At 38.4% G+C, this 112,875-nt stretch overlaps 1 protein-coding gene across 4 annotated transcripts; it reads left to right on the top strand.

The window, feature by feature from the left end:
* Window positions 1-4,270: 4,270 nt before the first annotated feature.
* GALNT1 (polypeptide N-acetylgalactosaminyltransferase 1) lies at window positions 4,271-90,695 on the top strand. 4 transcript variants are annotated; one of them, XM_061995358.1, is made up of 13 exons: window positions 4,271-4,851; window positions 28,241-28,410; window positions 43,779-44,009; window positions 50,606-50,780; window positions 62,336-62,502; window positions 68,425-68,632; window positions 70,199-70,369; window positions 71,794-71,911; window positions 72,849-73,029; window positions 84,563-84,702; window positions 85,912-86,010; window positions 86,673-86,807; window positions 89,036-90,695. In XM_061995358.1, exons 3-13 carry the CDS (start codon window positions 43,871-43,873, stop codon window positions 89,180-89,182), a joined length of 1,680 nt encoding a protein of 559 aa, XP_061851342.1. In that variant the 5' UTR covers window positions 4,271-4,851; window positions 28,241-28,410; window positions 43,779-43,870; the 3' UTR covers window positions 89,183-90,695. The 4 variants fall into 4 exon arrangements, with proteins under 4 accessions (XP_061851342.1, XP_061851341.1, XP_061851343.1 ...); XM_061995357.1 differs by having other exon boundaries at window positions 28,236-28,410; XM_061995359.1 differs by lacking the exon at window positions 28,241-28,410.
* Window positions 90,696-112,875: the final 22,180 nt, after the last annotated feature.

Here is a 112,875-nt window from a genome sequence, read left to right as displayed (position 1 = left end):
TGAGGAATCAGCCAGTCCTCCCAGTTTGGTGTCATCAGTCAACTTGCTGAGGGCACACTCTGTCCCCTCATCCAGGTCATTGATGAAGATGTTGAACAAGACTGGCACCAGACCCTATCCCTGTGGAACTCCGCTGGCCACTAGGCCTCCAACTCCATTCTGTGCCATTGAACCCTCTGGGCTCTGTCATTCAAGCCAGCTCTCAATCCACCTTACCACCCACTGAAGTGGACAAAAGCTGTGCACTCCTGGGCTCGGGGAGTATCTGTGGGGAGTGAGCTCTGGGAGCCTTGTACCTTCGGAGAAGAGGTGCTCTACCCTCCCCTCTGGGGTAACAGCACAGATCCTAGCAGTTTCCCTTCTCCCACCCTTACAGAGTAAGGTGAGATCAGGTCAGCTAGGGTGGGATCAGGTTTGTGAAAGAGACAACTTGTCATAGTACTTTTTCTTACTTGCCATTTGCCCAAAAAGGTATTTTTACTGTTATCAAGAAAATATTCACTCGGTACTGCTGCAGCTCTCTTGGAGCAAATCAGTAGTACAGCTGAAGAGTACAGAGATTACCTGCTCCTGTTTTGTGTGGTTTCAGCAAATGAGCTTTACCCATCTTTATTCATTGTGTGTCACCGGAACAAATGGAGGACATAAAGCGCTTTGTTCTTGTGCAGGCTGGAGGGAAAAAAAGAAGTGGCACTTAATATATAGAAGTCTTCGATTCTAGAGTAGAAGCCATATACGACCACTGTGCAGATGACACTGCAAGAAAAGTGGTGAAAGGACATCTTTTGGCAAATTGCCTTTTTCGGTTATTGAGAGTAGTAAGTTGAAAAACAGAAGAGATGAGGATACGTGGGATCCCAGCTGACCATGAGAAATCAAATTGCACTCTTTAGAAGAAAACTGATTACCAGACATACTAAGCTTTAATCTTATTTGCAGTTAGTAGCCCCAAAGAGAATGCTTTGTTGGAGACCTTCCAAGAACAGCTATTGCAGACAGCTTGTAAAACAAAGATAATGCGATGGAAATAATGCAAATATAGTTCAACATTTGCTATAATAAAGTTAGTTTATGATGCCCTTTGTAACAACCTCAACAATAAATGCTATTTTTTTCATTGCCAATTAGCTTTGGTGGGACAAACACTTCCCCAAAGGTGACGTGAAGACAGTGTTTACATATTTCTTTCTTTTTACAAGGCAGATTGCATCTGGCATGTAAATATACTTTTTATTTCTAAGGCTTTCTTTTTTAAGGAACACTGTTTAAACACTGAATGAGTGCAAAATGATGTCCATTAAAGTACTTCTTGTTTCGGTTAAAATGGGATGCTGCTTCAGATTGATGCAGCAAACTGCCAAAGCCTGACCCAGTGACCTGCTTCAGCTGGGGAACATTTTAATCCCAGTTCTGGGAGGATTCTTGGGCAAGGCTGCTCCTGGCAGCTTTGGCATTTGTCTTTGGCATTCACCTCTCTGCAGCTGCTTGTGATGGGATGTGTAGGATAGAGATCTACACAGGCAATGGTGCCCATTAGTGCCAGCTGCAGTACAGATCACACATGGGGTTCCCCTCTTTACCCGACCTGTTATGCTGTGGGACTCTCTGCACATCAGAAGAGTTCATCTTGGATGAACAGGTAACTTAAGGAAGAAAATTTCTTTTTGTTTTTTTCTTCACTCTCCTCCAGGCATTCTGGAGTATGTATGTCAGAGTAACTTCAGAGTCTCAGAAAGATAGCTTTGGCTATAATTACAAGCCATCCCAAACTCTTTCAAGATCTATTTATTTGCTCTTGAGATGTACATATTTGAAAAGATCCCTCAATAATAATTTTGTAAAGTTGACTTATTAGTGCTCCACAATCCATAAACCTGAATCTCAATATACTTCTCTTAATACAAATGCCATAAACTTAGTACTTAAATTATAGCTACGTTTTTTTAATGTACACTTACTCAAAAATCACATCTGTTTTTATCCACATGGTTTAGTGAATTCCTTTCACTTCTTAAAGTATCTTTGGCTGTGTTTAGGCATCTCATGCTGACTACTTCATTAAATTGATGTTTTTGTTAAATGAGTTTCCTGGACTTGGCTGCAGATAATTGAGGTGTCATAAAGACATTCCACCAGAGGGATTTGGGATACATCCTATGGCATCATCAGTCATAACAGAACAAGTGTTAAGCTGCTGGCACATGATAGATCATTCTTGCTAAAACTTTTTAGTAGAAACTGAAAACGTGTGTTTTTGGCGTAGGAGAGCCTGACACATCTTATATTGTCTACCTGTCTATAAACACAGATACTCAGTCCCCAGCCTGTAAATGCTAAATGAAGGGAGGTCTGTAGTTCTTGCAGTGGCGTGTGTTATCTCTCACAGGCATGCTACCTGGTGTAATACACAGTCCCTGATGAACCTCTCAGCTGAGCAAGAAGATGGCAATGCTCAAACAGTTAACTTAAGCCCACAAGGAATCCCATTCATTGAAGATGAACACGAAGAATGCCTCCTTGTCCTACTGTTTATGTGTTGACTCCCTTGGTATTTTTACATGCACGCTTACTCTGTCACCTGATCACTATCTTAAGCATTTTCCAAAATGTTTCTAATTCAAACTATTTCAGTCAACATTAGTCAAAGCCACTTTTAGACTAATCCTCAGCTTACCCTGACTAGATGTCTCCTCAGGAATCCATGGTCCACTTCTGTTGAACAGGCAGGTGGAAACCAAGTGCAACCACTCTGTACTCTCCTGCTTATTAAAGAGGCTGGGCTTAACATACCTTCTTTAAAGCTTGCAAAGTGGGCAAGTATACGGCTGCCAGAATATCCATACATCAAAATACACAAGGAAATGGGATTCTATATGCTCTCTACTTGGCAAACCAAGTACTCCTCCTCAAGAGATCTGTGGAGGCATAGCAGGATTCTGAACTCTTTTTTTTTTCTGAAGTACTCCAAAGAAATGGTTAGGAAACATTAAGGGCCTTCAAGTAAAGACCTAAGTTACTTTTGAGGGGGGTAAGGGCAAGTAGCACCTGCATATATGGCAAAGAGTGGAAAAAAAAAAATCAGTATTATGGTTGGCCAAAAAAAAAGCATAGCGCCAGCAGCAGCTGCAAGCGTGTGGTGGGTAAAGGACTAGAACCAGGCAGTCTCTGAAGTACCAGCAAAATTCCCCATTAAACTGTGGGGCTTCACTATGACAGCATTCAGCACTCACCGACCTTTGTCAGCATACCTTTTTTTCCTTTCCTAGTTTAAATGCTACTTAGGAATATAGGGCTTCTGCCAATGAACCTGTTTATAATGAGCACAGCACGGTCTCTGGGTTCTGTAAACAAATATCTCTTTAAAGTTATACATCATTTCAGAGACTTAAGATTCATTTGCCGAGGAAACCCTGTGTTTTCTTCACTGAAACTTTGCTAGTTAGACTTTTTTTTAAAAGAGTGCACATAAACTTTGATCCATAAACTTAAAAAAAGAGTAGGGAATGATAAAACACTTCCCAGAATTCAAATGTCAAAATGTATCTTCCGGGGGAGGTGTTTCAAAGTATTTCCAGCTGTATAATATTATAATAATCCTTGTAACACAAAGAGTTATTACAAGGGCACACGCCTAATTTGGCTGCTGCAACGGGGCCAATACTTATGGCCTGCTGCCTTGCTCGGGGCCCGCAGCCGAGAGGAGGCCTGTTACACCATCTCGGCCCAATCCAACCTTTTAAGCCACGGGTCCTAGTCGCCGGTACACAAGCCACGGCAGGGCCACCCGCGACCCAGCCAGGAGCTGGCAACTGCCGCTGCCGGCGTCCCCTGTCAAAAGGCGTCCGAAGGACGACTTGGAACGTCACGCAGTTCTTGAACGTCCTTGTGGAGCAGACCTAAGACACGCTTAGCGGCGGGCTCGACACGGCAGGAAGGGCAGAAACAGACGCCACGGCCGCCCGCTCGCCGTAGCCCCTCTCCGCGCCGCGCGCAGCCCTCGCTGGCGGCTCGCACGTGAAGCGCAGCCGCCGCACGCGCCGCGAGGCTGGCGGGGGGCGCGGCCCGCCGGCCCATCCTACCCACACCCCCGGCCTACAACCGGCGACTGCGGCGGCACAAACCCCACCACCGCCGACCCGCCGCCCGCACATCCGGGGCAGAGTTGCCGCGGGGCGGGGCGGTGCGCGGGTTCCGCCCAGGGGGCGCGGGCGCGCGGGGGGAACGTGTCCGCGCGCCGGGCCGGTCCCCGCCCCTATCCTCGTGCCCGCCCCCCTGCCGGTGATGGAGACGCGGCGCTGAGGAGGGCTGGGGCGGCAGCGGCGCGCGCGGGAGCCGCCGGCAGCGGTGCTACGCAGAGGACGGGGCATGCGGAGCGGGCGGCGCCGGGTGGCTGCAGCGGCGAGCTCCGAGGCGCCGAGAGAGGCAGCGGCAGCTCCTCCGCGGGGCTCCGTGTGACCGCGCCGCTACGCCCGGAGCGCGGCTCTCGGCAGCCACAGGAAGAGGGGGTCGAGGCGGCGGTGGCGTCGGCGCAGCGCTGCTTCCCCGGCCGCGGAGCGAGGCGGCGAGTGGAGGCGCCGGTTCTCCGTGGCTGTAGCGGCAGTTCGTCTGCGACAACGGCGGCCGCGCCTCAACTTGGTGCGAGGCAGCGGCCGCCGCGACGAGCGAGCGGTGCGCGGATTGTCTCTGTCCCCGCCGCCACCCGGAGGATTTACCCGGCGGGACTCTGCTTCTCGGGCGCCCGGTGACAGACGCGGCAGCGGTGGGGCCGGCGGCGCCCGCCGCCCCCCCACTTCCCCACCGGCCGGCAGCCTTCCCTCCACCGGCCGCCCCGCAGCAACGGATAGGGCCGAGGTGAGTGTGGGCTCCGGGCGCCTCGGGTTCCGCTTCCCCGCCCTCCCTGCCTCCTGCCCCGAGCTGGGGCTCGGGGAAAGGGAACCACTGAGTTCAGGCAGCGCAGGGCTTCCCCCCTCTCCGGCTGCCAGCGGGGAAGCCGCCGCCTCGGCCGCCCGCCGCTTCCTCCCCGCCGCGGTGCCTGCTTGGGGGACAGCCGCCACGGAGGACGGGCACATTCAGCCCGCCTGCTGCCTTCCGGCGGCTCCCCAAGTTGCTCCTTGCCGGAGGAAGGGGCGGGTGGCGGGGCCGGGGACGCCCTGTTGCTCCTTCCAGGGGAGCTGCTTTGGGCCAGCAGCCGACGGCAGCGTGTGTGTATATGGGGAAGGTGTCCCGGGGCGGCATTCCCGGCGCTACTTCTGCACCGCTGTCACATCAACTTCCATCAGTTAAATGTTTATTACGTAATATGTGACTAATATCTTAGACTTTCTCTTATCAGTTGGAATCCGGATCAAGCTTATTTTATTTCGTTTTAATTAATAAAGCTGAAGACGGTCGGGGATACAAGGGCTCTCGTTCCAAGTAGTTGCCTGAAGCAATTTAGTTTTCATGTGGCTATACCGTGTTAACAGAGGGTTACTACCTCCTCCCACACCAAGAAAGCAGAAGTGTGCGTCGTCGTCCCGTGTCTGCCTTCCCCTTCCTTTATTACTTAGTCCAGCCAGGTTTCTTTAGGTTCTTGTTTTTAGCAGGCTCTACAACCTGCTACTTGTAAACTTAAAGGGTGGGATACTGAAATAGAAACTGATTTTTGTGCAGTAGCTGCTTAGAGAAATAACTCTTATGGTGATGAACAGGAGTGAAACAGCCTCTTCTGTTTATATAAATGATGTTGGCACTACATGAACTGTAAATGAACATTGCCAGCAGCTGTGCAAACCAAAACTATGTAACTAACCATGTATTTTTATACACTGCTTACTCACAACTTTGCTGCTTCACAAAGGCAATGAAGGGCATGCTACACTGAACACTTGGAACACCACAGAACTCGTTTTTCTTATCAATACAAAGGATTGCTTATATTGGAGAAAGCATTTCACTTTGTAGTGACAGCTTCATCATTTTCTATGACTCGGAATTTTGTTCCATTTTTAAGTGGTATTGGTAGCACTTTGAATTTGCTGCAATTTGTCAGACTTACCTTATCTATAAAGCCTGAGTGCACATCAGAGATAAATATTCATCACATAATTATTGATAGGGAGATAGATTGTGGCAGCATGATCATCTTCAGAAAAATAAAACAAATGGTACTTAGCAAAGACACCACGTGCAAGCCACCCTTGAGATCAGGATGGTAATGTTTTGACTATTATTGGATGCTGTCTGTTTTTTCAGAATGGTAAGCCTTGTGCCTGTAGGAAAAGAGCAGTTCAAAGAAACTAAGAAAAGTCATGGAAGTGTTTGAAAAATACCATGTAACAGTCATTGCATAGCCTAGTGGTAAGGTGGTACTGTTTCACCTTTACCCAAGGATTTATTCCTCCTCACCACCTCAAACTGGATTTGTTCAAGTGAGTTCAAGAATAAGCTATACAGGGAAAGAATGGAGGCGATTTAGAATAAACTTCAATACCAAATTATTGCTTTAAAAAATCGTACCCTGCTGTGCTTAGTGTTGCATACGTGTTCTTAACAAGCTTACAACTAATGCAGAATTTAATATTTTTCTTTCTTCTGTCACAGAAAGAGTGCAGAGTTTATTTTTGCAATGAGAATAAAAAGTAGCTCAGGAACACTCATCTAAAAATAGAGTACTTCCAAATACTTAGTGTAAATCACATTAAAATGATTTATGTTTAGTTCAAGACACAAGAGATTCTTGACAGATTTTGCATTTTATGTTTTTAGTGATTGGTTTTTTTCAGTGCACATGATATGTCTCAGATTATCCATTTGGCACAAAAGTTTGATTCATAGGACCAAAGTGGTACAGTCTTTGACTTAGCGATTTCCCCCCAGTCTGTTTCTTTAACTGTCTTCTATGTGGAAGTGCTGGATCTGTCGCAAGTTGACCTGTACTGGGAACCTTCAGTGTTTACAAGGAGGAGGACTGGCCTACAAACTGAAATAGAACTTTTTTTTAAAATAAGATGCATTAAAACATCTTTTAGCAGTTGGAGTGGTGCTTTTGAGAATGGTGCTGTTTCATATTTTTAAGCCATTCATTTATCAAGAATTTTGAAGTTATTTTATTTGACATGAATTATTAACCAAAATCTGGAAAGCTACAGTGCTGTCCTTTAGGCCAAGTTACAGTGTATGTTTTGCATTCCAGTATTGCTTTTCAGGATCATGATTTCTAAAGTTTTTTTGGAAGTGGAGTTTGTTTGGAGTGCATGACAATCATAGAATCACAGAATGGTAGGGATTGGAAGGGACCTTTAGACATCTTGTCCAACCCCCCTGCCAAAGCAGGTCCACCTAGATCAGGTCACAGGTGGGTTTTGAAAACCTCCAGAGAAGGAGACTCCACACCTTCCCTGGAAAGCCTGTGCCAGGGTGGAATTTTTAATGTTTCAGTTTCTTTCTGTTGCCTCTTGTCCTCTCACTGGATACAACAGAAAAAAGTGGTGCCTCAAGTTCCTGTCATCCCACCATTTAGATATTTGTAAATGTTAATGAGATCCTGGCCCCTAACCCCCGTCTCCTCTTCTCTAGACTAAACAGCCCCAGTTCCTGTAGCCTTTCCTCATAAGGAAGGTGCTTCAGTCTCCTGATCATCCTAGAGACGCTGCACTGGACTCTCTCTGTAAGTTCTCTGTCCCTCTTGAGCTGGGGAGCCCAGAACTGGATACAGTACTCCAGGGTGAGGCCTCACTAGGGTAGAGTAGAGGGGGAGGAGAGCCTCCCTTGACCTGCTGGCCAGAGTCTTCTTATCTCCAAATAAAATGTTTTAACTGTGTGATTGTCATAAAAACATTTTGACAGCATCTTCTTCTATTTTTTTCCCTTTTGCAGTCTTTCTAGTGAGCTTAATCCATTATGTGAAATCTGGCCATCATAAAAATCAATGGAATTGATATACTTTTAGCTAATGTATTAAAGAGCTGGCTAACTGCTCTATTACTCACTTTTTGATTGCTTAAATATGGTTTTATGTTATGAAATACAAAGATTCCTAAGGGACATTTACTTTCAGTGGAATTAGAAGCTTGTGACTTTGAGCACTGCATAAATATCTTGTGCATATACTGTTGCAGTAACTCCCAGCTTACTGAGGTGTTCTTACTGTCAGGTTCACATAAAGTTCTAGTTATAATCCATTAGAGAGAACTGACTTGAATTCTAAAGCCCTGGACAGTACCCTGCGGATTACTGAATGGTGCTTTGTAGTTTCTTGTAGGATATAAGACTTCAATTCCTTGTATCTTTGTCTGAAGGACCAATGGAACTAAACATTTAACGTAGAAAGGTGTGTTCAGCTGATAACCTGTATTGTCACTGAGGATGTATGTGCTTGGAGACTTGGTCAGTCAGGAGGAGGTACCCTTTGGCAAGGTGGTCTCCCTAGGTTGTCTGTTAATGTCACCTGACAGCCAGGTTATCCAGGGCTTTCTTTCCAATCATTAAAAAAGCCCACAACATTTTTCTTCTCTTCTGCCTTTAAATGGTAGGTACCTATGAAATGGAACTTGGTTGTGAAATGACTTCAAAACTTTTTTTTTTTTTCCCCCCAAGGCATTTGGTTTTGTAATTGGAGTGGCCTGCTGAATTTCTGTGGAATTAAAATGTTATCCTCAATAATCAGAGCTTTGTAATGGTGTCTTTTCACTGGAATCGGTGTTTAAACAACCACTGCAACTTTCATTGATAGTTTCAGCTTGTGTGTTTCCTTTGTTATTTATCTTTTCCAGCATTTGAGAGAGAAATAGGCAGGGATATTGAATGCTGTTTACATTGTAGACTGCTGTTCTGCATAACCTGATGGCCCTTAAGACATTTGTGTCTCTTCTTCTGTGCGAAGCTACTGCTCATGGGCAACAGTATAAAGCAGCAGCAGTTTGCTGCAATGGAAGTTCAGACTGTGGGACCAGCTGATGTACAGCTACTGTGAAATTAATTCTTAGTTAAGGAGGGAAGCGTTTTTGTACTTTTTTTTTTTTCCCCTCTTGTGCCATGCTGGTATCAACTTTCAGAAACTTTACTCTCTTAGAAAACTTACCTAAAAGATAAGCCAGTTGAGTATTCTGCTGTCTAGCTGAAAAGAGCATTAGCATCCTTTGGAGGCTGAGCATGTGAACTGCTCTGTGTTCCATAACGCTGGTCTTGCTTTTCAAAACTTTGTCCTGTAAACTGCAAGCTGATGCAATATTGTAAATGTTTTGGAAGGTCTAGTTTCTTTTCACTAGTGCTAATATTGATTAAACTGTGCAAGTGGTAGAATCTCTAGGATTTTTTTTTAAAATGGGATTTCTCACTATGGATAAAATGTTAGGTTTTTTGGTACAAACAGTATTTCTTAGTAATGGAGTGTGGTACTATTTGTGTAAGAGACTTCACTTACACATCAGGAAGTCACAGGACAAAATTTGTCATCCAAGTGAAGTGAAACAGTTCAATCACAGTGAATGTCCTCGTTACGTGTGAAAACTTGTTACAGGAAAGTGAGAGGGTATGTCATGTTTTGATCTTTTTTACAGTGCATCAGAGTAGACCCCAGAGCTTCAGCATGTACTTCCTAGAAGCCACAGAAATTAGGATAATATCACAGTTTGTAAATATCTCACAATAAGTAGTTCTGCAGGAGACAGGAATATTAGCATCATTTTACAGACAAAGACCCAACAGAGCCTAAGGCATTTGAATCTGAATCTGTTTATTTTTCTGTAGAAATGGGTCGTTGTTATCTTATCTTTTCCATGCTATTTAAGCTTGCACTTTGTATGCTAGCAATACTTTAGTGCAAATTATGAATGATAACCATAATTATGCTGAAAACTACAACAGTTTTTACAGAGAGAGGGAAATAAACTTTGTGGGTGCGGTGAGGAAAAAAACGGGGCAGAAATATTGGTAATAGGTTGTAATCAATTGTCAGTGTGTAGAGAAAGATTTGGAAGCAATTGTTACATTTGTGAATGAAGCTCACTGAGAAGCAGAATGAAAAATTGATCAGATAACCATGGATGCCTGTAAAGAGAAAACAGTATCTAGTACTGGTCTTAATCAGATGTCTCCGTGACCGTGTCGTAAAACGAGTTTAACTAGAGTGGCTGGATGAGCAAGGACTCAGACCAAGCCAAAAGTGTGTCAGTTCTTAACTCTGCTAAGTGGTGCTTTTTTTTTTTCCCAAGAAAAAAAACCCCTCACACTAAAACCCAGAAGTACTATCAGCTTCTGCACCTTCATATTTTCCAAGTGCAAAGTAGTTGTAGGTAAAAAAGTAGGATTGGTCAGAGTTATGCTTTCACTCTGTGTGATGTTCATCAAGTTTGGTTATCATTATGACTACTTCAGCATTAAGAACAACCTGGGCTCTTACGTGCCTATCCTGTTGATGACGTTTCTGCATGAAATACATTGAAGAGAGTACTTTCACCAATGGGGCATTTTTAAAGTATCTTTAAGGACTCATTTAAGTTAAACTAATGGATTTATTTAATTTTTAGTTCAATGTGTACTCAGGGTAACTGGGATTGATTAGAGTTTTCAAACTAATTCTAAATGTAGAACTCTGCTTCTACTGTTGTCTCTGGACAATAAGGCAAGCACTTCAGATTCTGCTGAATGGAATACTACTTAGAATGTCCAGTTTTTCAGTTGATGACTTTTGTGAAAAAGTTAAGGACTTTTTTTTTAAGACCACTCTGTTTTAAAATCTACTATCTGTAATGTGAGTGAAGTTGCCTGCTATCTTTATCTTTGAAAAATGGTTGATGACATACCATATCAGTCCTGTTCCAAAGAGATACTTGGAGTAATCACTATACTTAGAGTAGCTGGAAAACCCCAGTCCCTGCAAGCTGTGTGTGACTTTGTTCACCTCTTTTCTAATATTCTCTTGCAGTTTTTTCCTTTAGTACTCACTGATCAGAAGTTTAAGAAATATGGGTACTTAAATTAGTAATAGGTCAATAAAGCTATTTTGTTTTCCATTTTCAAATTCTGGAGATAGTGCAGATATGTACACATACTACAGATATTTAGCTTCCTAAAGTGCAGCAGAGATACTACAGTTGAAATATATTTTTCAAATAAACGTATTTAAAGAAAAATTAAACTCGCCCCTTAAGACCCTCTGACTGTAAAGAAAGGTTGTAAAATTGAAGTCCTTTTTCATGCTGACATTTCTAAATATTTGATTTTTGTGGTTTATTTTCTTGAACTGAAAGTCTCAGAAACAACATGAAAAATACAAAGTTGTTCAGTAACTTTAGGGAGTAGGAACGTGCAGTACGGCCTTCAGGAGCCTTAATGTAGTTTAAAAATTACACCCTCTTTGTACCTACTTTATGCTCTTATCATAAGTTATTCTTTGTTCCAGTGCTGATTGCTTATGAAAAGGGTTACAGATAGGATAGGAAAGTCCAGCAAGTCAAACTTGCATTTTCTTGATACTTAGACTAAAGTATCTAACTTCTTTAAAGAAGAGACTGGTAATATTTTGGAAATGTGGTCTAAGATAGCTGTGGGAAAATGACTCTAAGCTACTCAGTGGTCCCTTTTCTTCAACTGGAACTGTGGTTTATTTGGGCACTGAAGTGAATAGGGAGAATAATGTGACAGGAAGGATGCACAGGAATTCTTTATTCTCTGTAAAAGCTCAAGTTCCCTGCTAAAGCAGACCAGAATGGGGCAGCTGCTACTATGTTAGATGACATACTTGTAAAAAATATTATTCAGCTTCAAATTGGTTTTATTGTATGGCATCACAGGTTTTATGAACATCAGGTGAAATATTTTAAAAGTGTACAGATCAACATCAGCCTTAAGGACTGCTTCAACTGTTCAGAGTTCCAGAAGTAAATGGTCAATATTCTCGCCTTCCAAATAACTCTAATGTGCTGAGAGCTTAGACAGTATTGGCAGTACACTTTTAGAAAAAATAGTATTCATTATAGATTTTACATGCTCTAAAATCTCTATTTGATGTTCATCTGTGAATAGATTCATTGACTTGCTGGGAGCTGCTTTAATATTTTATCAAGTCAAAATTAATGTATAGGTTTTTAGTTGAATACTATATTGTTGTACAAATGCAAAGTTTGGTACTGTAACTGTCCAGTAACACTAACAGGCTCCTACAGAAAATATTAAACAATCCATCAACTCTTGTAAAAGAAAGATACCTAAATGCAGGCCAAGCAGAATCAGAATTAATCTGACAAAAGCATCTGAAAGAAATGTTTACTATTATATTCAAAAAGCATACGGTGCAGTTGTTAAAAGTCAAAGTCAGCTTTTTTTTTTTCAGTATTACAAATTCAAGTATTATAGTGTCATATCCTTGAATGGAAATGGATGTTTAAAAAAAATAACATGAACAATTCTAGCAGTCTGAGTAACCTGAACAGGTTAAAATGCTTGAAAGCAACATTCACTTGTGTCTGTAGAACCAGTACAAAACCTTTTTCTCGATCAAAATATGTGTATTGGGCTATATATCTAATTTTACATTACAGTTATAAATCACAAAACTTTACAGTATTTAATTTAAAACAAAAAAGTAGGTAAGTAATACCCACAAGAAACTAACTGATCTTGTGTATTGAATTTGTTAAATCTTAAAAAATAAACCCCATTTCCCCCCTCCCCCCCCCCCCCCCCCCCGCCAAAAAAACCCCCAAAAAAACCCTCCAAGACCTTTGTTTCTGGAAGTTATTTCTTTTCTTTCCTTTCCTTTCTTTCTCATATTTCTTGTAGTTTCTTTTGGATTTTGCAGGCTTGTCAACCACATCTTTTGTTTTGTCTTTCCACATGCAGGAAACTTAATCACTGTTCTGCAACTAGTTAATGCTTGAAATCTGCTATGTGCAAGAAACCAGTTGCCTCACTCTCAGCTGCGATCTGATTCACAGAAATACAATATGTGATTTTTTTGCTTTGGATTATATCAAAGCTTTCTTATGCAGTTTTAAACTATCATGACTATTCCTTTTTTTTTTTTTCCTTCAGAATTGTGCTTTCCTAAACACATAGAATCGCTGTAAGAACATCTTAGAGCTGAAACAATGGTTTCTCTATAATTCATGAGTGTTATGTATATTTGAAAGACACCTAAGGACTCTTGTTAATCACATTTTCCTTTTTGTTGAAAACTTAACGTATCGTCATCTTCCAGGAAAACAGGGCCTTTTATTTTTTATGGTATACCTCATGTTATTTGCAGTAGAGTTGAACAGCACTGAGTTGCATTCAGCTTGCACTAATCCACTAGTTTGGATCACCAGTGTTTATAAATAAAGAATCCACAATGAGATGTTTTTATTAAATGAGCAGACTTTCTTTGTTGTCACTTCTATGCAGTAAAGCCCAGACTTAAATTGCATGCAAGTCAGGCACTGATTTCCAAATCAAACGTTTGACTTTGGGATACTCATAGCCAAGTTTTCAACTCGGAGGCTGTCAAAATATTTGATTCTAGCTTTCTTATAGTTGAACCATCTTTTGTTGCAGAGGCTAATGAAATTATGATTCACTATGACTTCTGTCTGCAGACACAAGCTGTACAGTCTATTTCTATGGAGCAGAAAGAAGAACAATTTCTTGTTAGTCTAAGATACTGTGTTTGCATCTGTATCTGTCACTTGTAAAATGCTGGCTAATTGCTAGTTTAAAATAGCTCTTATGAATTACTGTTGTAGCATACCAGCTTAACTGTTTTCCATAATTTGTGATTCTTCATTTCTTCCATTTGTTTGAATGTGTAATGAATGATTGGGTGTATCGTTAATTCTTTATTCAGAATGATGTGGTAATGACTCAAGAATGGGATTGCAGAAATGTATCAAAGTCAAAATAATAGGAATTGCTAGTAATTTGGGGTTTTTATATCTAGTTTGCCATGTCTTAGATATGGCTGTCTGTAAATGAAGCTTAAACCTTTTCTGAAAATTTTAGATTTTTTTTAATGTAACTGAAGAATCTTAGAGAATTTTACTGAAAATCTTCATTTCACTGTACTGGTGCTTAGAGAGTATTCAGAAAAGGTGTGAGTTCTTGTATCTTACTTTGCATGCAAGTTCTTGACATAGTTGAAATCTCTAGCAAACTATTTTGAGTAACTTAATGAGTTCCTTTGTGGTTTAACGATGTACTAAACCATTACATAAAAGAAAAACTAGTATTTTTCAGGAGAGACAGTCAATACTTCTTGAAGAGTAAAATGACGACTGACATCTTTTAAATAAATTGAAATCTATTTATGTCCAGGTGTATTCAAGAGGAAATCATTGCAATGGCTCAGGTGGCAAACACTGTTTTAAGATTTCCAAATCTGGGTCTTGCCATTTGGAGAAAAGGGGATTAATTTGTCTCCTTTGTTGCAAATGGAACTACTACTGCTTTGGCATCATGAAACTTGTCATGCCCTGAGCAGTCACTTTCAGACATGAGAAGGAGAAAGTTTAACTAGTCTTATGCAAACAGTTGTTGGAGAATCATCTTCCTTTTCCAAAAGGGTTTTGTTTCAGATGGAGGGAAACAAAATGTGTTTATCCATAAAAGCTTGAATGCTTATGGAGAAACAATACTGGAAAGTCTCCAAGCTTATGAAATAAACTGTGTATTGACTAGGGAAATTTTGAGACTTCCATCATAAAACTATGTATATGTCTGAAAATCTTTCGTATCTACTGTAAATGAAGGTTCGTGGAAGAAATACTGTTTTCTGTTCAGCTTCAAAAGGAACATTTAATAGACTTGCAAATAAAACTTTTTTTACATAACTCATTCAAGACAACTTTTCATGCAGACAAATTTTGAAGGATGCTTGGAAATGCATGAAGGCACTTGCTTTGGCTGCATCTATCTGTATGGGTCAAATATTCAATGTTGAAGTGTCAAGAGAGGTGCTTCTCTGGCGGTACCGGTGTTGTCTGGAGTTCTCTGCCCATAGTTTGCCTGTTTTCTCATAGTATGTCAAATGTGATAGTCCTTGTAAAAGCTAGTAGTGTTTTTAGGTGAGTGCTTGCCCCAGCCAGGCAACAAAAATCACTTTGGCAGGAGAGTAAGAACTACCTTTTGAGACAGTTTGATTCCTTGCACTGTTCGCCTTTCACTCTCCATCTCTATTCCACATACCCTCTCCCTCCAGAATTGTAGACTGCCTTTATTCATACTTAATGGGCAGAAGTCCCCCCAACAATTAAATTGGTACAAATTTGGAGGGAATTGATGCTGAGGAGGAAGAGAACAGCTCAACAGTTGCTTGTTCTAGCCTGCCAGTTTACCAGCGAACCATGTTTTCGACTGACTAGATGGCATTCCTAAACCTTGGAACCTTTTACTGATTTGATAATTAAGAAGCATAGGGAAAATAAAATAGTACTATGTGGGGAATTAATGTTTTGAGGGTGGAGGAATAAAGGAAGAGCTCGTAAGGGGCATGAGAAAGGTGCTGAGGTTACTGCTGTTCACTGGATTTTATGGGGGATCAGGCCACAAGTTCTGCTTTCCACAAGGAACTATAATTTGTTTTAGCAAGGGCTGCTTGTAATTTATTTTTAAGAATTGTCATGCCCTCAGATATTTTTCAGTGTGCTGCTGAAAAAAAAGATAGCCAGCTGCTGCTCCAGGGTAGCTTTTTTTAGAAGAACATAGTGGTAACAGTTAAACCACTTCAGTTGCAGTAATGAGTAGTTCGTCGTATTTCTTCTCCCTGACACAAAATTTCCACAAGTTGCTTATGAACGTCTCAATCTGAATTTATTGAATGTTTGGGATTTTGGTTTTTTCAAGTAAGAATAGTGTAAAATCCTCTCATGGAAGACATAATTATAGTGACTGACTTGTAAATATACAATCTCCTCTTCTTTTGAAAAGTCAGAGAGGAGAACAGTAGAGCAGACTTGAAAAGATTATCATATTGTTCATACGTGTAAAGTATGTAAGCTGATGTAATTAGTAAGAGCGATAACCTAATTTATTTACTGTCTGAATACCACAAGGAAAAGAAACGAAAGGAGCTCAATTCACTGTCTTTGTGCTATTATTTTCTACAATAAAATTTAATGTCTGGATATTTTTAACATTTTTGCCTTTAGCTCCGCTATTTACGTGAATTATCTGTTTTTTCTACACGTAATATGTAATGTTATAACAACTTTCGTGGCATAAAAGAAGATAATCAGAAGAGGTGATTGCTTCAAACCTTGAAATGAATAAGAGAAAGCATAGGTTGTCTTAAGGATATTGTCTTAAGGATATTCTATCATTTACTGCTACTGGTGTCTGAATTAGGTATCTGTGTTGATCTGCCTACCAGGGATTACTCTGTGTTTTCCTCTTTTTTTCCTTTTGCATATTAACAGACTTGCAAATTACATATAATATAATCTTACACACAAATTCCTTTCATTCTCGTAAAGTTCATGGATCACTGACATTCTTTTGAAAGCATTATAAGTAAATGACTGGATCACAGTATTGAAATAGTGTAATGTTGACTTTTTAGCTTGTAATAATTTCAGTAAGTATGTATACTGTAAGTAGTCAAAGGCTACACCTCATCTTAGTAAATTAAAATCTGATAATGGGATGTTGCTTTGTTGAAAGCTGATTCAAAAGAAGTAGAGTTCTTCAAAGAGCAATATTTGAGACTGGAAAATAGGGACTCAGTAGCATAAGTGACGTTACCAAACATCTTTTAACATTGAAAAGTATATACGGGAGTCAAAATTAGAGACTTCAGTAGTATCTTTGAAACAGCTTTGAAATAACCCTGATACAAGATCTCCAACCTTCCCTGGACAACTGCAGTAAGCAACGTGTGAGATACAATGACATTCCCTTTCTCAACTCTCTAATTTACTGCAGCTACAAAAGACATTGGAGAAGTCTCCTAGTCAATGCTTTGACTAAATGTGTGCGTTGGGGACTCCTACTGTAGGCAGACAGGAGCTGGGCAACAGAAAACCTGTAGAAGGGAAGGACTAGCAAGAGAGAATAAAATGTAAATGTCTTGATGTAGAAGATAACAAAAATATTTAAATGACTAAATAGTATCTCATTATTTCCTTTGTCAAACTTTGACAGTTACAGTTGTGTAGCAAGCTAATTAGCAAGATTTTGCACATCCAGAACTATTAAAAGAATGTAGAAATGTTGACTGGGGAGAATCTTCTTATTGGCAGGTGAAAGTTTTGACAAGCATTATAAGCCTATCTAGCCAATTTCAAGAAAAAAATCAGTTTAAGCTTCTTCATTCTGACCACTCTTGACTCTGACAAGAGTGAAATTTATTATTGACACAGGATTTGGCTTCCTTTTCATGCTTGCTTGCGCTTTCTGAAGTGGAAACATAACCCTGTGGGGGGGGAAAAAAAAGCTTTAACTGGTAAAGACATTGATATAATTCAGGCAAAAGGGGCTAATCTGTGTTTAAGGAAGATATCAATGAGATCTTTGCAAGAACTGGGAGAGGTTTAAGTACTCCAGTAAAATGTAAAACAGGCTTACCATCTGCTTTAATTTGCACAATAGGACACACCATTATAGCCCTGTGGTATGTTGGAGTAGTTGTTGAGGAGGTAGACAGGAGAGTTCATGCGTTTGGATAAGACGTGATGTCTCTTGAGTGAAAAATTATGTGGTAGTCCAAACCAGACAGGAAAGAGGGTTGCATAAGAAGTTAAATTTACATGCTCTCTAAATCATTTTAGTTTTCTTTTACGTATGTGTGCTGAAGATAGCACTGAGCTTTAAGTCTTTTACAAACTATTTTGCCATATACATTCTTGATGACTGTGTATTGTTATTATGGTATAGGAAATAAAATTGACTTTTACATTCTGTATGTAACTTTTCCATGAATATGGAAGATCGATAAGGTTTTTGCTGAAAGGATCCTATTTAAGTTGTCATTTTTTTATTTAGAGTTTGTTTAGAACTTGATGTTCCACACTTTCAGAAACTTTTTGGTGCAAATGTAAGAGTAATGCTGACAAATCAGTGGTATGAGCATACTTGGTCTGTAGAACTCTTCAGCTTGGAAAGCAAATAACTGTTCTCAGCATTTGCTGTTCTTTTGAAGCTGATGAAGCACTTTAGCTGATACTTATAACTTAGTTCCAATTAATTTGGTATCGGAGTAATTTGAAGCTACATGTTTGTGTCATACCATGGAAATACAGCTTAGGTATTTTGACAAATGGATGATCTTCTGCTTTGGTGGGAGCCTCACAGGGAGGCTTGCCGCAAATTGCAAGCCCCAAATTTACAGTTGCAGAGGAAGGTCTTAGAACATCTCCAGTTTAGTTACTAAGAAGAACTGAATTTAAAAAACATAATACATTTCCTAGGCATATGGAAAAAGTTAGTTGATACTTTCCACTTGAAGCCAGTGTTAAGAAGTCGTTGGCTAAGGGTATGACTTTCACAAACAGTTCAGCTGAAAGCTGAATGAGTTGGAAGGCTTTGTTTTGGCCTACCATGAGGTGGGCAAAAGTGTTGAGAGCTTCCTGCTTGCTTTTCTTGATGTCAAAATTTTGGGATAAGTGGTTTGAGACAGTATAGTACTTCCAAAGATTTTTTTTCCCATCTTTCTAAAGGAAGAAGAATAATTCACTGTTAATTCACCAAAGGTACTACATTCATATTTTTATAGCTTTTCATTAGACTGTTTTATAAAAGGTGCTTGCTTTCATTTTGGTGCTTGATGAAGTGTTCTTTAGTATAGTGTACCTGCTATCAAATGAAATGTTCTGATTTTATTCCTCTAAGTTTTAGTTCTTTTTATATCCTGACCTTCCTTTCAACATAGCCTACTTGTTACACTCTTTTAGTAACTTTGGTTCTTAGGGGTTGTCTAGAAACTTAAACATTCTGAATGTTTTCATTTTACTATCTAACCTCTGATGGACTTCCATGTGGAAGATCTTCATTTCTTCTCTTTCTGTAATATTCAAATGAGAATTATTCCTTAACCCTGAACCAGGTATGTTTTAGGGAAGCAGGACCTTATACAACTGATAGTGTTCTCAGTCACTGGAAAGACAAATAGTTGAATTTATATCTGAATAGCTTGACAGGATATTTCCAGTGGTGAGAGTTTCACAGACCTTGAAGCATTCAGCCAGGTATCAGATTAAAAATGATGTTATGATGTAATTTGCAATGTTCCTGGTCTAGCTGCTAGAGGTGCTTAAATTAAGATGGAAACCAGATACAGAATACCTGAAAAACAATTAGAGAAATAGAAGACATAATTACCATGTAACAAGCCAGTTGCTATTTAGTGTAACAACATCATATCTCAAAATTTAAGAATTAGCTTCACGAGCATGCCACTGCTGCTGAAGTAAACAGTCTTTTCCTATCTGTTCTTTTCCTTCCTTAGGCATGTATTGTGAAATAGATTGCAACATTTTCTGGATCGCAGTACATATCTGTGCTAAATTAGCTCTAACCTGTACCCAAATATGATGATGTCAGAAAGGAGTGTGGGGAGAGAAGCAAATGTGTAGAGAGTAGGGGATGTCGTTATTCATTCCTTGAGCTGCAGTGCTAATTTTCAGTATTCCTGATTTTTTTATTTTTTTTTCCTGGATTTTAGTTGTGATGTATATGTAAACTGCTGTCTTGTTTCCTGCATACCAAAGAATCTTCTTGGTTTGTGCTTGTGAAAAGAAAGGCATTGCAAACAGCTGACTGACTCAGCAATTAGTAAACTAAGTATAATAGGGTATTTCTAGGAAGAAACCTTAAGGCTTGCAGCATGTTTTGGGAAACTATGCTGGATTGCTGCATTGCTAAAAGATGCATTAAAGCAACAGTGCTTTTTTTTTTTTTAACTAATAAAAGCTAATTCATTGGTTTATTATCACAGTTTCCTTATCCTTGTTAGGACTGTGTTAATAGCTCTCAGTATTCTGTTTCAACAACTTGTTACTGATTTTACAGAAAGGGACAAAAAAGAAGTTAGGATCTACATTATGAACTGAATCCGTTGTTTTGGAGACTTGATAACGTAACATTTCCTGTGTTCTTTTTTGTTAAACAAAACTTCCTGAAATAGGGACCATTATCTCACCTGAGGCCAGAAAATGGTTGCCTGCCTGTTTCTACTTAAAGAATGGCAGATTTTTTGTTTGTTTGTTTAAAGTGATCTTCCTATTCTTGCAAATGAGAAATGGTAGTAATTTTTCAGCTCAGCCAGATTGCAAGTACTGTTGCAAGCAGCAGAACTTTGCCTGGAGGCAGATAAAGATACCCAAACCTAAAATTTCAGTGGGAGGGTTAGTATTTGTGTGTGGAGACATATGCTCAGGTCAAGCAGTTGGTTGGTTTAGAGTATGTATTCTCCTGTTGACACTGTTAGACAGCCTTACTGAAATGCTTTAAATCTGGTAAAAGACTGCAAACCATTACCACTTCCATTTGTTTACCTCACCACAAAATTTTGGTTTTAAATAGAGCATAAATATTTTCAAAGAACTGAGTCCCCAGACCAGACATTTTTCCTGGGGAGGTTCTATGTATTACTTCTGTGTTCTGTGCTGTGGTTTGTTTTGTTTTGTTTTTTTCTAAAGGTATACTTTCATGTGCTGTAAACTTACTGTTCTATAAGTTAAAGTTCTCCTAATAAGCACTGTGTGATTTTGGACTTTAAAATTGTGATAGACTTGTTCATCTTCTGAACAGCTGTCTCCTAGTATTTTCATTACCTGCTAGGGAACTAATGTTGTATAATATAGGGCTTCTTAAAAGCTTGTGGTCAAGAATACAATTTTCTCATTTTCCTCTTTAATTAAAAGGTGCTAATTACCTATTGCGACAGAAAAAGTACCAATTTGATTTCTGAAGGCTTTTTACGGTTACATTTGGTTCTGAAGTTAATAACCATATAAATGTCTTTTTAGTCTTTGTGGTCATAAATTACTTGATTTAAGGAGTCTACTATTTATATTTCTTTTGTGATAAAGGTACAGACAGTGCTTATGCCCAAGTGCTGGAAGAAATTATTTCTCAGTGTCTAAACAGACATAATTAGATGTGTGGGGCACTGGGTTTACCCTGGGGACTTTCTACCACTTAGCACTTTGTTTACTATCTTCACAAGAAAATATTATGTCATTGAGATCTTTTGTAAATGTTGAAAAGCATTGTTTAAATTTGACATTTGCTTTTACAAATTTATCAGTTGATTTATTTCAAGTACTACCTATTGACAATGGCAAATCTTAAGATCTTTCTTAGATACTTCCTCCTCCCACTTTTCCCACTTTAAGTAATATGCTCTAGTGCACACTATAATACTGCATGCGTGTGTGATCTCCAAAAGAGAGAGTTGCCTTTGGTTAGAAGTTCTCTTTATGCATAGGACAGAGTACTATAATTTTATTATCCCACAGTTGCCTGTTGCCATTTGCAAACTGATTTCTTGGCCCATGCAAGACTGAGATTGTGATCTCTTAAGCACCAGTAAAGCAGCATATTTGTATGTCCACAATTTTGCATCTCTCTGATAATCTCTGAGGTAATGGGAAATATTTGTAGTTATCTCACTCTCTATTTCCATTAACAATTATCAGTGGAAATGAGGAAACGGAGTATGACAATAACTCAGATACATCTTTTTTTTTCTAAATTCTATTCTCCCACACCCTCCCACTGTAAGCTTTCTTACTATTTCAGTTTTCTGCACCAGATCAGAGAACAAAAGATCACATATTCATTTGAGTATTACACCTGAGAATATAGCAGGCAACTTTCCTGAAGCTCTCTGCTCAGTGTTGAGGAAAGCATTGATCATCATAGGGAATGCAATTTTACTAAATGTTTGAGGGCAACTGTGATTATTTAAGTACATAACTATATAAAATAATTTTGTATTAATAATTAAATATTTTTTCCACAGTATATTTGGGAATTTTTACCATTTCCCTAATGAGTCAGGGAAGACTACAAAAGTTTAAACAGTAAGCATTGTCTTTCTCAGTTGGACTCCCTGTGTTTGTTTGCCAGTGTTAATGTCTTTGCCAATATACTGGCAAAGAACAATTCTCTGAAAGTAGAAATTGTGCCTCATTCTCAAAAACTAAATAAAGAAATCCACATTGTATATATGCCCCCGCATGTATATGCATGCACACATCTGTTTAGGTAGCTAGGATTAATGCCATTTGGCATACTGGAGGTGGTTGATGGTTCTTCCTAATTGCTGCGGCTTAGTTTAAGACTGTTGATGTACTTGCATTTTTGAGGAAGATGACTACTTGAGCTCTTATAGTAAACGATAATTATCTGATGTCTCCTGAACTTCGTATGGCTTGTGGTGAAGAGTTACCAGTGAGGTCCAAAGTCAGTGGTTTGCACACAGGAAATGTGTGGTCTGTAATGTCAAGGGTATGCATCTGCTGCTCATCCCACCTGAGCTCTCCGAAGCAGGATGAGAGAAGACAGGCGCTGAAACTATTGTAGAATATAGGATTGGAAGGTGAAGATTTTAAGCGGGAAGTACAGCTCAGTTGTTTAAGTTTTCAGTAGCCCATTACAATAGAAAGATTACTGGAAAACTAAATTACCCCCTCTTTCAAACAAAACTTGTAGTTGACAGTAAATAGTTGTTTGACTTCTGAGTTCCTTCCTAGTGAATGCATAGTCAACTGAAGGATCTGAGAGCTGTCTAATGCATTTTGCACTGTGGCTTACATCCTCCATATGAATCTGTACTGGTTGCTTTGCATACTTGTGAAACAATGAGGGTACTGTTTCCTGATAGCTGAAGAGAAGGTGCAGAGGGTGTCTGCCAGCTCACAGCAGTCAACACACAACGCTTTGTTGATAGTCCTACTGAAGGCAAACATGCCCAGGCCATTAATAGTCCATGGGCTGATTGCTTTACTCATGTTTTTGAATCACAGTAGTTTTTAGTCGTTACAGACCTGTGGTGTTCTTGATTTGCAAATAATTTGTGTTTTGTGTCTGGAGAGCAGTTCTGTGGTTACAAAAGGCAGCTTTCTTCTTTTTTGAGTTGTGCAATTCTCTGTAAGTACTATTTCAATTATGAAAAAGGTATTTTTTACAGTTCAAAGAGATTGAGGAATGATGCTGAATATGGTAGTAGATACTTTACTGATGAGAGCAGTAGGTTGTTGTGTGGTTTGTTTTTGTTTTGTTTTGTTGTTTTTTTTTTCCCTTGAGCTTTCCGGCAGTGTAGTACTCTCAGGCAAGCTGAAAATGAGCTTTGCTGTGATCTTGATTTGGGAGTGGATGTCCTATGTGTGCATTTTATAGTTGACTTCTCAAAATACTTGCTAAAAAAACCACAGCTCTGTAGGTTCAATCACTTTTGAGTCCTTCTTCTGGTATTAGCTTGTGTCACTTTGAGTGAGCGTCCTCAGAAGAGAGGGCAGTAGGAGGCTTGAGAGGAAGGCTTTGCTATGTTGCTTGAACGGCTGCACTTGCCAGAATCGTTGCATAGTTGGTGAAAACCTGTTGATGAAGGCCAAGAAAAGTAAGGGCATACCCTTTAGATGTATACATTTTTGGGACATAGTGTAATAGCAGCACATGCTTTATACCTGTTAAACACATACCTTTGTTTAGGGTTTCACTGATTGCATCATAAATAATGGCTATGAATCTTTTCTTTTTCCCTGACAAATTGCATGCAGGAAAAAAAAAATCTTTGAATTGTCTCCATTAAAGATTTGTTCAAATTACGATTTCCCTCGCAGTCTTTCTGTATAAGATAAAGCCATGGAGACTTATGGAATAAAAATGTGGTGATTTTGTTAAATGCTCTTGGTTTCTTATGTATTGTTGGTCAGTTCAAAACCAACAAGTTAGAAGGTGTGGCCCTCTGTGTTTATAAATCTGTTTTCTTTAAAGTTTAATGGCAGGCTAATAATTTTCTCTGCTTTTCTGTTCCCTCCCTTGTTCTGATGTTTCTAACCATGTTCAGGGCCATACCACTGGACTAAGCCAGCAGAAAAAATAAACTGATGAAATGGAGTTTATGGCAGCTGTATGACTCTGTGTGTGTGTGTAGGTGTGCCACTGAATAAATAGAAATTGACTGTACAGACTGAGAAGATACTACATGACTAAAAATAATTCATATAGTCAATCCATATTATATTTAGTAAGAGGTGAAAGTGATAAGTGGAATAAAGAATGACAATTAGCAATAGATGTTTCATTGTGCATAAGTAGCTCTGCATGATTGTTGCTGTTATAGGCATTAACTGTGTCAGAAGGAAGTTCTTTGAATAATGGGAATGCAAATATTGAGATTGTTCACTGTGGGCACTTACAAGAAAATTATAGGTTGCATTTTACAAGCATTGTGGCTCTGAATCTGGTCACCGTATGAGAGTGGCTGGCTAAAATTTTTTTAGGTTCAAATAAAAGCTCAGAGTATTGGATTTCCCAGAAAACTCAAAAAAAACAACCCAAAACCCCAAAACAAAACACCTTTATTCATTGTTAGTTTCCACTTGCAGAAGCTAAAGCAACAATTATGCAGAGGATCTGCTGCATGTGATGACAGAATATTTAGCTACTGGTAATGGAGTATAAAACAGGACAGTAAAAAAGTATTAGCATGGGATATCTCTGCCTGAATCATCCTCATCTAACTTTCATCCCGTGGAACACGTGGAGTTGAGGTGAGAACTTATTATTGACAGAAGCTGCTTAGATTCCAAAATCCCAGCTATAACAATGTAATTTGAAGTCTATATTTTATTTGTATGCACATTTTAAAGCAGAAAGAGTCTTCAGTTTAAATTGTGTAGCAGTATAGCATGGTATGGAGCACTGAAAGCTAATGGCTGCTGGCTGGTACCCTTAACCTAAGTACTCATAACTACTATCACAGCAGATGCTTGTTTTTGTTCACCTACATATTCTGTTATTGGTGCCCAGGTTTTCTAACCCACATACTTGTACACATCAACAGTGTATAGGTTATGGCTTTTTTTTTTTTTTCTTTTTTCTGGATTACATGAAGAAAATGAAAGGGCACTGTGCATTTTCTTCACCTTGGTTCCTTTTGCCTGTTTCTGTCTAAAATGGTTTTTAGAACCATGAGAAAAATCACAAGCCAGTTCTGTGTGCATACTGTGCCTTAATTTTTGATCTTGACAGAATATAATGGAAAATACAGCTTAGAGTAGAAACATACTGAAGAGAATGTAGTTACAGGTAAGACAGTCCTCTCTGAATATGCAGTTTAGGGAAGCAAATTTGGAAGCCCTGTTGTGAAGATTACAAACACATAATCAAGCCAATCTAACTTCCTCTACAACAGGAAGCTTGTGAACTAGAGAAAGCCACATGTGATACTCTTATAGAGCACGCTAAGGAAATACGGCCTAGATAAAAAAAAGCTATTTTAGGATGTATGTAAAATCATTAGATGTAACAGTAGCCAGAGTTTTATTTTTCAGTAGTTCACATTCAGCAAAGGAAAGGATATTGTAGGGGATTTTATCTAGTTGGTTGTTCTTGAACTGGGTGAAATCTGAAAACAAGAGGTTTTTGGGAATAAATGCAGTTACAGGAAGCTGTGATGCTAATTGAGAAGAATCCTGAATGTTTGAAAGATGGCCTGAAAGAATAGGATGTGATTTAAAATAAGTGAAGTTCTTTATATTTAGGTCAAGATAACATAAAATAAAGATGGAGAACAACTTATCAAGTTTTCCTGCTACCTTATTCCCCACCTGAATCTGGGACAAGCAATGGATTATAAAATGAGAGTTAACAATGCAGCATCATTGACATAGAGAAGTATATGAATGTATTGGCATGAATAAATGACGGTATAATCTGGAGGGCATATAGACTTGCTCTGTATTGTAAGGTTAAAGTACTGTATCAGCTTTGGCCTTTGTACTTCAAGAAAGAAGTAGGCACAGTTAATTTGCCTTAGGAGGATAACTGTAATGACTGGTGATTTAGAAAAGATTGTATGTGCTGAAAGAGTGGTTGAATTGGCATTTTTGTAACTCAAAGAAAAGATGAAGGGAAATGATAAGCTTTTAAATGTGTGACAGTTCACTATAAAAGAACCCAAACATCTGCCCTCAGTAGATGTGCCTTGCTTACTAATGGCAATACAGATAATTTTCTGTGTGTCTTGCTCTCATTGTTTGCTTTTTGTTTGTGTGGTTTTTAACATCTGTTTCTGTCCTGTGTCTGGACAACACTGAATAAAAGAGCCTGTAATCTTAAGATCCTTTGTAGAAATATAGAAATTATCAGAATCATTAAAATATGGATTTTCATCTAACCAAATAGATGTATAGATAGTTACTTGGTTGAAATTCTTGAACTGTTAGAAGGAAATGTTCCCAGATTTGTCATCTGCTTAGCCATTAATGGACTAGTTTCCCCATCTGTAAATATGGATCATGTTATGTACCACTGTAACACACCTGAGTTTTTTACTGTTAAAAAAAAAAAAAGTGTTAAAAAAATCCTAATTTAACATAAGCAACACTGATCTTTTTTTTTTTAGTGTGTATTGCATGTTACAGTACAATGTATAGAGCCTAGTCAGATATATCATAGAAATCTAAGTGTTAATTTGCTTTGATGAAAATGGTTTGGTCTCCTCTGAATCACAGAACGACTTCTTAACAGTCATGTTTTATGTTAAGTGTTCTGCTGGGTATATCTTGGATATTCCTATGAATCCATATTTTTCTGGCTCTTCAAAACTCACCTTTTTTCAGATTTGATAAAAATTAATGTTATTTCTGGGACATGCTTAGCCTGTTCTTTTAAAATTCAGACTATAAGCCATTTCTGTGGATATAAAACTGCATATTATTCCTATTCTATCTGTATGTTTTTATTGGTGTCCTCAAATGGAGACCAAAATTGGGAGCTGAGAAGTTGAGACATTTTTTTTTCTTTCTACTTTAATCTGCAGAAAAAAGTGAAACTGCCAAGAATTATACCTACTTCACCTGCCTCAGTGGTGGGATAATAATTTGTTTCAGTTTGGCAGCAATAGAAAAATGTTTGCCAGGTGACAATCTTAGCTTTCTTTACCATCTATTTCTTCCATACCATCATGTTATCATAGCATCAGCATTTTTTTTTTTTCCAACTTTGTACATAATTTTTCATCTGGACAGGCAATACATAAAGTCAACAGTTTAAACAGAAAAATAAACGTGAATAACTTAACTCATATATAGTATGGCACATACAACATGTACTCATAAAATAAAGGAAATACTACTTAGGTGTAAGCAAGTTACAATTTCATTAAAATTGAAAAAAGCTTTCTTGTGTTAAGATATTTTTATTTGTTTTGAGTTCCTTAGAATTTCCTTCAGACATTGCTACATTAACTGTGTAAAGGAAGAGATTTGAAGGAATTAATTCAATATTACTAAATGTTATCAGATAACACTTGGAAAAGCTCATGCATCATTTTTCAGGTGTCACCTTTTTATAAGTGAAAAAAACATTACTTGTTAAGCATCAGGTCTGTGTTTAATAACACTTGTGTTTTGTTTTTTGGGGTTTTTTTTAGAAAAATCATTATAAAGGTTAATGTTTAACTTGTGCGTGAGATGTAGGGTTTTTTTTACATTCTTCCATCTATAAACAAGAATATGTATGGGAAAGTTTAGTCTGAAAGAATGGTATCTGGGGAGCTACTCATGTGAATGTAAGCCATTGAGGAGGCTGTTTTCTAGTCTTATCAAGAACAATTCATAGTTTGTTGTGCTAAATGTTCATGATTGGATGGAGGGTGACATATATAGAACTCAAAAATAGATAACTGCTTATTTGGGACGACAGGCAGTCCTCCCACTTAAATCATATCATCTAAAAGGCTAAAAAATTTAGGTGACTTTTTTCCACCTCTCTGCTCCACCCTGCATATGTTGTTTTCCACACAGGCTCATTTCACTTTGTCTTTTTAGAAGCGGTCTTTTGGCTCATTCTCCTTTGCACAGGATTTTGAAGTCTTAAATGCTGAGAAGCTTTCGTAGAATCCTAGAATGGTAGGGATTGGAAGGGACCACTAGAGATCATCTAGTGTAAACCTCCTGCTAAAGCAGGGCCACCTAGATGAGGTCACACAAGAATGTGTCCAGGTGGGTTTTGAAAGCCTCCAGAGAAGAAGACTCCACAACCTTCCCTTTCCACCTCAGGCACTGATAGAATTAGTCTGGAATTTATTTGAATTTTTGTTCTTCTTCTAGGACAGTCTTAAGACCTTGTGGCTGGAAGACCTCTTTTGCTTCTGCGTTCATGTCAGAATGGCCTAGGCCAGTCATCTGCTCTATGGTTCCGATCACAGGTGCTCTACAGCAGTGTATTGGGATTTTGCCACCAGTGCTAGTGGATCATCCAGATGGCTGTAAACCTGCAGAGGAGGTTGGTACAAAATGTGATACTTCAGTCATCTATCTGCTCTGGACATATTTTAGGGCAAAGAGAGCACTTAGAGACTGCATTTATGGTGCTGCTTTGTCATTGCATTATATTGATTTTTGCATGGCAAGGTTTTGGTAGTAGGACAGGGCACAGGGAAGGTTTCTGTGGTAAACTTCTAGAAACTTCCTCTATATCTAAGAGCTAGTGCCAACCTGCAGCCCGGGGAGGGGTGTTCCATATTTTTGTGTTCCTTTAGGGTCCTGGTGGACTAGTTCAGTTATCTGCAGCTGTTACAAGGATTCTTTTAGATATTATCACAAGCCTAACTTACTGATTACTGTAGTTGTCTCTGTGTATTGAAAGTACAACATCCAAGTGGGTAAAGCACCCCATTTTTGGTTCTTCAAAACTTAATTTTACTCTTTCAGTATGATACCATTTTGAAAAGAGTGATCTAGACCAATGAGCTGGAATTCATATCCATTTTCCATCCAGCTAAACTAAGAAAGCCTGTTTCTCATTTTCTGTGTTTCCACAGTAAACACAGCACCCTTAAAGCATCCTTGTTGGACAAGAGATGTCTTTATTAAACAACCATTGTGTTGTCACTGGCTGCCCAATGAGGTGTTTAACAACTTAAGTTCTTATCAAGCGTTCTCTCTGTGTGCATTTCTTACTACTGCAATTTTTTTTAAAGTTTAGTTGAAACAAGACAGATAACTGAAGCTTAGTAGGACAGATGGACAAAGATGTGGTATGAGAAGCCTGTTTCCTTTGGCAGGAATTAACCAGTTCAGTTGTATTTATGTATTATGTATGTTAAATGTCGTTTTCCACTTGATATCCTTCACATTGACATTTTCTGCTTTTTTTTTGCCTTGATTTTTCTTCTTTCATGAAAACCTGTTAGCACATATCTTATGTTTTCACAGATTGAGTTCTGAAGAATTAATTTGGGCCAATTATCAAGTTCAGTGGGGTAAAAAGGAAGAAGCCTGTTTCAGATCTGAGTCTGAAACAGTCAACTTGTAAAAATCTTAATGTTACTTTTAAATTCAGTGCTTAAAAGATGTTGCTTGAACAAGCATCAGTTTAGGGGGTCAGGAAAAATATATCCAAAATTAGTTTGCTGTTAAATAATAGCAAATGATACTCAAAAATAAGGTTAAAAAAAAGGCAGAGCTTTTTTCTTTTATTTCTGAATCTACTGCTTCCGGTGTCTCAGGCTATAGCTCCACTGATATTTCTTCACTATAGCCCTGACAGCTCTTCTCTGTTGGTGAACTCTAATGAAGTAACAGATTTGACTGGAAATAACTGCTGTTGGGGAGGATACCCAATTGGTTTTCATTCATTGGTCTGAGTCTGCACTGGGAGACTGATGTGGCTGAAAAAATCAGAGTTTTTCTAGATTATTTTTCAGTTCTATCAGTTCCCTGATTGAGTTTCTTCATTGCTCTGTAAATTTTTACTGGTATTGGAATGAGGGACAAGATGGAGCAGCAACTGCTTATGCTTAGCCATGGCCTAAACATGTGATGTGGCTTCTCAGGCATGTCTACTTTCTCTTGTTGTAAAGATTTCGGTATTTCCAGAGAAGTTAAAAGTCTTTCAGAAATGTTACTGAAAAGTAATTTTACATTAATTGGAGCACAGACTTTTAAAAAAGGCTTTAATAAGTATCTGATTTAATTTAAAAAGTGGTTGTATTACTCAAATGCTATGGTCTCCAATTAATGTGTAGCGGAATTTGCAAAACAGTTGCATCATACTTTCATTTTTTAATGTTTTCTGATTAAATTAACCTTTTTTATTTATGGTGACTTGTTTCTCTCTTGACTTCTAGTAAGGTATGAATTTTGAACTGTAAAAAAGCTTAAGTTGCTATTAGCTTTATACCTTCAAAAATTATGTGTCAGGTTGTAAAAGCCAGCTAATATGTTTAAAGTTCTGCAGTTGTTTTTTCTGGAAAAAAATGGCAAATTAATAAGTACCTAAGTACTTGAAGAACTTAAGTAATTTAATGAAGTCTAATATATCTCTGCTGCAACTAATGTTCTACGGATTGTTTTCTCTATGCAACTATGCAGAAAATTGCTAGCATCTATCTTACAGGTAACTGGAGGGAAAAAAGTGAACTCTTATCAAGAAATCTATCTGCCTTAAATTACATATCGCACTCTTCAGATTTTTCTGGATTGCTGCACAGTGCAACAACTAAATTCTAAGTTTTATTTACTTTTTTTCATTTATTATGAAATGAAATCTTGATATGACTATTTTATTTAAATTTGCCAAAACTTTTTCAGATTGGGATGGAAACTTACAAGTTAAGCAAGACAGAAAACCTTTTCTGGAAAACTAGCTGTAAGAGTATAGTCTTGAAATTTAACATGTGAGTGAATCTGCTATTTTTCTTCTGGAGTATTAAGAAATAAAATCCAGCAACATTTGAAAAGCATTTGTTATAGAATGATGATGATGCAGCATTTTTCCTGTGAAAATGATTTTAAATATTTTCAGGTTTTTAGCAGTTTTATTGATTTTGTTGTTGTTTATTTCTGGCATTTTTTTTTCCACAAATGGGCTTAAAATATGAACTTTTTCTTGTTATAAAAAGTACACTTTTTTGAATCCCTTAAAAAAACAAGTTTATTGTTTTCTACAGGACTCAACTTATCATTTCCATACTAATTATTTTGATGAAATGTGAACTTCAGTGTAATTTTTTCAATGAAGTTGAAACTTGGGAAGAGGGCTCAGTGGTTGTTTAACCTTTATAAATCCAAACTCTCCATCCAATCCTGCTAGAGAGCTACGCAAGACCTTCTTTAAATTTGTATCTTCCTGTTTGAGGCAGACCTTTTTCTTTCTTGTTACATTTTCTTCTCGTTAATAACAGTAAGCTTTTTATAATGGTATGTCCAGAATGCAGACTAAAGTTAATTGGGAAAAACTACAAAAGCAAAACGTTTGTTTCATTTAAATCCAGCCAAGTGTGACATATTTTTCAGTTTGATGTTCATACTTTGTATTTTTAAGTTTCAGCAAGCAAAGTTTAACTAATGGATCTTTTTTTTTCTTAATTCTTTTTAAGTAGCCAGGATTTAATTTGTTTGGAAGTCCTGGCAAATGAAATCTTGGTTTCTAAATATTTTTTATTAAAAATATTTATTTAACCTTATTAGGTTATATGACATAGCTGGTTTGTGTCAGAGGATAAAGGACAAAGCTCTTCAAAATGAAACCTGACTGGAATTCTGAGCAGACAGCCTTACAATGTGAAATCAGATATTGTGTGTCGATGTAGCAAATTTAATGACTGTATCATGAAATTGGACAATGCTAGTTTTTTTTCTCCATGATCATGTTTTTCTTTCTCTAGAAAGAGAAACTAAGCATATATTTTGATTGTTTTGGGTTTTTTTTTAAACCTGGGATGGTGGTGGTGGTGCTGGCTTTTTTTATGGTGATATAATAATACATGTAATATATGAATAATATATATAATAATATATAATAAAATGTTTAGCCCTACGAAACTGCTGAGCTACTTCTGTTTAGAATTTTGATGTTTCCTTAAACATGGTGGCAGGGGTGTAATAGTTTTAAGAAAAATGTAAATGTCTGCAGGGTCACTGTTAAAGGGATGAGAAGTAAAGGTTTTGTTAACATGTTTTACATTTTTTACCATATAATGGTAAAAATTCATTTTACATGAATAACCCACCATGTGTTGATTGCCACCTTTTTGTCAAATGATGTTTCCTAATCCTTTCAGTCTTCATGTTTAGTCACATGCATTAATCCTGTCCAGCAATTTTTAACTTGATACTTAACCTATGTTTGATTTGTCAGCAAGTTCTACATTTGCTCAAGGCAGAATTCAGCCATCTTCTCCAGGGTAAACACCATATGGCCCTGACATGTCACATCAGTTTTTCTTGACCTGTGTTGTTTTCAAAGCTTTCCTTCTAGAATACTTAGAAGTTTTGGAATATTTTCCACATATATTGAAGGCAATGAAAAAAATTGTTCTTGGAATATATTTGGTATTTCGTTAAGTTCCCTTTCTGGATTTTTAATCTATAGTAGAAAGTTTTCAAGATTAAAGGTTTCTACATTTACCATAAGAATGATTGAAGCTTTTCACTGTAATTTACCTTATGTTTCCAGAAATATCCTTTATCATCTTTGTTCTAGTTAGCTGACTCTGCTTTTCTTTAATTCAAATTCTTGCCCATTAGTGATTCATGCTTAATGATGACTATTTGCGTATATAATTTTCTGCAGTCTTTAAAAGTGTTTGAAGAATTAATGAACAATTTTATTCCACTTTAACTTTTGGCTTTGATACATATCTAAAGAATAATCAGAAGCTTTATGAAGGTTGGATAATTTAGAACTTTTGAGACTTAGGAGAAATTGTTAAATCTTGCAAACTAACATAAAAGCAAATTTTCAAGAGTGTTTTGTGTAAGATTTAATCACTTGATTGTTTATAGTGCTTAAGTCTTTGTCTATGAAAAATGTGTAACTAGCTTGTTGATGGTGAATTCTTCTGACCTTTAAATAGTTAAGATTTCTTTTTGAAATTTGTGATTCTTCAGTACTGATACGTTGCTAGTTTCCTTCTCTTCTAATTACTATCTGAATAGCAGGATGGAGAGTAAATTCAACCCCTCTTTTTAATCAGTATTTCCAAGAGGAATCTGCCTATTTCCCCAAAGTACTTTCAAAACAAATGCTACCTGATGTTTGTAAGTGTTGACATACACAGACTGAAGAAAGTTATCATCTGCAGAAAATTCTATTCAGTATTTGACACATCTGTAGGAAGAATGATCTATTGATAAGGATAGTATTCATTTTAGTTCAGTCTCAGCTGATAAAATAGAGTTTGCTGTTTCACATTTCTAATGTAGAACATTTTAAAAAATGTTGGAAGTAAATTTCATTTTTCTGGATTATTCAAGAACATTAAAGGGAGATGGAAAACACAATTATGGAGAATATGGAACAACTTACTGTGTTGTTACTTCCATATAGGCTAATCTAGTGCATATGACTTCTTTAAGAAGATTGCTTACAACAGTAAATTTAATTTTTTTAGCAAGAGTTTTAAAAGAAATCCTGTCAGCTAGCCCGTTATACTTCTGGCTTATATTGCACCTGCCATATAATTTAAAATAGACTTTGGAACGTGTGACTTCTTGGTGATTAGAAATTCTTGACTGATTGCCTGTGTTTGGTATTAGAGAACATACGTCTTCTAAGGCCAAGTGATGCTGCTTTTTGGCTAGAAGCCTTCATGCTATGTTACATCAAATCACAAGTCTGAGTATCTAAAATATATGGAAGTGTTTACACCTTTTTGTTGCAGACATCAAACAGTATACTAATAGCCTAATCTCTGCTTTATATCACTATTCTATTGTAATGTAAATTTTGGGTAGCTCAGCTTTTTGTTTCTTAAGAGCTTTTTTGCATTTAGTTCTGATAGGGAAGCTAAAGCTACTTAGCTTAAAAAAAACTGCTTCTTCTGAGTAATGGGTAGCTCACACGACAAAAATGTTTGTCTTGAGGCAGTGGAGGCCTTCACCTAGAACACCTGTGCTGATATGACCTGGATTTTCCTCTACCAGTCCCATAGTATTGGGGTTGGAAGACCAGCCAGTGCAGCCCTTCAGGAATTTATTAAAAATTGGAGTCAGTTTATACTCTGTTGTGCTAATTGACAGGAGTTTTGCTGTACTAAAAAAAAGTAAGAGCCTTCCAAAAAGAAAAAAATAATGAAAATCTTATTTCATACTTCTAGGCCTCTGAGAAGGATAGCAGAAGGCCTTATTGACATATCTTCATTCATTAATTATTCTGTGTTGGGGATTGGTGCATTGCTTGCACTGACGTTAAAATCCTCTCTTTCTGCTGTTAATAACAAAAGATTTCACTCATGAGTTGCTCCTTGTCTTTGTGCTTCCTGTGATACTGATTAAATATTGCCTGTATTCTCTAGCTGGCTGTTACTCTTAAGTCAAGGACACTTAGTAGCCCTTCCAGAGTGTATCTGATGTAGTTAAGGCTTTGAAGAGGAATATTTGCTCTCTGTCAGCATCTGAGGTGTCAGTAGCCCAGTTTAAGACTGCATTTGTTTCAGGAAAAGAAATAACTGCACGTTGGCTTATAAATCAGCTTTTAGGAAAGCATTTTTAGGACAACCTATTCTATAGCTGTTAGGAAAGGCAGTATCTGCTGTTCAATGTAAAATGGAAAAATATTTGCAAAACGATGCTTTGAACTTACCTGTCAGTACTATAATACCAAATAACATAATGCCTATGCAAAAACTTACTTCTATTGTCTTCAATTGTCTGGTTATTTGTTGTGTAGTATTCAAACTGAACTAATGAGGTACTCCTAATACTTGAAGCAGTACTGTAAAAAAATTAGATTTTTTTGTATAGGATTATAAATGTATAATATATAACGTAAGTAATGTATGCTGGTCACTGGGCATAATAGGAGTATATTTTAAATCTCAAAGCAGTTTAAAGCATGGAAATATCTGAAGGATCTTGCATAAGTCAATCTATTTTTAGATAATTTTTGTTGACCTGGAGAGCAGACAGAAAAATGAAATTGTTGCCTCAGTCACTTGAAAACTACTTTAAAGTTATGGAACAGGAGTCTAGTGAGTCTCAACTGTATATGATAGCAGTAGTCTTTGTACTTGTATTCTGAATTTCCAAATTTCAGCTATCCGCTTGAGCTCTTATAATATTTACAGTGATATTCTGATAGGAAATATTTTGTCTCCCTCTTGCATCAACTTATTCTCTTTTTTTGTATGGCAAAAAATGTTGTAAAAAAGAATGTAAATACAAAATCTGTTGATTAAATTGGGTTTGAATTTTTCTTATGTGATTAAAGTACTGTTAATCTGATCCTTTGAAAGCTTGTCATTGCAGTTTCTTCCTGCAAGCAAGATAGGGCTTTTTTTAAAGTAAGTTGAAACGTTATTGGCTACAGCTAGAGAAAAAAGGTCATTTAAGAAAGCCTTTCAAAGACATTCATTTGAGGATTTGTGTAAATACTTTTTCCTAAAGTCAATCCAATGGGAGAATTTGGCATTAGAGGAATCTGTGAGTGTGGTTATTTGCTTTTGGTTTGGTTTTGTGTGGGGGATTTTTTGTCCTTATAAAAGAACAAGGTAAAAGCAAAAAAGAAAACCTCAACAAACAAACCAAAAAAAAAAACCCCAAACCAACCCCAAAGCCTGCATTCCCCCAAAACTGAGCTGATAAAGAGGAGTTTATACAAATATCTGACATCTGTGTCCAGTCTCTTGTAAATCCACTGGGCTCTGTATTTGGCAAAGAATGTTTCAAACCATAGCTCTCCCTCTGCCCTTCCCTTGTCAAATACTGCTGCATGATACAGTAATTTCTGGGTTCATATCTAAAGTGTATGCTTCAATGATGCATCCAAAATGTTTCATTGTTTTTTAATCCATGACTGGGTGGATATTCACATTGCCACCCTTATGGACATTTGCTTTATTGAAACTGGTACCAAAGTTACAGACTCCAATGTGTGCTGTTGACCATATTTTAATAAATGTTGTCTCCTGTTTTGTTATTCCAGTACACAAACCCACCTTTTTCCTACCTTATCACTCATTCCTTTTTAACTGCAACAGTTCTTGAGATCACCCATCTAAATATAGCACCAAGATTACTAAAGAAAATAGCTGTGAGATTGTCTAAGGTGTGTTCTCTTAGCTTACTAAGGGTAAACTTGGAAGTTTTACATGAGAATTCTTTCTTGAACCTATAGAAGAGATCACACAGGCTGTCCTGATTTTACCAGAGTAGGTAATCTCAGTTGGTTTTATTTCATCTTGGGTTCGATAATTTCCATATCATTGTCCCTGTTAGATATTTTTCACATATTTCATTACTAACAAAGGAAGGTAAGCTATATTTCTAGTGTAAATAATATTTGAGCCATGTTAGGTAGTTATGAGTCTGCATATGATAATTTTTATCTGAATGGTGCTGATTTAGGAAGAAAATTAGGAAGGACTATGGAGTAGAGGAAACTGCTTGAAAGTGTTGACCAAATGCTTGCTTATTTGGAAAATTTTGAGATGTTTTAATCAAGATAGTACATGCTGCTTACAAACTTATTTGAGAAGCCGTTAAGCACTAATTTGCAAACTGATAAACTGTTTTCAGAAGTGATATGGTTGTAGTTAAGATGCTTCTGCCCATTTGAGAAACGTAATTGGTAGTTTTTTCAAATGGTCAAGTTAAAAAAATTGATATATGAAATGTAAATTAATCAAAAGTTGAGTCTTCCTCCACAGAGCAAAAAGAAGAGCAATTGATTTTGCTGACCTACATTTTTTTCTTCTGGAGAAGGTTTGTTTGTAATGAATTGTTCTTTTACTGCTCAGACCAACATGATCTGTTGTCTCTCATCACTTCTTCTAAACTTATTGTTGCTGAATTGTGAAAACATGACTATTGAATACTAAAACCTTTCAAAATCCATCAAACAATTGTAGCCCAATGAAGAGTACTTGTCTCATGTTAACTTCTGAGCAGAAGAGCGAACTGACATCCTATAGCTCATGAATACTTTCATACCTGATGGAATTTACCTGATGTATTTGTATTTGTGAAGCAGAGGAAGAATATACCTGTTTTCCCCAGGTGATGGGTTGATCCTTGGATTTGAGCATCTTTTTATAGTTGTTTTTGTAGCATTGAAACTAGGTAGTGCTTTGTTTTTCCTCAAACTGACCTTCTGATGTTAATGAGCTCTCTGCAAACAAGCACTAAAAACAACTAAACCGACAGTGAGCCAGTAAAAAGAAGAAAGAAAATCATCACAGTAGCGAAAGTAGTTTGGAAACCTGAGTCTAGTGTTGCCATTACTCTTCTTCTCAAATATAGACATAATCAACTGGATAGGTCTCATTAATAGTTCAGATATATAAAGTTTTAGATAGTGCTTGTGTGACAATTTGCATTGGGTGAATTTTTTAGGAGTTTGCTCAAAAATCCATAGAGATACGTAATATGTTATGTTAGAGTATGCCAGTCTTTTCTCCTTTGTTACCAAACAGATTGAGAAGCTGAAAATTCAATTTTGTTTGAGCCATCAATCTTTCTGTAGATGCTGTTCAGCTAATCACTTTCCATTTGGTTTAAATTTTTATTAATAGCCTAGAAATAGTGAGTGTTTTGCCAGGATTTTGGTGAGCCCTTACTTCGTGTCAACTTCTGTTTATTCATATATGAAAGTTTGGAAAACAAACTTTACGTCAACTTTGTTTAGTTGCAACATCTAATGTAGAATCCTGATTTAGTCGCATAACGTCTGTTACGAAGTCACGTTGAAGACTGATCACTAGTTGTCGCGGTTTTGTCCAGCCGGGGACAAAGAGCCACGAGGGTGCTCGCTCACTCCTCCCCCTCCCGGCGGAGCGGGGAGGGGAACCAGAGGAAAAGGGGGAAAACCCGCGTAGGTTGAAATAAGAATGGTTTAATAGAACAACAGTAAGAAGAAATAAGTTCAGGAAAAAAACGGTTTTAACAGTAAATGAGAGGATATACAAAAGGAATGGTGAGTGGCGCAGCTGCTCACCGCCTGGGACCCGACGCGACCGCTCCCGACCGGCAGCCCTGCCGCCGACTAGCTCCCTGTCTATATGTACTGGGCATGATGTTAGTATGGTATCGAATACCTGTTGGCCAGCCCGGGTCAGCTACCCATATTGTGCCCCTTCCTACTTCCTCATCAAAGTTAACTCTATCCTAGCCCAAACCAGGACACTAGTATAAACAAAAGGTAAAAATGACTGAATGTGTCATGCTGAAAAGAGTAAGCATTCTATTCCATGCCAACTGTGTGGGTAAAGGAGGTGATAAAGTGAAACAATGCACTTTGCATGTGCGGTAATTTTAAAGATGACATTTTTCTATAGTGTATCATGGATTTTGTCAGGGAGAGGGGAAAAAAAAAATCACTTGACTTTTGGAAGCAACACGACTTGAATGTACTCTTTTTTCTTCTTCCACTTTATTGTTGATAAGTTGCAGCCTCTATTTCTGCTCTTTGCAATACTTCTATAGTGTAAAGGTTTTGTTCTCTGTTATCCAGTGTTTTTATGGGAGGAAAAATACATGGTTTTGCAGAAATCTTCATGTTGATTACATCACTCAGTAGCAAAGGCAATTATTAAATGTATGCCTTTTGGGATTATTGTTGTGTGTTTATAGGTGCAGTTGGCTTTTTTTTTGCCATTAAGGACTCACTGCTGATTCTTTTTGAAGTTATTATCAGGCTTTAAAGGCTTCTTTCTGCAGAGCAGCTTCCTATCCTGTTGAGACCTAGCATGTATGGATAAGTTTATTCATGATAGATACAGGACTTTTTACTTCCATTTATTCAACTTTTTCAGATATTCAACCTGCTTGTTTTTCTAGCCTTTGGATGTCCCTTGGATGGGCCACCCAGGGCCATTCCAGGGTCACTCAGTGTATCGTCAGGTCATTCAGTGTATCGTCTGTATGTTTCACCCACAGTTGGATGTCACCAGAAACTTTGCTGAGCAAGCATTCAGTCTCATCCCCTAGATTCTCAGTAAAGGCACAAACCAGTCTCAGCTCCAGTTTTTACCTCTGAAGGACACTGTTGGTCAATGTCTGTCAGCTGGACTTTCTATGGATTTTGACCAACAGTGTAGCCTGTTAGTTCTAAGTAGGAACTGCTACCCACCTGGTAGCCTACTTCTTTGGGTCATGTCTCAGTTGTGACAAAGTAGTCTGTAAGACAGTCACAGACTCAATTAAACCAAACAATGTTCACTGCTTTTCCCTTGCTCACTAAAGCAGGTCTCTCCATAAAGCAAGCTGCCGAATTGGTCAAGTATGATATGCCCTTGGTGAAGATGTACTGTGTATGCCAACTTGCCTTTTTGGTCGTGGGTTTGAGTTTGGTTTTTTGGTTCCAAGAGGATTTGTTCCATAACCTTTGCATGGACTAACTAGCAGATGGTTCTCAAGATCCTCTTTTTCTTTACTGATGTTGGCTCTTTTCCTAATCCTGAGACAACTCTCTGGATCACCATGACCTTCCAGAGGTGATGGAGAATCATCCTATAATAAGAATAGTCTGCTTCTTCAGCACCTTCACATGCCTCCCAACTGGTGCCATGAAGTTGCACACATCCTACTGCCTTTAAAAGATAGATCCCTGACTGAATGTATCTTTACTGCATGTGAAGTGTCACTCCCACAGACCCAACCACTAGACTGTGATCTGGGACACCCAGTAACAAAGGAGACAAAAAGGCACTGAATATTTTAGCCTTTTCCACACTATCGTCACCAGGTCTGCTACCCTACCAAGCAGCAGATGTGTGTTATTCTCAGCCTTTTGCCAGTATTATTACAGGTGCCTTACATCATTTCTTGCTGCTGCTCTTATTTCTTCCAAACTTGAACTCCAGGAGTTCCCAGAGTACCTCCCCACATACTCAGGAGATGTTTCGGTGGTTCTCCAAAGTCACTCAACTTACACCACCAGTGTATTTTGCAGAAATAGTGCAAGAGCCTCTCCATGAGTACTGCTTACCTCACTTTGTCACACAGATGCTGGATCTTAATGGGTCCTGTGCTCCTAGAAGCCTGCCTTTGGCACCAGCCATGCAGCCAGCCGTTGATAAGTTTTGCACACTCCTGCCCTCCCACTGGAGCAATTGAGGACAGCAGTATCTGGATCCAATGTCTGCTACACTGTACCCTCTCCCCACTGAGCTCTGCAGTCGTTGCTCATATGCTTAGATTCACACCTGGTGATATCATTGATTCATACCTATGTGAATAGCCAAGGGGTGGTTGTTCAAGAGCTGAACTTGGGCAAACTCATCCATCCAACAGCATCCCAGGCAGTGTAAATTCTGGAAATGCACATCTGCAGATTTTTCTTCTTTTGCCACAAGTCACTGATTTCCTGCGTTTATCCCTCACTCAGCCCCTACCTTAGTAGTGCTCTGCAAGATGTCTGTGAAGACACATCTACCTACTGTTCACATTCACTCATGGTGTACCAATCTGCCCAATTTATCCTGTAGCCCCTTCCACTGAAGACACAGCATCTCAGGAAAAGCATCTCTCCTGTGAGTGAGGCCACCACCAAGCTCCAGCACCAGAGAGAGGTACCTAGCATTTCTTGCAGCTTAAGCCCTGGATTGTGGAGTCCTCTTTCTGGATCAAGGCTCTGGTGTATTAAGAGCAATTGCTTCAGCAGAGTTTCTGAGCCCTTCTGCATCACTGCTGTGCTGCTTGAATTGGTTGTTAAGCAGACAGTAGAAGCACTGTCATAAAACTGATGGTAAGAATATAGTGTAATTCATGAGATACCAAACTGCCCAAGGGAATGAGAGCCTTTATCTAAAGGTACAGGGAAGAGCCTTATTGACAGTTAACATGTGTACATTCAACTTCTGCATTGCTATCTTGTAATCACTTCTCTGAACCCCAGAAGGATTCAGTGGGTTCACAGTGTCTTTGATATTTCACTGAACTCACAAAGGAATTTTCTTGCATTAGAGGCAGATATAGTGCCAACCTGTACATTTCAAAACACTTGATATAGTTGGTATTTTTATGGGCGGAAAGTCTAGATTACAGTTGTTTTCCTGGTGTCTTGCTAATTTAAGGACCCCTAATCACTGTACTCCTTTGTGTTTTAATCTTTAGTAGCATAATATCTCACAAGTCTGAACTTAGAGAAGTCTGAGACAGTAAGAATTCATTTAGTTTTCATTTAAAACATGTTATTTTCATTTAACATTTGTTATCTTCAAGTACAAGCAGAGTGGTGGTTTTGAGTTGATTCCTTGCCAGATCATTTTTATGGTGTCCCAAATAGAAAAAGAAAACTGCCATGGAAAGTTTAAGTGCAGTCATGCCATATCAGACAGATTTTGTCTGTGTGTAGCATTTGTTTCTGCCAATGGTTGGTAGTGTATATCTAGGGAAGAGAACAGAGGGAATTGTAATGATACTTCCTCGCTGTATTCTCCTAGCCTTCAGTAAGTTGAGACTGCCTCAAGTAGGCATGAGGAGTTGGTGTTTAATACCTGAGGAATAGACTCGCAGCACCAGCAGTGTACTCTGTCAGACCACTCCCTTGCGTAACTATACTTTGTGGGGAATACCTTCTTTTTGTGAGTTAACTTCTTGCTCCTAAACTTGCTTGATTTCTGCCAAAACAAGAATTAGAAGTAACAGGCAACAGTTGTTCTCCTTGCTATCTTAACGCAGCTTTTGATTTTATGGACCAGCCACTTTATTTAACTTGCATCTTCTCCATCCAGAAAGTATGCTGCTCCCTTCACTTACATTTTATAGTGAAGCTGTTCTTTATCTTCATGCTTTTGCCCTTTCTCACTTGTCCTTTCTAATCCTTCTATATCATTTTTGAAATGACGGGACTGAATGTTCATACAGCATTCAAGATGAGACAGCAGATACTGTGTAATGGCATAGTAATGACTTGGTTTCTGTTCTTCTCTAAGTAGTCTGTAACAAATTATTTTTATTTCAGTGCTGCTGATCACCAAGGTGATGGCTTTATAAAGCTTTATAGTGCAACTCCATGATTTAGAGTTAAGCACCATTCTTGTGTCTTTTTTAAAACTAAAACAACCAAAAATCATAAAGAACCTCTGGATTTTTTCTTAACATATTTCAATGTTTTATTGTGGTAATGTCATCTGCTATTTTATCATCAAGCTTTTAATTACAGATATATTCGCAGTTTCTACATTTATATAGTCATCTGTATACTAAAACTATATAGATGCAAACTGAGATTTTTTTCCCAAACAAAACTCTTTCTTGGCATTTGATGCATTCCTATGCAGGAAGCAGAGGGATAGATACCCTTTTAGTCTTGTACAAGTGGAAGGCTACAGACTTCTGTGTTGCTGTGCCATCTAAACCTATGCCACTTAAGTGAATAGGGATGCATAGAGACATGAGTGTCTCTGTTGCCAATAATAAGAAATAAGCTGTATTTAGAACAGGAGTGTCATAGCATTTTCCCCTCAAGAAGAGGGTGGTGGTGGATGGCAGGAATCAAATTATGACGATGAAATACTGAAGGAATGGTAGCCTTAATGATACAGTCTTTCTGTGAAGTTTTTTCATAATTATGGCTTACAGTGCAGGTTCTCCTTTACAATACATTCTTCGGTTTAGACTGAAAGCATATAAGAGAAAGTGAGTATGTCTAATTCAAAATTTTAGTGTGTTTTTTGAAGAGTCTTATTATTTGTTTATTTTATAAATAAAAAACCAATTCTGGTTTTAAGTAGTTAAACTTATTCCCACTGGGAAATACTTTGGGAGTACTTTGTGATGAAACGTGTCAGCACTGGTAGGGAAACTGCTGGTAAAAATAAATTTAAAAAATCATTATTTAATGTAAGTGAACAAGCTCAAAGCTGCTTTTGGTTCCCCTCTACACAATTATCAGTCATGGAATTCATGGAAATACACAGTCCTTGTAGCAAAATTTGCTTGCAATTTTAGTAGGACAAAGTTTTTCAAATGTTACAATTCTAAAGTTTTAAAGTATGTATGTCAAAAAATGTATAAAAATTTGCTCTATAATCAAGCATTAAACTATCTAAATCGCTTTAGGCGTCAGAATTAATAGTTGATACCTTTAGCTTTGAATACCTGTAACTGATCATAGTAGCTGCTTTCTTGACTTTGTCTGATGTTTAACTTTACTAAAGGAGATATTTATTTTTGGTTCACTGAAAGTGAACTGTTCATCTTTTTGATAAAGGTGTGATGGCCATTAGACTTAAAATACATACATTCATTGAGTAGCATTCCTAGTGAGGGGCTCAAAGTCAGCATGTGCTGCACAGGTGGAGCATGGGGAACGTTCCCATTGGCTTCACATAGCAAGATTGATACCCTGCTTCCTGAGATGTTCCTGGTTTTCTGTAATTTAGGTTGTTCTGATTTGCAGAGGATTCAGGATTCATATGATGTACCTATACTCTTGTCCAGTGGCTCAACAGGGCACTCTGTTTTTGGTCACTTATTTTAATATTTCAGATGATAAATGTTAACACAGTGAAGGACTAGAGTAGTGCTGCTTTACTTGACCTTATTCTCTTAATCTCATTAGAGTCCATAGAGCATTCATTTTGATACACATGGCATTTGGTAATTAAATTACTACCTTTAAAATGTAGTTGAAATTTCTGCTTTTAGCTGATGTCATCAGGTAACTTTTTGTGACTTTTCCTTTTTCTTTTTTCTTTTTTCCAGATATAGAACGTGGTCTGTCAAACTGGATTAAAGCAACCTGTTAGATATTTTTATTTATACATTTTTTATTTTTGTATTTGACTTAAAGTGCCATGAAAAAAATTGCATATTGCAAGGTGGTCCTTGCCACCTCTTTGGTTTGGGTCCTTCTGGACATGTTTCTATTGCTGTACTTCAGTGAATGCAACAAATGTGATGAGAAAAAAGAACGAGGCCTGCCTGCCGGAGATGGTAAGTTTTCTGCCTGAATAATCTTCAAATTATGCTCAAAATTTGCATCCTTTTAAACATTTGATTGGTTTGGTCTTTTTTAGCCCTAACAATATAGTATCACATCAGCATTTAAGTATTACAAAATATTCAATGTTTCTTCAAATAGGGAATAAGCATATTGTCTGAGATGTATGTTGGAGATGTAAATGCTTAAGATAGAGAATTTTAAGTGCTAACGTATATGGAAAAATAGTAGAACTACACAACAAAGGCATGTCTAAAGATATGTTCCAAATTTTCAGCAATGAGGAATCAAAGGCACCTCACCAGACTAGGCAGTAAAACCAAATCAGCAATCAAGCTTACTTCTCCCCTGCTTCTGCAAAAAAAACCCAAAGCACACCCACATAACCCCTACAAAGAAAAAACAACCCCAGAACCTCACCCAAGCCAAAATTTGGACAGTAACCAAAGCAATAAGGTACAGTAAATGTTGTAATGACAAATTTACAAAAAAACTAGAATGAATTTGGATGTAAAAAGGACAAATATGAGGAGGTAAAAATGAGAAATATACATATGCTTATGTGTATAAGATAGGGGTTTTTTTCCTACTGTATCAGTACTAAAGATCTTCAGAGAAGCTTTCAGTTTGATTGCTGTCATCCTAGTTCTTGAGTACCAGTTATATGAGCTAAGTATTTTGGGGTTTGTTTGGGTTTTTGGTTTTTTTTTTTTTTTTTTGAAAGCCATTACCACTCATGTTGCCAGCTTTATTTAGGGGGGGGGTCATCCTAGCTGGTAAAATAAAATAAAGGGTTGGGTGGTGAGAATTCTCGTCCTTGCAATGTCTCAGCACAGTCATTTAGAACTGCAGGTAGTTACTGCCTCCAAGTAATTTGTGAAACAAATTTTGTAGTGTAGTGTCTCTCCCACCAGAAAGACTGTGTCTCTATGTTTCACTGATGCTATAGAAAACTTACACAGTGGTGTTCAATGTTAAGTTTGACCAGTCAACTGTATTCACGGTTAAGTAATGCTTTCCATCACAAAAAAAACCCACAACCTTTTTTCAGCTGTTGACATCTGGTATGGACAACTTAGACTTTCTTAGGAAACTTTCTGAAATGTTTTAAGAATTATGTTGCTCTGTTACTGAATAACACTGGGGAAATGTTTAGGAAGTGTTAGTTTTGTTTTAGTGATTGGTTTCACCCCACCCCACCCTCTATATGATAACAGGCCATTACATCTCTACAGAGAACAACAGATAGGAGTGTAGAATTTCTGTGTAGTAGCTCAGAAGTGTTGTTTCCACAACCACACGTAAATATTTTAGAGATGTTCTAGTTCACCTGGGTTTTCCAGAACAGACTTAAAGTTTCAGTTGCTTGCATTTCATCTTTGGGTTTCTTTTTCTCATCCTTTTCTACTTATTGGAAATGAATTAGAGCTGTATCAGAAGCATGTTTTTTTATAGGAATACAACTTTTCAGCTTTTTCTCTTGCTTGCTTTTTTTTTTTTTCCAAAAGTTGGGAAATTTTTTTTGAGGGTAAGATGATGACTGACACTGCGGGGTGAAGGAAGGGATCCAGTTTTTTACACAATGCTAAGCAGATAGCTCAAAAGAAGCCTAGCAAAACGTGTCTTGCAAACAGGATGTTTTTGCTGTTGGCAAACAGCAGTTGAAGTATATACATATGTGTGTATATATATATATATATAGATAGATAGATATGAAACTTGGTGTGATATGTTGATGATGCTGAAAATTCAGATGACTTTACACAAAATCATTGGAGAGTCCTTCAGGTGAGGGGAAAATCTGCAGCTTTTAAAGACTAGTGTTATGATTTCCTCTGTGCAACATTAATTTTACTTAGTCTTCATTCAGGGTTTTCTCTAACTTGTGTATGTTAAAGTCCTTTGTCTAATATCTTAAAGTTAGCTTGTAAAATAATCCAAAAACTCTAAACCAAGCAAAACTTTGTATATAGTTTTGTACGTATTTATCGTGTTGGGTTTTTTTTTAAACCTGACTTGTAGTAAGGTATGTTCATAAATATGTCTGCTAAAAAACATGGTTGTAGTTGACACTGGGACACTTCCTTTTAAGACAGTTGCATATTCTTTCTTGCTCCTGTAGTTTACTGATTTGGAGTCTGTAGTGGATTTATTCACAATCAGAATGCCTAGAATAGCCTCAGATAATGCTGAGGCAATTTTTTTTGTGAAACTTTTATCAAAGAATCTGTTTTTTCCCTTCATTTTCCCCCTCTATTAATTTCCATAATTGATTTAGTTTTTCTGATTCAGCATGAATTATGTAAATGTTCTGAATTTAATAGTCTTCTTTCTCCATGTCACTGGTATATAGCTTCTCTTTGCAATCCGTGGAAGAATTCCATGGTATTTAATGAACCTACTCGACTTATGAACAAGTTCTTCTGAAGAGTTTTGAAGTTTATTTTAGGCTGTGCTTGCCTAGTTGTAAAAATTTAGTCTTTAGATTTCAGCAGCAGCAAAGGATTTTGAGGATCATTTTGGACAGTTGGGCTTTCATGAACTTAGAAGGATGTTTTCCTTGGGTTTTTCATCCAGCAAATGGAGGAAGTTTATTTTTCAGAGTGAGACTTGAAGGCCATGGTCTAAATTGCCTTTGGTAAAAGTCATTCTCCTTGATATTGATGGCATAAGATGCTAGCATCTTATAACATGAGCTTCAGCTTATGTGTCTAATACTAGATTGTATGCATACCACTGTTAGATTTTACAAATAGTTAAAAATAACAAATAGTAAATGAGTGTGACTGTAAATCTGTGGGAAAACATGTACATGACTATGATGAACTGTAAGATGAATGAGGTAAAGGTATTTGTGTCTGCTGTTGTAAAGATTGAAGATTGGTAGTTGAAATAGTGTGAGTGTGGAGATGACACAACAGTTGAAGCAGAAGAGACAGGTACTTCCCAGATTGTAAGAGAGCTGAGGTGGAGATGTTTTGGTAAAGGGGGTGCCTTGGCATGGGATCTGGGTAGTATGGGACTGGGGAGCTTAAAGTCATACCAGAGGAGGGATAGTGTTGTCTCGTGATTGTAGTGTGAGATGATTTGGCCATAAACTTAAGCCCTTGGCCACCTCCCTGCCACCATGGTGGAAGAAAACAGTATCTTCAGGGGGTAGCCTGGGGAATTGGGATCAGAACACCTACCAGTGTTTATTCTAGCATCAATCCGTGGGAGCTGGAAGGGAGCCCCTACTTGTCCTGGCTGATACGGCTGGTATTTCTTTCACCCACCATGACCACCCTAAAGAGGTGGGAATAGGTAGCGGGTGCTCAGCTCTGAGGTTATCTCACCTATTCTGAGATACTTAGCTGAGTTGGATGGTGTACAACTTTTGCCCAAACTGTCACAGGTGTTATTTCTGTTGGCACATCTTCTGGGTAATGGTTCATGATTTGTAACTCGGGATGGTTCGGCAGTCAAATTAACAAAGAGTAATTGTCAATGGAAGACTGTTGTTGCAAGTTTAGAGTTGGAAGGAGTATCACTGATCCATAGTAAGCATCATCCATGTTATGTAGTAGTTTTTTCCAGACCTGAAATTCGTAGGATAGCTGGTTGAGCGTTGCTGTTTCCAAATGGGGATTCAGCATTTAGACTTCACAGACTGGAGCTGTGAATAATTCAGATGTAGGATTGACTTTGCCAAAGTCTTGTGATCTCAGCTACTTGTTGTTTACACTTCTGTCGGGACAATGACAAATTTAGACTAAGACCAGCCATTTTTGTCAAATGCCGATCAAGGTCTGTGTTCTGAATTTTGAGCCCTTTGGGAAAGATGAAAACTCTTAACTTGCAATCTGGTTCTAAATATTTTCATTTGCATAAAAATTCATAAGAAGCGAGCAGCTCCAAGATACGAAACACATATTTAATTGAAAACAGAAACTCTTATAATAAATTGGTGTTGTTCTGTTAAGACTGAGGTATGTGTAAGAGTCAGAACTGATCCAACCTTTTACCTGTCCAAACAGCTTGCTTGTAATTGTGCTGGTTCCTCCAAAGGTGACTGGACTTTATTTTAGTCAGTTAGCCATTGTTGTGGCCACTAAAGCCATGTCACAGAAGAAATTCATCCTTTTTTTGGCTTTAGATAGTCTTTTTTGAAGTATCTATTTTTCATTCAGACATATTGCCTGGTAAAAAGGAATTAGTAGTCCATAGACATTAAGAGTTCCAATTTTTAACAAAGATCTGGAAGAGATCAAGCCATCTGAAACTAATGGGTTACTGATACAACTAAGAAATGTCTGGAAAAACATTACTAGAATTCCCATTGGATCAAGTGATGATTAAGTCATTTGTTTCACTCTGAAACTTGTAGCTATAAATTGAATTTCCTTTTGTTAGAAGTATGTCATCAGTGCATGTCTACAGTCCTTCAGAGGAAATATTTTTTTTCTCATAGTTAACTAACAAAAAAGCACCATGGTTTAAATTTTTAACGATGTATATTAATCATTTTGAGACAGTGTTTTTGGTTTGTGTTTATTTGAAAACTACATGCTATTGTGGAAAAAAAGACTACCATAAATGCAGAAACCTGTGAGAAGATGGTTAATTTTTCTTGGAAAGTCATCTCTTTACCTGCACACCAAACTTTCCTTTGTATTTCTTTTCGTTCCATAAAGTATCCGTGGATCTAGTTCGCTGTTGCTGGATTTTTGAGTAGAAGGGATTTTTTTAGTTAAAGTATGTAATCAAGTAGTATATATTTGCTCATGGAATTTAAAAATTCCACTCATTAATTTGGATAGTTTGTGTACATGGATCCAAGTCACTGATGTGTTAAACTAGTGTCTAGCAGCAAGATCTGCAAACGTGAAAGATATTTTTTCAGTTAATTTAGCTATTCAGTTTAACTGATGTAGTCAAAGTTAAGAAACAACTGTAAGTGTAAATGAAACAGGAAATTGTTTTTCGTCCTAAATAGCAAATATGAGAGGGTGAGACATTCAGACTTCAGAATGCTGAAGGGCATGCTGAATATAACTATATTCTGATAGCTTTTATTTAATCATTTTGGGTACGTTGAACACTCATGATTTTCTGTCCAAGTGAACCTATGTACTATTTGCTATACACTTAATAAAAATAGTTATGATAGTCCATATGATAAAAACAAACTGAATATATAAAATTAAGCCCAAATATAGCCTTATTGTAGACAGCAATGTTATGCTAATTGCTCCCCCCAAAAGGCACGAATTCCAGTTTCAAAAGGTTATGTAAGTGTAAATCACTAAATTTTGATACAAGTTGAATTGTACTGTCTTAGGCGACAAAGGTGCAAAGCAAACTGCTTGCTCATTTTAGGCCACAGCTAACACAAGTGCCTAAATCAATCTGCTCAGATATACTTACTCTATTGATTTTCAATGCATGAGTGGCTGGCTGACAACTTCTAGGATTATATAGCACAATTGGAGGTCAAAAGGGGTTTGGTAAAAATAGAGTACTTCTATAATGGGAGGATTTTCTCTGCTAAATGTTGCTACGTTAATGTAACTATTGAAATTACTTTCACGTATTTGAAAGTTTCTCAATTTTCTCAGTGTTTCTCAAATTTCTCACATTATGCTTGTGAGTGAATGCTAAATGCAAGCTAGAAAAATTTTTCAGTTATTATGTACTTTAAGTCTTAGTGTTTCAGTAAGGGCAGAAGACTTGAGCTTTTCAAATTTAAAATTTTTTTATACTATGACTATTTGCTATTGGTACAAGCTTTAATTTTCTAGATGCAAATTAAAGATAATTTGAAACTAGGCTTACTATTGAGGACTTTGCTTTTATTTTAAAACATTTCCTTTTCCTCTGTTTAGATCTTAAATGATTTTTTTTAAATCGAAATTTGAGCTGAATTTACAAAATAGTAATATTTTTCAAATTTGGTATTCAAACAGTTAAAACATTTTCTTTCAGGAGAAAAATAATTGGGCATTTGTAAAGAAGACATAATTTCTTTAAAAAAAGTTTAGTTTTTTCATTTCTTTTGTTTAAAAAAAAATCAAGAGTCTGCCTTCCTTTTCTCTCCTCTCTTTCTCACTCATCAGTTTGATCAGGTATTTTATATTTAAGATTTATTTAATTTAAACATGTCACATGTTTCTGTTTCAAGTACTAAAATTGAGTTCCAAAATGTAGTTACATTGATGAAAACTAATGTTAGTAAAACCAAGAGAAATTATGTCTATACTGTAAATACAGCATCATTCTGTTAAAACAAAAATGTGGAAATAAATGTAAATTAAAAATGTAATTTTGCTTTAAAATTCATTAAAACTCCCGTAAAGGAAAATTCAACTTCTTCTTCTGGGATATAAATGTCTGTTGTTCAAGAACTTTAACAGTAAAGTTAATTAGGATCTTTACTGTTTTCTTCAAATGAATTATGGTGTACAATAGTAGCACTCAATTACTTCTGTTAAACTCCTGAATATGAAGATTTCACTTCTAACATCTGGTGGGTTTAAAACTGTTTCAGATACTCATACAGTGTAAAATATAAATAAACAAAAGCAGTTACCAACATGTTATGTATTCTTAGTTCCAGAACCCATACAAAAACCACATGAAGGACCTGGAGAGATGGGGAAGCCTGTGGTCATTCCAAAAGAGGAGCAAGAAAAAATGAAAGAGATGTTTAAAATAAATCAATTTAATTTAATGGCAAGTGAAATGATTGCACTCAACAGATCTTTACCTGATGTCAGGTTAGAAGGGTAAGTGCTTTATATTTTATTAAAAATGTACTGAAATGAAGAATGTGCAGAGAGTGATCCAAAACAAGAGTTTATTATCTATAAGATAATACTGTTGAAGCAAAAGGTAGGAGGATTTCCTGTATATGTGATATTTACTTGTAAAATAAGATTGAACAGCAGGAAGCAGTTTTCTTCAGTGTTATTTGAGTCTGATTACAAATATGAAGCCTGTTGAAAGACTAGAAATTCATGTTGTTGAAAGAAAACAAAGTTAACTTAAAGACTTGGCATTTCAGGAAATAACTACTTGAAAAATTCATGAACTGCTTGTAATGAGGCAGACTAAAATTCTGCATTATATGAAATACTGAAGATTTGATGACAAGAAAGACTTGAAACATTTCTTGTCTAATGAAATGTGCAAAGCCTCATTTAGATCGCATTATAATATTTTTCTAATATCCATCTGCTTTGTTTTTCATCTTCTGAAATATTGATCCTTTCAGAGCTATTTGAGTCATAAGTAATTAAAATGAAAATTGTAGCCTTCTTTTAAATAAAACTAAGATTGCTTTACTCTCCTAGGGCTACTCCCGCAGGACAACTGGTGACTCCCCTCACCTCCAACCCCTCTTGTGTATAAAAAGGACTCAAGTTAAATTAAGCTTGTGAAACAATATTTTTCCCTGTCAAATATCTGCATTCTCTTGCAAGAGTTAGATGCTACTGAAACCCCATTTCTTTAGAAGTTCTGCTATTGCTGCTGTATACACAAGGCCTAGCTACTCGATTGTTTTCATTTCATACCTCTGAAGATCATATTAGGAGAATTACATGAAGCTCTGACCAGTTTTCATTTTGAATGAGCGATAAAGAGATGGTTTGTGGGTACATTTATCTGTTGTAATGGATGTGATTCTACGTAGCATGTGAGTTCCTGGTAGTGCTGGTGTTCTTAATAATTGAGCCATTTATTTTTCAAATTATGATTTCATAAGTTGGACTATAACTTTTCCATTGATTTTCAGATGTATTAGTCAGATTTTGTGGTTATTATTTGCCTGTTTCTCAGTATACTGGAAGAATGCAAATCATCATCTTGCAGGGTTTTCTTTCAAAACTGACAGATGTTTGTGGAGGTGGGGAGGAGTATCTTTTCTCTCATGTTATTGTTCTGATGATGGTTGTGTCTTGGCAATGGGATCTCTTGGCATTCATGCGGATTTGTATGTAGTGTCTGACCCGTTTATCACACTCTCTGTAGGATAAGTAATTGTCTCAGTGTAAAGAGCTGACTTCAACTGTTCATTTTTAGTAGATTTTCAGAGAGAAATGGTCCCCCAAAAAGCTCATCCTTTTGACATCTTCTCAGCATGTGCTCTATAAGGTCGTGCTAATTAGTACATTGGAGAGTATGTTAGCATTTCCCCAGCAAATATGAGAAAAATACTATGCAGTGCAAGGGTATTTTAATCTGTATCTGTGGATTAATATTACTTTCAAGAACACTGAAAATTTCAGAACTGTAAAAATTATAAATGTGCTCTGATGTATGTCTTATGACAGTATTTGTCTGATTAGTCAAAATACTTACATGATCAGAAACACTTTGTCCTGCATGAATGGAGTTGCTTCTGTTATAACGTGTTCTATCGATATCCCTGCTAATATGGAAATAGCTTGAAGAGAAGGAGAATGGGTAATTTCTAATCATGCCTTACTACATTCATGTGCTTACAGCATAGCTGTCAGTAGCACTTTGAATCAAGGTTTTGAAGAAGTGGGATGTATTCAAAGGCACACCTAGCTGTTCAACCATATAATTATTTTCACAGGTTTGGTGGGCTGCATCCTTTAATGAGATGTGGGGGAAAGATGTGACTATTTCAAGTCCTATAATTCTCCAGCTTGTCATTTCTTCTGAAATCATAGAATCACAGAATGGTAGGGATTGGAAGGGACCTTTAGAGATGGTCTAGTCCACCCCTCCGCCAAAGCACCTAGATCAAGTCACAGAGGAACATGTCCAGGCGGGTTTAGAAGACCTCCAGAGAAGGAGCCTCCAGAACCTCACTGGGAAGCTTGTGCCAGGGGTCTTTCACCCTCACAGTGAAATAGTTTTTCCTTATGATTAAATGGAACGTCTTGTGTTTCAGCTTCTTTCCATTACCCCTTGTCCTGTCACTAGATACAACAGAAAAAAGGAATGCCACAATCTCCTGACATCCACCATTTAGATACTTGTAAATATTAATTTATCTCCCCCTCAGTCTCCTCTTATCCAGACTAAACATCCCCAGTTCCTGCAGCCTTAAAATGAGATGCTTAAGAAAAGCATAAGAAAGATGCTGAAGAAAGATGTTCCAGTCCCCTGATCATCTTAGTGGCCCAGTGCTGGACTCTCTCCAGAAGTTCTCTGTCCCTCTTGAGCTAGGGAGCCCAGAACTGGATACAGGACTCTAGATGAGGCCTCACTGAGGCAGAGGAGAAGGGGAGGGGAGGAGAACCTCCCTCGACCAACTGGCCACACTCTTCTTGTTGCATCCCAAGATGCCATTGGCCTTCTTGGACACGAGTACGTATTGCTGGCTCATGGTTAGTTTATTGTCAATCAGGACTCCTAGGTCTCTCTGCAGAGCTGCTCTCCAGCAGGTCAACCCTCAGCCTGTACTGGTGCACAGGGTTGTTCCTCCCAAGATGCAGGACTCTCTACTTGTCCTTGTTGAACCTCGTGAGGTTCCTCTCTGCCCAACAATCAAGCTGGTCGAGATCCCACTGAATGGCAGCACAGCCTTCTGGTGAATCAGCCAGTCCTCCCAGTTTGGTGTCATCAGCCAACTTGCTGAGGGTACACTCTGTCCCCTCATCCAGGTTGTTGATGAAGACGTTGAACAAGACTGACCCCAGAACTGATCCGTGTGGAACTCCACTGGCCAAAACAGAAGTCTGTAACAGTTTTGCCTATCAATCATTGAAAATCTGATGGAATTAGATGTGCCAGGACCTATTTGCCATATGTATTTACTGGGGATGACATAACCTTTAAGCTGGAGAGCAGCTTTTGAAAAAGTCCATGTTATCCTTCAAATTACTTTCTAGTTCTGCCCAACACCCTTGTTGTCTATGTGAAGGCAAACATGTTTGTGTACCTGCTTGGTCTTTGAGTGCTCCTAGGCTAATGTCTATATATGACCCACTCTGGACATCTTGTTTGTTTTGGCTAAGAAACTTTATTTCCTACTAGAACATCAAAAATGTGAGTTGTTTAAATAACTTCTAGGAACTTGTCCAGCTCAGGGAGCTCCTCAGTACGAGTCACAGAAGCTGAAGTCTATATTTTGACCTGTTGTCAAATTGTATTAACAGGCTTATATTTATTTTTATTAGTTGGCATAAAATTCTTGAGGCACATAGATGCCTTGAAAATTATTGACATATGCCTAAATTGCTAGTCATTTTGTGTCTGTGAGAACACTTTTCTGCTTATTCTTCTTCCCAGATGAATGATTTGCTTAACAGAAAAGCTAAACCAGAAGTAATTTAATGAGCCTGATACTTCCCTGAATGTAGACTGGGGCATGTTAGTATGGGTAATGTAACTGACAGGGCCACAACCTCAGGAGGGACGTTGTTGCAGAGAAACAAGCAGCTGGGGATAGCAGATTGGGTTTAAGATGTTAATAGAGTCATTTTTGTAAGCGTGTCTTATTGTGGTCTGTGAATCAGTCATCAAAGTGGGAGTTGATTCACAGTTGCCAGGAAAATATGCAGCTATGGGCTTGACATGACAGCAAAGAATGAAAGATGGGTGATTAGGAACACTAGAGTCTTTTGTTTATTTTGCTGAAGATGGGAAGACAATGAATAAAATAGGTGTCAATGTGTCTTAGACCAGTACTTGGTCTGGAAAGTAATGTGGTTAAATGCATGAAATCTTTATGTGCCATAGAATGTAGATTTACTGTCAGTGCCTCTGAGGTGACTTGGAAGCTGCTTTGCAAAATTAAGAATGAGTACTGTGTCCTAAGGCTGAGCTTTCCAGGCTGTATTTGTTATTTAATAATTTTTTGAATATTTAAAACATTTAAGGAGATGTTTGGACTTCTGATGTTAAAGTTTAAACCCAATTCTGGCTTTTTCACACTAGAAAAGAGCATCTTAAAATGGTCTTCTTTTAAAAAGAAAAGTGTTCAAGGCTGGAAACAATAGAGTAATAGCTGGGACAGAATGATGTCGTTCATGTAAGCTCTGCCATATTTCGCAAATGGAGATTTTTTGGAAAGGATATGGACTTTCCCAAGCAGATCTGCAGCAAGGAGGAATGTGGATAGTTTTGGAATATCTTAGCAACGCTTTTTCCATGGCTGCAAGTCCTGTAGAACATGGCATAAAAGTTCTTCCTTGCCATGTTGTTCCTTAATTGGTGTATTTTTCCCAGGATTAAGGGTATCAGGCATCTTATTTTACCTCAGTTCTGCATAACATCTGGGATCTTTTAACTGCCCTTTTCTCAAACTGTGTTCAGTAAGGAGGTATGTTGGGTGTTGAGTGGTATAGATAGTGTTAGGATATAAACAGAGCTTTTAACCATATGGCTCTACGTATTTGAGTGAACTGGGTCTAAAGTCATACAAGCTATGACTTCAGCCACTTAATAGAAAAATAAGATGCAGATCTCCCAAGTCTGTGAAGTTTAACTAGTACATGAATGGGGTCAGTTTAAGTTATTATTGAAGGCTTTTTTTTCCCTGAATTAAATGCTCAGTTCCTACTGCCAAGCTTACTTTCACAATTGAGAGGAGGTAGTCAGTATTTTTTCCTGGCTTTAAAAGCCATCTTCTATGCCTAGTTTATACGAACGTTGTGGATTTTGTAGCAATTATACTGGGCTTCCTTCTGAGTAAGTCCTTCATATGACTAATTCTGTCATCTCTTTACTTAGAAAGAACTATATTTAGATTTAAGTTTTCGATTTATGCATTGTTAATATAAGTACCACTTTTCAGTGGTGGGACTGTAGTCTGTTTTTCATACATGTGCTTTAAGAATGTATTGTTGATTTTAATCTGGTGAGAATACATTTGAGAATATACTGGAATTTGGGTTTTTAACTTCTGAAATGGATTTTTTCCTACCCTTGGATCATAATAAGACACATTCATGAAATATACACAGTCTTCATATGAGGACAATTGAGTAAATACATTCAGAGTAAAACTAGTAAAGCCACACATGCAAGAGTGTGCTCTTGGATATCCAATGTGTGACATTTTATGGCATTTTTAAGTGGTAGCACTTGAAATGTTTACTTCCATGTGCTGTCTTTGCTTTTAAGTATTTTCACTTAGGAGAAAAGCTAAGGGGGTAGTTTTATGATACACATAATTTGGTATAAATGTGGACTGCAGACAAAAGAAGTCTTCTCGCTGCTTCTGTTGATACTCATTCACTCACAGGGCGGAGGTTTGCACACCAAAAAAGAGGAAAAAAAGTATATTTTGTTGAATCAGAAAACTGAAGCAACACACCCAGCAGCTGTATTATTACCAGATCTGGTGCAAGGAAGATGGGACAAAACTGTAATGGTGAAAAGAGGATTTATTGCTTTTGGCAGCAGCCTGCGGTTGCACCAGATTAGTTGGAACATGGAGGAAAAAACCTTCATATGAAAAGTATATATTAAAATCCCCATAAGGTCATGGGGATTTAAATAGCTCTGTAAATTATGATACTGTGAACTTTTGGTATTCATTTAGCTCAGGTCATAGCCATGTAAAAGATGATAAAAAAGAGCAAAGTTGTCAACAAAGGCAGTGTAAGAGTTCAGAAATTTATTAAATGCTCTGCTACAAGCTAGAAATCCAAGCTGTTAATTAACCTGGCATCTGTAAAGGCAATCTGCTGATCTGATGACCAGCAACGTAACTTTCAACAATGTCATGCTGGCAGTATGAAAGCATGTGAGGAATTTACTATTATTTCAAGCAGGAATATATTTTCATCTGACTTCTGTGATGCATATAGCTTGTTTCTTACCCACAGTAGAATCAACATTCGGAAATGTTCTTGTTCACATTGACTTAATGAATTAGCCTGAAAAAATTACCTTTAACACTTTCTTAGAGAAAGTTTATAGTGAAAAAACGTCAATTCAAAAATCAACTTGATTCCTGTAAACTGTTTTGGGTTTTTTATATAGATGTATATCTATATAAACACATGCTTCTGTGTATGCATACATACATGTGTTGCAGTCTACACAAAGAAACACTTGACAATCTCATGCTTAGTTATGGGTGTCTTCCATTTTGGGTGAATAACCATATCCTAAACTTTATTCAAATTGTCGAGTATTGACAAAAATTTGACTAGAGAATTTAGAGTTCAAATTTCTGTCTTCGAGGACAGAATTTGTTTTGCTTCTGTCAAGAGATGCTTTCTTGTGATCACTTTTCAGGATAAGGAAAATAGTCAATTGCAGCTAATTATTTTTATGAAATTCTGCTTGAATTTTGTAACCACAATGGTTTTAAGGACCATTTTGGATTTTGTTTCCAGGCTCTAAAGAAGATTTCTACTTGACTCATGAGATAATGCGACCTTTCTTATATCCAAATCTTTGAGATCAGAAGAAAGGAAAATTTCATACTCTTGATGTCAGGTAAATTATGTAATACAGATTGGATGGAAATGTTCAAATAAGGGATTTGCCTGCATTCGGATCATCTGTTCTAAAATATTAATTGGAGCTATGATATGAATTATAGAAATTAAGACCTCTTTCTAGACCAAATTGTTCTGATTTAATTGGAAGAAGCAGCTTTAGGGAAGTCTTGTTGCAACCATACCTGCAGTGCTTTTTCTTTATGCGGCCGCAAGCTAAAACTGTGGTTGTATGCAAGCTCTGTGTAGTGAAAAATGGTTTGGCATGTTATGGCACTCAGTGATTCCATCTTTCTCAGAAGTATTGCTTTTAGCCCTTTTAGCAGTGTTGTTTCTGCATGAAAACTAGGTCTTTATCCAGCTTGATTGTTTTCAGTTTGGGAGCATGGGGTATTAAAATTATGTCAGAAGCAGATTTATTAACACCCTTTTTTGTAGTGGTATCATGAGGCTGCTTCTCAGAAAGACCATGTCAGTGTTTACCAGAAATGCAAATGTCTTGACCTGAGTGCTGGTAGTTCCCACTGTCATGTTTTGACACTTCGTCTGCCAGCCCTTCTACGGGGCGTTATCCTCTGATGGAAATGTAGGTCAATCTGAGCATCTTCAGAGTGACTCTCAATTCTATTTGAAAACTGGCTGTAATCATGATTTAAGTAGAGAGGACTTTTTTGTGTTGGGTATAGCTATGCTTCAGCTTTGTTACATTAACTTTATTGCAGTCTGTAACTTAGGGCAAAGGGACAGGTAAACAATGGAGTACTGACATTTTATGGCACTGTAGTGATATTAATCAGATATCAGTAATTAAAGACTGAGATTTCATGAGAGGAGTTCAGATTTCCTGATTTTTCTTCACTATGTCAGACATTAACTTGGGTAACCTCAACAGAAAATAATTGTGTATTTTCAAGTCTAAGCATACCCATGCTTACTTCCCAGAGACTGCAATAGATTTACTGCAAGGTATGTTGTTTGTACGGCACCAGTAATATTACACAGGTTTATTACAGGGGTTGTGCTGTGTAGCATTTCTTCAAAATTTCAGGTCTCAGCTGATTTCATCAAGTCTTGGATAGTTCCTTTGTCAAATTTAAGTTCTAGGATGCAGCATATTTATTAAATAACTGCAGCTTTTATTTCATAACTGTTGTTGGTAGTACACAGGATGAAAGATTGTACAAATTTTGAGATGGACTAAATATGTTTCCTTCCCTGCCCCAGCCTGTTGCTACTACAGCTCTCAAAAATGAATCTGCACTGAGTTATCATACTGCACATATGAGCTCTTGTCTGAGCTTCACTGGGATTTCCCAGCTGAAGTGCGTAGTGCACAGGAGACACTTTTGCTTGCATTCCATCTCTGTACTTTATCAGAGTGCTCAGAGCTGTGTGCACTGGGTTAGAAAACAAAGATTGCATACATGTTTTACTGACATTAATGCTTTCGAGCCACTCTAAATTATTGGTGGTGCCTTTTTCCTATAAAAGACTAGTGGAATCTAGGAATAAAATTGGTATCAGGTATAGCAAATAATGGCTCACGGTCTGAATCAATTTAGTTTTTATCATTAGGTAAGCATGAGTGGCTTCATTTTCAGAATTCCATGTTTAAAAAAACTCCTTTGTGGAGAATAACCTGCTGACAGCATCAGGAGGAGGAGAGGTGTGGTGAGTAGTATTTAGTATTTATTTCTAATACAGAATATAATTGACATCTTTCTAGAAAATTACATGATTTTTTTTCACGTTTTGCTACTTGAATGAGGTTTTCCTTATTGTGTCTCACTGCATAAACATTATGATAGTGCATAAATGATTTCCTACAAGACCTTTAACTTGTTTGTTGTTTTTTTTGGGATGTGATTCTTTAGGTTATGAAATAAAAGTATTTAAGTGCTGTCAGGACATTAAATCCCATTTTATTGATTTACTTTCAGAAATTAATCTTAATGATTTCTGTGACACTGAAGGACATGCAAACAGATAACTGCTAACGTAAATATTTGTCTTTCAAGATATGATGATCTTACACATGTAGCACTCAATCTTATGTTTTAGGAATAATTTCTAAGTAAATTGATCCATGAATACAATTTCATAGTATTGATAAAATGCCAAGTGCTATTCTGTAATGAAGTAGCTGTACAGTTGCATTTTTTAAGGTAATATTTGAAGGATTTGTGAAAGTCTCAACAGTAAACTGAAAGAGGTGACATTAGGTTAGAAAAGACTGTTGTCCTGAGTTCCTGGTGTCTCTGCCTCTCATGTGTTAGTGGATAAGGCATATTGATCTCTGGGTTGGATGCTCAACAGAGTAGATAGGTATCAGAAGAATTCACCTTTTAAGGAATTAAAATAAAAGATCATCTAAGATGGTCTGGTAGATTTCTTGTCCCCACAGTGGTGAAGTTGTGCAGGAGGTTTGAGAATATACAGTCGTGGAATTGCAGAAAGTGCAAAATTACTTGTCTTCTTTCTGTACAAGATTGTGCTGAAGCAGCAATTAAACTCTGAGATTTAATGACTTCATTTTATTTGGACAGAATTGCCTTACTTGATGTCTCTTCTAGTTATTTTTGTAATGTCTCCTGTGGACTATTTGTCCCCTAGGCTGAAAGTAGAAAAGCAATTTATTCAGAGTCTCTTCAAATGCATTTGAAGTAGTATCAGGTAGTTTCCAAGTGGCTATGCATAATTGACTGAATAAAATTCTGTGAGATTTTTTTTTTTCCTGACCATCTCTCTATAAAATGTACAGAGCTTCCATAGAAGACTCGATTAACACCTTCACGAAAAGTCACAATGTCTTGTGCTCTTGAGGATTATGTACTTAGGAGTAAGCAGGTAGTTATAAGGAACTGGGCCAAAGTATTCTGAATATACAATGCAAAATTATAAAAAGGTGAAGTTCTGTGACAAATGTGTACTTGCATCTTACAGAGGTCAGAGCAGAGTTATGTCTTTGTAGTTCCATGGCTCCTTTCCTTTTAAAACAAGTTTGGAAACTATAACTTGTAAATGTAACTTTTTTCCCCTCAAATTTGATTTTGAATGGGGCATTAAAGATCTTTGATAATTTTAATTTAATTTACTAATTAATTTCCCATTTTATTTCCTAATCACATAAAAGCAAAAAATCAAATGTTATGGAAGAATGCAAAGCTAATGCAACTGAACATGGGGATTTCAGTACATGAGATGGAGGCTTGTTATGAAGTAAAGAACATTACTATTTTTAGCATTGGAATGTGTACATCAAGAAATATAGACCAGTTAGGCTTTTTATCTCTATCATATTTTAACAATCTGGACTATTCTTCTTCTGTGTCTTTAGGTAGTAGGGCAGTAAGTCCATGCTTCAATTTAAAATGTCTAATATTTTGGGCAAGGTTTCCATAGTCTAAATAATATACTGGAGTCACATTAGCAAAGAGTTTGCATGGTGAATGCCATAGATTAAGGAAAATATGATGCATTCTGTGTGAAATAGACTTTCTCATCTGCCCTTTGGAGTCTTCATTAAATTACTGGAAATTGTATGCTTTTCTAATATTATGCACTCAATTTTAAAACTGTTTGAGGCATCATCCAACAACAGGAACATAATGTATTAGTAGCTGATTAAAATTCAAACTGTCCTTAACTCATACCCTATGTGTCATATCCCTCATAGTTACATTCTTCCACTAATGTTGCATAACTGTTAGTTGAAACTAATTTATTTTAAGTTCTATAGTAATCCCTTTCTGGGGTAATTTGTTTTCAAATTGAAGACAAAAAGGAGTCTTAAGTGGTTGTTAATAAGGATAAAACATGAGCTTTACATAGAAGGCTAATGCTCTAATCACAGACTCTGGGAGTCTGTGGGGAGAGAGGAGCCCACGCCAGAGCAAATTTGCTGTCAGGACTTGTGATCCTGTGAGAGACTTGGACTGGAGCCTGAAGGTTCTCCTGGTGGGTGACCCACATTGGGGCAGGGTGTGAAGAGCTGCCTCTGTGGGAGGCCCCATGCCAGAACAGTCTGTGAAGAACTGTAGCCTATGGGAAGGACTGATGCTGGAGAAGTTCGTGAGGGACTGTCTCCCATGGGAGGGACCCCAAAGTGTAGCAGTGGGAAGTGTAAGGAGGCCTCTCTCTGAGAAGCAACAGCAGCAAAGTCCATATGTAATGAACTTACCACAACCTTCATCCCCTGTGCCGCTGCAAAGGGAAGAAGAGAGAGTCGCATGGAGAAGGAGAGTTTGGGGGATGTGTTTTAAGATGTGCTCTTTATTTCTCATTTCCCTGTTCTGTTTTGATTGTTCATTAATAAATAATTTCTCCCCAAGTTGAGTCTGTTTTGCTCACTCTGCTGAGTGATCTCCCTGTCCTTATCTTGACTCAGAAGCCTCTCGTTATATTTTTCTCCCCTGACCAGTTTAGGAGGGGGAGTGATAGAATGACTTGGTGGGCATCTGGTACCCATTTCCTTCCTAGTTTGAGTATGCCACTCCTCATCTTGTGTGTGTCTCTATTCCTCCTTTTTTACCCATTACAGTAGTAGTGTTTCTCCCTTCTACTAGGACTGCAAGCGTAAATTAGAGGCTTGAATCAGATTGTCTGGACCTGCTACTCTTCACAAAACAGGGGTACTGGAAATAAATGATCTATTATCATCTATATGTTGGCAATATGGATGTCTCTCATTTCTAGAGTTGGTTATTGAATTGAGATTCTCCTTCATTTGTGGCAGGATGGAATATATACTTGTATACCTAAAAGTGTCTTTTATAGGTACAAATAAAAATCTGTGCCCCCTTTACTGCTTTGTCATATTTCATGTACAATTAATGTATTGTGAATGTTGCGATTGCGGCTTGAAGTGAAGACTTGCCCTTTACAAATGTATGCCTTATTTTTGTTCCTAGGTGTAAAACGAAAGTGTATGTGGACAACCTTCCTACAACAAGTGTTGTCATTGTTTTTCACAATGAGGCTTGGAGCACACTTCTACGAACTGTTCATAGTGTGATAAACAGGTCGCCACGGCACATGCTGGAAGAAATTGTCCTCGTCGATGATGCCAGTGAAAGAGGTAATGATGTCCATGCTTTTAGCTTGCGGCTCTTTTTACTTCAAAAACAGACTATCGTAGAATAGTAGGGGTTGGAAGGGACCTTTAGAGATCTAGTCCAACCCCCCTGCAGAAGCAGGTTCACCTAGATCAGGTCGCATAGGAACATGTCCAGACGGGTCTTGAAGACCTCCAAGGAAGGAGACTCCACAACTGCCCTGTGCAGCCTGTTCCACTGCTCTGTCACCCTCACAGTGAAATAGTTTTTTCTGATATTTAAGTGGAACTTTTTGTGTTCCAGCTTCATCCCATTACCCCTTGTCCTGTTGCTAGATACAATAGAAAAAAGGGATGCCCCAACCTCCTGACACCCACCCTTTAGATAATTTATAAATGTTAATAAGACCACCCCTCAGTCTCCTCCAGACTAAACAGCCCCAGTTCCCGCAGCCTTTCCTCATATGAAAGGTGTTCCAGTCCCCTGATCATCATGGTGGCCCTGTGCTGGACTCTCTCCAGAAGTTCTCTGTCCCTCTTGAGCTGGGGAGTCCAGAACTGGACACAGGACTCCAGTTGAGGCCTCATCAGGGCAGAGCAGAGGAAGAGAAGAACCTCCCTTGACCTGCTGGCCACACTCTTCTTGATGCATCCCAGGATGCCATTGGCCTTCTTAGCCACAAGGGCACATTGCTGGCTCATATTAGCTCTCCTTAGCAAAACCTAGTAGCTAGGGGCATAGCTACTATGGGAGCATGGGAAAGCAGAGTAACAATTGTTTTGAAATACAGGTGGCTCGTTCTCCACTGAAAACTAGTTTATCTATTTACTTTTCTGTTGACAGTTTACAGTTTGTTTGCCTAATAGATTTATCCTATTACAGCTTACCTGTTTTGTGTTTAGAATTTTAAAGCATTACTAAAGCTTGAGGATATTTAATACTTGAATTACTTGGTGAATAATAGGTGACCCTGTTCCTCAAACACGTCCAAATTTGCTATTGCTGCCATCATTAAGCTTAGTGTTCAGAAGGATTAATTTTGATTACTCAGTTTGTGAAAAGTTGAAATTCAGTTACTAGACTGTAAGGCTCCACTTTTCTACTAGTGTTCTAGATGAAAACTCAGTGCAACAGAATGAAACTTTCTGTCTATAACTAAATTTATAGACAAAACTTGAAGCTGATTTTTTCTTAAACTAATTTTGTTTTAGCTTTTACTCTCAATTTTTGTGAATTATGATACAGTAGAAATAAAAATAATATTCTAGACAATACTTGACATATTTTGTTTTATAGTTGATATTTGCTTTATTTCTTGCTTAACCTTTGTTGGTGAACATAACTTGAGTGATATTTTTTTCCTTGTTTCTAAATGAAGATGAAAGGGTACCTATATTTATTTTAAAAGTCTGAAACATTTATGTATTTTTATATTGAATTGCTCTTTTTTGCTGTATAAACATTGAAGGTTTTCCCCTAGGACTAGAAAAATGTCTTGGCAGTCAACAGTTGTTCTTATTGACTGATGTATTCTAAACTATGTAGTTCTAGGGCGCAACTGGTTGTGGAGTAGCTGAGTAAAATAAAGATCCTCTCAGGTAACTGAGCTTTCCTGAGGAACTATGGCTCATGCACTCAGGTTCTGTTTGCTATGTTCCTTTCCTCTCTTAAGCACTCTCATTTGCATTTGCTTTCTTACCTTATACTGCTTCAGACAATTTCAGTACAATTTGAAATACAGAAGCCTTAGATACAATTACACTCTGACAGGAGAGGAGAAATGCCCACACAAAGGGCAAAACCTCCTTCTGGATTAGGTGAGAGATGTGATTAACTTTTGCTTTGAGAAGCAAACAACCCTCTATTTCTTGTACTTTTTCAACATGTACATAAAAATTCCTTGTTTCTTTGATTCTACTGCATATGAATCTGCCTTCCTCTCTTGTCCCAGGGAACAATCCTCTTTTTAACAAGAATGCTGATATCTGCATTCTATGGCCTATACTAGGCCATTTTACAGGTATACACTTCCTTAATGGAACAGATATAGTACATTTGTTTTGATTAGTTAGCTTTTGTTCCTAGCTTTTCTTGCTAGGAAATCAACGTTTATTTCAAGTATTCTTTGTTTCATTTGTCAAAACAGTCCTTGGCACTAATTCAAATCACTGCTAATGATTAATTGTGACATGCCAGCTTTCAATATGACCTAGAAATAAAGAACAAGCCAATATTAAAATAATGCAGACATAATATGTTTTGCCTCTTCAATTTATATTTCGGGAAAAAAATAGTTTTAACACTTGGTATGGTTCCAGCAAGCATATTTTACATTAAACAAAAGAGAGAGGGATGATGCTGGAAAACTTGAAGTGTTTAACATATACTACTTAAGTATTCTGTTTGTGTTGAACTAAACCAGTACACTTTCACAGAAAAAGTGTTCAGCCTGAGTAGTGTATTTTGAATTCTAGCATCACAGTGAATTTAATTGGAATAAAGTAAGCATTCAGTCTGCCTGAAGCACCCTTTGTACCTGCTAGTGTCATACTCTTAGAAGAACAAATTTGCATAATATCATGCACTTATTTACACCAAAAAGAAAAAACTTTGGAGAAGCAAGACATATGGGTAACATTGTTATCTGGTTATTGATCAGAATTGCATATTTCATTTTAAAATATCGATCTTTAGTAATTATTTTTAAAAGTTATCGAGAGAAATCATCATTAGTCAGTACCCAAAACTAGGTCAACACTGAATGGCCAAGCATGGTAGGCAGATTGCATCAGGTTAGAATATACTCACAGAATTTAGTAATACAGATAAAGATCAAAGCAATGTAACCAAAATTAAATTCTTGGAAGTAATGTCTTTAAAAGATATTCACATTTCTTAAAACTGTGTTTGCATGCTTATGTGTGAAAAATCTGTGACTTATTGTAGTTTAATAAAAACACTGTTTGACCTTTATTTTTTAATTTATATTCATATAAATGTGACTCAGTAATAGATTTGGCAAGGTATTTATCAATATGCACTTAATTGACTAGAATCAAATATATTTGCTTTGTTTACTTAGTTCTGCTGCTACTGCTGCCACTTAAAGATACTCTTTAAACTGCTCATAGTCCTAGGTAATATTATACACCTTTGTGATACAGAAAAAGTTTGAAAGGAATATCCAAGAAAAGAGTTAAATGAAACTGAAGTCATACCTTTGAAATTACATTAATTACTATTGTTACCAAATCAAAGTATTTGTGGATTTGGTTTTGGTGTTTTTTTGTAATACTATCAAACCTCTCTTGCTGAAGTGTAGAAGGCAATGCTAAAAATTTTCTAAGCTGTCAACCTGAGTCACTTGTAAACAACTGACTCTGTCATAAAACTTTTCATTTGAGTGTTTAAAAAGGATTTAGTATGTCACCTCTAGGTTTGTATAGAAAATCATGTCTACAGCTTGATTCTGGCATTTCCTGTAGGCTGAAATATATTGCAGGTATGAAAAGGCTATTGAAATGCTTTAAAAAAAAAAAAAAAAAAAAACAAACAAAACAAATCTTGTCATACATGAGACAATTACCATTTTCTGGATGTCTAAAACTCTAGTCTCTTGATACTTGAACTGAGACGGCGGTTTGTGAGGGGTCTGTATTGCTCTAAGAGACAGTGCTCTGGAGAGAAAATATGCTACTTAGATTTGAGCATTTAACCCTAACTGCTGGTAGCAAAGGAATACCAGAATTCTTGATGTCTGAGTTATTTTTCATACTTCTGTAGGCGTGTGACATTAAGCTTTACTTTTTTGCTTATTTTTATGAAATTCTAGTATTTTAAGGGCATGGTTACTGAATGTCTGGCAAAAGTTTTGTTTCTGGGAATGTTCCCTTCTGAAGTTTTGAACAAGTAGGTCATAAGAATATGTTAATGGAAATGGTTAAACATGGGAGAAGGACAGTTCTTAACCCTATTTCCTCCATAGTGAAAACACTGCAGATACCTGTGATTTGTTTCTTAGAGAAAAGAAAATTGAAGAGTACTTGAAAAGATAAATTTGAATACTTTGCAGAGAAAATGTAGGTAGAGCTTAAGATTTTTATATGCAATGTGCTGACCATGAGTTTCTGTGGTGTAACTTCCTAGTTTATGTTAGTCCTTGACTGGCTGCAGTTGTATTGAAATGTTTCTCTCGCTCTTACTCATGACAGAATTTTACCATTCTGACCATGTAACTGTGCATTCAAGGACCAGTGTCACAAGCACATAGTCTTTCAGCTTTATGTGGTTAGAACTACTTCAAAAGCTCATCAATACTACACCTGAAATGTACAGAGGAAGATGCTACTCATGACATGGTTAGCTTAGGGAAGGGCGTTACTGTTTTGTTCTATTTCTGTATCTCAGGGAAGTCATATACATTAAAAAATAAACATTAGCATAATACTGGTTCTTTTAAATTAGTGACTTTGGAAAGCCACACTGAAGAGATGAGATTATATTTGCTACATCTCAGTGGCTCAAATGTGACTCTCCTTGTGTTCAACCCCAAAAGGCCTACAAAGTGTTCAGATGTATATATTTGGTTTGTACTAATAAATATTTATTCTTTTGAGTCTCTCTTAATATGCAAAATAAGAATTCACTTGATTTGAGTTTTTCTGGAGACAGATATTTAAGATCTATCAACCACTTAGGCTATTTTGGCACAGTCCAGCTTTCAAGATATGTCAGAACTTATTTTTGTGGGTTTCAGTGACAGTCCAACAATGCACAGAAAAAAATAAGAAGGCAATTAGAATTCATTCATCCGGAGAAGTAGTAAGGAATGGTAGTTGCCCTCAGGTCATCTCAGCCTCTTGAAATTTACAAAACAGCTATTAAGAGTTCATACTGGGTGTTTTTTGGTTTGTTTTTCTTCCTTCCTTCCAGTGTCATGCTTATTCTTGTATGAGATACTTACTATCTTATGCTAAATCTTACTGTAGGTTTTGCACTGTTGTAGTACAACTCCCATGTGCTTTGAATGTATAATCTAACATATTCTGTAGATGTGTTATAAGACTGTTTTGCCTTTTTTATAAATTTTAAATGTGCAAGTTATTGCAGAAGTCTGTTTCTGTGACTGTTAATTGCATTCCCCCTCAATTCTTTGTTCTTCCTTTGGCATCGTCCATCATAGTCTTAATTTTCCATGATGGACAAAAACAGTGCCTGGGAAATTTGTTAATTTGGCAGCTCTTTGCAATACAAGTAATTTTGAGTCTCTAGGCATATGGTAGTCAGTTACTGCTGTTCTACTTTGAATAATTTGTTCCTCAGCTAAGTTGAGGTTTGTTGGGTGTTACAAATATTCATTTATATATAGCCGGTTTTGTTTTGTTTTTTTAGGTGTTGCAGTGATAATTTTAATAGAGAAAAATATCAGCCAGAAAAAAATCTAGAGAAAGCACAATTAAAAAAGTATAATTTATCATGTTTTAAACTGCTTGCACAGAAATGATCTGTCAGTTACATTTCTGTAGGAGGTAGCTATGTTCATCTAGTCAGAACATTTTCTATATTTTCTTGGTAGAGAAGTGTTATGTCCAAGAGCACTTAATACATATGTTTTTGAAAGTAAGAATAACCCCATAATAAAAACTTGCCTATCCCGTCTGGTTTATGTGTAAGGATTCTACACTCTCCTCTTTTTTTTTTCTGTTTTCCATAATAAAGAAATGAAGAGGAGGAAGAACTTCCTGCTTTAGCGAGTGAAACACGTGGACATGTGGAAGGGCATATTGAGAAGTGTAGACTAAGCAGTAGAGAAAATTATCTTGAGAAAGTAGGAAAAGGATAGAAAAGAAAATGAGGAAATGACTTCTAATTTATCTCATAAAAAAAACAAAAAACAACAGAACTATATAACTGAGAGTTCCTATGATTTTGATCAACCTTTGCAGACTTCTTGAAAAGACCACTGGAGAATTATGTGAAAAAATTAAAAGTACCTGTTCGTGTGATTCGAATGGAACAGCGTTCTGGATTGATCAGAGCCAGATTAAAGGGAGCTGCTGCTTCTAAAGGCCAGGTCATCACCTTCTTAGACGCTCATTGTGAATGTACAGTAGGATGGCTTGAACCTCTGCTGGCAAGGATCAAAGCTGACAGGTAATTATTCATCTATTGGTCCGTATTGGGTATTTTGGGTTAAGATATGTTCCAAGTATTACAATATTGTCTAAAGGCAAACACCTACTTTCTGAAGAGCTGCATACGTTCTCATTGGTATATCCATAAAAGGCTGATTCAGTACAACTTTGGTTCACTTGGTTTCAAGTGAAGCTAATGTCGAGATGCATAGGATAACATGTTAAATAACAGGAGACATGAGCATGAATGAAGTTGAGAAAGCAGTGGAATTTGAAGTCTTGCATCTGCAGCGTGGCTCATTGCCTCATGAATTTGGGAAGATGTTCTTGAGGAAGAAATGGAGCCCTGATCTCATCTAACATCGACACTGTGAGCAGGAACTATCAGGTTTATCATCTTCAGCTTCTCATTGCAATTTCTTTATTTCACAATGTATTGTGGAAAACTGTGCCGTGACCCCATATTTTGGGATGTATTTTCTAAAGTTAGAATTGTTACTGGAATGTTACTGATCCATACTGAAGTTACATAGCTTTATATTCCTATCATAAATCAATGTTCAACACTTTAATCCTTGATAATGTGGTGGAAATTGTTTTGAAGGAGGGTAAAAAATAAGTGAGAGAATGATGTATTTTATAAATATTCACACATCTAAGCAGTTACTTTGTAGTTGCACACTAGTCTGTTAGTAAACAGCATGTCAAATAGACTAGATATCAAATATGGTGTTAAAGGTCTCTGATTTGTTCTTAGGGTTATAGATAAAAATCAGCATTACAAAATACAGCATTACCTGATGAAAAAACTACAAGTAATAAAGAACCACATTCAGTACTGTGTGAAGACACCATACTAACATTTCGGTTATCATTAATAAACTTTTTGTGAGATTACAATACAGAAATTGTTACAATTTGTACAATTGGCTCAATTTCTTTTAAATTTAGTTGCAACCCTTGAACTTTTTTACAGGGCTTTCCATGAGAGGAGACCTGCTCGAGGACAGTCATTTACCTGTCTTTACGATAATTAGAATTAGTTTCTCTAGTCATATGTCTTCATAATGTCAAAACAGTGGACAAGGTCAAGTCGACTTTGATGCAGTAGTTACACTTCGTCAATTTTTAGGCCTGAGGGCATGTAAGAATATTTCCCGGCACTAATGGCCAAGTTTTAATTTCAAAGCATGGAAGTTACTTTGACCACTTAACCAGAAGTGAAAACTTCTGGCTTTCTATACAGTCTGCATAGCACTGAGGAAGTTGTGCTCAATTTTTCCATCTGCAGAGGGAATGTTTACTACTGGTAATAATGCAAATAATATTTTTAAAAGGACTAGCATTGCCAAAAGTGTGTCAGAAAAACACATTTTCCTTTAGATTAATCAGCTTTAATTATCTGGGACAGAATTTGAGCAAGTTTCAGGGTAATAATCTGTTGATAATTATGTACATTTATTATTAGGAAAATAATTATTAAAAGTTAGGAAAATTTAAACTATATATGTTTAAAAGAAACAAAACCCCAAACCATCTTTCTTGACACTTTGATCAATAGGTTTTGCTTCTTTCCTTTTTCTAGGAGGACGGTAGTGTGTCCCATCATTGATGTAATTAGCGATGACACCTTCGAATATATGGCAGGTTCTGACATGACCTATGGTGGATTCAACTGGAAGTTGAATTTTCGTTGGTATCCCGTTCCTCAGAGAGAGATGGATCGACGGAAAGGAGATAGAACTCTTCCTGTTAGGTAACAAGAAATTATTAAATTGGTTAAAATGTTTACCTGATGTTTACTCATCTGTTCTAGATTAATCTTGGAAGTAATATTGTGTTGTAGTCTCATTTTTGTCTGGGTGAAGGAAAAGCGTAAAAGTTTTTATGTGAATTAGTTATTGGTAACTTTTGGTAGCAATGAAGTGACAATCAGCTTGTCACCTGAAAAATATTTGTAAGTCTTGTGTTAGTTACTGGTGGATTACTGGCTTTTAACTAGTTTTTATACTGATGTGTACAGGTATTGAGGTTCATTTTTGTCTCTTTAATGGAACATGATTTTTATCATTTATTCTAACAAAGTAAACTTGGAGAAGATGCATCTTTTTTTTGGCATATATGTATGTGTATATATTTGCGTGCATCATATATAAATGTAATGTCTTCAAAGTGCATGGATGAGAGGTGAATTTATAGTTGCATAACATGTATGTATTATGACAAAGGTAATGAGAAAGATAATTCATCATGTGTGTTTTCAACAATTACTCACTTACGTTTTCTGGCCTTAGTATCCTGAAAAGTGGGCAATATTTCTTTACCTTGAAGTTGAGGATATGGCCTTTACTGTTATTTTTTTTTTTTTTCTTTAAGAGGTATTTTCAGGATATGGCTAATTGTATGCCCCCATAATTTCCTTTTTAGAGGAGAAAAAGCCACATATATTTTTAGTTAAATTGTGACCTACCTTATTTTCTATGTATTTTTCAGAAAAAGCCCAAAGTGTTTTGGGAAAATGACTGGCGATAGAAAATAGTTTGTTAGAAGTGTAAATAATTTGTATACTGGAACTGCAAAGTTATATCATCAGCCTAATATATAATTTACCTATTGTGTCTTTATTGACTGAACAAAATTGGAAATCTGGAAGATGTTGCTCAAGTTGTGAGAAACTTGCAGAGTTTAATTTTTTTCTACAATAAGGAATTTTTAAAGAAAATCTGGATATAACTCTGAATGTACAATTTTCTTGTATGAAGCAACAATAGGGGAGAGCAAACAGGCCACTCCACAGCCTCTTGTAAGTCTTTCAAGAAGAGGTTGCCAGAGCTATAAATTTCCTGGAAGGAACTGGTTTATTTTTATGAGTTAACAGTGTTAGAGGCAGAAGTCTTTCTCAAGAATGTCAGCAGCTTTCTAGGGGCTGTTTCTCTACTTGAACTCAAATTTGAAGTGAGAAAATAAGGAGAACTGTCACTGACTGGTTCCATCTATGGAAAATTTTGAGCTAGCAAGTGCATCAATGGTAACTTACTTTGGATGGAAGCCTATTGAGAAGGAACATGTTAGAAACTTGGGAAATAAGCCACTTTGTCAGTCTGAGTGTGAAATGTATTTAAGTATATGGTTTTGTATTGACTGATGCTTATTTATCTCCCCCTCCCCCCACCCCCTCAGGACACCTACAATGGCAGGAGGTCTTTTTTCAATAGACAGAGATTATTTTCAGGAAATTGGAACATATGATGCTGGAATGGATATTTGGGGTGGAGAAAACTTAGAAATTTCCTTCAGGGTAGGTAAAACTCTTCTCTTTTCAGTGTTTTGTTACTCAGGACAGTGCATCTTGAGTTCTGTAAAATACATATCTGCTGCCTGCATCAGTGTCCTCTCCTGTTGCAGTTAGCACTTTGCTTCCTGTCAAGTTCCTCCAGTGGAGATATCTGAAGACTGCATCTGTCAGTGAAAAGTACATGGAGGATAGTTGTCAGGGTTTGCAATTAAAAGATTGGGATAGTCATTCTGAAAAACAAATGCATATATGTCAAAAGGACTTCAGTTAGAAAAACTAATTGGGGAGCAAAAGTTAATGATTTTGTCATGAGCACATGGTTTATAAAATGTGTCAGTGAAATGTGAGCATCTCTGTTAAAAACTCTCTTCTCACTGTGTTCTAACTAAATGACTGTGTTGATGTGGGTGGATGTGGGCTTAACACGTGGTTTTTTTGCTTTTGTTCCCACCAAATAGCACTTGCATTTCCTTTTCTTTTAGTCACCATCTCAGAGCATATAAGTACATCCTTCTCAAGTAGTTCAGCCCTCTGAATCAACTGTTTTTAGAGGTCCAAAATAAAATTGAATATTTTCAAAAACTTCATTTGAGAAGTGTATGTTTTGGGTGTTTTACATGGAGATTGTTTTATAATGGACCTTTTCTGACTTACCACCACCTGTCACTTATTCATTTTGTGATTCATGTGAGCTTTACTTCTTGCTGATGCATTGGTGCTGAGTCCTAACATAGTCTTTCTTATGCTATCATGCTCGTCCTTCTGAGCATCTTTACCTGTTGAGGAGGAAACAGACTTACATTTTTCCTCCTTACCGTAGGTATTTGCTCTAGATCTCAGCTAATGTTTTTTCTCCAACTTGAAGAGAAGAAGTGATTAACATATTTAAACTTCTTTTTAATGACTTGAAGCTATGCAATAATTGCTCTATCACTTTCAGATCTGGCAATGTGGTGGCACTTTGGAAATTGTAACTTGTTCTCATGTTGGGCATGTATTCAGAAAAGCAACACCATACACTTTTCCAGGAGGTACAGGGCAGATAATCAACAAAAATAACCGGCGGCTTGCAGAAGTCTGGATGGATGAATTCAAAAACTTTTTTTACATCATTTCCCCAGGTAAGCAGATCTTTGGCTATGGGAAATATCTATTAAGAATTAAAATAGTATTGCTACTGGGAAAGAACATGAGTATTTAAATTGTCAAGTTATTATTTTGAAGCTTGCAAGACAAAGTTCACACAAGATGTAAAAAAAAAAAAGTTTTAATTGAGAACTAGTTTCATTAGCCAGAGATATGCCCTGAAGTCAATTTTGTTTGTTAGTTTTTAAAAACATGCACATGATTTGTGAATGAGCCTTCTGTGTGATTGAATTAAAGCTCAATAGAACATCAAAGAGCTCAATCATAGTGCTGAAAACTAGCCATCCAAGTAGGCTTCGTGATGTGCTAGTTAGGCCTCTGGCTTCTGATCTATTCAACCTGGAATGTCTACAACATAGAACTGATTTAAGTGAAAACCTGTAGCAGGAGTGGCAATTAACCTCTTTGGGCTTAGTAGAGTTTGTACTTCACAATCCAGAACATAGGAGCAGGTTGCCAATACACTTGACCGTGGTGATATTTATTATGCTTCTTAAAATGAATGTTAACAAAATGAGAGGATGTAAATATGAGACCAAGTTTCCTATAAACTCAGAAGAAAAAAAATGAGAAGAAAGCAAGCCTGGGAAATAATGAATTATTAATTTTTACTGCAGAATAAAAATACTGGCAGACAAACTTGGGTAGCAATAGACATCCTTTCCAAATATTTGAGACATTGGACTTCAAATACTGAGTGGTAGATGTATGTGCTACGTCAACTTTTCCGAAGATGTACCTTTAAAACTAGTATCTCCTTATGACTCCCTTATTAAACCTGCATTAGTAATGAAATTTGAATGTTGTAATACAATGTAGTGTGAGTCTGAACAATGGCAAATTTTAGATTACAGGGTTTGAGAATACTTGTGGGAACAAGTGCAGACTTATGTGCAGATTTATGGTGAGGGGCTTTTTTTGTCTTAGGAGAATGCATTACTCAAGTCTGTGTAAGAGTCTTTGAATTAAAAACTAAATTGTTACTAAAAGCCTTTTAGGGGATATTGGAAGCTAATGACTTACTGTTACTCAGATATTGCTAATGAAGCATGAATTCAAACATGATATATATGCAACCTTTCTGAATATATATATAAATAGGTGAAATCACTTTTTTGTTAAGATAACTTTTATACATTTTAAAATCTAACCTGACACAAAGGTATCTGGAACATAGAGTCATAGTATGGTAGGAGTTGGAAGGGACCTTCAGAGATCATCTAGTCCAACCACCCTGCAGAAGCAGGTTCACCTAGATCATGTCGCATAGGAACCCGTCCAGGCGGGTCTTGAAGACCTCCAAGGAAGGAGACTCCACAATCTTAACTATAAAAATAACCTAGTTCTTAAAAACAATTGTAAATTACTGAACACCATGATATGGTGTTAAACGGCGGTAAACAAAGCGGAGGCAAGGCTCGTTTATTCGCGGCTTTGCGGCCGATGGAGGTAATCCGGGGGTTCCTGGAGCACAAGCGAGGAGAGCCGCCAGGACCAGGCAGCTCTCGTGAGGGGGACGGTCTTGCCGGGAGGCGGAGCCGCAGCAACCGCAGGGGATTTAAACGTCCCCCGGGGAGCGCCGCGAACAGGGCCGGCCGACGGGGAGTGGCGAGGCAGTTTGCGCGGCAGTTGTTTGCACAGACAGGGCGAGCAGGGAGGACGGGCAGGGAACAACCCCGCGGCCCTTTTAGAGAGGCAGAAGTCAGAGAAGTGCCCCAGCTTCAGCTTCAACCTAGCAAAATGGTGAGCACTCGCCTAAGGACTAAAGCCAGGGCTCAGGTGAAGGTCAGTGTATCCACGCAGACTGAGGCGGCTAGTAGAGAAGCTTCGGTCCAGGTGGAATGCAGGGAGTGTTTAGGACGCTTAGGGACCTATGCCTCTGAGGCAAAAATGTGTCATAGGTGCCCTCAAGTTCAAGAACTGCAGCGCCTGGTGAAGAGCTGCAGGAAACTGTGACTAGGCTCTGTAGTATTAGAGGGGAAGAAGTGGAGATAGATGGAGACTTCTGCAATCAGGTGCAAGCCTCCAGTGAATCCAATAAGTCATGGGCTCTGGTTACAAAAAAAAGAAAGGCAAAGGCTGGTCTTCAAAGCCCTCTTTCCAGAGTACCCACTACAAATAAGTATGAGGCACTGGCCACAAGGGACTTCGACGAGCAAGCTCCAAAAGGGGAAAACCCACTGCTGCAGGTGACGGGTGCTTGTTGTGGGTGACTCGCTGCTAAGGGGCACTGAGAGACCTATCTGTGGAGCAGGTATGGAGTCAAGAGAGGTGTGCTGCCTGCCTGGGGCCAAGATCAGGGATGTGGCCGAGAGAGTGCCATGGCTCATCAGGGATACAGGCTACTACCCCCTACTTGTGTTCCATGTAGGTATGAATGATGTCATGAGGCATGACATCTCCAGGATTCAGATGGATTTTAAATCTTTGGGGGAGCAGGTAAAAGGTAGAGGGACTCAGGTTATTTTCTCCTCTGTCCTTTTCACTGGTGATAAAGGAGGAGTTTGTAATGGAAAAATCAGCCAAGTGGCTGAGAGGCTGGTGCCGGCAGGAAGGCTTTGGGTACTTTGACAGTGGATCCTTTCTTGGGGACTACAGCTTCATAGATGGGATGGGATTCATCTCTTCTGTAAAGGCACTGGATTATTTGGGAGTAGACTAGCAAATTTAATAAAGAGGACTTTAAACTAAGGGACTTGGGGGGTGGGGGGAGAAGCAAAACAGAATAAGCTGTCCCCTCTAGCTGGGAAACAGGGCAGGACAGGGAACATAATGATAAGTGCCCTTCATCTGCACACTGGGCTGAGATACAGGAGGCTGACCACCCTGAGAAAGAGCCAAACCAGGGAGGAACCTCCTGCACCCGCCCAGGGAAACCTGTGTGTTTGAGTAAGCCCCTGCGCTGCCTCTACACCAATGCACACAGCCTGGGGAATAAGCAGGAGGAACTGGAGATGTGGGTGAGGATGTGGGGCTACGACCTCATTGCAGTCACAGAGACGTGGTGGGCCAGCTGCCATGACTGGAGCACAGACATGGAGGGTTATGTGTTGTTCAGGAAAGACAGACTAACAAGGCGTGAGGGAGCAATTAATGTGTACTGAACTATGCCTGGGTGGGGATGAGGAGAGAGTAGAGTGCTTGTGGGTAAAAATTAATGGGCAGGGCAAGGCAGGTAATAATGTTGTAGGAGTCGACTACAGGCCACCTGATCAGGAGGAGGATGTGGATGAGGCCTTCTACGAACAGCTGAGAGCTGCCTCACGATCACAATCCCTGGTCCTCATGGGGGACTTCAACTACCCTGATATTTGCTGGGATAGCCACACAGCCAAGCACACGCAGTCCAGGAGGTTCCTACAGATTATTGATGACAACTTCCTGTCACAGATGATTGAGGAACCAACAAGTAGGGGTGTGCTGCTGGACCTGGTACTGACGAATAGAGAGGGCCTGGTTGAGATGTGAAGGTTGGAGGCAACCTTGGCTGCGGTGACCACAAGATGGTAGAGTTCAAGATCCTGTGTGGAAGGGGCAGAACACAAAGCAGGACCGTGACCCTGGATTTCAGGCGAGCCATCTTCAGCCTCTTCAAAGATCTACTTGGACAGATCTCATGGGATATGATTCTAGATGGTAGAATGAGAGCTGGTCAGTCTTCAAGCACCACTTCCTCCAAACCCAGGATCAGTGTGTCCCAATGCACAAGAAAGGAGGAAAAGGCGATAGGAGGCCTCCATGGATGAACAAGGTTCTGCTGGGACACCTCAGGCAGAAAGCAGCCATCTATGAGAGGTGGAAACAGGGGCTGGCTTCTTGGGAAGAGTATAGGAACATTGCCAGGGCATGCAGGGGTGCAACTAGGAAGGCAAGAGCCCGTCTAGAATTAAATTTAGCCAGGATGTTAAAGACAGAAATAAGGTATTTTTCAAGTACATCAGCAGCAGAAGGATGGCGAGGGGGAATGTGGGCCTGCTGCTAAACACTGAGGATGCCCTGGTGTCTGAGGATACAGAGAAGGTTGAAGTACTGAATACCTTCTTTGCTTCAGTCTTTACGACCAAGGCTGACCCTCCGGAAGCCCAGTCCAGCAGGGATAACAGAATGGCCAGGACAGCAGAGGACTTCCCCTGGGTGGAAGAGGAAGAGGTTAAGGACTTGTTGACCAAGCTTAAGGCTCATAAGTCAATGGGTCCTGAAAGGATGCATCTTAGTGCTGAGAGAGCTGGCTGATGTGATTGCTAAGCCTCTCTCCATCATTTTTGAACAATCGTGGAGGACAGGTGAGGTGCCTGAGGACTGGAAAAAGGCCAATGTCACTCCAGTCTTCAAAAGGGGCAGGAAGGACTACCCAGGAAACTACAGGCCAGTCAGCCTCACCTCCATTCCTGGAAAGGTGATGGAACAACTCATCCTGAATGTCATCACTGAATATATGAAGGATAAGATGGTTATCAGGGAAAGTCAACATGGATTCACCAAGGGGAAATCCTATTTGACCAACCTGATATCCTTCTATGAGTGCATAACCGGCTGGCTAGATGAGGGGAAAGCAGAGGATGTCATCTACCTTGACTTCAGCAAGGCTTTTAACACTGTCTCCCACAACAGCCTCATCAGAAAGCTCAGGCAGTGTGGCTTGGATGAGTGGACAGTGAGGTGGATCAAGAACTGGCTGAATGACAGAGCCCAGAGGGTGGTAATCAATAGCACAGAGTCGAGTTGGAGGCCTGTGGCCAGTGGAGTTCCACAGGGATCGATTCTGGGGCAGTCTTGTTCAACATCTTCATCAATGACCTGGATGAGGGGACAGAGTGTACCCTCAGCAAGTTGGCTGATGACACCGAACTGGGAGGACTGGCTGATTCCCCAGAAGGCTGTGCTGCCATTCAGCGGGATCTCGACTGGCTTGAGAGTTGGGCAGAGAGGAACCTCATGAGGTTCAAAAAGGACAAGTGCAGAGTCCTGCATCTGGGAAGGAACAACCACATGCACCAGTACAGGCTGGAGGTCGAACTGCTGGAGAGCAGCTCTGCAGAGAGAGACCTGGGAGTCCTAATTGATAATAAACTAACCATGAGCCAGCAATGTGCCCTCGTGTCCAAGAAGGCCAATGGCATCCTGGGATGCATCAAGAAGGGTGTGGCCAGCAGGTCAAGGGAGGTTCTTCTCCCCCTCTACTCTACCCTGGTGAGGCCTCATCTGGAGTCCTCTGTCCAGTTCTGGGCTCCTCAGCTCAAGAGGGACAGGGGAGTGCTGGAGAGAGTCCAGTGCAGGGACACCAAGATGATCACAGGAATGGAACATCTTTTATACGAGGAAAGGCTGCAGGAACTGGGGCTGTTTAGTCTGGAGAAGAGGAGACTGAGGGGTGATCTTATTAACATTTATAAATATCTAAAGGATGGATGTCAGGAGATTGGGACATCCCTCTTCTCTATAGTAGCTAGTAACAGGACAAGGGGTAATGGGATGAAGCTGGAACACAAAAAGTTCCACTTAAACATAAGAAAAAACTATTTCACTGTGAGAGTGATGGAGCCCTGGCACAGGCTGCCCAGAGGGGTTGTGGAGTCTCTTTCCTTGGAGGTCTTCAAGACCCGCCTGGACATGTTCCTATGCAACCTGATCTAGGTGAACCTGCTTCTGCAGGGGGGTTGGACTAGATGATCTCTAAAGGTCCTTTCCAACCCCTGCCATTCTATGATTCTATGATACGCTTTGTTCCTTTCTGTGTAATCTCTATAGTGCTTCTATTTGATAAGCTAAGTGTAACTACTAAAGGAGTTACACTGTTTGAATTTTGTAGGATTGTTATTTTGATGTGACTTACTTTTATAGCTTTACAGTACTGTGGAATATGCATGCATTCTTCTGTTGGAGAAAAAGAATGAATTTAAGATGGAATATGATAAATAATTTAGAGGAGTTAAATTAGCTTAAGCAATTATCTACAACTTCTTTTCAGAAGATGCATGTCTGCATAGCTTGTATGCCTGAAGACTGCTTGTAGCCTTGAATGATTGTTGGATAGGAGTGTGTTCTTGCCAGGCTTCTCTTAAAGCATCTGCTCCTGCCAACTCGGACATGATCTCATTTGTGTACCTATATCACAGAATCACAGAATCTTAAGGGTTGGAAGGAACCTCGAAAGATCATCTAGTCTAACATACCTGCCAGAGCAGGACCACCTAGAGTAGGTCACGTAGGAGCTGATCCATGTGGGTTTTGAAAGTCCCCCGAGAAGAACACTCCACAACCCATCTGGGCAGCCTGTTCCAGTGCTCCATCACCCTTACAGTGAAGAATTTCTTCCTTGGATTTCTTTGGAACCTCTTATATTCCAGCTTGTACCAGTTGTCCCTTGTCTTATCATTAGACATCACTGAAGATAGCCTGGCTCCATCCTCCTGACACACGCCCGTTACATATTTGCAAACATTTCTGTATTAATACTGCACTAAAGTTTGATACTGGAATTTCTGAGTGTTTCGAGAATAGGATCATATGGTACTTCAGTAAATTGGATTATTCTGAAATTAGTTTGTTGCTTGGGGCTGTGAAGAGAGTGGTTAGTACTATGGGTCATTCTTAGTTGTGATGTAATACCTGTTATAGGATCAGAGAATGGACACAGAAATGTACTCAGCATCATTCATGCCTCTCACTACCCAGATCCATGTTAGTTCTAAGAGTCAATAGGTGTTAACTAGAAAAGATTCCAGTTTTGGGAATTTTGCAAACACCTTACTGTTGTTCTGGTAAGTCCAACCTTGCCTGAGTGTTGCAGACCCTGATTTTACCCATTGTGACAGCAAAAACCATCAGTGTAAATTTCAGTAAGTCTTTTTGGCCAATAGTACGATGTGTACTTTCAGTATTACTGTGTCACATGTTCTTGCAAGGAGCAAGGTGAGGATTTTTAAGCTGATGGTAGTTTGCAAGCCTGGGTGCAGACAGGCAAGGAAAGCAGGAGGTCTTCTGTGCACCCAGGGTTTTTCTTAGTTGACATGGTTGGTTGACATAGATGATAAAATTGGATTTCGAAGGAGGTAATGTACTGACAGACATCATTGAGCCTAGCTAACAAGAAATTAATTTCCTCCTTTGACATCCTTTCTTTTCTGCTCCCCTAAGATAGGGGATCACAGAGGGATTGGTTCAAGAGAGCAAACCTGTGATTATCAGGTAGCTTTTCCACTTCATGTAATCTGTGTTGTCTGGGGAAAAAAAAAAAAAACAAAAAAACTTAATGCTTGAATGACAGGAACATGAGACTTTTTACAATTGATGTAATGTAGTTAAATGGAAAGCTGACCTCTTGAAAAGTAAGCCTGTAATCCTTTTTTCTTTAATAAGTGCAGCCTAGTAGAAATTACTACTTGTCTATTTCAAGCTTCCATGCATTTTTAGAAGCCACCTTTCTGTGTAGAAGTGGTTGGGTACAAATGGAGGTTGGGCAGGAAAGTGTTGCAGCAGCTGCTGCTCAACCAAAATGAAGCCTATCTCATTGCATGAAACAGCTGTTCTCCATGGCAGTAATGGCACTAGCTATAGTCTTTTCTCATTAGCAGACAGATTTCCTCACAGTTGCGTTACAGCAGGGTGCTGTTTTCCCAGGCCATTTTCTCTTAGGCTTTCAGAAAGCAGATCCAGCACGTGCAGGTGACAGTCGATTCCTAGGTCCAGACATTCTGTTCTGCAGACTCCCCTGCCTTTTTTTTTTTTTTTAATTTCTACTGCTGGCCTTTTTGCCCAGTCTAAAATTTCAGGACAAGGTTGTCCAAGGTGAGGTGTCATGAGATGGCAATGGGTAGAGCCTCATCTAGCTTGTGTGGAAATTAATTTTATTGTTGACTAAAAGTTTGCCTCAGAAGGTATCCTCCATTACACTGAAGTGGGTGGGCAGAAGTCATCGCAGAATTACCTGAGCAAGAGCCATGTAGACAGACACACAGACATATGTTATCCTGAAAACTGAATCAATAGGCCTGGTTCCTAATCACAGCATGTACTTGTCTTTATCTAAGCATGGTAAATCAAGGTTCAGTATGTACAGACTGGAAATGGATAATGTTTTTATTTATGGTTGATAGACAAGACAGAGGAGAGGCTGAGTTCACATCTTGCAACATAGCTAAGCTCATGTTCAAAATGTACGCTGAGATGTTCCATGTGTTCTTTTTTCAGCTTGTATTCCTTATTAGCAGTAATTGTGAATGGAAACAATGTAGCTATTCAAATTGGCTTTCAGTGATTGTTTATCAAGTTTCAGAATACTAAATAAAAACAAGTTTCATGATTTTTAAAAGCTTTAGATGAAGCAGTTTTCATATGATGCTTTTGAAAGTCATTCGGCAATTTATAATTGTGATGAAAATGTCATGTTGCTTTTTTTATTCCTAAGCAGTTTAGCATAAATATATTGACACACGTTGAACTTGGCAAGCAAATCTTCAGCTCTTCAGAAATTTTGAGGTGGCAATGTTGTTGCAACATGGCTGATAGGAAGTTTAAATACAAGGTGGCCCAGAAAATTAAATGAAAGGAGTATTCTACTGATAGATATCATTATATTTATGTTTTTGTAAAGGTATAAGGAAAAGACCATTAGATATTACTAATCAGAGTAGTCTGATATTGCATGACAGTCTTCAAGAATAGTGACAGCACAAGCAAGTGCTGAGATGAGTCTGTTTGTACAAAACAACTGGTGGTCATATGTTGGATGATTTAATGTGGGGGATCTTGCCATATCAATATTTGAGTACATACTTAAGCATATGTGGGGGAAAAAAGTATAGAGTTGTTCCACAGTTAGCAGCAAGCTGTGTGAAAAACAGAATCGTAAGGGAGATTCAGGCTTTAAAAGTAATTATGTTAAAATTGCATAGGGTTCGGAGTGGGGAGCAGTATATGGCCTGATCAAGTCAAGACAACAGTAGCAAGTAGCAAGTTCTGTTAAACCATTTCAGTTTTTAAATTTTTTTTATGAACCAAACTGAAATATGTGAACGAAACAACTAGTGGACATGATTGTTTTCCTCATAATGCACATACCTGCAGAGTCTGTCATAACCGTGTCATGGGAGGAAGATTTGATGTAATTCTTGTAGTTTGGTTTTTTTCCTTTAGCCATGCCTTTGAAAACAAGTGCAAAAACAGTGGCAGGTATGACACTGTTGTGGGTGTATGAATTTTACCAGTCCCTGGTGAAAAGAATTATTTAGGCATAGATTTAATTTTTTTATATGCTTCATAATTCACAGGTTTTCTAGTTTGCTTCCATTTTTTCCCCAAACAACTGTTAACTCTAAGCAATTGCAGCTGCACTGTGTAATGCAAATGTTTTAGAAATGCTCAATTTAGTTTTGAGCAATGTAGATAAGCTACCAGAAACATTGGAAACACGGTAATTCAGCCTTTTAAGAGGACATCCGTAATGGAACTATACCGGTTCTGTTCTTCAGTCCATCTGCTAACCTCATGCCAACTGTAGCCTGTGTGCCAGTATATGGCTTAGCATAAATGTAACTTCAGAGGGGATTTAAAAAAAAACTTTGACTGAAAATGATTAAATGGATTATCATGAATACCCTTTGTTTCATTGTAATGGAGGAAAAATCAACTGACACTTTTCTACATAGTGACATTTGAAACTACTTTAGCAGACAAGTGTGCTATTTCTTAAGTAGCATTTTGCATTTAATTCTGTTTAGTTGTGACTTTGAATTCTGTTCAGTAACCTGACAAAGCCTTAACAGTGTTGTTTTGTGAATGTCAGTGTAGTAAACTGAATTTTGAGCATTGATAAGGTTGCTTTGAGGGTGTCGTGAGAACAGTTTCATCCATCGACTGCTTTCTCATCACTGAATAATTAACTTCATACTTAGCTGTAGTTGGTACAGCCTTTCTCTTCTTACTTCATCATCTTTTGATAGGGTACTTCTACTTTTGATGTGGAGCAAAACTTTGGTGAAGCTGGGACTGTTTTGGAGCTTTTTTGTTTGTCTTGTGCAGTGTTTGTTTTTTGGTTTTAGGATTTCTGACTGAAAGTTTCTAGGATTCTATTCCAATAGATCTTAAAGTTTCGTTCACACCATTCAAAATTTTATTAAAAAGCAAACTTTCCCATACTTTCATTACCCCACCTTACCAGTAAAGTTTTCCAGCATCTTTTTTAAAAGTACTTTTGTTTTGGTTCTTTTTATAAAAACTCAAAACCAACCAAACAAAAACCCAAGAAATAGCTAAACAAACTAAAAGCCTGGTTGGTGTTTTTGCTTTCTGGAATATTGAAATTACTGTTTTAACTGATATTTACAGACAGCTGAAAATGATGCAGTTACCAGTCTTAACTGAGTAGAAATGCATCATCTGCTGGCAGCCAATCCAATAACGCAGCACGCCAACTTCAAAATGTCTCTGACTTGGTTTCAAAAGGTCAACAGTTTTAGAGGTGATTAACAGTGACGGGATTTCTGAGAAGTTTATGCAGCTGAAGGTCTGTAGTAAGGTTGCCAGTTGAGCCACGTTTGTGGTCTGTGAGGGGAATTTAAATTTCTAGGACTTGGTTTATTATTCTTTTTTGATCTGAGTTTTTGTTTGAATTGGGTTTTTTGGTAGTATATTACTTTTGGCCTGTGAGGTACAGAGGATAGGGTGGAAAACAAAAAGAATGTGATGTCTGAAAACTAGAAGTTACCCTATGCTTAATTAGTACTATTGACATATTAATGGCAATAGTGCATAATTGTGGTGAGGCAAAAATAGTTGCTGATCACGCACACCTTCCTCAACTCATCTGCAGATGGGACTTGCACAAAGTAATTTTCAGAAGGAATTAAAATAACCATAAAGGAGTGGGAAGATACAGGAAGAATGAGCACTTTGATAAATGAGGAGCAAAGGAGAAACAAGGCAAGCAAAATACCACAAAAAATGATAATCCTAGTGGTGAACATACTTCCTGCAAATGCTGCAGCTATATTGAACAAATACTGAATTATTAAAGGACTAGTTCCCTGTATGAATGCTGCTTTCTGGCTGTTTCTTTGTGCAGTTAGATGACGAAGGATCCAGCAGGTGGTACCTGGCTTACAGCATGAAATTAAAATATCATTCTCCTTGCTCCTCTAAAGGAGACTGTTGTGGTACGCTGCATAGATGTGCACTCCAGTTGCCCTCGGGGTTAGAATGGCCTTAGTGACTATAACAACTTTAGCCTTTCACCTCTGATAATAAACAACTGCATTCAAATTGTTACAGGAGTCACAGGTAAGAAGCTGTCTTGTGTAGCACAGATGTACAGATTCCATCTTTTGTCTAATTACCAGGAAAAAGAAGTCACAGACAGAGACTGATATATGTTCCCTCTGAGAATATAAACAGCATAATGCTATATTTAAAAAACATAAATTTCTTTGTGTAGAGATGATTTTTGTATGAAGTGGAATTTTGTAACACTTATTAGCAGCCACTGAATAAAACTTTTCTTTGTTTTTACAGGAGTTACTAAAGTTGATTATGGAGACATATCATCACGACTTGGACTAAGACGCAAGCTCCAGTGCAAGCCTTTCTCCTGGTACCTGGAGAATGTTTATCCTGATTCCCAAATTCCACGCCATTATTTTTCTCTGGGAGAGGTAAGATTTTTATCCTACTTACTTATCTGCCCTATGTAAAGTACACTGTGCAGTAAGTTGTTTGTATTCTGGACTGAGTAGTGCAAACAAGTTAAGTATCTTGCATCTGTGTTCCTGTCATCTCTAAAATGACACATCTGGCTTATGAGTGAGGCAAAAAACCTGAACCTTAAATATAAGAGAAAAACTATTTTTCTGTGAGGTTGAGGGAGCCCTGGCACAGGCTGCCCAGGGAGGGTGTGGAGTCTCTTTCCTTGGAGGTCTTCAAGAACTGCCTGGACACGTTCCTATGCAACCTGATCTAGATAGACCTGCTTCTGCAGGGATGTTGGGCTGGATGATCTCTAAAGGTCCCTTCCAACTCTACCATTCTGTGATTCTGTGATACAGTACTGTAATTTGAATGTTTTCCCGTTTTTACTACAGTACTAAATGTTGCAGAGAAGGGCTTTAGAAATAATGCTTCAGAAATGTATAGTTATGGATAACTTTGTAACATTCTATATGTAGAGTGTAAGCAGAGTTTTGCTTAAAAAACAATACCAGGTCAAGCAAGGGCTTTGCCTACAAACTGCCCTAGAACCCTGATCAGTGACCAGCAAGTTCTAGTGATCTCTAAGCCTTCATCGGCATTTCTGTGTTTTTTAAAGTTTCTTGAATGACTGTAGTGGTAGTACAGGTGAGGCTGTCCTGGATAAATAGGGTGATTTTATACTGTTTATTTTTAAAAGAAACAGTTTTTAACAAAATGAAGCAGGCATTCATGCTGCTGTGTGACTATCGGGAGGCTTAATATTCGTGCTTACTTACAGTGAATAAGGCTGTAACTCAAGAAGTGAGGAAATTTGGCCCACTCACCCATGACTTTGAAGGGAATTAAACCCACTCTGCCTAGGTGCCTCCTGAAGGTTTTGGGCTGGAGACTTAATTGTCTGTTGTGTTGTAGCTTAGTCTTTGGGCAAAAAGAGTCCTCTATATGGAAAGATCCCTGAAAGCAAGCAAAGAAACCAGCATGATCCTTTAACCTGGTAGCTTGAATATCTGCTAGGGAGTGGTTTCTCATTGTGGTATGATTCCCATGGTTTACGTTTAATTCACTTAACCACTGATATATAGCAGAAGGAACTGGTGCCAGTGTGGTTTGATGTTTGGACCTAATTCTTTTCCTAAAACAACAACCTTTGGTGATGTGTTCTCATTCGCTTCCAGATAAGGAATGTGGAGACAAATCAATGTCTGGATAACATGGCAAGAAAAGAAAATGAGAAAGTTGGAATCTTTAACTGCCATGGAATGGGTGGTAATCAGGTGACTTTTTTTTCAAGTTGAATTATTTATTTATTTATTATTATTTATTCAGTAGTTATCTTTAAAACGTACTTAGTTGAAAAGTTTAGGAAACCCTTATTTAAGAAAATGTCTGTAAGAAGAAATGCAGTGGAAGATGTGGTTTATTATTTGTAAGCTTTTGAAGCCTCGTTGAAATAGGTTTTAGGTCAACTTTCCAGTAAAAAATGAAATGAGAGAAGGCACAGACTCCTATAAGCTATTGACTTCACCTCCCGTAGGTTCTCTGGAACCGTCTTCTGGTTAGATGTCCTGAATGGCAATGGCATTTTTACTTTAAAAAAACCCACGTGCCTATACCTGAAATCCTGAAATGCTATTTTTAATGTATGTTTTTTCTGGATGTGAGTTCAGGAATTTATTTTCTTTTTTTTTTGTGTGTTCTGCTTTATTAATAATTTTGGATTGTTTTCCAATATACAGAGATGATCGATGTTGGGAGGATCCTCCTGTTTCTACACAGGAAGCAATCTGCAATTCAAAAAAAGTCAATTTTGGCTGAAGAGCTGGTTCTTACTCTGTTTATATTAAAGAAGTAATGCACAGATATTCTCTCCTCTGCCCCAGAAATCTTTCAGTTGATTTTTTTTTTGTTCCTCTTTTTTTTTTTTTTTCCTGCCTAGGTTTTTTCATATACTGCCAACAAAGAAATTCGCACAGATGATTTGTGTTTAGATGTGTCCAAACTTAATGGCCCAGTAACAATGCTCAAGTGCCACCATCTAAAAGGAAATCAGCTTTGGGAATATGATCCAGTGGTAAGTCTTCTAATGACTTATGACATTAAAAGAAGACAGCTTTGGATTTTTACATGAACCTACAGTGTGAGACCAGTGTTTGACAGTCAGATTGGGAAACGAAGTCAGAATGTTCCTTCTTACTAATTCGTGATGTAGTCACTCGTTGGGCATCTCCATTGATTGAATTACCTGGTGACTATTAGGGGAGCTTTTAGAAGAATATTTTCTATGTGCTTTAGGGTCCTCTGGAAAATGGTAGTCTGCTAGTTTAGTATTGTGTAATACAATGAGACAAGCAATGGAAAAGTATTCCAGGTATCTTCTGGACCAGTATAAGATCAAGCTAATGATTGTGTGGCAAACCCAGTACCAGCTGTCTTGTCTTGCACAAAGTTTAAAGGAAATAATTTTCAAAATAAAAAAATCATCTTGGAATTTTAAGGAAGATTTTACATTTCTGACTGTGGGATTCTTAAAACAGGCAGAGATTCTTAGAACAGCTTTATTTTAATCGTTCTCCTTTTGTATGTAATGTTCAAATTTATTTTCAAGTTCCTATGTCGAACTGCCAGATGTAGAAATCATTGACCATTGATCTATTTGTCATTAATTTGATTTGCAAGCTCTAAAAACAGTTTTGTGGCTGAGTAGTGCAATCAAGAACTCCAAGTTATGCCATGACTAGTTAGAGAAAAGTAGTTTTCAGGCCTATACGTTTAAAGTGATTTATTGCGAAAGACAGTTGTGAGATGATTTGTGGAAGAAGAATCGTTCCAGTATAATCGTGATGACTGTTTTACAAAGAGAACATGTAGATATTTAGCCACTATAGTCACTTAACTGATAAAAAATAAAGAGCAACGTGTGTATTTCTAACTAAATAGACTTGCTACAAATTTTTAGTAGCTGGAGTGTTAACGAAACCTGCAGCTCTTAAGACTAAAAGGAAATATGTATGCTTTTTCCTTGAATTAGGATGACAGTTAATATGGGAGATAGTGGACATCTGGGATTTCTGCACATTGCTAGCAACTGTCGATAGGAAACTGGAGAAAGCCACTGAAGGCTTTCAGGATTAAATGTTAACTGTGAAAGGATTAAATTTGAATCTTGGGAACTCTTTATTCTTGTTTTTTTAAATGTAGTTAGTTTACCTGACTTAAGTAAATAAGATAGTAGTATTACTACATACAGTGATTCACTGAATACCAAGTGCTTTTTATTTTGTTTCTGCCTTACCAGTGGTAAGAGCATTGCATCTTTAGACACTTAATTGCAGTAGTTTGTCTTGCAATGATTGCCACAGACCATAAAATCAAACTTGCCCCGTGTCTATCCTCAGCCATAAATTTGGTTATATGTCTTTTTTCACTTTATTCTGTCAGTGTCAGATCTAGGTATAATCTTCAGAAATTGACTGGAAGATGGCTAATAAAGAAAAAAAAAAAAACAAACCTGCCTGTTCAGCCACTTTTCAGTCACTCCAGTGTCCCAGTTCTGCTACTGAGTGAGAGAAGCAATACTTACGGTAATGACTGTCAGTACCACAGACAAGGTGATGTACTGATGAGTATCCATAGTACAGTGGCAGGAAATACAGCTTCTGAAAATCTCCATGAGGATAGTTCTGAGGTAGACAGTGGTGTATGGAAGGTTGCATAAGATTAGTAGGTATTGGAAAAGATATGAACATATGTCAATTTGTACACATCTTTTTTTTAAAAGAACATACTTTTTACAAAGAACATAGTACTAGAAGAACTTGATGTGACATCAGTTTTGTGTCCCCAGCTGAGAAAAGCAGCATACTTTTGAATGTATATTCAGTGTATTTGTTCCTATCTGATCAAAACTACTGTTATAACTAATCATTGTGAAATCATAGAACGGTAGGAGTCACTAATAATTGAAGTTGTTTTTCCTACCAAACTTTAACTTGTAACTCCTCCAAGATCCCTATATGTATAGCTCCATTCTAAAAAAAAAAATGATGGCTATTGCTTGATAAAGGACATAGTTGAAAAGTTCAGAGTGCTGTGGTTTCCATGAAGCCATGTTTTTAGTATCTACACCATCAAATACCATAATCAAGTGTTCTTTAAGATTGGGATTTGGAATCAGTAGCCAAGGAGGTGGTCTAGTTCCTACTTAACTATGAAGAATTTTAGTGGCCACTGGAAGCTTTTTGGTTAGCTTATGCCTGATGACTTTTTTTAAAACTAATTTATTTTTATTTTGTCTTGAAGAAATTGACCCTCTTGCATGTGAACAGTAACCAGTGCCTGGACAAAGCCACTGAAGAGGACAGCCAGGTACCCAGCATCAGAGACTGCAATGGCAGCCGCTCCCAGCAGTGGCTGCTTCGGAATGTCACCCTTCCAGAAATATTCTGAGAGGTTCTAAAGGAAAGCAAGGATTGACTGGGCTACCTCGGCTGTTACTTTGGCTACACTGTTAAGTAGCAACAGAAGAAACTTCTGCTTGGCAGAATCCACAGCTCATCAGCTGTTAGAACTCCTGCAGCTTCTCAGTAGCTGTGAACCAGCCTTCCTGTGTAAGGATGTGAAACTACCACACATACTAGTGAAACTGCGCCCACTGATGTTTACAAGATCGAAAGAGTTTCTTCCAGGAAATAATTTAAAGAAAGTTTGGACAGTGGAAACCTAATCAGTGAAATAGTCTCTCTGAAGAGCTGCGTATCGTTGTAGTTTGCTTGCACATCAGTAATCTCTGCTGAAAGTGCTGTTGTAATGAAGAAAGTTTCCAGATTTCTTGATTTTTATCCTGGTTAGCAGTGGTAACCAGCCTACTAAATATAGATCCACAAACAAATGAGAGAGAAAGCTGGAAAACAGATTCAGTAACATGTAACATGAAATAAAGAGTTCTGTGGTTCAAAAAGTAAACAGGGTTTAATGGAAACTAAATCAGAACTATGGAAAGTACCATTTGTTACAGTGAAGTATCAAATTTATATGTAGATTTTATACCTCAGTGGGGGAAAATAACCAAGTCAAAAGGCAATTGTTTCTCTTTTTTCAGTTGTGTGATAGTCCATAAATACTTCTTTTTTTTCTGGTGAGTCTAAAATTATTTTGGGCACAAAGAAAATGAGCATAAGAATAAACTTAGCTCTTGAATGTCAGATAAACTTTTTTCATTTTTTATTTTAATTTCTTGGCTGTTGGAATTGTATCTTTTTATTATTGTCTGAAAACTGGAGGTTAACATGCTGTCTTAACTTTTTTTTGTCCAGACCTGCCGTTTCAGTTTATACTTGGGTCAGTCAGCTTATGGACTTTCATAGCCAAACAAAAGATTTAAGTACACACGGAAATTAAGTTAACTTGACAGAATATGGTTAGCACCCGAGACACATACTACTGTAATACGGTTTTGTTTTCATAGCAATAAGTCTTTTTGTTCCTTGTTTGATTTCAGTCATCAGAAAGCCAGAAGAAAAGATAGATTATTTGGGTAGCAGGAGATTGGCAAAACTGAAGGTTTTCTGGTGTCCTTTTTCACTTCATGTTCAGATGTTCTTCATTGTCAAGTGCATATTTAGATTAGACTCTGAATTGTAATGTTGATCTGCTGCTTTTTTCTAATAAAACCTGAAGAAAAATAGCTGAATTGGCATGGGTTTTAAAGTTAACATAGCCAAAAGCAATATGACTATGTCATTACATTGGTCTTCATTTTTTAACTGAATTGCTTTGTTTTGTGAAGAAGAATCAATGTGGGCTGATCTTGCAAATGAGCCACTGAGCACTCAGAGTATACATTCCATGTTCTTCTGGAAAGAAAAATGGGATTTGCTTAATGGAGAGGATATTTTTATGATAAATGTTATTGTTTGGCCAACTGTCCTGTAAAGCAAATTAAACCTAGACTCATGCAAAAGTTGTGTGGAATTATATTTGGCTATTATAGGCACTTTGCTATTGCTAGGTATGCTCTTCCAAGTTGCTTTGATCACCATTATCTCTGTTATTTCTGCAGCAGTACACAAGGATTTTCACACATAAAGCAGGGGAAAGGTTGACGTTGCAGCATTATGCGCTACTTTAAAAATACATAGGATGAGATGATGTGAGATTAATATCAGATAAAGCATCTAAATATCTATCTTCATTGACCCCCTTTTGGGATAGCCCTGCAAATCTGATGAGATTAAGTGGATTTATAAAAGTAACAGTATGGTACATTTATCAGATACTAAAGTGTGCCAAGATGGCCTTTAAAAAAAAAAAGAAAAAAGCCTGTCTTAGTGGTTATATGAAGACTTACTCCTTTGGTATGGTCAGTGAAGAGGATGAGATGGATGACCGTGTCGTCATTTGCAATTGATACATTTTTCTTATTCTTTAGATATGTTGTGATCCTTCCTGGTTTTGTACATACAGTTTCTGAGGTACCATTTGTGGTTGTCTGATATTACATATTGCCACAAAATACTGTGTTCACTTTCCCGCTGTGTAACAGTGAATGATTGCTCGGGTCACATTCTGGGTCTTAGTTCATCTTGGCAAACTGGTACTTCTTGAGGTGTGGTGGTGGTGATGTGTAAAAATGAGGCTGTGTATTAGTTCAGAAACATCTTCCGAAAATTAAAATACATCCCTTTAGATACATTGCCAGCAAAGAAGCTCTAAAGCAGAGGTGACTAGCCTTTCTTAGAGTGAGAACCAAAAACATTAGAAGTTTAGGGTAAAAGTCCTGTAAGTTTTCAAAACTTCTTTATTATGTGGCACATCACTGAATACACAAAACTGAACAGATTTTCACTTTATACTTTTAACTCTTACTGCTGTTATTTCTTGTTGAAAAAAAAAAAAAAAGAACTTAAGTGCCATGGCTTGTAATGCAACTAAACCTATAGTCGGGCCTCAGAGTTACTATGGTTTTACTCTTGCTAATTCACTAGGTCATTTTATATGTTGGTCACATAAAACTGCAGTAAAAATCATTGCACAACTAAAAATACACATATCAAGCTGTCAGCTTCAGGAAGCTGAGGCAGCAGTCTGATTTCCAGTCTTATACCTTACCAATCCTTACCTGCCAATGTAGCCCACTTCCCCTGTTGAGTATGGGGAGGGAGAGCAGCAGACTGGAGAGAGTCTGCAGTCCCATTATCTCAGACTGGTGCTGATGGGCTCTGCATAGCTCATCCATCTCACCACGGCACATTCTCAGCAATTGTACTGTGTTAAGTGGACAACACAAGGCTTCTGCAAAGATTCCCTGTCCCTCTAGTAATGTGCTTTTCAAATAGTGTTGTATTAAACTCCTTTCAAATGTGGCCAAAGAATAGCTTTTCCCCACAGTTTTCTTTCAACTTTTCTTACCACAAAGGTGATGTCTGTCATCAGAGCTGCCTGCTGAAAGTGAGCTTCCTTTGGGACTCCCTTCAGCCCTAGCCTGACCTTAGTGGTCCTCCACATACAGACATAGGATTTCTGTATCCCAGTGTTGACTAGGAATATTAGTTGACTCTATCCTTTCACATTTAACTGCTTTCTATCTAATCTGTCTTCTCATACTGAAATCTTCAGATAGAATTTTTAGAACCTCTGTAGCTTTTTTATTGAACCTGTTCTAGGGCAGCGGAGGAAAAAAGGCACATTGTGTTTTTTCTTACTGAATAAGGTATCTGTGTTGTTAGGCATATGAATAATTTCTGGTAGAAATCGCACCCTCTTCTCCAGTACCTCTGCATTTATGGCTGCTCTGTTCAGATCAGATGTAGGAGGGAAACTTGGTAAAGGAAGAGAATTGGTAAATTTTTCATCCTTGTGCTCAATGCGTTTAGCATAAATTTCCTATTCATGCTCTAAAGACAAGTGTTCTGTTCTCAATCTCTTCTCATTTGCCTGTGTGAAGACATCTATTGAGAAACACCAGTGCTTTTTAATTGAGCTGAAGTGTATTACATATTACAGTACAAACTTTGGATATCTCCACCGTGCCAGGTCTGGTTAGGTCATCTTCAGTCTGTTTAGCTGCTGAATGTCACAAACCAGTTATCTGTGTGGACATAAAACTGAATGTTTTTATCTCAATCTGCTGGTCTGTTCTGTCACTGTGAAATTGAGTTGTGTTTTAGAAACGTTGATAGTACTATACAAAAGGGCTTAGCAGTAACTCCACATTTTATCACAGCAGTGGTCCTGATCTATGTACTGTAAGCAAAAGAGAGAATCTCTGTATTACAAGTTAGTAGCAAAAGTCAGACAATCTTTCTAAATCTTACTCTTCAGAGTGCTTCTTAGTTGCTCGGTTTGTTCAAATAATGTAACACATTCAGAGAGATGAGCAATACCTTGGCAGACTTATTTTGCCATACTTCCCCTTCAGAAGATTGACTGAGAAATAGTTATTCAAAGCTTTCCTTTCCTACATTAACGGTTCCTCCATGTTTTCAAGTGAAGAAATACAAGAAAATTTGTTACAGAATAGATTTTAATAACTGTAGGAGCCTTGCATCTTATTTGAAATCAATTGTAATACTGGAAACTTAGGGTAAGGCAGGAATGCATCAAGTTAAAATGATCAATGAACAACACTGAAATTGCAAAATATCAGCTTGTTCTTGGGCCTGTAGGAACAGTTCTTGCACTCACCTTAAAGCAAATAGTTCCCAAGTTTATGTCTTACTCTACACACTCCATTAATAGAGAATTACTCAAGTAAACAGTTCCAACATTATGTGAAGATAATGTACATGATGTGTACAGTGCTTTAAATAACAGAATAGTACTTTTTGTGTAATAAAAGCTTTAATATAGAGAACAAACTTGGCACACAGCAAATAGGTTATTTGGAGACAAATTCTGACATTGAGATGAAAACTGACTCGCTACATTATTGATGACTCTGCTCTTTGAGTCTTGGAGAACATATTGGTAGCATTCTGCCTGTGTTTCAAAGAGTGTCAACTGATCCTTATGATGCTGAGCCATTCAGCCATGTGATGCTACTCTATCAAAACCAAACTTTGAGATAAAAGCAAGCTGCCGCTTCTGACAACAAACCAAGTAATTGCCAATAGCGCTGGTTCAGGGCATGGATAGTAACCTGCCTCTGAAATGATAATTACTGATTTCCTTGCACTTGTCTCTGAAGCAACCAGGAAGACAGACAGAAGAACTTTCTTTTGTTCAGTTTTAAATGCATAATCTTTCTTTCAATACATGGATATCTTTAGGAGTTTTCAAATAACCTTGATATTCTCCATGTTTTGCATTTGTATTCCTCAAAAAAGCTTTTTGGTCTCACCTCTTGTGGAGTTCTATCTCATTTTTGCCACCTTACTGTAAGTCTTCTTGATTGGATTATGGTGTTTAAGGTACTTATGAGTTCATGTATTGCCATTAGAGATGAGCATTATTTCTGTGTTATCCATTCTAATAACACATTAAGCAAATGTTTTCATGAAGTGATCCTCAGTGGCATTTTAGTCTTCTAAACGTTTAACTTATAACACAGGACTATAGAAGTAATCCTTTGTTCCATTTTGCATCAAGTTCAATTTACAGATTTTTGCTTTCTTTCCTTGTATGCTGTTTCATCACCTAGCTTGGGTTCTTTTTGCTGACTTAAATAACTTGCATTTATTTCTCTGTATTTAACAATACTGGTTCAGTCACAAGTTTTGACATTCCTACTTTTGTTTTTCTTTTGGCTTGGAACAGACTTCTGCAGGTCATCTGGTCCAAACCCCTGCAAAAGCAAGGTTGACTTCAAAATTAGATCATGTTGCTCAGGCCTGTGTCCAGTCAGGTTCTCAGTGTCTTGAAAGATACAACCTGTTTGTGTTTGACACCTCTCATGGTGAAGATTTCATCTCCCCACGCCTTATACCTAATTGGAATTTAGTTTCCTGCAACTTGTCTGTTGCCTCTCATCCTTTCACTGTGCATTTTAAAGTTGGTCATGAATCTTTTCTGTTCAGATGCTCTGCTGTGTCACTTCCCTGTTTCTGGGACTATAACCAGTTGGCGGTGTACAGTTTGCTAAAAGAAAGGAGATTAATCCAGTGTTTTAAGGGGCTTTACCACTGATTCCTCTGAGTTCTAGAAATACACCTTTCCTACAAACATAACTTCTGCAAAGGGAGGCACCTATCCTGTTAAGTAGTCCAAGAAAAACTCCTTGAGTCTGTGTCCAGTCTCTTTCCCACAAGAAGTGGGAAAGGAGCCCAGCTTTCATTCCTGTGGCCACTTCAACATTGGAAATATACAGACCAAAGAATTTGGGAATAAGTTTTGTAGTTGCCTTGGCTGCACAGGGAGGAGATGGGTTTTGTTTCAGAGCAGAAACGGTGTTTCAAGTTGAGTGAAAACAGGAAGAATTTTCTAGCTACTGTTTTCTGTTATGGTTTTGATGTAAGTGAATTGATAAATCAGGTTATCTGGATCTCTAAGGAATCTTTTTGGTCTGTAAATGTTTTCAGGTAGCTAAGCAGATCAGTGAAGTGGTAGCTGCAGATCTATGCCAGTTAGGTGAAGAGGCTTAACACGACTCAAATGACCAGTTCTGATGGTAAGTATTCTAGGTCTCGGCGATATAACAGCCATCACTGTAGGTGATTGCCGTAATATGTTAAGTGGTGGCTTGTTGAATGCCTGCAAACCCTTCACTTGCAATTTCTCCTGGAGCCTTCTAAATAAGGGCTGGGAGTAGAAAGTGTCATTTCCATTACCGGGGTAAAGAACCTCTCCCCATGTGAAATGAAAAAAAAGAAATGTATTCTTGAGGCAGTGCGATCAAGTTGCATATGTAATTCCATTCAGATGTGGCCGTACTAATATGGTGAATGAACTGGAAACAAATCTGAAACCCAAAAATTTTCTCTCTCGTTCCCAGATGCTGAAAACCACAGGAACCAACTCTGTATTACTCGTATTTATGTGGCTTGCTTGAATGTAGTAGCTCTCAAAACCACCCTTTGTAGTCAAAGCCAATCATTCTTCTGATCTGGCCTGAGTTTTTTGTGATCTTGAATGTAAATTACTGAAAGCAAATGCAAAGAATTATTTAGTTACAGCTTGTGCATATTTATGTGAAGTAGTTTAGACCAAACACATTAAACCTATTCTAACTGAAGTTTATCCCCACAGCAGGGCCATCTACAACCTTTCACTTAAGAGACTGTTTTACTTGTGTTATCTGTTGTAGGCATACTCAGCCCTGTCTGTCATGTTTGGCACATGCAGTGTGGTCAGTGCCATCTTGAGCCTTCTCAGTCGTGGTGTGATGAAACACTTCATTGTTCTCATTCTTTTTCATGGTTCTAGACTAGTAGGAGGCATTGTATTAGTTGAATGTTGCACTTAGGGAAATGGTCTAGTGGTTGATAGGGCTGGGACAAAGACTGGACTTGATGATCCTGAAGGTCTTTTCCAGCTGAAATGATTCTCTGATTCTATTCCATTTCCACTTTTCTGCCTTGTACTCTTGCCTGGAAGAGTGATTTATAGCACTGTGCAACAGTGCTGAAACCCTTCTTGAAGGAAATTGTACCTTCTGTGTCAGGAGTTGTGTAGAAACCAGAGCCCAAATGTCTATGTTTTTTCTAAGGATTTGACAGAGACCAAGATCCTTCCCCTAAGACATGCTTTGTTTCTCTGGTGCTTCAGTCCATTCAGAGCAGTGATCTTCAAGCCTCATGAAAGTTTTGGAGGCCATTTGAGTATAATCCATTATTTGGTTTTATTTTTTTATATTTTTAATAAATGTTTTAATTAAAATATTTGCTATTTATATATTTATTATTTGGTTCCTGCAGTCAGTTTCATGACAAATGTGGAAGTAACCTTAAGTAATAACTGACAGCACTAAAAAATTAGTTTAGTTCAGGTTGCCAAAAAACTCACCACCTCCCCTCAATACTTTCATCACTGGAGAAGGGCTTTTCTGCCTTTGCAGGACAGTAACTAGAGGTAACCCCTCATTTTTCAGAGAGATGACAAAACTACACTCAGTAATGATGGCATTGTGTTAATCCATGTAGTTTGGTGTTGACTGTGATGGGAATGCTTTTATTGCGCTCTCAGAGCTCTTCAGGGATTCTAACATTTCTCCCAGACCTGACAGAGAACTGTGGAATGCTGTGCTGAACAGGTCACCTGTGCAGGATCTTGGTATGAGAAGGGTTTTAGGAGCATAAGTCTCTTCTGCCTTGCAAGATGTTCTCATCAACAGCAAAAAATAGTACACAGCCTATACATCTGTGTGATTTTTCAGAGTGTTCATAGAATCATAGAATGGTAAGGTTGGAAGGGACCTTTAGGGATCATCTAGTCCAACCCCCCTGCAGAAGCAGGGTCACCTAGATCAGGTCACATAGGAACATGTCCAGACAGGTCTTGAAGACCTCCAAGGAAGGGGACTCCATAACCCCTCTGGGCAGCCTGTGCCACTGCTCCCTCACCCTCACAGTGAAATAGTTTTTTCTTATGTTTAAGTGGAACTTTTTGTGTTCCAGCTTCATCCCATTACCCCTTGTCCTGTTGCTAGCTACTATAGAAAAAAGGGATGCCCCAACCTCCTGACACCCACCATTTAGATATTTGTAATTTGATATTTGGAGAGTGTTGTTTTTACAGTCCTTAATATTGTTGGTTAGATCAGTAGGAACTGGAGGAGATTAGTTTGCCCTTCAGTTTTGCTGACATATTGTAGGGGATCTTGGTTTGTTCTGTAGGTTTTGGGGTTTACTGTCCTTTACTGTGCTCACAGTCTATAATATTACAGTTCTGTAAGAAGGCTCAGTGAATCCAACCTAACCCTTGAGAAGACTTGTCTGGGAAGATGTCTGCAAAAAGGACAAATTCTGCCAGAAGTATAGAGAAGATAAAAGCATTCAAAGATAACAACTCCCCTACTCTGCACTAACATTTACCCAATTTTTTTTGAGGTACAATAGTTCAATATAAGTTTCTTCCCACTTTAATTGTGATATAAAGGTACTAGTTTTCTTTTTTTCTGTAAGGTACCTAGTTTTTCCATTTAACTGCTCGTCTCAGAAGCAAAGCTTCGTCATCTTTCCACAGACAGCTTTGCCTTAGTAAACAAGCATGAGGTTCTTTAGATGAGCCCACCCAAGGTTGTCTGTATTATTAGTTGACAAAGCTAGAGGAGTGGTCAGGTGTACACTGTGTCTTCCTCCTTTGCAGAGTACTTCACTACAGTTGGGGTTTCTTTAAGTGTTCTTTCTGCCACTTCTCAAGTAGATGACGTGAGCACCCAAGGCTAATATGGTGTTTGTGAGAAGAAACCTCTCACAAGTAGTTATTGATGTGTCAGGTGCTTTGTGTTAACACCATAGGTGACTCAAAATATCTTTCTTTTAATAACAGAATAGTTAAAAACCCACAACTGGAATTAATTCATATGTGTGTGCTCATTTTCCTCCCTCCTTTCCCTTTCCATAATAGTCCTTACAGATTGTGGCTATCAGTCGAGGGCTGAGAAGGAATTTAGATTCCTAGGGCATATCTGTGTCCCAAATATAGAGTGGAAGAGTTACTTTCCCCACTGTGAATACTAGAAACAAAGAATTGTGGTATACGTACAACCAAGATTTTGAATATGCAAGTAGACTGCAACTGGAGAACTCCAGTTAGAGGTAATGTAACTTTCATGCACATTTGTGTATATTTTCTTTAAACTGATGAAGTGTGAGCCTTGACTTCTGACTATCTTGATTATTCAGAGCATGAAGCTTATTGAAAACTAAGCTGTTGCAGAAGGCTAATGAAGTGATTGTTTCTACATCCTGTGGATGTAGCTTGATGACTATAAATTTCAGCTTAGCTTTCTTAGGATGTGCCTGGACTAGGAATGTTAACTAGCTAAAAGAGATTTAATACAGCTGTATATAATCAAGGAGATAAGGAATAGGAGCTCATATTCTTACTTGATGGTGTTTGGAGTAAAAGGTAAAGAGGTAAGTGTGACTTGGAACAGACTTTTTTCCCTGCTGGTACATTGTGGGGAGGGAGAAAAAAAAAAAAAAGCCAAAATAAGCCAGTCCTGCTAGTGACCATACAATGTTTTAATATTTTCTCACAGTTCGTGGGCTAGTAAAAAAAACTCAACAACTGAATATGTTGCGCTTCTGAGTTTCTCAAAGATTAATTTCTCATGTTTCTGTGCTTACTGAAAGCAGATTTTTTTTTTTTTCTCTTGGAGTAGTATATCTTCAGTTTTTGCTCTATATGCAGCAAATTAGGTAATGTTTAGGGTCAGTGAAGAGGCAAGTTATGCTTTCCCAGGAGTCATTCTGTTGGTTCTAATAATAGCTTACAGTCAATACATATAGCTGAGTCCTAAGAAAAACAAAGTATTTTTCAAGTTAGGAAAGACAAAAATGATATCTGGTTCACTACTGGAAAAAGAGATGTCTTCAAAAGCTTTAGCTAAACTGGAGTCTAGTATTTTATAGTCCTTCCTCTGAAAGGTGACAGCTCATGTACTTCTTACAGGCAGATTAGTACCACTCACCTTTATGAGGAACCACTAGCTTAGTAAGAAAGGCCAGCTCTGCATGTTGCCACTGCAAAGGTGTTCAGGATGCTTTTGCTTTTTGTTGCAGCTACTGAGCACAGCCCAGGGATCTGGACTCCATAGCTGTGGTAGGCACAGACACAAGTTATTGAGAGAAGAGCAGAGGTCTGTTGAAACATGATGACAACTGGAAAGAAACATGCAACTTTGTGAAGCAAAGAAGCATCCCTTAGAAGATTTGTTCCATGTGACTTGTCATTCTCACAGCATCACTCATGTCTGCTTCACAGGAGATTTGTGGAGATCCTGAGAGAGGAACATGCCAAGCTGGGGGGAGTGATGTCTTTCTAAGGGTCAAAGCAGTGCTAGACTCAGTGCTTCAGTACTGGAATGCTGGTAACGGACTTTCTCTGAAGCACGTGGTGGATGTGTTAGAACGGCCATTGGAGTTGCTCCATGGCCTCTTCAGTTTTCATTTGCAAAAGAGGTATTGTACAAAAGCCTTCCTCATTGAAAAAATAACATTTGTCTTTTGCTCCCTTTTCCCCCTCATGCATAGAAGAGGCTAATTTTCAAAGAAAAGGAAGCTTTATCAAAGGAAAAACAACAGTTGCGTTCTTGTTTTTTGTGGGAAGGGGGGGTGCAGGTATGAGGAAGTTGAGAACCTAAGACACTGTGTTCAGTCTTAAATGTCTCCACTGAATTGCACAGCCTAGCTAGGCAGGATTCTGCAGCTGTCAGCATAAGTAGTTAGTTCACAGGAAGAAAAATAATACATGATGCAGTTTTTTAAAGGAAAAAACCCATGGCTGAATATTTTGAAATGTTTAAGAGTAAAGAACACATAACACATCATGTTGCAAAGAATTGGGAAAGTATTTTGAAGGTAATGACAGCCAAAACAGCTTGCTTTTTCCTTTTTGGATCTAGTCTTACTTTCTTGGCATTGCAACATGTCCTTGCAATCTTTTTTTTTTTCTTCTTTTCTTTTTTTCCCTTCCTCTCACTTCCCCATTTTTCTTGAATGCCAAAAATGTAACTCTGGTTATATCAGAGGCTTAATCTTGAGGCAGTGTGGGAGGTAAGCAGGTGTGGTGACTTGTTGCTCTTCCATTGCTCTGCATTTTCCTCAGTTGTAATCTTGCAGTTCTGCCTCCCACTGTTTACATTGCTACAGAGAATTGCTTCATGTGGTTTTTCTCTCATCAAATCAGATAAACCACTCACCCATCTCTTTCTGATCTCAAACCAGGGATCAAAGCCACCATTAAATTTCAAGCCCTTCCCTAACTCAAGCTGGAGCCCTCTTGGGAAGGGAGATATGCATCCGTGGTTTCATTTGCCTGAACCGCCATGGTAGATGCAGCTAAAGCTGAACTGACCCACCGCTGGGATGCTGCGGCTGCTACCAGCTGTCGGCTCTAGTTCCTGCTGGCCTCCCCACCTCCCCTCGGGCACGCTGCCTTGCCTCCCATCACTTGACAGCTCTCGGACTGAATGGTTTCTGCTGTACCTACCTGTAACATCCAGGCATTTTTGAAGTGACAGCTAAAAGCTTGTGGCAAAGGCAAAACGGGTCGATGCCAGAGCTGGTTCCAAGCAGTGTATAAAGTGCCTGTGAGCATTCTGATTTTGATAGTACTTGAAAGTTACAAAAGGTGGGAAAAAAAAAAAAGGGATCTTTTGGTTTGGTGCTATAAAGGGTGCTTTTGATCTTACTGGTAGCTGTTAGCCATCAGCATGAGTTTTGTCCAGCTAGTAGTATCACTGAAGAGCAAACCTGGACCAGGCAAAACTAGATCTCTTTGTTTAGCAGTTGTCTTGCTTTGTGGGTTGCATTGTGGATTTTCTCCCAGGATGTGCAGTCTTTTGTCATCTGCGTAATGCAAACCTTTCAGAAAACTTCTACGAGCAAAATCTTTTGCTTAGCAGCAAGTGATCAAGTCTTAGAGAAAACCATTTTCTAATTCTTTTAAAAATTTTTTGTGTTGGACTGGTTTTTTGGCACCCTCAGTTTGATTGTTAAAGCATCAGTTACTATGAGTACAACTGTGTAAGGCCAGAGACAGCCATAAAATCCTGTTGAATTAACACCTTTGCTGTGCTTAATAATGTTGTAAGTCCTGTGATCTGAAATTTTAGAATCTTATAGGGTTAGCAGTAATTACCAGCTCTCCTGTCAGACTTTGTCATAGCTGGCTTGAAGCACTGGAGTAAAGCATAGAATGAGCCCCATCCAAAGTACTTAGCTCCAGTTCCTTTCTGAAGGAGTGGAGGAATACAAGGAATGGAAAGCAAATCTTTAAAGCTCATATCAGCTTTCCAAGTGGCACTGGAACTGTTGGCAGTTGACCAAGTAAAAGCAACCTGCAACTGGTACCACATCTTGATTCAGATCTGGTCTGCAGATTTTGCTTTGACAGACGGCAAGTGCCCTAATTTAAACTGGTGACTCCAGTTAGTAATTGGCACTGCTGATAAGTGGTCTCTTCTGTGCTTGTCTGGGTAAGTAAATTAAAAGTACCCATGATTGTCTTTTAATGTTTGGAGTTTTTATCAGTGTGGGGGAAAGAGGGGGGATGGATGGAAGAACTGCAAATTCCTTGTGATGTTTAAAATAAGTCATCTGCTTCTTTGCTTTTCTCTTTAGCTACATAGAGCTCAGCTTCAGTCCTGAAGATCAGGGTCTGTACAAGTACTGCACTTTAAGTGTTGCGTGTTCTAAAATTGATAAATTTGCAGAGTCTGATGTGATACCACCTTGCTTTTCAGGGTGAAAATAGTGGTCGTTCCCGGGAATCTTCCTTTCTGTTGCTTGTATTTTACTGTACCTCAAGAACTGGCCTAGAATTGACTTAGCTTTCATATCGCTTAGCTGAAGAAGACAAGCAAGTTTCAATTATTTCCAATAAACTGAGAAGATAAGGAGAGAATTTGAATAAAGTAACATAATCTGCTTTTAATTGGGGATGATAATAGTACTCCAGACCCATAAGCTAAGACTAAAGTCTCAGAAGAGAACATGGGTTTTCTGCTCTAATAGAGCAGGACTCCTTTACTTAGTCACAGCTCTACCAGGAAAGTTTCTCTAGGTCATAAATGTCATCCTCTGACAACTGTGCCATGTGCCAAAGACTTAAGCTGGGGAAACTGATTTAGACCATGAGTTTGACTTTTTAAGTTAGATCAGGCTTTTCTTGCAGAAAGTTCCTGAGCTGCATTAGAACAACACTAGAATTCAAAGGAGAGGAATGAGAGGGAAGGGGCAGAGCATACACTGTGATATGAGCCTCCAGCATGTTCAAGGCTATACTGAGAAGTGTTGAGTCTTCATCCTTTGTGCTTTGGATTTCTTAAATGCCAATTTAATGTACTAGTTGTTATTTAAGGAGACTGTTTAAAATAATTGCATTTCAGAATCCATTACTCAGTATTTTTTATTCTGCTTCATATAATGATCATCATCTGGTTGAGATTAAGGCTTCATATGGAAATAATCTGGCTGCAATGGCTGTGAGCTTGTTTGGATGTGCATTTAATTTCTAGTTCTGCCTAAGAAGAGATGCCTTGTGGGAGTATTTGGGGTATCTGGGTCTCAAGAACCACTCACAGAGTAGCTAACTTTCTAGTAGGCCTAACCATTGGCTACTGAATAGACTTACAAAATTGTTCCTCTGCTTGAGCAGCGCTGTCGCTGAACTTTTCCTTCATCTCTTCGCGTTGTGCTGATATCAGCAGTTTGCGCTCTTGAGCTCTGTCAGGCAATGTTTCACTCAGACTGGGAAGGGTTTTGCATGAGGGGTTTGGCAAGGGAGTATACCAGTATTGTCTCCCTCTAATAGGCAGGATACATTCTTCTTTCCCTCTCTGCCCTATCTCCGGTGTTTTCTTATAAGGAAGAAAAGATTGTACAGTGCAAAGATAAGGTGTAAGCAAAATTGTTATCTCAGGGCTTTGCAGGAGAAGGGATGGGCAGGCTGCTGGTGATGGTGGTCGTCATAGCACATCCATTCTTTCTTTGCTAAACCCTACTCTGCAGACTTGCCATAAAACACATCATGCATCTACAACACATCTTGCATCTACATTTCATATGTTCATGTAAGTTGTGAGCAGCTTCAGTGGCCGCCTGGGCTTGCAACTGGAAGGTCCATATGTGAAACACTTGTTGAACCTGCTTTGGTTGTTGCCTGAAGCCTTCATGGGGAACTGTCCTCAGCTTCTCTTTGCATCCTTTTGCCGTGACACTGAGAGTGGCATTACCTCTTATCTCCCAGTCCATGTTCCTCTGGTGTGATTACTGCTATCTGTCACTATCACTAATGTTCCCAGCAGATGCGGCCTTGTGTTGCAGAAAGTGGAGGTGGGACCTGGAATCAAAAACAGAGAGCTTTCTATGAAATTGTATTTACTTCATGTATATCCATGACACTCTGTCCCCTGTGATATCAGATTTCAGTATCACGGCCATCTGCTTCTTGATATGAAAACACTTTGTTTACAAGAAAACTGTTATATCATAGATGTGCTCTAAATTTACCTGTGCTAGACCCAGTTTAGCCCAATGTCCGTTATCAGATGCTGCTTTGTTACTTAATCCAGTTCCTGTTCTATGAAACTTGCCTTGGTTTCTGTTTGTTCTGACTCTTTCCTGAAGTGCCAATCATCACCGTTTATGTGTCCTTATATTTTTAACCAAATCAAGTGGTCCTCCTAGGAGGAAAGTATTTGGAGAATAAAGCTTTGTAGGATGCTGTTTTATAGTTGTCTTAATCAGATCTTCAATGTTTATATGTTTAAACACTTGAAATTTTGCTTCATGGATGCAGCAATGAGCAAGTATACACCACCTTCATCCAGTAAACAAAAGGTACTATTTTCCCAAGCACTGCTACGAATATTTTATTCTTTGTTAATATTGATGGTGGTTCACTCACCAGCATGTCAAATTTCCTTTTTCATCTTTCAGGACAGACTTTTCACAATAAACCCTGAACTCCTTGACAAATTTTTAGTGCATGGAACTTCTTTTCCATTTAAGACTGTTGTTTCTGGCAACTGACTTGTAGTGGTGTAAGCGTCCAATTGAAATAATCTCATGAGCACTTTGCATCAGGGCTATGCATAGATTGTTAGTTCCCCTTAGTTAGCAATGCTTTCAGATGATCATTTCTGTCCACTGTGTGTTTGCCAAAAAAGAGGCAATCCACTGCATGCCTTTTGTTATCTTTCTCCTCCACGTGATAATATTGTCTTGACCTGTGAAGCTCACCGAAGCTTGTTTGACTGGTTTTAAGCTCAGCATGACTTCCTGTTGGAGGATTTTGGAGGCAGGCAGTCCTGACTGCAACATCAGAGCTGGAGCTTCATTTTAGATCATATGCAACTGGCAGAAATTATCCAGGGATAAGTACAGACCTCCTGGTAGTCTCCCTAGGGCTGCTGCTTTGTGTTCCCACTGCAGTCTGATTTCTTTTCAGGCCTTGACAGTGTCAGGTGGGCAGATCCAGATCACCCCTAGATCAGTCAAGAACTCAAAACCATCTTGTACTGCTCATCACAGACCCTTCATATTATCTTCCTCTGCCTGACCCATCTGACATGATACATGTCAGGTGTGTCATACAAACGTACATACAAACATATCCCTTTGCCAAATTATGTTCTCTTCATTGTTGCTAGCAAGTTCTCACTTCATTTGGGGTGAAATGCTGCTTAAATATTTCCAGTTCAGAGGGACGCTATATATTCAACACCATGGCATTCAACACATTCAAATTCTTCTAGCTCTGTGTAAACCCAAACTGTTCTTTTCATCAGTTCACCTTAGGATCTGATGTTTGAGAACTGCATGGGGCAGCAGATGGTTGGAAACATGCCTTCAGTGCCCAGTGAGCAGGTCCCAGAATAGCTGAGTACCAGAACTTACTTTTCTGTATGCTAGGCTCCTTTGCTCTATTTGGACTTCTAGTAGCTAAGTCACCTGCGTGTGGACTCACACTTCCCTTCTGGCTACTGTGTGGGGTCAGCTGGTACTTTCTGACAGGAACTGGTTTGCCCTATAAATACAGTGGAAATGTTACTTATTTTGCAAGTTCCCAAACCATTTTTGTGTGCAACAAAGCCTAACAGCCATGGTGGCAAAGGGCTAGAGAACACTTCTTTTAGCATAAGCTTCGATGTGCATAATAATTATGCCTATATGCATATATGAAAATAATAAAAACTTTTTAATGTGTGGCTATATGGTATTCTTGGTGGGGTATTTTATACAGATCTTAGGGTCATTTGGACCGTGTTTTCCATTTAGAAAAAGAAAATTGGACGACTGTCCGTACTTATTGGTGTGAATTGTATGCTTGTAAGTAAAGTTATTTTAAGGCTGTAGATAAAATGACCTGGAAAATAAGTTATATCCAAAGAAGCAATCTGCTGTGTATTCACTGCATGCATGTGACATGTTTGGTTTCAGTCTTTATTCATCCACTTGTATATGTTACACTGATGAATGGGCACCTCTGTGTTTGGTGCTGTTCCACACACATGCAAGTGAACACACAAGCAGATTGCACATAATCTTTTTGTTGCTTCCCTTGCTGTTTTGCTGTTAACCAATGCTTTGCATGTATTTGACCCATCTGTAGGTTTTAGCAGTGACATTTTCTGTGCTTGGCAAAGGGAGTGCACTCTTTCAAGGAGACATCTGTCCTCTGTGTCTAGCTGGCCTGGCTGTGACCAGCATCTGGGCAACCAGGAGCCCAGCTGGGGACCACCACCACAGCAGCTAGACCAGGGAGCAAACAACCCTCTGCTCAGGGGCTGGGCTGCTTTGCTCAGAAACATTTATCTTCCAGCAGATGAAACTCACCCAGACCTTTATCTCTAGGAGTTTATTTATCCACAAAGCTTGATAGTATTTTTTTGCCTGTTCATATAGATCTTTTTCAAGAAAGTAACAGAGTAACACATTTTGAGTTTTTGTATCTGAGGAGTACAAGGCAGTAATTGAGTTTCTCAAAGTCTGAGTTGAGACAGAGTCGTATCAGTGGTGGGCTTGGAAAGATCACCAGTGTTTGGAGAGGAAACATGCTCCTGTAATTTACATAGACACACTGGGGCAGGGGTGGGGGGGAAGGTGAGGGAGCTTGACAGGCCCTCTGGAGTCTATGAACAAAAAAGGATTTTATAGACGAACAGACCTTTTTGTAGTATTGTAGTCCTATTTGTGTTCCCTGAGCTCTGTTTTCAGTTGTGTGAAACTTGCAGTAGATGAATTGCCTTACCGAGAGATGAAGATGAGTCTCCTGGCAGTCTCTCTAGGTTGTCTCTGTCAATAAAGGGCCTCCTTGCTTAGATACCATTCACCTTGCCTTTGCTGTCCTCCATGTTCTGCCAGTGACAGCTGCTACAATGCAACTGATTTGTTGGTGGGATATAGGGAGCCAGGAGGTGAGAGCACCCTGGAGTGAAGGCAGAGGGATGGCTTGGAGGCTTAATGCTTTGCTTGTCTTGGACCTGTTTCTGTTTTCTCTGTTTCTGTGGGACTAATGCCAAGTCAGGAATGGTGTTATAACTTTGTCAGAATTGTAAATGGTCCTTCAAAAAAATCAGGAAAGCAAAATCCTGGGTTAAATCAGGTTTGTTTGGATGTTAGTTTCTCAGTGTTTGTTCTCTTTGTCTTTTAAGCTCCCATGTTTACTGGTTCGAACTGACATCAGAACTTTCTTTTGCTGCCTTTGCTTATGGATTACACTACTATCACAGCCTCAGAAGACATGCTGCCTACTGAAGGTAGGCACTGAACCTGGATGGCCACTTCCTCCTTATTGTGCCCCAAAGCCCTGGAGCTGCAGTTCTTTCTTCTGGTTATGTGCCTGAGGCAAGCTCACGTTTGTTTTACGTTGCAATGCCATTATTAGGGTACTGTTGCCAGAGCCAAGCAGAAAGGCTTCCAGCTCAAGGAGCAGTTGCTGATAGCTACTGGAGACAAAATTAAATGAGAGAATCTTCTGGTGTCTTCAATAATGTGTGATTGCAGGAATGTGGAAAAAGGAAGAATCCTTAATAAAATGCTTTTAGAAGTCTTAATGACATCAGACGTCTAATCTTGCAGGTAAAGCCTCTTTTAACTAGATAACGTGTATTGACCTCACATGAAGAGAATGAACTCAGTTGAAAATCAGCTCTGGTTTCATATTAAATGAAACTCCTTAGAGATGGCAAAGATTTTGAATAATAACAACAATAAAAGTTATCAATGGTCTTCTGAAAGGCCGTTTGTGGTATTAAAACACATTTTGGATTACACTGCCTCCATCTAGGCAGGGCCCGTGGGCAGGAGTATGTGCATGTCAATACATGTCAACAGGTGAAGCAGGTGGTCATCTCAAACGCAATTCATCTGCTTTATGTAGTCTGTATGTTTGAATGTACGTGACTGTCCATATGTATTTCTGTTTAGCCAATGTGCAACTCCCACAGTTTCCTCCTCCATTAATCTTAATTTTGTTCTTTGAAAGTTGGCAACAGCAAGTTATGGGGAGAAATGTAATTTCTTTGTCTGTTTTTCTCTTTGTCATCCATCCTTTCTCAGGCCTTAATCTGCAATATGCAGGTTCTTCACATGCCTGGGTTACTCCTTCACTTGATAGGAAGTGGACATTGTGTAGCTTGTCTAGTATGTGGGCAAGTCCTCCAGAGGGAAAGAGGCTGAAAAGGGGAAACAAAGATTAACAAAGTGTAGAAAAATGGTGGACATGTCAGGAGGGGGGGCATGGTGCCATACTTTGAGTTCAGCTGTGTTTAAGCAGGCTAGATTTTTAAGTTTCTGTCTTCTGAACTAGTACTGTGCAGTATACTGCAAATAATATAATATTCATATATCCCATGGGTATCTGTATGAGCCAATATTGCACTCATGTTTATGGATAAAGGTGGCCATTGTCATACATGGGTGGGATTGGTTTTTTGTTTTGTTTTGTTGTTTTTTTTTTTTCAGATGAAGTAGTTCAGAACTTGATTTGGAAGGATCCCATTTCTCCAGAGGACATGGGTGGTGGCAGAGCACAGGAGATAACAGAGGAACATATTGTGCATCTTTCATGTCTGTATTCTTCTGATTTGCTGTTGTTAAAGCCAAATCAAAACACAAAAGTACCTGAAGTCATAAGCAGTGTTGGCTTGTGTGTGTGTAGCTCCCTTGGTCCTTGTCTTCAACTCTTGGAGGCTGTTCCTTTGATCCACTATGCTTCTCCATTCACACCTCTGCCTTGTAAACGGTGTCTGAAGGGGCATGTTGCATCTGTGGAAATACAGTTATCAGAAAGAGAGACTCAGTTTATGTGGGCAAAATTGTGCATGTAACTGCTCTGATATGGTGTGATGAAGAGACAAAAAATATTGTAAAGTTTGATGATTGCTCAGTTTCATGGTGGAAGAACATATGATACCTTCGAGGATGTGAAGACATGTAGGATCTCTTGTCTGAGCAAGACGTGAGCAAAAGTTAGAAGCAAGCACCAGACATGAGCTCATATTTGTGTAAATGAAATGGAGGGGAATAACTCAAAAGTTGGGAGGAGCTGATTTTTACAACACCAGCTTCTAAAAAGCAGTTGTTAATCACACTCAATCTGTTCAAGGAGTAAAATAATGAAAAAAAGACTCTTGGCTTGCAGATGGAAAAATGTCTATTACCACAGATGTAATTCTTTTTAAATTTAGCATTTTGCATTCTTTCATCCTCAACAAAACCCATGGATTCAAACTTCCATCACAGTAGAAGAAAGCTGTGTCTCAGCTGCCTCTGAGACTTTGAAATAGAGTATTCAGGATTTCATAATGAGCAACCACATCAAAAAGCCATGATATGAACATATTCTTTCTATCTAGGTTTCTGGGTGAGTATGAACGCCAGGGTTTATCTAGGATGGCATTGTGCAGCAGCCTGTTTTGACTTGTTTCTTCATTCATCTTCTAAGAAATACCTCAGAAAGTATCTTGGCTACTGAGTGAGGGGGCAGTTTGTGTAATTTGAACCCTAAAGGGGAGTGATGGTTTTGCTCCCACACAAAGGCATTGTTGTGGTAAAGAGGTGAATTGGTTTTTAGCCAATCCTTAACATTGATGCCAAAAGAAAAGTTGGAATGAAGTAGACAGGGTTTGTTTTTGGTTTTTTTCCATAAGTCAGAAGTTCATGTGGAGTAAAAGGTGTCTGTGTGTCTCGGTAAAAGGTTACTGCTTCTGGAACTAGATACCAATTCAATTTTACATGTACCCAGTACCTGCGATCATTTTAAGATAGCTGAGAAGTAACTATTTCTGTTTCTGACTCTCAAAATGATTCCTGTAGGAATCTAAACAGACTTGGTGGTACAAGATGTTAGCTGAGACACACTAGTCAATTTACCAGAATCATAAGGGTGTGATCACTTGTGTTGCAATGAGAAACAGGCTTTGTGAGTGGGTTAAGTGTATCATTTTAGTTCTGATTCTTGAGATATAATGCTCGTGTGCATTCCTGCAGGCCTGCTCTCAGATCTCATTACCAATATAGGTTGGTGGCAAATTGCAGACTGGCACACACAAACTAGACCTAGATAATTCTTGCAACCTTCACCGTCTCTGAGGTAGCAAAACCAAAGACAGTAGTTTCCAGTTAACCTGCCTGAATTATAGAAGACTCAGAGTTACCTACTAAGTGAAACTGAGACATTGTAGTGAGCAGAGTGAAATGTGCCATGGCCCTTCAGTGTGGGGTTACCAAGTTCTTGGCAGTTTCACCTGTGGTGCTTCTTGGTGTCCTTTTGCTGCTTGACACCCCTTTTCTCATCTGTAACTTGGGGCTTCTGTCTCACCAGTAATTGCAAGGGTCAATGTTTCCCTTGTGTGTTATTTTTGATGGCACCAGCTGACACACAGGGCATGATTTAAGCTCTTTACCATGACTAGTGTTACCCTTCCAACTGAAAACTGGCGTAGGAGAGATTTAGTAAACCATCATAAATGGCCCCTTCCTTCAGTTTTGTTCATTCTCTTGACAGGCTCAACTCAAACCAAATGAACAAGCTGTCCTGTGATTTAGCCTTTTGCTGGAAGAGCTGACTGTACGGATTTTGTGTTGTCATCTGGATTTCCCACTGTTTAAAACTACGTGATATAAAGTCAGGGCAATTAGGGGGGTACTTTGCAGAGACTTAAAAATGGGAGTGTTGATCTTGATAGTATCCTTATGGTGCACTCCCAAACAGTCCTCTAAGGCAAGAAATCAAAAAGCTCATATAAACCTTGATTCAGCCTAATGAATCACAGTTTGATCATGGCTCTTTCCCAAATGTCGTTTTTGTCTGTCTCTGTCCTAAAAATTTGAAGGTTAAGACACTGTATCTTTAGGGTGCTGACAGAAAAATGTGCAGCTCACAGTATTCAATTACAATGAAGTGTACTCTGGAGTGTTAACGACACATTTCTTGTATTTTGGTAAGCAATATGTAGTAAAGTTTGCATTCAGATTTTGCTTAAGATCTGATGAGGTACACTCTGTGCCATATATGATGGAACTTGATTATCCAGTCAAAATTATAGAAGTCCTCTGTAGTTTCTGACCCTGAGAATGTGCCTCCTTACCAAGCTGATTTTAATCCATTATATCCTTTAACTACTGAGTTACTAACAGTTGCCATTCATCATACATGGGAGCTTGTGTTTGTTCTGAGCCTCATCTGAAGATGATGGCAGAGTTTGCATAGATTTTTAATGGCAGCAGGAAGGGCTATTAGGAAATAATTCAAGCCCTGCCATTTGTGTTGGTCCATGCCCTTCATATTTCTCCAACATCCACAATCTCCATCATAAAAGTTATACAGCCCTTTCAAAAATTATTTATATATTGTCTGTGAATTTAATTATCTTTTTAATTGGCTGATGATATTGACATCCACAGTTTCCTTTTGGCTCAGTTCCAGAATTTCATAATCTTCCATGTAAGGAATTATTTTCTTTACTTTTTCTTTTAAGCTAGTTAAGCCGGTTTTCTTTTAAGCATGAAGCTATTTTCCTTGAATGTCCTCTCATTTCTGCAATATGAGATCTGGTCAACAAGAGTTTAGCATTCAACTTGGCCACCAGCTTCTATATTATGTCATTATGTAGATGTTACATTGTACGATATTCCTCAGCTTTGTCCTTTGCAAGTTGAAGAGTCTCTTACAATCTCTCCTTGTTGACACTGTCCCCTCAATCACTCTAGTTCACCCTCGCTGTACTTCCTTTAATTTCACTGTGTCCTTGAGATGCAGAGACTCAAACCACACATCATTTTCAAGATGTAGGCTGTCAACTTCTTATGTGGTAACAAAGTCTTTTTCTCATTACTCTTCCTGATGATGCCAAACACATGTAGGTGTTTTCTTTCTTTTTTCTCCTGTGTGCCAGTTCAAAATTGCTGTCATCTGTCAATGATCATTCCAAGATCTCTCTTTTTCTGAATTTTAATTGCCTCTTCCAAGCTTCACATCATGTAGGCACAGGTAAGCTATTTTCCCCTTGCTGTATTTCCTTGCTTACATTGACATCAAAGCTCATCTTGCACCTTTTTGCCTGCTCAGCCTGTACAGCTCCTTCTGAAATTCTTTGCCACTGACATACAAAAAAAGAAAAAGAGCTCAACATGGGACAAAAACATGGCTGTTCACTCCCATCTCAGAGAAAGATGATGGCTGGAAACAGCACTGATTCCTGAGAGATCCCTCAGATGACTGTCTTCAACTCTGACTGCTGAAGCCTGCAGTTTTCTTCCCATCTCTTCATCTATTTTTGGTCCAGAGCCTTTTTTCAAATCATGAGGGAGCTCTATTTCTTTACTAACCTAGCTAAGGGGAGGAGAGAGAGACATGCTGCTTCCCATGGGTTGCCTGCTGTCAGCAATGCTGTCTTCCAGGAGCCCTTTTCCTCCTGGAAAAGCTCTGTGCAGCCCCTTCAAGCATCGGAACAGCAACACTGTGTGTTTTTCTGCTAAGCTGAAATGCAGCCAAGGCAGCCAGCTGTCCTGCACCAGCAGAATAACTCACTGGAAGAAACATGAAGCAGTAAACTTGGTTGACTTGATTGATCAGTATTTATAAACAGGAGAAACTCTGCTGATGGTGTGTGTAGATAAAGGAATTGCAAAATGTTAGTACTGAATGTTGAGAAATAAGGCACATGTGTCTGTTCATTAACCGCACTTGAGAAACAAGTGGCCTGTAAAGGACCCCATCCCTGGTGGCTGAGTACCACACCTGGATTTGCCACAGAGGCTAAGCAACAGTTACTTTGTCCAGTAGATAGGAGGGCTGAGATCCAAAGCCAAAGATGTACCAGAGGCCCCAGGCCACAGCTATCCTGCCAACCATAAGATTAACTGGCTTCATAATGTACCTTTAGGAAATTAAAATGATTAAAGAAAAAAAAAAAAGTCAACCTACATGCACTTGCAATAGATCTGCACATTTATCTGCTTCTTAAGATTGGCCTGTTAGGGCTGCACCATTAATTTCAGAGCTAGCTGTAATGAAGTAAATTATCCAGT

This window comes from Colius striatus, chromosome 4, assembly GCF_028858725.1.
Source record: "Colius striatus isolate bColStr4 chromosome 4, bColStr4.1.hap1, whole genome shotgun sequence".
Taxonomy (NCBI): domain Eukaryota; kingdom Metazoa; phylum Chordata; class Aves; order Coliiformes; family Coliidae; genus Colius; species Colius striatus.
Note: the sequence above shows the minus strand (reverse complement) of the source record. Positions and strands in the feature narration are given on the sequence as shown.

Bases quoted from the DNA above. Each gene is read 5' to 3' on its own strand.
- GALNT1 (XM_061995359.1), top strand. From the start codon at position 43,871: ATGAAAAAAATTGCATATTGCAAGGTGGTCCTTGCCACCTCTTTGGTT. The intron at 44,010-50,605 runs GTAAGTTTTCTG...ATGTATTCTTAG, and splicing joins AGGCCTGCCTGCCGGAGATG to TTCCAGAACCCATACAAAAA. The intron at 50,781-62,335 runs GTAAGTGCTTTA...TTTTGTTCCTAG, and splicing joins CCTGATGTCAGGTTAGAAGG to GTGTAAAACGAAAGTGTATG.